The 106,229-nt window shown below is 34.0% G+C and overlaps 6 protein-coding genes and 2 long non-coding RNA genes across 29 annotated transcripts; 5 read left to right on the plus strand and 3 right to left on the minus strand.

Annotated features, from left to right (window-relative positions):
- The first annotated feature begins 1,200 nt into the window (after window positions 1-1,200).
- Window positions 1,201-4,806, plus strand: LOC143146564 (endoplasmic reticulum-Golgi intermediate compartment protein 3). 2 transcript variants are annotated; one of them, XM_076310959.1, is made up of 8 exons: window positions 1,201-1,415; window positions 1,835-1,993; window positions 2,066-2,182; window positions 2,266-2,306; window positions 2,375-2,439; window positions 2,513-2,739; window positions 2,833-2,961; window positions 4,018-4,805. In XM_076310959.1, exons 1-8 carry the CDS (start codon window positions 1,331-1,333, stop codon window positions 4,353-4,355), a joined length of 1,161 nt encoding a protein of 386 aa, XP_076167074.1. In that variant the 5' UTR covers window positions 1,201-1,330; the 3' UTR covers window positions 4,356-4,805. The 2 variants fall into 2 exon arrangements, with proteins under 2 accessions (XP_076167074.1, XP_076167075.1); XM_076310960.1 differs by having other exon boundaries at window positions 1,251-1,366; window positions 4,018-4,806.
- Window positions 2,973-3,991, minus strand: LOC143146569 (reactive oxygen species modulator 1). The gene is made up of 3 exons (XM_076310977.1): window positions 3,637-3,991; window positions 3,247-3,383; window positions 2,973-3,173 (listed from the first exon to the last, which is right to left on the minus strand). The coding sequence occupies exons 2-3, from the start codon at window positions 3,375-3,377 to the stop codon at window positions 3,065-3,067; spliced, it is 240 nt and encodes a 79-aa protein (XP_076167092.1). The 5' UTR covers window positions 3,378-3,383; window positions 3,637-3,991; the 3' UTR covers window positions 2,973-3,064.
- A 1,193-nt stretch (window positions 4,807-5,999) lies between the features above and the next one.
- On the minus strand, window positions 6,000-34,572 carry Tmem18 (transmembrane protein 18). Of its 5 annotated transcripts, none has more exons than XM_076310974.1 (5): window positions 34,451-34,572; window positions 7,989-8,106; window positions 7,859-7,913; window positions 7,661-7,754; window positions 6,000-7,538 (listed from the first exon to the last, which is right to left on the minus strand). In XM_076310974.1, the coding sequence occupies exons 2-5, from the start codon at window positions 8,047-8,049 to the stop codon at window positions 7,401-7,403; spliced, it is 348 nt and encodes a 115-aa protein (XP_076167089.1). In that variant the 5' UTR covers window positions 8,050-8,106; window positions 34,451-34,572; the 3' UTR covers window positions 6,000-7,400. The 5 variants fall into 5 exon arrangements, with proteins under 5 accessions (XP_076167089.1, XP_076167087.1, XP_076167088.1 ...); XM_076310972.1 differs by lacking the exon at window positions 34,451-34,572 and adding an exon at window positions 19,744-19,906; XM_076310973.1 differs by lacking the exon at window positions 34,451-34,572 and adding an exon at window positions 9,396-9,474.
- Window positions 20,056-31,047, plus strand: LOC143146567 (retinaldehyde-binding protein 1). Its single transcript, XM_076310970.1, has 5 exons — window positions 20,056-20,289; window positions 28,174-28,514; window positions 29,427-29,555; window positions 30,123-30,357; window positions 30,801-31,047. Exons 1-5 carry the CDS (start codon window positions 20,166-20,168, stop codon window positions 30,830-30,832), a joined length of 861 nt encoding a protein of 286 aa, XP_076167085.1. The 5' UTR covers window positions 20,056-20,165; the 3' UTR covers window positions 30,833-31,047.
- A 181-nt stretch (window positions 34,573-34,753) lies between the features above and the next one.
- Window positions 34,754-51,171, plus strand: LOC143146566 (alpha-tocopherol transfer protein). 2 transcript variants are annotated; one of them, XM_076310968.1, is made up of 8 exons: window positions 34,754-34,903; window positions 34,961-35,165; window positions 39,635-39,890; window positions 44,233-44,324; window positions 45,865-46,110; window positions 46,942-47,136; window positions 48,297-48,468; window positions 50,678-51,171. In XM_076310968.1, the coding sequence occupies exons 3-8, from the start codon at window positions 39,689-39,691 to the stop codon at window positions 50,716-50,718; spliced, it is 948 nt and encodes a 315-aa protein (XP_076167083.1). In that variant the 5' UTR covers window positions 34,754-34,903; window positions 34,961-35,165; window positions 39,635-39,688; the 3' UTR covers window positions 50,719-51,171. The 2 variants fall into 2 exon arrangements, with proteins under 2 accessions (XP_076167083.1, XP_076167084.1); XM_076310969.1 differs by having other exon boundaries at window positions 34,812-35,165; window positions 39,639-39,890.
- A 662-nt stretch (window positions 51,172-51,833) lies between these two features.
- Window positions 51,834-91,934, minus strand: LOC143146565 (alpha-tocopherol transfer protein). Of its 6 annotated transcripts, none has more exons than XM_076310967.1 (6): window positions 91,703-91,934; window positions 56,921-57,094; window positions 54,689-55,242; window positions 53,406-53,556; window positions 53,116-53,140; window positions 51,834-53,063 (listed from the first exon to the last, which is right to left on the minus strand). In XM_076310967.1, the coding sequence occupies exons 2-6, from the start codon at window positions 57,087-57,089 to the stop codon at window positions 52,937-52,939; spliced, it is 1,026 nt and encodes a 341-aa protein (XP_076167082.1). In that variant the 5' UTR covers window positions 57,090-57,094; window positions 91,703-91,934; the 3' UTR covers window positions 51,834-52,936. The 6 variants fall into 6 exon arrangements, with proteins under 6 accessions (XP_076167082.1, XP_076167078.1, XP_076167076.1 ...); XM_076310963.1 differs by having other exon boundaries at window positions 91,478-91,933; XM_076310961.1 differs by lacking the exon at window positions 91,703-91,934 and adding an exon at window positions 85,753-86,253.
- LOC143146571 (uncharacterized) lies at window positions 61,130-75,971 on the plus strand. Its single transcript, XR_012991998.1, has 3 exons — window positions 61,130-61,418; window positions 73,644-73,841; window positions 74,967-75,971. It is a non-coding gene; the product is annotated as an uncharacterized LOC143146571 (long non-coding RNA).
- Window positions 86,365-94,029, plus strand: LOC143146570 (uncharacterized). Of its 11 annotated transcripts, XR_012991997.1 has the most exons (6): window positions 86,752-87,073; window positions 87,424-87,474; window positions 87,887-88,005; window positions 88,946-89,002; window positions 89,094-92,509; window positions 93,171-94,029. It is a non-coding gene; the product is annotated as an uncharacterized LOC143146570 (long non-coding RNA). The 11 variants fall into 11 exon arrangements; XR_012991992.1 differs by lacking the exons at window positions 86,752-87,073; window positions 87,424-87,474; window positions 87,887-88,005 and adding an exon at window positions 86,365-86,744 and having other exon boundaries at window positions 93,171-93,242; window positions 93,370-94,029; XR_012991987.1 differs by lacking the exons at window positions 86,752-87,073; window positions 87,424-87,474; window positions 87,887-88,005 and adding an exon at window positions 86,365-86,744 and having other exon boundaries at window positions 93,171-93,186; window positions 93,370-94,029.
- The last annotated feature ends 12,200 nt before the right edge of the window (window positions 94,030-106,229 follow it).

Raw genomic sequence — 106,229 nt, forward strand, 5'->3', positions numbered from 1 at the left:
AACTTGCCAAACCGCCTAAGTTACAAGTAGATCTACAAATGTACGACACACTACACGGGAACAATTTTTCTACGTTTACCATCTTTCCGACATCGATGGTTAAGTTGCATTCGTTTCTAGATTCACCATTCGTGAACAAAGAGGGCGCTCCAAAACTGTTTATAATTTACTCTGGTCGGTATTTCAGATCGTACGATACCAATCCTCGTAAGATGAAACATCTATTCTATATTTTAACTGTGCCAATAACTCGTAAAATGTAATATCCATTCGACATCTGTGATGCAAATGATTCTGTACCTAACTTCATGTGGAAACAGTCATCAATGGTTTTAAAGCGTTCGTTTCGTTTGAGAACAATGTAGAAATAACGTAAACGTAGAAATTCGTCCTTGTAAATACATTGTTTTCGGTTCTTTCAAACCTATCAGTCTCGAAAAGTATAGTAAAAATATTTTTCTTTTGTTCTTGTCCTAAAGGTCTCCCTGTATTTTAAAACAGAACATTTTATCGAATGTTTGGTCTATCTTATACCTTACCTATGCTATAATACACGAAATTTATTCCAATTATGAATATAATATAATATTGGAATATCTAGATTCTGTTAAACCATGTACCAATAGAAATGTTTCTATAAAAACTAATGAAAATCGCTAAATTGTACTAGTTCAACGTATAGCCCACCAAAAATCGCACTTTGAGAAATATTGTAACTGTTGTACCTGGTAAAGAACATCGTACTGCTTTCTCCCGTTCTATTTTCATCGCTCATACACCTTTTTATTTTTCAGTCCTCGTAATACGTACATAACCTTACGTAGTCAGATCCAAATAATAGATGGGTGGTAAAAATATTTACTTAGAGATGATCGATCTCTACCTGATCAATCAGGTACAAGGAAAAATTTATCTGAATCATCTTGATCCTTGACAAATTCTGATAGAAGAACCACTGTAATCGTCTTTTCGCTGCCAGAAGTCATCCAAGTGTTCAAAGTCTGATAAATGTCTTTTGTAAATATCTTAAAAATAATGCACGGTGTTTCTAAAATAGATGGCTAAACTTTGGGTGATTGCCCGCAAGTGATCCCTGAAAGCCAGGTTAGAAGACAAGTTTAAACGAACTTATTATTAGTCAAGGAACTCAAAGAAGGCGATTGGACGTCGGATGCATCAGATGCACCAGGCTAGCCAATGGTGTTCTGCCGTCTGCCACGTTCTCGTGGTGTCGTGTTGTCACGTATGAGTTGCGGGAAAAGTCAGTACACCGAGAAGAGTTCAGACACGGTTTTTATCCGTGTTGACGGGTTCATTTAGTTAATTAAACATGCAAATATTGCGGCAACTGGATGTGCACCCAAAGGTGCGCGAAGAAGCGGACATTCTCGTGCGAACTTTTAGTGGTGCAGTCGGTAAAGTGTTTTAGTTGTCAAAATTTACACGAGTACCGCCTGTCAATTGTATCGTCACATACTTTTCAATAACTTTATCCATGAATGTATTAATTTTTCAAGATAGTTACGAAATTGAAGAAGTTTCGAATCTTTTTTCGTTGCATTTTCTATCTTTATTTCGGAATGAATGTGACATGATGACCAAACACGACTAACCTCAAATTTCTAAATTTTTGAATAAAATTTATATTTCATTGATTTATACTTTCATAAAATGATTACTGTTGCTTGTTACTATTTTCTAAAGAACTGTTTTACTTTTTACACATGTTCATTAGGACCTCTGATCTTTTAATACTTATTGTTTACACTTGATCGACTGTAAATAAAGTTTATAACCGTCGTACGTTTATTGTGAATACCATGTGTGATTTCAGTGACAATCATTAGCACCATTATCATGAGCATTTTATTTCTGTCAGAAGTAAATTATTATCTCACTCCTACCTTGAGTGAAGAACTGTTTGTAGACACCTCAAGGGGTTCTAAATTAAGAATAAATTTGGACATAATAGTTCCTAGGATATCTTGTGATTGTAAGTGAATATTGATTGTTTAAGTTCATTATCAATAATAGTGACAAATGTATTAAACCGAATTCATTTTAGTTTTAACAATAGATGCAATGGATGTAACTGGTGAACAACATTTGCAAATAGAACATAATATATATAAAAGACGCTTAGACTTAAATGGTAAACCTATAGAACATCCACAGAGGACAGGTGTGTGTTGTGTCATAAGGAACTAAAACTTAAAGTAAATAACCTAAACTTAAAATTTTTTTTTTTTTTTCATTTTATTGTAGATATTACCGATACAAAAGCACTTAACAAAACACTAGCAAAGGTATCTAAATTATCTTTACATTCTAACAATTAAAATTAAATTTATACTTATAAGTCCATATGTTACAGACAGCTGAAAGTACTACTGTTAAAACATGCGGGGATTGCTATGGGGCTTCTAGCGAAAAGATGAAGTACGATATTACAAAAATGTATAAATATATTTTATGGAGAATGTTCATACAATTAATTAAATTCACCCTCTAGATGTTGTAATACTTGTGAAGATGTAAGGGAAGCTTATAGGCTTAAAAATTGGGCACCACCTACTGACCTAGGAAAGATAAAGCAATGTCACAATGACAAGTCAATGGAAAAAATGAAAACTGCTTTTACCCAAGGATGTCAAATTTATGGTTACATGGAAGTCAATAGAGTAGGAGGAAGTTTCCATATTGCACCTGGTGATAGCTTCTCTGTTAATCATGTACATGGTAAGTTATGAATGTTATTTCCTCTAACATGAACTAATTTTTCCAAACGTATATTATTTAGTAATATTATGACTTGTTTAAAACTGTTCATAGTACATGACTTTCAACGATACGCATCAACTCAGTTCAACATGACTCACAAAGTTCGCCACTTAAGTTTTGGGTTGAATATTCCAGGAAAAACAAACCCTATGGATGACACCACTGTAGTTGCAATGGAAGGTACGTCTATACTTCTTAGAAATATTTTATTACATAATAAACAAAGTACTCTTGCATTACAATCCTTCACGTCCTAAATTTTTAATATAACAGTCTTTGAAAACTAGCATCGTATTCCAGTTCCTATAGCCATAAATGTACCAAAGGTACCACCACCTTGTAGCATCATTTTCCCAACGTAGTTTATCAGGTCCCTCCCTCTTACTCCATATCTAACAATAAATATTCCATTACCTTCTCAATGAAAGTATCCTGTGAATTTACTTATGGTAGATAAATGTATACCTAAGGGCAGAAAATCCTCCAAATAGAGCACCAGAGACCATCCCAACACAAAATCCCATCGTAAAACCCACTTTCATCCTATTCCAACATGAAGGGTTTTGGTGATACATTCCTCCTGGTACGACTGGCATTTTAATCTACGAATACACTTTCGAATAAAGATACATGCTACTTTAACCTAATTCGATAAACTGATCACATTTTTTCGCACGGATGTAAAAAATAAATTTAACTTTCCAGATATCATTTAACACGGTTAATAGAGCACATTTAAACTGAGATTCAAATTCGAGATTTTTTACTTTCTACTTAACATTTAATTCGAATAAATTATATTTAGTTCACGTACGAACGAGTTTATTAAGATGTTTTACAGTTAATATCACTCACAGTTTAAACGCCCGTTGTAAAATTTCGTATCGATTCTCCGTCTCGTTATATTTTTCTTTATGTTATTATTTATAAATTCTTTACATGAAGTTTTCAACAAATTGTACCAGCAGGATGGTGTAGGAAAGGCGCCATGTTAGGTTTCTGTCTATACGTAGAATACCGGTACTTCCGTTCCCTGTGACGTCACTCTTAGCAATGGGGAATTCAATTTGAGAATCGAGCAGCTACATGTCAAGACTGATCGAAAGTTTTTTTAATTTTTTTTTCAGCTTTTGATTCGTTAAATTATCAGATTCGTTCTTGCTACGTGTTTACACACGTTGTTTCAATTGAAGCTCTGCGTTAACGTTTCATTGTTTTTTTTTTCCAATTTTTCAGAGGCGATGATGTTTTACCATTACATAAAAATTGTGCCTACAACCTACGTTCGCGCCGATGGCTCAACATTATTAACCAATCAATTCTCTGTAACACGGCACTCCAGACAGTTATCACTGTTCAGTGGCGAATCAGGAATGCCAGGAATATTCTTCAGCTACGAATTGAGTCCGCTAATGGTAAAATATACGGAAAAAGCAAATTCGTTCGGCCATTTTGCGACGAATACATGCGCGATTATTGGTGGTGTGTTTACGGTGGCCGGGTTAATCGATTCATTGTTATATCACTCAATAAGGGCGATACAGAAAAAAATAGAACTAGGAAAATACAATTAAGATTTAGGTAGATCAATAGGTATGAAAAGTATTATAGGAGGTCGGAAAGTTTCGCGATGTACGTTGACCAAGAATGTATGCTGTAAAGTAACTTGGACTTTCTATTAATTGAGCATACTACCAAACCAAGGAGCTGATGAAATTATGTAAACCATGCAGTCTGAAGCCCTGCCGATTTTTTATATTGATCCAGATAATACAGTTTCAACGGATTAAACTCTTGTGTGTAAGATATATAAAAGTGTACATAAAAGTCTATAAATGTATCTAAAAAATTTGAGAGAAAAGTATATACACAATAAAGATTGTATGCTAAAAAAATATAAAGCTATCAATGTAAATATTTATTACAATGTAACTATTTTATTACGTTAATTGTTACTTTAACATTAACAAGTCTTTAAAAACGTGTTATACACAAAAATATTCAAACGCTTTCAAATAAAATGAATTCTTTTATTCTTCTAATAACATATAAGTACCATGATTATATATGTTAAATTGTAAGAGTATCTGATAATATAAATATTTACAAAACTTTTAACAACCAATGTGGCTATTTTTGGAGTAAAAATAATCCTTTTTCATTTTACAGTTGACTGTTTTTTTTTTCATTCTCCAATAATTGTAGATTTATTTCTTCCTAACAATTATGAAGTTTCATAATACAACATACCTTTATTATGCTACTGTATTATTTTCTACCAATAATATTTGGTTCTGATTTCTTTCAACATATTCTTAGTATAAATTGAATACAAATCTTGAACTCTTGTTAATATATAAGCTATGTATCACAGGAAGTGCCTAATACCAACTGATCAACTCAATATTTACAGTTTGTTATACTCCTGGATTTTCAGTAGTAGAGTTTGTGTTGTTTACAAATTTGTCAATGATATCAAGAAATGTTTTATAAATATTGTTTACATTACTATATACTCCTTAAACATAATATATATAATTGTGATACATTATTACAAAAATAAAAGAATTAGGAAATTCATACTGTGACTCACATTTTTTTAAGTATTAAACATTTTGTTTGAAAATATTTAAATACTTTCATGAAATTTTGTCTACATTTGATCAAAATTCAAGATAAAAAATTGACTCCTCTTTAATTTGACTACACTAATGCCTTTGTTGGAATCTGTTCTTTCCACAAAGTCAAATTTGTAATTCCTGAGATATAATTGTACGTAATAAGTTCATTTGATTATAAGCTAAATTGAAAATCTTCACTGCTTTGTTCCTAGCTGAAATAAAAATATTCAATATTGCAGTGTAAGTGAATTATGTAAACACTTAATCCAGATTTGTAATCTTTATATTAGTTAATTGTTCAATGTTTACCATAAATGCACACATTATTAGTTATATTGGTTAATTTTTTTAATGTTTACCATAAATCCACACATGGGGCTCTTTAAGTAGGATAAACTATATTACTTTTTAATTAAGATCCATTTTCTTTTTTACAATAAAAGTAATTTTTTATAAATTGCATATCATATGTTATAAGCTTCAGGCACTTTATAGTTAAATATCTCACTTGATAACTAAACAGTTTAAAAGTATTTTAAAATTTACCTAATTTTTTATCTATTTTGTGTGTTTTTGGAAAAATAACTATAAAGGAACAGTATTTATTATTGCTTATATTATTTCAAGAATAAACTGGCGAGCTCTTAAATATTTTGTCCTTGTGTGAGTTATTCATATCCTCTTTAAAAATTGTAGAATTGTTGATGATAATATAATCAAGATTATATGTTCATTTTCCAAAGTATCATAATACTTAAATGTGTTATTCGTTATCGTTATGTTATTATTTTTATTGACAGGAACATCATTTTTTAATCTGTTTATATAATTTAGGCTGCTATGTGTGACATCACAACCTTAAAAATTTCATTTGACAATTTATCTTTAATAATATTTGTGCTACTACAAGCGAAAGGCTTAGATTCTTTAGAAGCATTTCGGAAAATAAAATTTGTAGTTCCACCAGTTTAACATACCAAGCGTACAAATGTATATGATTGTGTTTCAATATCAAACATTGATACCGATTTAGGACGATATTCTGGAATTATAGAATATATAACTTTACTTCTGGTATAAGTAGTAATCATGACTTTTGCTTCCTTATGCAAATTGTCATATATACTACATGACGTTTAATCTTCTATCGAAACATTTCGATATATCGTTCGGGAGTTTAAACGCAATGAGTGTATCATAAATGCTGTTATTACATATTGATGTTGGAAATTTTTTTTCTTTCAATATAAAAATTCCAGTAAGATTTTCATGTTAATTCGGTAGATAGCACATGTGGAGTAAACAAATTATCCAATTTTGAGAAGAAATATATTACTACTTAAACTGATTAGTCACGCATTACATATGTCGGCAAGAAATGTGATGTCTTTAATTTACAAAAATATACAACTCAAGGATGCCTGACTGGTAGCAAATACACGCGCAATATTCCTTGATCAAGACAGCAACTCTTTCTGAAAAATGTATACTTATTCACGCATACATACATACATATAGTACATATAGTATATGTACCTAGAGCGATAATTATCTAATTATGCCGTGCTTTGTATCAAATATTGCCAGAAGCGATACTTATTACAGTAGTAAGTACACTGGTAATGTGTTAAGAACACTTTGAGTTGTAACGAATATTTTAACACTAAAAAAAAAAACAACGAATTGTCGGAATGTACCTTAATATAAGATAATATCCTTTTATAGATAACAATAATTTGTCATGCTTCTCACATTTAAGTACTTGATTAATTATGGAATAAGTTATACATTATACACATATGGTACGAAATTGGAAATACAGCCTACTGACGGTTTAACTAGTCAACTTCAATATGAATTACAGTAATGACTATATCAGTAGTAGGTTTTTAGAAAATGCTATTTTTCCACGCTATTTGTGGCAAAAACAAGCTAATGCTTGTATTCTGGTAACATATATTCTCATTTTTCATTTTACACTTCTTCCAATGAGAAATGTTACTCCTGTTTTTCCCGTACAACAGAACCATTTGCATTTGTGGATTCGTCTTCTATTTGCCGATTTCTTGCTTGTTGCCTTAACTGGGCTCTCTTCAAACTGGTCATTAATTGACTGGATTGGTAAAGCCAGCTAGCCTAAAAGTATAATATAAAGACAAAATAGAATACATTAACAAATACATTTAAGCTTTTTGTATTCTTATGATAAAAATATAAAATGGTAATCTTAAACTTTATCAAATATTTTATCTACTTACAATCATTATCATACAATTTATCAAGATAGGCACAGAAAATACTACTGATATAAAAAGTCCTTTAGAATCAAAATACTGTTGTCTTGAAAATAACCTATTAAAATTTTATAAATGTTAGTACATATATTATTAGTTTATTAATCTAATATTATTGTATCATAATTTTTTAAATTGACAATTTTATATCGTAATACTTACATCCAATTAGAGGCAGCAACTTCGTTAATACTCTCAGAAAAATATACCAGGAGTACTAAAACACAGATATAAAAGTACAACAATACCAAGTAATTACTATACTTCTATTTGTAATACAAAATACACTTACGTAGAGCAAAGAATAACATAATTTGAAAATTGGCATGATTTCGTGTCATTAATGCAGTCATTGTAACTGCAATGTGGAAAGTCAATAATAGGGCAAGCCATGGATCTCTCCATTCGATCTGCAATGATTTGTAATTTAATCCAGGCACTTGCAGCTTGATATTCTTTCCGCAGTGATATTATGTAATGAAATAAAAATACTGTGCACTGACAAAGATGCAAATAAAATACTAAGATTTTATGTAAATGAAAAAGAACACTGCTGTATAACATTTGCTGCATACTCATAAATAAGTTTTCGAAACGTTAATTATTTATACGTTATTATACACCGCATAATGCGTCGTGACTTCCTCAAGACTATGGTCTTTAGCACTAAAAATATTGCAAAATCATACTCTACGAAAATGAACATAAACCAAAAGAGAATCGATTTCTCAATCGATTTCCAAAAACGAACGGCTTTCGAATTTTCTAGAATGAAACAATGAAGAAGTGGTAGTGACATGGGACAATTTGATCGGTGTTTCACGCACCGAAAATAGATCGCAATTCGAAATATCTGTCAACCTTTACTCGTTAACATTTTTCGTGGATGCTTATTGTTGAAAGCGAGTCCATGTAAATTATGCCATAAAGTAAATATCTTCAATATGCCTGGACAATCAAACCCTAAGCCGACAAAGATAGGTATGTGCGCCAATGGTCCTACATTGACATTTTTCTGCCGGCTGTGTTGAAAACGAAAGTGGCTGAGAACGACGGGGCAAAAGGAATATCATTTCTTTGGCGATAGTTTCAAACTCGTTGGGAGAAAAAGCGAAAGGCAGCTAGTGGTCGAAGAACAGCGAAAAGTATATCGATAGCGCTGTAAAAGAAGGAAAAGAAAAGAAACGAAACACTCACGCTCTGCAAAAACGGCAGAATACCGTCGATCGTAAATTTCAATTGGTCTTCCTCTGACATCGTATCACTGACAAAACTTGTACTGGAAAAAAACTGCACATCCGCGAAAAAAATTCGAGCTGCAGTACCTTTCCGCTAGCTCCTTTTCATCGACGCGACAGTCAATGAAAGGAACGAAATCACCAAAGAAATACAGTAGCAAATGAAATGACACACGAAAAAAAAAACAAATCGCAGTAACAGACGTTCTCCCACTCTTTCCGCGTTGCTTCGTCTTTTCCGTCGTACGTACACACGATTTTATAGAACTTTACAGATTAACACGTTTAGCACAGACAATCCACCTTTCTCAAGTCACCACCAGAGGTCTACGAACAGTAGCCGATTCTCGCAAGTCCTAAACATCAATTATTCCTTGCCAATGACGAAGTCCTGCATTTAAATATTTCCGCGTTTACGCAGGATCGGCTAGTGGACTCGTTCGTTAGTAAGCTTTACCTACCGTACACAGGACGAAGTGCAACTTTTCTGTTTTTCATCCTGTTTCGATCGTTAATTCTATGGCTACACCACGCGAAGAAGGTATCGCCATCTACAATTGTTTTATCCACTTAGAATTATCGTCCTGGAGAGTCGATATGGTTACGATTATGAATTTATATAGAGTTTAACTACATAAAAACAGTGGATGTTGTTTGTTTAGTGTTTTAACGCCAAAATATTTAATCAGTTAAAAATATAAATGCAAATTCATCGTGATATAAATTACATGTTTTATTTGACTGATAAATGATTACATTTATATGTGGCAAATTTTACAAGAAAAAGACGTGCTATATATTTGGTCTCATACTACACAGTATATATATGTATGTATGCATGTGCGTACATCAAGGTGTTGTAAATCGAGTCAAATTGTCTATTACGATCTAATTTTAATTCTCTAATTGTTTATCGCGAAATACTATAGTATATTAGCAAAATGATTACAGTAGATTAGAGTTATTATTAATCTTGGATAAATAACGCGGGTCTTGAAGAATCCGAGAGAATTTGACTTTTTAATTAATTCTGCATTGCTAAGATTGGAATACCTAACATCCGGTGACTTTAAATAGTAAATATGTAAATAATGATTCATGTATTCATTCACGATACATATGTATATGATTCAATAAGTATTCGAATAATGCATATTTTATTGTGTATCGTATTTACAATCAAATGCTTAAAAGTATTCGCATATCGTATTCGATAAAGTTTTATCTAAATAATAAATATATAATGTTTTTACTGGCAAATTTTTATGTAGATAAAAGTTAATTTGAATAACATAGGTGGGCAAGTAAATATTTACTCGTTCTGCAAACGACAAGTATATATTTTAATTAAAAAAATAATTTTAAAGATTTAAAATATCAATTAATGTATATATTTTTTAAATTTACTTATAAAAAATGATTTGAAGTTAAATATATAGAATTAATGTTTTAGTTTCAAACAATAGACAACTAAATTTAATCTTCTTAATATTGTTTACGTAATTTCCTTATTACTTATAATATTAAGTAATTTAATTATTTTTAACTTTGATTATTGTCTTTTTATATTTATGTTTCAAAATAATAGCCCTATCTAAAACAATTACGTATTTCTTATTCGACATTGAAATTGAATATATGTATTCTTTTTTAATCAGGTGTCTAACATAAAAAGCTAGCATATAAGCTAGAATATAAGTTACGAAGATATTTAATACCTGACATGATTGAATACGAAATTTGAGGTTATTCGTTAATGTTTCTAAGCATTCAATACAAATGTTTAGTATTTTAAATGTATTTCAATTATAAAATCATTTGAACGTACTCATTCTTGCTTCATTTATACGATTATCCAATAATATATCTAATTTTTTCGCACGATTCAAATTTGGTATTACTTATTCAAAATTAATGCAATTTATTGCAGAGGGCGTTGGGTGCAAAATTTTGATTCGTCTGCATCTTTGTGGTCACGTGTTCAAACACGTTATTAATGTCTAATAAAGTGAGAGAAATTTCTCGTTTTGAACCTTTGCTAACTATTCGAGCACTACACACATTTGTCAATAATTATCAGTATTCACTTTTGACAAGAAAGTTATAAGAATCATCATATTCGTGCCGTATACATGTGATACTCCCAATAAGATACACAAATACGTATTAGGGATATTATTTGTACACCCAATTTCGATATTCACCCAAAGAGCAGTGTCCGATAAACCAAAAAAGTACACTCAAAAGTAACACTCAAATTTGTCCTGAAATGACATTGATAAATTCACTTTGAATAAGAGGTGCACGGTTACACATTCAATTGTACGTTACTATGTTTCTGTCTTGTACTTTAAACGTATTCTTGTTGCGTAAGGTGTAGAAAGCGGAGGTTGGAAAGAACAATAGAACGTAGTCGGTTAAATTATGTGTTTAATTAATATGTGACCAATATATTACAATACAAACGCCATTTGTTTCTGCGCGTAAATGCGTGCGTCCATAAGAACCGTGCGAAACGTAATGGTCATTAAGATCCGCAACCTAGGTTCTCTCGTTACGATGCACGCGCGCTCGACGCGACACGCCGTGTCGGAAAAACGAAACACATGTAAAGACACTCAGGGTACACGTATCCCGAAATCTTGGCTGTATACCTCGAATTTATTTTCGGTGACACCCATATTCGAGGGTAAACACCGTATTTCGGGGTATGTAAATCTTGGGTGTCACACCTAATATCTTCGGTGTACTTTTCAAGGTGGCAATCCGTTTGCAATTTACAGGTAAAAAAGTGTAAAGTTGTGGAAAAGACTAAAGACATAAAGCGTAAAAAAGAACGAAATTTACGATATCTATGATTCATCCAGTTAAGGACCGGAAGCAAGTCCACGGTCCGTGCGAATTTAAATAACTTTCGACGAATAGAAACGTTAATCAAAGTTACCTTTCATTTCTCGAGAAAAGAACGAACGATACACTCGATTTTGAATGAATCGAGAAACAAAAGAGATTAAGTAGAAACGATCAGAGAGTTTCCAAAAGCAAGAGATTGTAAACCATAGAAATTATGTGTTTATTTTTCACGTAACTCTGACGTTCGCAAAAAATGAATTAACGGTATCGGCCGCAATAATTCGTTGCGTTGCAAAGATGAGTATCGGGGAGGTTAGGAATTATTTGACGAAAAATCATTCGATAATTTTCAATCGCGATTCGTCACGTGGGTGGGCAATAATTTCGCACGTTTCGATTTCGATGCAATCGTTGGGAAGCGATTAGAAGTTCCGTGCTACTTTCAATCACACGATCGAAATTATTCCTCGAATGACTGCTTTGTTGACCTTGAATCGCAACTGCCATGCTGAATTTTTGCAACGTAAGCGCAACAGTGTAGTCGTCGATCGAGCGTGTTTATTGAACGATTCGTGAAGTAACGTCTTTGTGTTACCGAATTTATTCTACAGGGCTTTAATCAGGGTTTCGTAAACAATTTCGTGGGAGTGACTGTTGCAACGAATACGGAGTCGTTTCGCGCCTTACATTTTTCAAATGTAAATTTGAAACGTGTTTGAAACTATGTTTACATTTCAGTCGACGAATGTAACGATAGTATCATTCGACTGAGTTTCAGCAAAACAAATTTAAAGCGATATAATTAGAAAGATTACGATTTTTTTTTTTTATTTTACGTAATATTTTTACTGTCTTCGATTACATTTATCTCCGTTTGATAAGTAATTGTTTGTCTAAAAGAAAGTCTTTTTAACAGTTCTACTTGGTAATACACGCTAGTTCCTTTCTTCTTGGAGAATAATTAATTCTGTTTCGCGTCGAATGTGTAATTTTAAATTATTTTTCCACCGATTATTTACGTTCCGTGCCAAATTACGTTTCGTGGTTGATTGTTAGAAATAACGCGATAACAATGTTAGTAGCGATACGATCGAAGTAACGATACGTAATCAAATTGTTCTCCGATCTGATGAAAATCAAATTTAAATCTCTATGGATCATTCGTTGATGTTATTTGCGTCACGTGTCGGAGGATGAAATGTTTTTGAATAATTTTATTAATTATATTCCAACGAAGATAAAGAAATTTCGTTTCGGACAACGAGGAGAGAATTCACGCGTTTCGAACGCAATTGAAAATTTGTTTAAAGGTGAACACTGAAAGATGGAACACTCAAAAAGTTAAAATTATCTCTGTAATATTAAAAGTCGATGTTTGCTTCAAAGCTTCGCGTCATTTTACAATGCAATTTTTAGCAACGATGCTCTAAAACCTTGGAAAATTCTTTGAACGATAGTTTTCGGACTGTTTGGAATTGTTTGTTCTTTTTTTTCTTTTTGTTAACGCGTTCTGTACAATTTATAACAACCGTGAATAGGTCGATTACCTATTAATAAACGTATTCGATAAATAGTTTCGATAAACGTTTCTTTAAACAATTAGATCAAACGTCCCCAGTTATACCGTGTCATCTTTGTCGCATCGTCCTCCAACCAAAGCACCAATTCGCCGCCATAATTGTTACTAAATTGTTACTCTCTGCCGCGAATAACAGCGTAGGAAAAACAACGTTCGTGTGCAGAGTCTCGTTCCAAGATACGAGGAAGGAACAATTCGAATTGTCGATGCTCCCAGGCAATAAGCCATGCCTTGTTATATTTATATAATGCTCGATAAATGCGCGCGCCAAAATACACCTCTCTGTATCGACCAATCTACAGAGGAAACGAATAGTGGAAAAACAGTCGTGCATTAAAATGAAAAAGAAATAATTTCGAAAAGAGAACTCGAAATGGTCGTGGTCAGTTTCGGTTGTGTTTTATCTAGATAAAAATTTCGAACAAGGAATGAAAAGAATAAATCTTTCATCCGGTACACGTTAAATGAGAATTAGAATTTGAGTTATAGAGAAAACGAATAGTGGAAAAACAGTTATGCATTAAAATTGAAAAGAAAACTCGAAATGGTCGTGGCCAGTTGTGTTTTATCTAGATAAAAATTTCGAACAAGGAATGAAAAGAATAAATCTTTCATCCGGTACACGTTAAATGAGAATTAGAATTTGAATTACAGAGAAAAAGAATAGTGGAAAAACAGTCATGCATTAAAATGGAAAAGAAAACTCGAAATGGTCGTGGCCAGTTTCAGTTGTGTTTTATCTAGATAAAAATTTCAAAAGAAAAAATAAACAATCTTTCATTCGTTACACGTTAAATGAAAATTAGAATTTGAAATATAGAATGGAATATTTTAAAATAAAAATTAAACTGTCCCATCGAATAAATCACTACACAGTGGTCTTGAATCAAATTTTGTCCATCTTTGATTCCAACTGGCAATTGAATAATAAATGAAATGAATATGGAATAGAAGCTAAGTAAATTAGAACGAAACTTTCTTTAGCCTAGTTTAAATAGAAATACAGAGTTTAGATTCGAGTAAAAGTGACTTGTAAATGTCATCCTTGTATGGTAATTTGACACTCCACCGACTGTGTCGCAATGTCACTTTTGAAATGGTGGCTTATGTTATGATAAATAGTTTCGAAACTGTAACCTTAAAGCTCTATATTGTGAATATCATATTTATTTGTATCGTTTGCATTGGTTATTCGAAACGTCACGGTGACTACAGGTGTATCCATCGCCAATGGAATTATTGTAAAAATTGTACCACGACCACTTGTAAAAATTATAAATTTCAAGGTATTTTCGAAACACGAGTGACGTCGAGGATTCTTCGTTGGCTAGATTGTACATCGTTCTTGATAAAATTTGAAAGCTTCACGACGAAAGTTCAACTCTAAGATCATAACCTATACTTATCCGGTACATTGTTCTTCAAGATGGCGATCGTAATGATCATAACGTGGATTCGATAAATACTGTAATACGAAACCAATAAATTTCGTATATTAATGACGAGAAGAGAGCTTCTACAACCGGTACATTACCGTTGCAAATTTTACATGTATAAAAAAATAAAGAAGAATACAGGATGTCGGTTTTATCTGGACACAGTGCACAATCTCGTGTGTAACTTGGCAAAAAAAAATGTCTCCACAAAGGAGGATCGTGTAATATCTTCGATTCTTCCATTTACGAAAATTGTTAACAAAGATTCACGTGGCCTGATCTAACGCAAGTGACCGAAAGATGTTTTTCAATTGGAATATTTTATTCAAATCGCGGTCGCGGAAGCTATTAATAAATATAACGAAGGGCTTACAAAAACGATAACGAATTCATCGAAGACTTCTGGTGTGACAAGTGTGAAATCGGTGGAAATTGAACAAAAGCGAGATAAATAATGATCAGTGCCCAGACACGAAGAGGAGTATTAGTCACACGTGCTAGAGGATTAATACGAATTAACAAATACTAAGTATATTCTTTTCTAAATGAGGGAAAAAATTCGTTTCTATACCATTCAGCGAGAAAATGATCGTTCAAGTTGTTATTTGTACCAAAGAACAGATTTTACTTTTAAATAATTACAGGAAGCATAAGTAGGGAAAAAATTCAATATTTTTCCTTTGGTGTTAATTGCAAGAGCATAGATAAATACTGTTGACGAAATTCTTTGAATATAAGTGTTAATATATTTTAATCGACGTTATGGACATAATTGATAAAATACACGAACAAGTTACAATAATATCGATAAAGTACGTATAAAAAGTTGGTAGCACTTGAAACAGTATGTTTCGAGTTATCAAATCGTTAAGAAAGCAATAAAATTTATTTATAACGTATCTCGTTTGAAGCTTACTCTACTGAAACAAATGATCAATTTTTTCATTCACAATTGAAAATTTTCAAAAGATTTTCGTAATCAGCGATTCTACCGTGATGATCATCGGCGTTTTAAATTTGTAACGTTTTTTTTATTAAACGTTTACGAACTGTAATGCTCGTTAAATTTGAAATAATCTTACCGTTATTTGGAATATTTAAAATAAATAAGTACACCGTTGAATATTTAAATTCTTCGTGCTTTAATTTGAACAAATGTACGGAATATCTTTACACAAGGAAATGTTTATCACCGGCACGACAGTCCCGCTTTAAACAAAACATTACACAGAGATAAAGACTCGAAACTTTGAATCATTGACTTTGACGGAAACATCGAAGACAATATTACGTTGACACACCTAATCGTGGCACAAATACAGTGAAGTTCTGCTTACGAACAAAAATAAATTTTATTAAATATCGGTGGCCACTTTGGATCCTAGCGAGGACCATAAAGAGAACCCATCGAAGCCCAACAACCCCTTTGAAGCTTACCATAATGGGACATAATCAATTTCATATACATATTTTCATTCATATTGGAAATTTTCGAAAGGTTTTCGTAATAAGTACCTGCTGAGGATCTTTATTATTCGTATAATTGAATCATATTATTCATACGATAAAATTAAACTATCGAATGTTTAAATTCTTGGCGTTTCAATTTAGACAAACGACGAAGACATCTTGTATCTAGAAACGTTTATCAATGTCATAGTAGTCGTATTGGATAAACTATTGTAAAATAGTAGGGTCGTGAAATGTTACTTCAACCTTTAACTACATCTAGTTTTTTGACACTAACAAACACACACAGACTCTGGTGAAAACATCGACAATAAATATTTATAAAATCAATACATCAATTGTTACACTGAAACGAAATATCACGAGTATTGCAAATCTGTATTAGAAAATATTTCACGAAAGAAATAACAAAGGAAAGAAACTATACTCTTGTTTAAATATTGAGGAATATATCACGTGTGCTCTGTGAAACTCTGCTGAGAACATCGTTATTAAATATTCGTAAAATCAATGTGACATCAATTGTTACACAGAAACGAGACATCACGAGTATTGAAAATTTGTATTAGAAAATATATCAGAGAAAAGGGTAGAAAAAAAATATATTTTTGTTTAAATATTAAAGAGTACATCGCGTGTCGGTCTGTCAGACTCCACTTAAGTCTGGGGGGGCACACGAGCGTTAAAACAACGTTCGTTGCGATGGACTTTTGCGTCAGTTGACCAAGAAATGGCAAAAAATATGAACGCGTGTGATATTGTAACGAAAACGTTACAATAAAGAGAAAATTGTGGATGCATCCACATTTACGATGTAAATGGGGAACGATATCGATGTGAGCGCACTTACAGAGCATTATACGCTTTACAGAGAATTATGCGAGGACCGTGAAAAATGGTTTAATTACTTTCGTATGTCGGTGAGTTTATTCAATGAATTGTTCTTGCATATAAAAGATCATATAAAGTATCAGGATAGGAATACGAGAACGGCGATATCATCAGAGGTAATGTTGGTTATAACGTTACGGTAAATAGGTAACGATTGATGCTCGTGTGACCTAATATATTTAACTGTAAACAATGGAAAATATGCGTCAACGTATCCCAAGGTGCGTTATAGTGTAATAGGTCGATGAAAAATTAACGCACGTTGTAATATGCGTTGAAAACGATGCATGTTTGTAATGTGTGGACTCTAATGTGTGACAGTGCATTTTTAGAGCGAACGTTGTGATATTCCTCGCAAAGTACGTCGTTTGGACGTTTGTGTGCCTCCAGTTTAAGGGTTGACCGCCTAATTGCGATACAAACGCAACAAAAAACTTTTATTTCTTGGTTGAGAATCTCTGGGCATTGTTTGAGACACGAACACGGTAAAGAAAAGTGTATTTCTCGGTTGAAAGTTGAAGTGTATCTTTCGGGGTACAAACACGGTAGAAAAAGTGTATTTCTCGGTGGAGAAGTTTCAGTACATCTATCAAGGTACAAACACGGTAGAAAAAAGTGTATTTCTCGGTTGAGAAGTTTCAGTGTATCTTTCGGGGTACAAATACGGTAAAGAAAAGTGTATTTCTCGGTTGAGAAGTCTCAGTGTATCTTTCGGGGTACAAACACGGTAGAAAAAAGAGTATTTCTCGGTTAAAAGTTTCAGTACATCTATCAAGGTACAAACACGGTAGAAAAAAGTGTATTTCTCGGTTAAAAGTTTCAGTACATCTTTCGAGGTACAAACACAGTAAACAAAAATTTATTTCTCGGTTAAATGTTTTAGTGCGTCTTTCGAGGTACAAACATAATAAAACAAATATATTTCTCGGTGAAAAATCTCAATGCATCATTAGAAGTACAAACACGATAAAAAAATGTATTTCTCGGTTAAAAGTTTCAGTACATCTTTCGAGGTACGAACACGTTAAGAAAAAAAAATACATTTCTCCCTCGATTAAAAATCTCAGCGTATCGTTCAAAGTACAAACACGGTAAAAAAATATTTACTAGTCTTTCAAAGTACTTTTAAACGTCTCAGCGCATCTTTCGAGGTACAAGCACGGTAAAAAAAAAACATTTTTCCCTCGATTAAAAATCTCAGCGTATCGGTCAAAGTACAAACACGGTAAAAAAAGTGTATTTCTCGGTTAAAAGCTTTAGTGTATCTTTCGAGGTACAAACACGGTCAAAAAAGTGTACTTCTCGGTTAAAAGTTCTAATACATCTTTCGAGGTACAAGCACGGTAAAAAAAAATACATTTCTCCCTCGATTAAAAATCTCAGCGTATCGTTCGAGGTACAAACACGGTAAAAAAATATTTACTCGTCTTTCAAAGTACTTTTAAAAGTCTCAGCGCATCTTTCGAGGTACAAGCACGGTAAAAAAAAAAACATTTCTCCCTCGATTAAAAATCTCAGCGTATCGTTCAAAGTACAAACACGGTAAAAAAAGTGTATTTCTCGGTTAAAAGCCTCAGTGTATCTTTCGAGGTACAAACACGGTGAAAAAAGTGTACTTCTTGTTTAAAAGTTTCGGTACATCTTTCGAGGTACAAACACGTTAAGAAAAAAAAAATACATTTCTCCCTTGATTAAAGCCTCAGCGTATCGTTCAAAGTACAAACACGGCAAAAAAAGTGTACTTCTCGGTTAAAAGTTCTAATACATCTTTCGAGGTACAAGCACGGTAAAAAAAAAAACATTTCTCCCTCGATTAAAAATCTCAGCGTATCGTTCAAAGTACAAACACGGTAAAAAAAGTGTATTTCTCGGTTAAAAGCTTCAGTGTATCTTTCGAGGTACAAACACGGTGAAAAAAGTGTACTTCTTGTTTAAAAGTTTCGGTACATCTTTCGAGGTACAAACACGTTAAGAAAAAAAAAATACATTTCTCCCTCGATTAAAATCTCAGCGTATCGTTCAAAGTACAAACACGGCAAAAAAAGTGTACTTCTCGGTTAAAAGTTCTAATACATCTTTCGAGGTACAAGCACGGTAAAAAAAAAAACATTTCTCCCTCGATTAAAAATCTCAGCGTATCGTTCAAAGTACAAACACGGTAAAAAAAGTGTATTTCTCGGTTAAAAGCTTCAGTGTATCTTTCGAGGTACAAACACGGTGAAAAAAGTGTACTTCTTGTTTAAAAGTTTCGGTACATCTTTCGAGGTACAAACACGTTAAGAAAAAAAAAATACATTTCTCCCTCGATTAAAATCTCAGCGTATCGTTCAAAGTACAAACACGGCAAAAAAAGTGTACTTCTCGGTTAAAAGTTCTAATACATCTTTCGAGGTACAAGCACGGTAAAAAAAAAATATTTCTCCCTCGATTAAAGTTTCAGCGTATCGTTCGAGGTACAAACACGGTAAAAGAATATTTACTAGTCTTTCATCGTACTTTTAAAAGTCTCGACGCATCTTTCGAGGTACAAGCGACCCTAAACGTACTCCCCGTCTCTCGTCAACCCCGCCCGAAGCTTACCTTTCGTCCTCCAACAGGTGATCCTCGACGAAATCGTTTCCGTGATCGTGCACCGTGAACGTTCCCCGCGAACTCGCTGAAAGAAGCGGCCCGCCTCGATGCTTATCAACGGAATTCCGTGTGCCAAGCGGCGTGTTTCTGTTTCTTCGTTATCAAGTGACGTGCCACCGATGTGTCTCATCTTTCAGTGTTGACTAGTGGAACGAAATCGTTCGACGTAGCGGTCGCGGGATCGGACCGCCATGGCCGGTTGGACTTTGAGCGGTCAAAGATTGGATCGAGATGGTGGACAAGAGGAGGCCTCCTTCTCCGCGTGCGAGATATATCGAGTCACAGATATATCGCGGTCGTCCTGACGCGAGGATCGTTTCGTCGCGCGACACGCACCGAATTGATACTTCGATCGTCCGCGAGCGGAAACGATGTCGTTCGAGCTTCAGCTGCAACCACCGGGACCGGAAGCGAGGGACGTAGCCTTGAAGGAGCTACGGGAGACGGACGAGAACGTGGAGGAAGCTCTTATAGCGCTGAGGAAATACCTAGAAGGTGAGTTCTCAAGCTTTTTTACTTATTCGACAAATTCTTTTCAAGTTTCATCCACGCAATTACTGATAGAGAAGTCACTTCGGTTGTCATTCTCGGGATGTTAACGATACGCGTTGAAAGAATGTTGATAAATGTTTTTAATTTATTCGAAAAAGTACTTGTTTTGGAATTTGGTGTACACAGTTCTGGTAAAGAAATCAGTTCGGTTGTCATTCTTGAGTAGTTAACGATACGCGTTGAAAGAATGTTGATAAATGTTTTTAATTTATTCGAAAAAGTATTTGTTTTGGAATTTGGTGTGCACAGTTCTGGTAAAGAAATCAGTTCGGTTGTCATTCTTGGGATGTTAACGATACGCGTTGAAAGAATGTTGATAAATGTTTTTAATTTATTCGAAAAAGTACTTGTTTTGAAATTTGATGTACGCACTTCTGATAAAGAAATCACTTCCGTTGTCACTTTCGGGATGTCAACGATACGTATCAAACGATGGTACATACCTGATGACATTTGAAGTTTGTAAAAAATATTCTTTTGACGCTTAACTTTTTTACTTTTGTGCAGTGGTGTACGAATCTAAAATTTAGGTAGTAATTAAAATTTCTTTAATTAATCGAATTTCCGGCAGGTGTCATTTAAAACTCATGTCCGTTACCACCTTGTTTTTTGATCAATTTACTAATGTCAGATAACATTTGTCAATCGAGTATTTTACAATCCATGTGATTTTATCAGTGTTGATCGAAATACGTAGATATATTGTATTTTAAGATCGAAGTGAACTTCGAGGTTAAATAGTGATTAGTTTTAGTTTCGTTTGTGTTATGTTTACCAAAGAGGATCGAAATTGTAAATTGTATTGTTCCTTTTCTTAATTGTATTATTGAGATACTTAATCGACTCGATTGTCGAACAATAATTCCAAAAACGACATTCGAACCTCCTGTTTGCAATTATCGTCTACTGTGTTTCTCAAAAAAAAAAAAAAAGAAAAAATTAGTCGATTCGTTCAAGTTCAATTAACAATCAGCGTAAACAGAATTTAATTCAATTTTAATTCGTCAGATGTAGCTACAGTCCCTCTTGATCAGAATTAGATATAAAATCTGTCGGATTTTGGATGTAAATACTTACAAATGTTATTCGTATATTGAAACTAAGTGACAAAGTTTCTAAAATTATGTATAGATTGTTTATAAAGCGATGCGTAATAAAATTACGAACAAAGGGAAGAGATACGAAATGATACGATTCAGAAAGCGGAAATGTATGATACATACAAATAAGATACTTGAACAAAAGGTTTCAGTTAAATTTTTCATAAATTCCAGCTACTTTGACACTCTGATTGAAAAATTCTGACGAATATTATTGCACTTTGAGGGAGTTTTTTTTTTTTTGAAAAAGTTGGTTTCACGTTTCGAAGTTGGTCTGTTTATCTTGGAAGCTCCAAAATGATTTTAGACAAAAATGATAGCTTCGAATGATTGGAAATATCGTGATGTCAAAAGTGACCTTGACATTCGAATATTCGAAAATCCATCTGTCAAAGTTCGAGTAATTTTCTGTCCCTTACAGAAGTATTCCACTTTCGTATTTGTTTCTTAATTGAAAAATAACTGTAGATCAAAGATGGACGAAATTCATACCTAGATACAAATTTCGAGTAGATAAACAATTTTCGATCGGTTATTTGTCCGATAAAAATTCCAATTTGAATTATACAATCGAATTATATTTCACGAACAAAAGCTCATTCGACTTACTGTCGGTTCAATAAATATTGCAAAAAAATTATACAAAGTTCTCACTCGTTTATTATTTCGTTAAAATTCAGTTCGTTTATGCTATAAATATAAGAAATACTCGGAAATATTTTCATTTACAATTATATCTACTCGAAGAACCTTCGAATCTACATTTGATAAAATTGTGTTTCATTAATTTAAAGTCTATCGTGAGAAGTTAAATCCGTGATTCATTCGATTAACGATAAATCGGTAAATGTTGTTAATCCACGTGCTTTCTCACTGATAACACACGTGTACAATTGGATCTTCACGCGATTCTTCGCATCCGCGAAAAACGAACGTTTGACGAAGTTGAAGAGCGTTTGAACGTGTTATTGATCGCTCGGTAATTAACATTTATTTCCGGTTTGCGAAGAAAATGTGTTTCGTTACGTTCTTCGTTGTTTTTTTACTTTTAAACGAGTCTCGAGTTTCGATTATTTATTTTGTTTACGTCAATTATTTATTTCGTTTTATGTCAATCGATATCACTCGTAATCGTTTTTTAAAACAGTAACACTATTTTGGGTCTCGAGAACACTCTTCGAACTATTTTTTTTTTTAAATTTTCCAAGAGAGAAATAGAAAAAATTTCGTTCGAATTTTTAACTTCGAGCTTCCTTTGGAAATGTTCTCCTTAGTCGAACGTTGTTTACTTCCTCGTTTCGAACGTCAGAGTTACAGTAATTTAAATCAAACGGACATAATTTATTCGAGGCATTTGAAAAAATTGCTGTCGTTTATTTTTCACGTTTCACGGGTGAACACAAAGACGAATTCAACGGTTCGGTGTAATTTCAATTATAATTAATCGAAAAGTATACGAGGACGAGAGAACGCTCTTCCCAACGGACGAGTTTACTGGAATCGACGAACTCGATTGAAAGAGGCACGGTATTCAAGATAAACAAATTGACACGAGGCAAAGATCGATGATGTGTACTTTTTATTTTATTTTTATTTAACGCCTTTATTACGTAAGCGGAAGAGTACACACGAATGGGAGCTGAAAAGATTACTCCAGGGTTATGGAGATTCTAATAACATCTACGAGAGAAATATGAACGGTAATCGGTAATTTATCATTAATTTTTGCTTACTCGCGGCCAGAGATAGAGACAATTTTTCCTCGCGTACGATTCTCAAACTGTGTGCGAAATAACACGAGTTTTCATCTGTCGTTTAAATAATAACAATCCTATAGACTATGAACTCTAGATTGAAACTATATAATATATCACAACGAACAAACTAAAAACTTTCTTTTATTTGTCATCTTTCATTCGAATTGCATTACACTCGAAACGGTTCTTCGAGGACTGACTAAAATGTCTGACTCGATACGATCGACAACTTCGTCCAGAAATTCACATAATAGAAACAAATATGTTATATTTGTTTATATAGTTTCTCGACTGGCATCGATCAGTCAGTTAAAATCCTCCACGAAGACAATTTTCACAGAATATCAATTAAAAGTACAACGAGACAAAGATAAATATACGAAACGTATATTTTTAAAGAAACTATTTACACGACAAAACGTGAAAAGTTAATAGTCAAAGATGATAAAATTCTCTAAAATGTATCCCTTTTAATGAGTGTTAAAGAATTGAAAAATTACGTCTGGACGTAACTAAGTTACCTTTCCAATTGGTTTCAAATGTAAAACCTAACCTCAAAGTGTTCGAAGAGCTCGGTAGCGACTTGGAGATTTCCCGATGGAAATGGACGAAATTTTCGTTTATTGAAAAAAAAATTTGACGGATCTCGAAGATCGTAGAATGTACACGTTCGTATTTCGAAACGTTCGGAGCATTGACACGATCTCGAACGGTTGCGAGTGCATCAGAATCTAAACTTAGGGTCACGCTCGTTTGTTCGATAACGGTTATCGCGGCAGTGGACTTGGCTTTCTCTTTCTCGTGTTACGGTTTTTCTTTTTTTTCTTTTTCTTTTTTCTTTCGATTCTCTTGCTGCGTCAACCGAAATCATTTTCGTAGGCGTAAACAACCGCTCGAAATTGATTACGGATCGACGATAAGTCGATCGATCCCGAATCTGTGAACGATAACGCAGCGGACCTTGACACTCCGTAACGATAAAGAGGACCAGAGATCTGTACACTTGAGATAACATTCTTACTGCACCACTGCGAAATAACGCTCGACGAACTGATAACGCTCGGAAACAAAGCCGATAGCGTTCGCGATCGAACTTTTGAAAGACACATTTGTATCTTGTACATTTAGAATACAATTTTTCTCTCTCGATAAAATTCCATCCTGAGTGTTCGTTCTTAAAAAAAAATTTCATTTACCTCCTCTGGTGGGGTAACTCCATTTTGCATCGCACCAGAATCACGAAGCATATACGTGTGTATTAGGTTGTTTGGAAAGTCATTTAGTTTTCCAAAATGGAGAATGTATAATTTAGGAAAATGTTTGTACACTTTGAAAAAATCGTGTTTCATTTTCACCAAAACAAAAAAAAACGAAATGACTTTCCGAACGATCCAATAAATTCGTTAAATTATTAAATTCGATTTGATTCGGTTGGAGTTTGTTTTCGTTGGTTGGTCGTCATTACTATGATACACTGTTACGATTAAACGTTCGCGAAGATGTAATTTCGGTTGTTAAATAGGAGAAACATATTGGAGAACGTTATTTTGCAATCTAAACTCATGTGGCTGTTGTCTCGATGTTTGTAAAATGAATGTTGGTTCCATCGGTGTATGGTTTTTATTTATTGGATTTAGGACAATGCAGGAAGTGAGAAACGATTCGGTGTTCTTGTATAAAGAGCACTTTGAACAATGTTACGAAAACTCGATCGAGGGATTGATTTCTCGAAAAGAAACAAGAATAATCTTATCTTGAGAATGTTTATATTTGTACACTCGCATCTAATATGGTACGAGAAACAAAGGTGAACCGCGTATATATGCCTATGTTTATGTTTACATCGGTGGACAGATAAAATGTTAGTTGTAAACTCGTATTTTGCACTTGTCCGAGTATTTATCGATTTCTACAATTATCTGACAAATAATTTACACGATACACAATCTACGATTCTTGTGATTTTTTTTTTTACAATATTGCATCATACGTTTATGTAAGTAATCTTGTGGGATTGATTTTACACAGTCGATGATGATTTTTTTTTCGAATTGAACGTTATGTCACGGTTGTGGTTAGTAGTTCAGATTAGAATCTAGGATCACGATCGAAAATGCAACTGGAATGTTAAATTACACTCCTGCAAATTTGCCTATTCATTGTCGGAGAAGATCATGTTACCTGGTAAACTACACACGTACAAGATAGTATTTATTTTTATTTCGCATAACTTGGGAGCGATGTACACCGCTGAGAAACGATTAGACGATTATCTACTGGAATTTCTTTCCTTGTGTGTTGTGATTTGTTCGAGTACCTAATCTCGACGGATTAAAGACTATCGTTCGATAAGAATATACTTACAATTCGTAAAGTTCCTTCAATCTTAGAATTCGGTTCACACTTTCAAATTGTCGAGAAATGTATTCCTAATTTATTTTAGTAATTGTAACATGGGAATCTACTTATACGAAAAATCGATTTTCCAAACTGAGAGTTAAAAAATTGATTTACTAAACAATCGACTGCAGAAAAATAGATCTACACGTTAAAAAAAAAAATTGATGTTTTGAAAAATCGATCTACTCGTTAAAAAAAAAATTGATGTTTTGAAAAATCGATCTACTCGTTTAAAAAAAAAATTGATGTTTGAAAAATCGATCTACTCGAATAAAAAAAAAATTGTTTTGAAAAATCGATCTACTCGTTTAAAAAAAAAGGTTGTTTTGAAAAATCGATCTACTCGTTTAAAAAAATTGTTATTTTGAAAAATCGATCTACTCGTTTAAAAAAAAATTGATATTTTGAAAAATCGATTTAAGATCGGCATCTTTCCTCCGTTTTATTTATACATAGGATCAGATTCTTAAAAAAAAGAGAAACATGTGTTTTTCTTTAATGAACCCTACTTTATGTCGAAAAATCGATTCGCGATAAAATTGTTCGGTGTAAAAAAATCAATATATATACTTTGTATATTAATATTTTGCCGAATATGTAACATAATAAAGGCGTGGTACAAACGAAGTAAAATATCTAAATTGAAAAACAGGTGATGCACTTTGTACGTACAAAGATAACAATGCGTATACAATGTACGGTCAATGACTTCGCAGTGGATATTTCCAGTGACGAAATGACGCAGTTAAGGGGGTGTTAGTTGTTTTTAGCAGCGTATTTCGAAATCCTCAAAGGTAGAATCAGTGATTCACATGCTTTACATATTCTCTTGACGATGTCTCGTCAATGTTTTCTCTGATAAGTTCGTCCAATAATGGACGAACCTTGCGATGCAGCACGATTCTCGGTCCTTTTTCGGTTTTCCTTGTGTTTTCGTGTTTCAACTCAAGGTTCGCTCGTTCGAAAGTACCGTGGCTAACATCGTCTGAGCAAATAGAGATCGTTGCAATTTCCTTAACGAGGATCACGGAGGCAATTTCCTACGGAAGAGGCTTCCTTGGTCGACACGCGAGGACAGCTCGATCTTTCGTGGTTGTCGTGGACCATGAAACGAAAATCATTCACCACGGTGCACCGTTTCGGTGTCCATGATCATCGTTCTTAATTACGCCACCGATTCCCTCGCAATTGACACTAGATTCACACAAACAGTAAAAATCACTGGTTTCAATTCCCTTTACAGAGAAATTTACTTGAAACTTTGTAGCAATTTTCAAAAGTTGTAACTTTTTTTTATTTTATAGATATAATCAATTTCGTAAGTGCTTCTTTTTTCTCGGTCATCGATTTTCTTTAGATACATTCGAGGAACACTTTGATATACTGAAAACTATCGATAGTTCTAGTGTTAAGAAGGAAATGACTTTCTATGTGGAGGAATTGTTTATTGTATAGTTTCACTGATCGTAGTCAAATATTCCATTCATTCGATACTTTTCAATATTTATAAGTATATTTCAATATTGTGTAAAACACAATGTCGATTTTATTTCTTCTTAATTCTCAGTGGGAATATTTGGAAGAGATTGGAATATTGTTGAAATTCACAAAGGGCTTATTTGTTACATGCAAGTTCTGTTACGACAGTCACCCCGTTTTCAAGCACATGTCTTAAATTAAAGATAATTTGTAATATAATGATAAATAGCTAAGTAAATGTACCGAGAAGAAATTGTATCTTTGTTCTTAAAAATATTTATGGACCAAACAAAAATAATTAGTGTCAGTCATCGAGGGAAAAATTGTTTAAATTATTCAAGAATTAGTATACTTCGTAGTCATTGCACTTAGTCATTAAATTATTCAAAGTTTAGTATATTTCGTAGTCATTGCACTTAGTCATTAAATTATTCAAAGATCAGTATACTTCATACTCATTGCACTTAGTCATTAAATTATGCAAAGATTAGTATACTTCGTAGTCATTGCACTTAGTCATTAAATTATTCAAAGGTCAGTATACTTCGTAGTCATTGCACTTAGTCATTAAATTATGCAAAGATCAGTATACTTTATTGCACTTAGTCTTTAAATTATTCAAAGATCAGTATATTTCATTGCACTTAGTCTTTAAATTATTCAAAGTTTAGTATATTTCGTAGTCATTGCACTTAGTCATTAAATTATTCAAAGATCAGTATACTTTGTACTCATAGCACTTAATCATTAAATTATTCAAAGATCAGTATACTTCCTACTCATTGCACTTAGTTTTTAAATTATTCAAAAATCAGTATACTTCCTACTCATTGCACTTAGTCTTTAAATTATTCAAAGATCAGTATACTTTATTGCACTCAGTCTTTAAATTATTCAAAGATTAGTATACTTTATTGCACTTATTCTTTAAATTATTCAAAGATTGGTATACTTTGTAAGTTCCTAGTAATTGCACCAGTGATACCTCCATCGCGAATCTCGATACACGAATTGTCGATTTCGTTCCGGTGCAATTATCGAGGTTCTACCGCAGGTCACGGACTTTCACACTTCTCCGTTTTTATGTTCAGAGGATACGAGTATCTACTTCAAAACGGACAAAGACTTCCTCCTGATCTTCCTGCGGCCATGCAAATTCTACGCGAAGAGCGCTTACGATTTGATGAAGAGGGTCGCCGAGTTCAAAGAGAAAAATGCGTCCCTCTTCGACAATCTGATGCCAGCCGATGAAAAATCTGCCCTCCTCGATAACAATGTCGTTAATGTCATCAAGGGGAGGGATCACAAGGGACGTAGGGTGCTCCAAGTTAATTGTGGGAAAACTTGGGACCCGTCTAAAGTCAGCTCCGATCAGATACTTCGATTATTTTATTTGGTACACGAGGTTGCCATGCTGGAACCGGAAACACAGGTGAGAAGAAATTGATACACGGTTTTGATACCTAAACTCTTTTTCCTCTGTGTCTCGACTTCATATTTTCCCGATTAAAAAACACGTGTGTTTGTTGAAACTGATTGCGAGAGAAAAGATAACGATTTCCACAGAGTATTTAATTTATTATTTGACACAAAGCTTCGACCTTGGATGCAGGTCTCCCGAAGAAGAAAAACATAATTTTCAAAGAGCGAGGAAAATTTAGAACGAACTGAAATGTTGGAGAGAAATGGTTGAACAAAATGATAAAAGTGAGGTCACAGACAAATTTCTAATTAGAACAATATGAAAAAGATATGAGCCGATTTTCATCGCAAATTACCAAGTAACTTAATCATAATAGTTGCAATATATGAAGGTGTACTTGGTAAATGTTCACAGAGACAATTTCGAGAACGTAACATTCTTCGTAACGAAGTAATATAGCTTGTAATTGTTATAAATTGTAATTTGTTTCTTTTCTGTATCATATTTCATTTAATTCTATATATTAATAGCACTGACCCGACAATAATGAATGTTTAACGTGTTAATGTTCGCGACCCTGTTCAAGTAGTAATGAAGAATACAGAATGGAGATTTCAATGCCTCGAAGACACGTTGTATTATTCGACGAAGCAATAAGTATGTAATTCTTAATGAAAAAATTGTAAAACAATAGAATTTGCACGATTCACTAACATCGATATACGTATTGTTTACGATTCTGATTATTTGACTATTTAAAGTACATCAATCGGGGCATTGTTCTCTATTCGTAGTTTTTGGCTCATTTCGTTGCACAGTTTCAATTACAAATCGTTTTCGACTATTTTTTTTTTATTTAATTTTACGGCAGGTAGTCTAGCGAAGCGATTAACTATCGAACAAAATTTTTTGTTTTCGTAGATATTTGGAACCGTCGTGATAATGGACTTCGATTCCCTGGGTATGAGACAAGTGATGGGATTCACCCCATCTTTCAGCATGAAGCTTTTGACCTTCATTCAGGATGCTATGCCCCTGCGACTTAAAGAGGTACGTGAGGAATTTGAACATGGTCCTCTTCTTGAAATTTTCCAAGTACTTCTCGTCGTGCGAAAACCTTCGAGAAGATAAAATATTCTCTTCGAAATATTTTTCACAATTACACGACATTTCAAGAATTCAATTTCACGAATTTTAGGCGAGGATCTTCAAGAATTTAAATAATCTGTTAAGAGTTACAACTTTCAGGATAATTCCGTTACAATCATTTTTTCAAAACAATCGAACAAAAATATCGTTTACACATTTCTCCACGAAACTATCGCATTGATTGGTAAATTTAAATTTAAGGATTTCTCAGGAGTTATCGTTTTCATGATAATTGCGTTACAATTAATTTTTCAAATTAATGAACAAAAGTATCATTAATTAGCGGCTGTAACATTTTACGATACAAATTCACATATTCCTCCTCGACGTGAAACGATTACATTGATTGCGTACGTAACACTTTAGACATGTGGCATAATGCATATTTTATTGCTCAAATTATCAAATAATCTTTAATAATCACGAGGATTGAAAGTTGCATGTAGTATGTTAATGTTCACACTCCAGGTTCACATCGTGAAACAACCGATGCTGTTCAACATGGTCTGGAAGATGTTCAAACCCTTTGTTCGAGAGAAACTGAAGAAACGTATGTTCTTCCATGGGAGCAAAATGTCTTCTCTTCACAGTTATATTCCGCCGAGTCACTTGCCGAAAAACTATGGCGGCGATCTACCAGAAATTGATTATACCAGTGCGGATTGGTATCCCTCTCTAATCAAGTACGAAGACAAAATTCAAGGTGAGAGAAAATTTTCAGTCATTCACCAGACCTAACCCAGACCTAACCCTTAACCTTATCAATGTTGAAATCCGAAGGTTCGAACACATTCTGTGCGGAAGTTTTACAATTGCATTGGCAAAGTGTGTTCGTTGAACGCCTATAGGCGTTTTCCGCACATGTAAGATTGTTCGAAAAAATGCTATATATTATGAGAGGATTAAGTATTCAAAAAGTATTCAAGAAATTCTTTTCTTAAAAGTATATTGCTCAGAATAATTACAGAATCTCATTTTAGAAATTTACCAAATATAACAAATGTATAAATTGTTGTATACTTAACACTTTATAGTAGAGTAGAGAATTTATATTATTAGTGTGTAATAATAGTAAGAGCTAAACTAAATCAAGAGATTAGAGTCAAATTTGTTCTTGAAAATTAATTGTTCGTTTATTTTTTTCAGAATGGAACTCATATGGATATGTCAAGAAGTAATAGACTGAGAGAGAGAGAAAAGGGGGAGAAAGAAGACAAAAGGTACTCGAATCATCCTGAAGATCTTTCTTTTATAAATGCACTCCGTTGTACAAAATAATTTAAGTGCTTCACTGATTGCTGTATATTTCTTATGGATTTGTAATTAATTGTATATTTTTGTACAATAGGTAACTTTTTCTGTAAACTATAAAATGGATTTTCCAAAAGCTCGATAGGCAAACTTTCCATTCTGTGAATGCTTACCTTTGCTGCACCCTTTTGTAATATTTTCCACATTTAACTCACATCCGTTGCATGTGAATTCTATGCGTTTGTAACTGTCACTGTCAGGTAAAATTGACAGCATCTAGGTTCCTGTGATGTTCACATGAAAGGAGGAGTGGAGAAGCAGATTAAGAGAAGAAACTTTCCTCTTAAAATGGACAAGGAGTAAGGCTAACAGGGTTGAAATTAATTTAAAGAAGGTTGAACAGAGAGCTGGAGTACAAGGAAACAGTGAAAAGGAGGAAAAGTGAAATATAAGGAACTAATCAGTCAAAGAAGCTTGAATTAAATATGGAAGTAGATTGTAGATAGTCTATGTAAGAGAAGCAGCTGAAAACAGAAAGTGAACCAGAATAGAATATGAAATAGAAGGTACTTTAAAAAAAAAATGTAGAATTAATTAGTGTGAATAAGTCATTCAACACCTTTTATCTGTTAAATCAATTTTAGACCGTTAAAATTTTAATTTCCTTACAGTGTCCCCCCTTTGCATAATGTGACCGATTCTTATGCGGATATTTACACTACATTCTATTCAAAGAATTTTATGTAAATAAATTCAGGTGACTATGTTGAAACACTGGAATGCTATCTTTTGAATACATACAGATCATACAAGTATTTGTGTGGAATAGTAGATTTTCTTTTCAATGCTTATTCGTAATTTTCTAATGCAATCTCTGTTATGAATATTTTGTCGAATCCATTTGTTACAGAGTAACAATAGAAAAGAAGGTTCTCAGAGACAATGTTCAATCCAGATAAGATTTCAACCTCGGTTGTAAATATTTTCGTGATTCGTATTCAACTCGACCGATCCAACTCAATATTCACTTGCGTTTATTAATTTCACAACGTGAAGTGAAGCGATACCTGAAACTATCTTTCACCGAGTTTACAAAATAGCAACTATTATTTTCGCACCACACGTCACGACACCATTCATGTTTCGACACACTATGTATCTACGTACACGTTGTTCTACACTTCGCTGGAAACGCAGCGGATCGATGAGATTCTCTCACAGTTACGTGGCTCTGTTTACACCGACTCCTCTGATTACGAGTGATAATATAGCAGCTCTAGATCCCAGCCACTTACTATCCAGAGTTTTAATTAATTCATAGACGTTGCAAGTGACCACGAAATAATTTCTTTTTACAATATTTGGAAAAAAAGAAACAAAATAAAATCTACGCGAAAGAGTACAATCTTCCAGTCTGAATTAAAAGCTGCGAATAAAAAGGAAAAGTAGCGTAATTCAGAGGTTGAGAAATATAGCCGAGGTGACAAACAATGGAGCAAGATGGCGCGAACGAAGCCAGTTTTCGAGTCGTTTAACTTTCACGCTTTGAAATTTACTTCGCAGGCTTTCTCCTTGTCCCATCGTGTTTCTATTGTAAACGTAATTTCGTTGTAACCATTTATTCGGCTGAGGAAAATGTGATCGCTAACGTAATTTCCACGAATTACAAGACACGTGACACCGATTCACGTGATGTTGGTGGCGAGAAATTGCGACTGATTTGAAAGCAAAATAAGGACGGTAATATTCATCCGATAAACAATTGTCAATACACCGAGAACCTTCTACGTTTAATTGTATGCTTATGTGAACGCGTAACCAGTTCAAGGTTTTATTTTCTTTTATTTCTTCGAGCAGGTATTTTCAAAATTTTTCAAACACGAAAACGTGTTGCGACTATTTTCGAGTAATTTCAAACAATTCGATTTACTTCTTGAAATCATTTTCAGAAATTCAAAATTGTTCAAGTTACGAAAGATAAAGAAGCGGATATGTTCCGAAACGATGTTCAGGATTCTTCGTTTAGTCCAGTCGAGACGAAACTCGAAGAAGAAGAAAAATTAAACATCGGTAGCGTGTCAAAATGGCGTTCGGTGAGTTCTTTGAACACTTATCGAACGAAATGAGGCTCATTAGCGCGGGACAAAGATATTTCAGTTGTAAGAACGGGAAGGTAGAAAGCGGTGGACGAGGAAGTAGAAATTATGAAATTCCTGAAAGTAGGTAGATAGAAACATTGGTTGCACAAACTCGTGATACCAGGGCAGAAATGTAGTCCAGATCGAGCGAGAGGCAATACAAATTTTTGAAACCGTTTGAATCGAATTTCAACACCGATTCCTCGATACGATTCAATTGACGAGGTTATGGAACAATGTGACCCACCTTGCGATTGAAAATCGAGGCGCGATGAAATTTACAATATCGTTAGAAACGGATGATACGGTTGAACGGAAACTCGAAACATTTACATAATACTCGAATACTTTCGAACTTGACCCAACTCGTCGTGACTCGATGTGGAGTGCAATAACACGTGCAGTGTTATTACAACAGAAGAATTTGCAACATTGCATTACGACGATGACGTTCGTGAACTCAACGAAACTGTGGGAATTTCAACTTAATTGGAAATCACGGAAAATATGGACGAGATTGTGTTCGATTTAATGAGCGTGATATATTACAATCAAACGTTTAATTTCACGAACGTTATCGTTTGGTATTACTTATCATGTTTTACAAAAATTAACCTAATTAATAATTTACGAGTAAGACAAAGATCGATCCTCATCTGATATCGAGAGTAGAGAAGAAATATTGTTCGTTACTGGAAACGATCAAATTGAGTAAATAATTCGATTTATTTGGTGAAAAGAAATTTTTTCTTTTATTTACTTGAAAATAGGGACGGTGAAAATGTTTATCCGGAATAATTAATAGTAACAAATCGATAATATTCGGTAGATATCTTGAATGTGAATCAATTTTAAAATAAATGGTTTTCTCGAGGTTTATTTCTTTTTTGAATGTTTTCAATTACTTTTTTTGGTCTTTCTCAATAATCTAACCAAAATTGATTTTTATCTTTTAAATATTTTATCAGCATTTACCCAACAACTGTTTCAAAGTTTTTCATTCAAGCTCTAGATTTTCATGGACGAAGAGAGTACTTAAGAAACTATTTTATGGACGAAGTTACTTTACAAATGAAATAAAAAAGTATTTTTTTATAAAAAAAAAAACACTTTACTCCACACCGTTTCCAAAAAAACTGTTTCAAATGTTTTCTAATGTAGCTGGAAAATTATTCAAACTACAAGTAATCGATGACACTCAGAGAATACTTCTACAAAATTACTCTGAAAACAAAAAAGTATTCTCTCCTAATTACTTCGCCCAATTTCTCTGAAATCCATACCAAACGTTCCCAAATACGCACAAAAAGTATTCTTCAAACCCCAAACAATCGACACTCAGAGAATAAAATTTCCTTTACAAAATTACCCCAAAAACAACAAACTATTCCAAACTTAGTTACTCACTGTGCACGATTCCTTTGAAATCTATTCCAAACGATCCACAACACTCGAAAACCCCATGATTCTCATCGATGCACAAAGAACCGAAGAAATATCTACCGAATCATTTTATTCAAAAATAAGAACAAAGCACGATCGTATTCGCTACGCGTGCGGGGACTAGCGAAACGTGGCAATGTAAAGCAAAGAGAGCAACAGGTCAATTTCTGACTATAATATTCGACATTTGACACGACGAGGGTCCACTTTGAAATTTAATTGCGCCACGACGTAACAAAGGATAACCTTCTGCGTCTCCCACTGTCACGAACACGCCGAAGGTGGGAGAGCTGCTCTCGCTTTCCAACCGATTTCTGACGAGTTCCGCACAAGGCAGTCTTCACCGGTGTCCCGACCACGCTGGATCCTCCTGACGACGCGCAACACTCTCTTACTAGACCCTCGTCCCTCTCGGAGGTACCGTCGTGATCAATACCAGGTTCACCTCGTTGATCAAGAATTTTTCTCGCGCAGAGACCGTGAAATGACACACAGTCGCACCAGTGTAACGTCCAGGACACATTGAGACACTCATCCACGTCCACAAGAAGAAAATAAATCTCTCAGCTGATTCTGGCGAGAGATCCTCCAAGAGTGTCGCGATAATCCCCCGTAGGAGCCAACGGTACCGTTAAGTGGCCAGGAGAAGAAGCAAACTCGAGGATCCTGGTTGACTCAGGTACGTTGGATGGATTTTGTATCTTTGTAGATTTTTTCCTACGTAATCGTAGTCAGCGATGGGCTTGAAGGTAGATCGAGTCCCTGGGAGCGAGCGAAAGAGTTTCTCGAGAGTCTCGGGAAGTCTTGAAACTCCCGAGTGTCTCGAGACCCTTGAGGAATCTTCAAACTCTTGGACGTTTTAAAAGTCGTTTCTCGGGGGGTGTTGGAACTCGCTTGGAAACCTCCAAGTTATTAATTATTAAATACGGTATTGGTAGTCGTGTTAACGGTATGATCTTTGGTGTCGAGAACCACCTGTATGCTCATTTTTTACCCATTTCTTTCGAATTGGATAATACGTGTGTTGGAAGATGTTTGTAGGCATTTCTTTCGAATTAGATAATACGTGTGTTGGAAGATGTTTGTAGACGTTTCATTCCATTTAAATAATACGTGTTTTATAAGATGTTTGTAGACATTTCTTTCGAATTAGATAATACGTGTGTTGTAAGATGTTTGTAGGCATTTCTTTCGAATTAGATAATACGTGTGTTGTAAGATGTTTGTAGACATTTCATTCCATTTAAATTCTACGTGTTTTATAAGATGTTTGTAGGCATTTCTTTCGAATTAGATAATACGTGTGTTGTAAGATGTTTATAGACGTTTCATTCCATTTAAATAATACGTGTTTTATAAGATGTTTGTAGACATTTCTTTCGAATTAGATAATACGTGTTTTATAAGATGTTTGTAGACATTTCTTTCGATTCAAATAATACGTATGTTGTAAGATGTTTGTAGACATTTCTTTCGAATTAAATAATACGTGTGTTGTAAAATGTTTGTAGACATTTCTTTCGATTTAAATAATACGTGTGTTGTAAGATGTTTGCAGACATTTATTTCAAATTAAATAATAGGTGTGTTGTAAAATGTTTAGGTATTTCTTTCGAATTAAATAGTACATAATTCTTTCGAATGATCGTGTGCAAATAATCACTATGGTCAAGATTTGTTCGATTATGTTCTTTTTTATTTGTCGAATCTTTTTATTTTATTCGAGAGATCATCTTTCGTCGATATTGGTAAATTGTTAAGTGTACGATTTGGGGAGTTGATAGCGTTGTTAATCGATGATATCGTTGGTGTTGAGAATTGTTTACTTGTGTGGCAAAGTTTTTGGACATTAGTTTCGATTTAAATAGTACACTCGTTCGATCACTATTTTTTGTTATGTACTGAAGCTTTTTATTTTATTCGAAAAATTATCGTCCGTCGATGTTTAATAAATTACAGTATACAGGTTCAGTGAAATTGAAACGTAAGTCATGGTTGCATCTGCAAATAGAATAATATCGTTTCGAGAACAATATCATTGTCGAGAGATTAGATTAAATATAGTAACGTTTGAATGTATAAATATGTGTAACCGGTATAACGGGTGAAGATTTTTAAACCTACGAGAGTTTGAAGACTTTTTTCAGGATTTTCCCTGATTTTTCAAAACTTTACCTTCCGCACCATTCATTTTTTAACAATTCCAAGAAACTCGTCACGTATATCTGTATTCAAAAATATTTTTAATTTACTCACATCCTTCCGAGTATCGTCTTTGTTGTTACATTATATACACAATACATCGACAACATTTCTTATCATATACACGATACATTTCTCCTCTATAACATTACAACGAACAACTGTTCCTTAAAAAATACAATATTATTAATTTCACCCACACTTGACGTTCAATTTGGTTCCGAAGAGGATCGTAATCGATCATCGATCGAAACATCGAGCTTAGATACTAAAAATATCGTTTCATTTATCGCTCTTGCAACGACTACTTAAAAATTCCTCTAACGTTACAAATTTCTATTCTGTTTACGTTTCCATCTCGAGTCGATTCAATGGATTAGAATGTTGCTTCGGCGAGAGGTTCCGTATAGAACGTTCCGTAACAAAATATTTATGCGAAATTCGTATTTCGTCAGCTCGTACTTCAATCAGTATTTTGTATAAGTGGTAGTAGTTACACGAAAGTTAATTTCAAGCGGTAACGGTCGCCTCGAACATTATTTAAGGAACAAACTCTTTCACTGTCGCGTTATGAAAGATGCGGTTGCGTTGTCAAATGCGAATCTAACGTTAATTTACCACAAGTCAGGGTACGATGACGCAGCACTCGCGACTGGAAATGGAAACAGAGTGAACGAACTTTCTCTGCGATCAACATTTTCGACAGACCGGACCTTTTTGGTAGCGTTAGCAGCCATTGAGTCACAATAGTGTGACGTGTATATCGTGAATAAAAAATATTTGAATGAGAGATTATTCAAAATATTTGAATGAGAGATTATTATTCAAAATATTTGAATGAGGGATTATTATTCAAAATGTTTGAACGATTATTTTACATTGCTATTCATTTGAAATGTGTTTACGTCACGGACGATTATTCTATGATATTTATCATCAAAAATCATGGATATAAATATCATAGAATAATTATGTGTGATACGAATATATTTTTAATAAATAGAAATGTAAAATAATCATTCGAATATTTTGAGTAATAATCTCTCATTCAAGTATTTCGAGTAATAGTAATCTGTCATTCGAATATTTTGAGTAATAATCTCTCATTCAAGTATTTTGAGTAATAGTAATCTATCATTCGAATATTTTGAGCAATAATTTCTCATTCGAATATTTTGAGTAATAATCTCTCATTAAAATATTTTGAGTAATAATCTCTCATTCAAATATATTTGAAATAAATTGTACATTTTTTCGATGTTCGAGAAATAGAGAAGAAAGAGTCTGGATAGAAATATAATAGAATGATCGTGTGTGACACAAATACATTTTAAATAAATAAAACGTACATTTTTTAGTGTTTAGAAATTTTTATATTGTTTGAGGATAAAGAAATATTACGTTTTATTTACTTAAAATATATTTATGTCACAGTTGATTACTCTATGATATATCTTTCTCTCTGTGATTTGTTTGTCCATTATTTCTCCTCGATTAACAAAAAAATTTATGTTTGAAGGAGATTTTGAAAAGATTTCTGTATTGTTAAAATACCAAACAAATCAAAGTTTCATTTATTTATCTCGTATCTCGAACAAGTCGAATAAAACGTCGATTTGATTTCTATATATATACTTTGTTAATTTATGAGCGATTCGATTGACTTCGAGTGATTTTTTAAACACGATAGAACGTTGATCGCAGACGATAAATTTCAACAAAGACGGGAACTTCGATACACGTAACAAATTATTTATAAGTAGAGACATCGCGGCTGGGTTTGTACAGAATCATTCTTTGTAAACGATCGTTAGTTGAATGTTCAGTGTTTAATTATCTTATCGAACGAAGAACTACTAAATTAGGATGAGCACACACGAAATATAAATAGATATCGCGGAGAATGTACTTTGCACAGTGCTGCACTTTGTTCAATTCAATTTGTCAACATTGATAAAACAAATCGGAAACGCGTTCGATAATCGTGCACGATTTTACTATCATTTGAAGTGTACGGTAATTTTCTTTAAATATTATTTTCACTGAGAAACTTAAAATTTTACGTTAAAAAATTTCAGTCGAAAGATTTCACAAAAATCGAATCAACGAAATTCAAAATTTCGCGCGCAAAACATTTCAGTTAAAAATTGTCCCAAAAGTCGAATCAAGAAAATTCAAAATTTCGCGCGCGAAAAAATCCGATCGAAATATTTCACGAAAATCGAATCAAGAAAATTCAAAATTTCGCGCGCGAAACATTTCAGTTAAAAATTGTCCCAAAAGTCGAATCAAGAAAATTCAAAACTTCGCGCGCAAAACATTTCAGTTAAAAATTGTCCCAAAAGTCGAATCAAGAAAATTCAAAATTTCGCGCGCGAAAAAATCCGATCGAAATATTTCACGAAAATCGAATCAAGAAAATTCAAAATTTCGCGCGCAAAACATTTCAGTTAAAAATTGTCCCAAAAGTCGAATGAAGAAAATTCAAAATTTCGCGCGCAAAAGAATCCGATCGAAATATTTCACGAAAATCGAATCAAGAATATAAAATTCCGAGCGGGTAAATTCTGTTGGATTTCAGTTGCATAGAGCGAACCGGCATCACCGCAAAACAATATCGAATCTGGACGAACACGCGACACTAAAACCGCGTCGGAAGCGATCATGCTGTCCCGTCAATCGTACCTTCGATCCCGATCGGAATCTTTGAGAACGTGTGTACATTGTAGTCAAGTTGGCTAATCGAGCAGAACAACACGACACACGACAAGAACCACCACCACACAAGCTCAACACCGTACACTCGACCATTCAGGAGCATACTAAACAAATAGGGCTGCGAGGGAGGAGGAGGTGGAGGACATTAGAACAAATGAAGGAGCAGACCAGCCGTGTATATCTATCCGTTAACTAAGGCAGGAAAAGTTCACGATGTATGTCCGACAGATAGAGGTCCATCCCGGTAAACAGAGGGGTAACTCTGCTAACGGTTCCTCCGCCATGGAGGGGCACGAGGGCCGAGACATCGATGGCCCGATCACGAAACTGAACGAGTTGCCGCGATTCAAGATAGAAAACTTCCTGTTGACGGTCGAGTTCGATGACGGGGAGGAGTTCTACAAAGAGAAGGCCAGAATGGAGCTGAGGGAGACGCCTGAGGTTGTTCAGCAGGCCTTGAAGGACATCAGGATGCTGGTTAAAGGTAACTGTCCTGTAGGGAACTCGCTTGGGGAAAGGTGGTGGGGTACGATCTACCGAGAAGACGCTGCCAGTGACCGCGTGTACCGATACCCGCTTGAAAATTCCGCTCGGTCGATCTTCTTAATCCTGTTACCTTCTTCGGGGTCGTTTTTGACCCGGAGCTTGCTCTCATCGTTCTTGTACGATCGGTTAACGGTTGATGTGCCTTGATTTCGATGTCTCTTGGTATTTATTTTGTCATGTTACGTTATTACAAAGTTAACAACACGAGTTGTGTATATTTGGAATATTTATATTTGTATATTTGCCTAATGGTAGTTGTTTGTTCTTGGAATGTACAGTCGAATAGGAGAATGCATTAAGGTTGACACTACTGAATGGATTAATAGTAGAATAAAGTTTTAATTATCATAGTAGATTCGTGTAATAGTAATTAAAATAATATTTGGATTGCAACCTTGGACTGTATATTCTCTGCTATGTAGGGTAGGGCAGTGACTTTGATTATTTTGAATATTTTTGTTATTTGAAGGTATGGAGAAGCTTTGGTGAGAAAAGTTGTATGGTATATAAAAAACTATAATAGGACAGTATTACTTTTTGTTATTAGAAGGCTTTTGGAGATTTCAAGGTCACTTTTATTTTGTTTCTTAGGTATCTCGATTTCTAAAATTGTTTAATTTAGGAATCGTTCACCCATTCAACAAACGTATAAATCACTCTGAAGATCTTTCTTACTACTTACTGATCTCAGGAAAAAAAATGTTGCACAAAGTTCCAATTGTTGAGTACTCCATTCGTTAAAATTGTACTCCATGTATTATTCGTACGAGCACTCGACAAGAAAAGGTAATTATTCGATAAAAGTGACAGTGGAGTCCTTTTCATTTTATTCCTTACGTATCTCGATTTCTGAAATTGTTTAATTTAGAAATCGTTCACCCATTCAACAAACGTATAAATCACTGAAGATCTTTCTACTATTTACTGATCTCAGGAAAAAAAATGTTGCACGAAGTTCCAATTGTTGAGTACTCCATTCGTTAAAATTGCACTCCATTCGTACGAGCACTCGACAGGAATGAGTAATTATTCGATAAGAGTGACAGTGGGGTCCTTAGAGGTAGACCGAGTAACTTTTTTTAGCACAGATAAAAATCAGGTGGATCGTTACCGAAGGACTAGACTCGATCAATGAAGCCAAACTCTGATATCACATTGGTCGAATACCAAGGTATTCGTGACGTGAAAATGGTAATAATGCCCTTGAGAGTAGACCTAAATATTTTATTTCACGTTGATGGAATTAGATCGAACCCGATGACAAACTTCGTAACTGGATTCGATTAATGTGCGAATTTTTCGATTCGTGGATCGGAATGTTATTCTTCGAGCCACGTTTACGTTCGTTTGATAAACGGTCCAGAACATTTAAATGGCAGTGAATGGTCGATCGAAATGCAATTTACACGAACGCGGAAACTTCGAGGAAAGAAAGAAATTTATAATTCCACTGATTGGATGATTATTCGCCGGGGAAAGTTAAAATGTAATTCGTCGATACGTAAGTGTAAATTAAATTGACGCGGCAGTTGCGACGAGGCAAGGCTGGAACGGTTCGCTCGCTTTAATGGAAATCGATTTATTTATTGTTTCGCGTGAAACCGGCAGCGTTCGTCGCCGCTTTTGTAATTCTCGCCGGTGGAATTTTCATTGGCGCCGAGACGACGTCAATTATAAATATTTTCCCAGGGAAATATGTTCGGGCGGTGTTGTTAACCCTACAATCGCAAATAATCAAAATTTTTTATCTGGAAAAAAAGTTTCGAGTATCTAATAAAAGAAGGGCTTTTTATGCGGTTTGAATAAACGATAGAATTATCCGATGAAATATTTCACAATTAACGAATCAAATTTAATTCGTACGTTAATCTTTATAACGCGTGATTTTTTATATCGATAAATTTCTTTAATTAAAGAAAAGTGTCGTCAGAAGTATACGAAAAGTAGACAAAACGAAATTGTGTTCAATTTTTTAATTATTTTCATTTTGAACAAATGTTGGTTCATATTATGTAAGTCGTTGAGCATTTTCATAATACGTGACTATCGAATATATTTATTTTTAATACTTAGAAATATTAAAGTTTAAAAGTCTAAGGTGGTTGAAATTTCATATTTTTGAATTGCACGAATTCTATTTGTTTGTTGTATGAATTTTATTCCAGTCTTTAAAATTGATACGAAGAAACTTTTTCTCGGTCATGTTTACGTTCATTGTTTAATTAACGCATTAAATGCGGTCGAGGTCATGGAAGTGTAAAGAAATCTTTCTGCAAATACCGAACGAATATTTCACGATTTGGAATCTTTGTTTGCTTAGTACTTCAGTCGATGTTATTTTCGTTCAAATTTAATCAGGGACTGGCAGTGGCAAAATAGAGAATTTATCGAGTGTAATGCACTTGTCAATAAGATAATACTATGATTCGTAGTCAAGTATCCAAATTTCGAGAAGTTAATTTACCAGGAAGAAATTTCTAGCAAAAATAATCGATGTTTCTTACGGTTACTTTAATAACAATTGATGAAAAAATAACTGACAAAGAGATAAAAAATAGTGTTTTACGTTCTTCTTAAGAAAAAGTTTGTATTTTATTGGATTGTTCGGAAAGTCATTTCGGTTTTTTTGGTGATTTTTTTAGAGTGTACAAACATTTTATTGAATTATATATTCTCCATTTTGGAAAACGAAATAAAATAATAATAATAATAATAATATAATAATTATATTTTGAAAATATAATTTTGTGCCAATTAACATTGTCAGAACAAACCAAGTAATAATAACAATTATTATCGATCCAAGTTCGTAATCGAGTGATCGCGTTTCTCACTTCGTATTATTTCACCAAGAATCATTAACGTTCAATGAGATAGAAAAATTTCGATAAAGTACTTATCAGACAGACTAAAGAAAGTAGATAATCGTATGTTTATCGAACAGATTAAATAAAAAGATTAAAGTAATTAAATCTGTAATCTTTTATGGACAATTTGTGAATACGGACTATAAATGATAAAAAAAAAAGAAAAACAAAATTAGTTAAATAGAACAGATGAAACAAAAGTGCAAAGAGGCGAGGTGCACCGAAAGAGTTGTTATACAGCCGAACCAAATAAATGTATTAGTGTTACCTCGATAAATGACACAAGTTTGACAAGTTCTGAGATCACTCTGCGACAGTTAGGGAGGGAGAATAGGTATTTAAAAAATTATCCAAGCCAAGAATGAGTCAACGAGAGCGATTGGAACGCAATTACGCGGTGGGAGTAGCCACGCGCAAATAACGAGGTAGAAACTGTGACAATTATCGAGGAAATACCGTATTATCGTTCTCACGAACGAATATTGATATTCATCGATCTTCCATTTCCTTAATGATCGAGATATTCGCTCAGTGATCTGTATATCACGTTACTGTGTAGATCGATTAGGGTTACTGCATTCAAAATGGAGAAAGGGATTCGATTAATGATTCTGTGCTGTTTCGATGCGACTACAGGGTATGTGAATTCTCTTTTATGCTCAGAACCGGTTGAGAATGAAAGTTTCACTTGTTGAAGTCCCTTCTGTTGCTCAAACAAGTATCAGCTATCGAAATTGCAGACTTTAATATTATTTTGCAAGAATATTACCTTTTTTGGTAATATAAAGCATTCGATTTCTCTCGAATCGAGAAATTCAAATTCTATAATCTAATCTAATCTATTCTAAATTAATAGATAGTTATTTTTTCATCAAAAATAAAACGAAAGTCTTGACTCTTTCAAGATTTAAGACTTAACATTGTTTCTCACAAAAGTTCTCCAATGTTAAGATTTAACATTGTCCTTAACAAAAATCGAACACTCGACAATTCAAGAAACATTTATTTTCTACCAACTAGTTTACCATTTTTATTTCTAGACGAAAGTTTCGAACACCGAATAAAAAGTAAACAAATGTTTATTCGTTGAATTCAAAATTATAAATTCAACTGTGCAGTGGAATATTTCATAGCGAACGAAATAAATGTTTAAACGTACAATCGAGTAAAGGTCACGTGTAAGTTGCTACACGTTGGTTTCGTACACCTTTTATTCGAACAAAAACGGAAACTGTCTTTTCGTTTCTGTTCGCAACCGGCAGCGCACAATAATTTACATGCCGTATATAATAATTTGCCATTACGATCAAACCGCTTGTCTTGTTGCTCGAAATTACATACAGTCTCTTGTCGGTTGCCTCTCATGCAAATAAACGACGTACATGCTCTGACCTTCCAATTTTTCATTCTCAGGCGAGCCTGACCTGATCCTTCCGGACTGCGATGAATTTTTCCAAAAATTCATGCGACCCTGCAAGTGGTATCCAAAAAGTACCTTCGAACTGGTAAATAAATTTTTTCTATGCAATTTGTCACTTGGAAATTATCGTTAAAATTCACCGAGAAAATGATTTTTTCGTTGTGTATTTTAATAATTGCACAAAATTTTTAAACAATTGAAACAATTTAGGCACTTTGGCTTCGATTATTGTTGTGATAATAAAGAGTATTTTTCAAGATGCGAATAGAAATTTTTAGTGCAGAAGACGTCGAATAATTTAAATTAAACATCTCTGTATTTAGCTATTTAAGTACAGTAGCTATTTAACAATTGTAGGAGTTGTTTAACTGTAGAAGGATCTTTTATGTTAAATATACAAGTTTCTGTAGGAAATTTTTGTTTCAGAATATTATATAAATATGTTACTTGAATTTTCAAGACGTTTTGTTTTATGTCACATTATTTACAGTATGTAGTATAATAAATATTCATTTATTAATGCAAGAGTTTTCCAAGTATTTAATTTGGTCAGAGGCTTTCTTTACAAAATTTTGTACTTTTTAATAAGATTGGAAACTATCGATGCAACGACAAAATCATCTTGAAATGTTTCTTTTCATACTTGAGCTTTAACGGTAACAAAGTTTTTAAGAATCTCTCGTTAAAAATTTATGTTCTTTGATTATGTGTCACGATTACGGATTTGATGCATTTACAGCTTGTACAAGCATTAAAAAGTATGTTAAACCTATGCAAAAATGTACATTAATGTTTTTACATCACTTTATGAACAATATTTCTTATACATTTTGCGTATGTTTCTCATATTAGCATACATAATAAATGAATAAAATCCTCAGATTAGTGATGATTGTCACGAACGAGTCACACGCAAGAATATAAAGTGGTTGAATACATAGTTGCGAAAACCTTAACGACATACATATGTAAATTTTGAAACCATCGTTAATCATAATATTAATTCTAACGATGATTTCAAAATAGGTATCGTTAAGGCCTTTAAATATAACAATAACGAGATATTATTGTTGTGACGTAACCATCGACATAAATTTTTTATTATTTATTTTTCTTGATAGTTTTAGAATAGAAACTAAAAGTGTTAAATTTTACATTTGTTGAGACATCAATAATATATATAATAAAATTATTTAATAAAATTAATACAATTAATAAAATTAATGAAATTAATGAAATTAATAAAATTAATAAAATTAATAGAATTAATAAAATTAATAGAATTAATAAAATTAATAGAATTAATAAAATTAATAGAATTAATAGAATTAATAGAATTAATAAAATTAATAGAATTAATAGAATTAATAGAATTAATAGAATTAATAGAATTAATAGAATTAATAGAATTAATAGAATTAATAGAATTAATAGAATTAATAAAATTAATAGAATTAATAAAATTAATAGAATTAATAAAATTAATAGAATTAATAAAATTAATAGAATTAATAAAATTAATAAAATTAATAGAATTAATAAAATTAATAGAATTAATAGAATTAACAAAATTATATTTTATAATAAAATTTCGTTTCTTATACTTGCTCGTTTGTGTTTGGCAGATGAAGAGGTTCTACAAATTCAGGTTGAGTCATCCACGTTACTGCGAGAATTTGTTGCCCACTCTGGAGAAGAAGACACTTAGCTCGGAAATTTTGATACCATTGCCCGAACGCACTGCACAAGGTTGCAGAGTGTTACTGATCAACACTGGGAAGAAATGGAACACGAAGCTCATCTCCCTCGACGAAATATTCCGATCGGTTATGTTATCGATGGATGCAGCCATATCCGAACCGAAAACACAGGTTCATCATTATTTCTTCGATAATAATAATTATTATCAAGAAAATAATTGCACAGTGATGGTACAGTGATAAATGATACTAAAGGATACGAACAATGGTATTAAAGGAACTGTGATTTACTTCGATTAAAGTTTTTGGATTTTCATAAGCATAATTGAATATATTTAAAAAATGGACAATGTTCGAAGATTCATACTAATATTCGGTTGTACCGAAAAAACAAGGATCAAAAAATTGTGGGAAACTTGCTCGCTGTGCCATTATTTATTGCATTTATATCCAGTAAGCATATATAGGGTGTTCTTAAATGACTGGTGCAATGGAAAAGGGATTCTATGTGTAAAAATAAACATAAAACGTGGTATAAAATTTTTTCGTGCAAGGCTTCCTTTTCGAGAAAATTAATTTTGAAAACACGCGGGGCATGCTGACTGATAAATTTCTATTTTTCCTTATTTGTTCACATGGAAAATTAATTGCAGAGAATTAATATTTCTGCTTCTAAATTATAATTTTCGAAAATTGTCTACAAACGTAAGTCAGATTCGTTAAATCGAATTTTAGTAAGACGTGCGCGTGCACCAAACAAGTTTCAAGATTAATTTCCTCGAAAACAAAGCCTCGTGGATAAAAATGTTGTTCCACCTTTTTGGTTTATTTTTGAACACAGAATCTCTTTCAGTCGCTTGTACCATTTATTATAGGACGTTTTGTATATTTAGTCTAAGAGTAAGAAATTGTAGGAAAAATAACTTTGGACCAAAATGAATAAAAACGAATTTCATTGGACGTAAGTGTGGTTCAACATGTTTATTGCATTCTCTGTTTCAGATTGCCGGTGTGCATGTAGTTTTGAACATGGACGGTTTCACGTTGACCCACGTTACTCACTTCACCCCGAGTTTCGCCGCGATGTTGACAGAATGGGTACAGAGATGTTTACCCTGTCGTCTCAAGGGCATTCATATAGTGAATCAACCCTTCATATTCAACATGGTCTACGCTCTATTCAAACCTTTCCTTCTGGTAAGCATTTCAAATTTTTGAAATTTGAAAATTTTTACTTCAAAACTTCCACAGTTCTAACGTTTTCAATTGTCAAATTTTGAAATTCGAAAATTTATACTTCGAAACTTCCACAGTTCTAACGTTTTCAATGTCAAATTTTGAAATTCGAAAATTTATACTTCGAAACTTCCACAGTTCTAACGTTTTCAATTGTCAAATTTTTAAAATTTGAAAATTTCCACTTCAAAACTTCCACAGTTCTAACATTTTCAATTGTCAAATTTTTAAAATTCGAAAATTTTCACTTCGGAACTTCCACAATTCTAACGTTTTCAATTGTCAAATTTTTGAAATTCGAAAATTTTCACTTCGAAACTTCCACAGTTCTAACGTTTTCAATTGTCAAATTTTGAAATTCGAATATTTTTACTTCGAAACTTCCGCAGTTCTAACATTTTCAATTGTCAAATTTTTAAAATTCGAAAATTTTCACTTCGGAACTTCCACAATTCTAACGTTTTCAATTGTCAAATTTTTGAAATTCGAAAATTTTCACTTCGAAACTTCCACAATCCTAACGTTTTCAATTGTCAAATTTTGAAATTCGAAAATTTTTACTTCGAAACTTCCACAGTTCTAACGTTTTCAATGTCAAATTTTGAAATTCAAAAATTTTTACCTCGACACTTCCACAATCCCAACGTTTTCAATTGTGAAAGTTTGAAATTCGAAAAATATTTCATTATTCATTTCTGAAGAATTGAAACCAAATTTATAGCTTTTTAGTGTTCAATTTAAGGGAGTCTTTCAGAAGCTTAGCGATTCCTGTAGAATCTAAAGGGAGTTCACACACACACACACACACACACACATTATTGAATCATAGAAGCAATCTGAATTATTTCACAATCGTTAGAATTCTCTTAAATTCTTCTAAAATTTTTTAAAGAGAATTCTAACGGTTGTGAAATAATTCAGGTTGTTTCTATGATTCAATACTTAGCGCGGTACGTCTTTGACCACGAAGTGAGGTGAAAGTAGCGATCCAAAGCCGCTAATTAGTTCTCTTAATCACTATTCCATGTGTTGGTTACATGAACCAGAAAAATTCTTGTGAATGGAAATATTCCTTTCTACCGGTGAGTCGGTGTTAACATTGAAATTTGTTAAACTTACAGGAGAAGACACGTAAGAGGATTCACTTCCATGGTACGGACAGAAAGGCATTGATCGCCCATCTGGGCACGAAACCCTTGCCCATTGAGCTCGGTGGAGAATTGGAAATGCCAAATGCACCGATCGGCGAAGGTATTTGGGAGTACTTCTGTTGGTTCGAGAAAAACTTCGATGGTAATTTATTTTTTTCTTCCACTTTCTTTCTTTGCAAATTTTGTGTTCCACAGAAAACGATATTTTTAGAATTATTTATACACGTTTCGAATTTTGAATAAATACATTCCTTAAGATTGCAAGGATGAAAGCAATAGATCAGAGTGTCACGAGACAAGTGTCGTTTAAAGTATCTCTCAAATTACTGATTTTGTGAAAAAGGTAACAGAAATGGAGATTGAAGGTCACTTCAAGGTTACAACGTTTCGATCATTAAATTTGCCTTTGCATAAGCTGCAAAACTGTCTTCTGAAAAATACTACGTTTTATTCATGTTAAATGTTAGTACTTTCGTACAGTTACAATATTTGTCGTTACTCGCCATTTTGTATCTTTGTATTTTGTACAGACGGTGGAGAATAATTTTTATGGGTTTAATAAATAAGTAAATGGAACCTTAGGAAGTACATAAAAAATTACTTTCAAGTATTCGATATACCGCAGTAAACAAATAGTATTTGTTAGAGCAGGTTTGGGTAATTTTTAATACGCAATAATTTTCAAGGTCGTAGGAGCTACAAACTAAAACACATAATGGATAGCTTTGTATCGAAGATGGAGGTTAGCCTATCGTTCACCCCCATTTGTCTCAAACGTCGTTTACATTTGAGCAACTTGTATAGATATCCATAATACACTTCTAAGGAGTGTATTAGCGAAAGGACCATTTCATATATTACAATTCTAATATTGACGAGGATTCTTTGTCCTGACACGCGATTGTTCAATTTTCCTGAAAGGGTTCGCTCAACCCTGTACAATAAACGATTCTCTACGAAGACGATCGTCGTGTCAGAAATTCATAATTTGCGTAATTACACGACATTGTTACGTTGAAACGTGCCATTACCATTTCGTTGCGCAACCATTTTGCGTATAAATTTTCTTCCATGACAAGTGCTGACCTCTGGGTTCGTAAAACTTCGTCGAATTACGTCAGAGGGGTTAATTATCGTCGAGAGGAAATTCGTACGTTAGGAACAAGCTCGAAGTTTCTTTCAAGAACCGATAAATTATTGTTAACCTTTTTCAGAAAAATGTTGTGTCTTGTCGATTTGAAAATAATCGAGTTTCTTGTCACGATTATTTTTATTGGAAATTATATGTATGAATGTGTACACGGTGTTTATGAGAATCGAGGAGACTTTTTAAAAAACTATTCTTTTCATCAAAACGAATCAAAAAGTCCTTTGTCATTTTGCAATCCGAGGTTTTGTTCTTGAGATATTAGCGGTTGAAGTTTGTAAACGCAATTTTTGGCGCGCGCTTTTTGAATCTCAGTCGGCTGCGCGCGCAGCTGCGAACACACGCCCGCGAAATACGCATCGATGCACGTTCCCACTCTCGCGATATTTAATGTATTTTTTCTTACCGATTTTATTATACACGTGTAGAATTCTTCAACCACGCACTTTTTGTAGTTTATGGTTTGTAGTTATGCATTGTGCAATAAAATAATTTAACTTTCGCTCATAGTAGAAAGAATATTTTGTTATCGTGTAATTTTACAGTAACTACACTCTTTTTCACATGTCGGAGAAATATTTCCGCGTTATATATGTGTACAATACAACGTGGCAGTATAATAAATTGAACGAATTATTATCGTGCCGCTTTCTACTTTGCACATAATTCTTCAAGGATACGTGTGAAAAAGTGTATGTATTTCTTAATTTAAGATTTCATGGTATCAAAGAGTGTTTTACCACTACGGGTGAAAGTTAGAACGTTTTATGCAATTGCGTAATGAAAATATTCAAAATCATAGGTGTACGTGACTTTAGCACGAGGAGAATTATTAAAATTACAACAACAATATATTAAAATCCACGAAGGTGTCTTCGAGTGTGTTAATCCACAACTGCAGCCGATTGGAATTTAAAAAGCGCGCGCTAGGAGTGACACCTGACAATTTTAACGGCTTATATCTTGATAAACAGAATCTCGAATTACACTAAATTTTATGTAAACCGTTACAAAATTTTTGAATTGCGAAGTCACTGACCTTGCAAGGAATTCATTTTGGGGAATTGCTCTTATTGTTTTGCGTTCATCGAAACGAAAATATTTTGTATTGTTTTCAACATTCAATTTTTATTCAATGGTATGTGGAATATAATTTTGATAAAATTGTGTTAAGAAGAGGTCACAGTTTTACTTTTCTTTGCAGCTTCCAACAAGTGTGGGTACTCAAACGACGCGAAACGATAAAAAACTGGCAGGTACTTGACAACCTGATGATCATCAACATCGAACCTCGTTAAGGTAACGAGATCACGTGGTATACGTTTCCAACGCAAAGAAAAGCGGAAAACGGAAAGGGAAAAATCCACAATTCGATCATCGGGAGCAAGAAAAGAATTCGAAATTAATGTCTACAATTCAGTGTCGAACTAGAAAAGAGATGAAATATGATATATTTATGTTGATCCTTGATATTTTACGTTCGTGTTGTAACGCTTTATTTTGTCAAGATAACAAACAGAGGATTTTTAGTTAACGATTTGAAGCTTACAGTGAAAGTGTAAAACGAAAAGTTCGAGCGTTTATAATCGAAATAGTTACGAGGTAGATTAGAAGTAATTAGATGTAATTATTTTTGTTATCGATGAAGGAGATTTGGAAGTCACATTATGTGTAATAAAGGGGCGGTTTTCCAATGAATTTGATAAGTATTGTTATTCATTCAATGAAGGCGTTTAACATTGTAGTTGAATACTACAAACACGGTGAACGATTACGTTATCGGTAACATAATGCGACAGTTTAAACGATAAAAGACCAATAAAATAGAAAAAAAATGGCAACGTAGAAATTGTTGGAATTGTTGGAAATTCTAGTAAAAAATTCATGAGCAAGAGTAGAAGTTAGTCCCTATTTTGGTATCATTGATTATTGCAATTAATTATTTGTTACTCGTTGTCAATTTATACTCGTTGCTAGGTAACTGTCCCCCCACTTGTCAACACAGTGCAACGAACGAAATTTTAGTGCAACCATCGAGGTTGCATTTATCGAAGTTCTGCCATACTTATTTTTTAAATACTTTACAACAAAAAAGAGGAAAGAAACGCTACCAAACCCTCGCTGTTTGAGTAACAAACTTTCCGATCGACAAATAATTTTATTCATCGAACTTTCTAAATTTTCCAGGACTTTAAACTAATTTATCGAATTCAGAAGGTAAGTCCACGACGCCATTGTTTCGTATGCGCAATAACACACCGAAAGAAAAATATTTCTTGCCACGTTACGCATTAAATTAATTTCTTGAGCAAGTTTCAATTATTTAGCACTAGTATTACTAGTGATTCAAGCACACACGATGTTGTTTAAAATAGATATTTTATTCGACAGCGAAATAAATGTTACAAAGTGTAAGCGAACAACTGGCACGTGCGAATTGAATTGTTTTGTGTGTAATAATTACACATAAATTACATATAATTACACACTCTTTTATGTGGTATGTATAACCTTTGATTTTGGACGAGCTTGCACGTGAACAAAGCCATGTACTGTTCGTTCACGACAAGAAGGCAAATGAGTGTTTACATTCCCACTCTAGCTTAGTCTATTAGTTCTATCGTTACACGCAATGGCGCTATTGGTCGAGGATTGTGAAGAAGATCAACTGAGGCTAACAGAGACAATGCATGCGTTGGTAGGGGAACTGATATAGGTTCCCCTTTAGGGAACCTATAGGTTATAGGTTATAGACTGTAGAATAGGGATGTAAACACTCATTTGCCTTCTTGTCACACGTGAACAGTACAAGTTCATCCTAGTGTAGGTGAGGACGTGTTGTAGCCACGAGGTACACAAATTATCACTATCGAAAAGGATGTTGACCGTAGTCATTGTTCTTCGTTAATTATTGCAGTACATAGTTTCAGGCACATTGACAACCCATAACTGTAACACTGATCCCGTCGAGTGTTGCTCGTGGAAATTCTGTACTTAGATCTACTCGTGCAGATCGTAAACCCATAAAGCTGATTTCACGAGAAGCAAGTATACATTTCTATTGCAATCAACAAACCGGTATACGTCGTGAACGAATTCCCACGGTTCTTGAAATTTAAATTGCTGCTGGCCTTACGAGTATTACGTTGCATCGTAAATGTCGTTGAACGAACATTACAGTACTCGTTGCTTAAACATACTTTATTTTCAATAGACTTACTTGTACGGTAATCCATTTAACACGAATGTATTCCTATCGACAATTTCGTTACGTATCGCGTAAAAAATTGTTCTAACTCTAGATAAATATCTCTTCTCCTTACGTAACAATACAAAAATGTATAATATAAGTGTAGCACCGGCAAACCTGTTGCTTCTCGTTCATCTTTTCGCGCGAAAATGCGATCGCTACAGAGAGACAACTAGAGAGGGAGTGGAGAGTGGCCCACGAGGGGTAAATATATTATTTATAAATAAAGTAGACGAGTCGATCGTCGAATTTGTGCCGACACACCGATCGAGGAACCCACAGCCGTCGTCGTTGCACGAAAATCGTCTCAGGTCTCGATTTTTCACTGTTCTGCAAACAATTGTTCCTCTTCGTTCTTTTCTGGAGACACGTCACAAGGAACAATCTAATGTTTGTTATAGCCGTAGGAGTTGATCGCTGAAAAAGAGAGGAAAGAGTCAATGAAACGGATTCGATAATATAAACAAATTTCAATTACGAATCAATTCGAGGAATTAATTATTAATCGCGTAATTTTTATCCAAGTCTCTTAATGTTCCGAAATATATAATCTGATAATGAAAACAGGAACAATTGATCTTAAATTTGTGAATTTTTATGATTTTTGTTTTATTCGTGTCAATACATTCCTCTTCAACATTGGAAGAGGTCAGTGGATTGTTTATAAATTCTCTTTGCGTACCATCGTATTCCTTATCGCACTTTAACAACAATTCCAACCACTGTGGTCCAGTTACTCGTGGCATTTTTAATGTGCCACCGTAACAATCTGGCAAACACTTCGGCGACATGTATTCGTGCAGCGATTTTTGATCTTTGCCATGGAAGATGATCTGAAAATGACAAATCAACGTCATACATTGCAAGAATAATATTCGTATACATTTAAGGTATTAATTTAATCGAAAGTGAACAATTGTGTTTCGTCAGGTCCAAATTACGTATTGTTCTTTAATTTTATAATTTATAGGTAATTATCAATACGATGCACTGAACATGAGATGCACTTGACGAGAATCTAATATCCTAAGATATGAGAGAAGTCTTCAAAGACAATAAATAGACCTACTTTTTACTACTTGTCCCTCACTATTATTTAAATAATTTTTTCATCCATGAACAAATATTAATACTGAACACCAGGTGATTAGACATCTTAAACGAGACTGTATGCAGTAGTTCCCCGCTTTCAAGACAAGGTCAGGATCGATTCACTTGAAAGCGGGGTAGATACTGATTTGTACCTCTAGCTGAGGTCAATAATGATGCCAAGTACTGTGTCATGTTGTAAAAGGAATATTAACACACTGTTTGTGTTCTTCAATGATTGTTGCAACTTACTGCATGATCTGTAAGTGTCTTACTGTGTTTTCTTGTTAAAAATTGAGTTTTCTGATTATCGAATGTTACATAGTGGTGGTATGTATAATACATGCGCGAAGAGATTGCATCTGGAGTCACATCAGATGTAATTTGTTTAGGGGTCACTTAGAACACGTACAGGACAAATATACATCCTTTTTGCATTTGACGAGGTTGCCCCTGAATGAATAGGTGAGTCATAACTCCAAATGCAATCATCTTGCGTACGTACAGTAACTGTATACGTTTTGTAATGTTTCTATCTTTTCAACAACTTTCAGGTATTGTAGAAATTCTGAAAATCAGCTCATAAAATAAGTATCAAACTGTCTTGTAACAAACAAGCTGTCATTATTTACAAATTCTAATTACAATACAGTAGTACCCGCTTTCAAGTAACAAAATCGTGACTACTGGTTTACTTCGTCTCAAGCTGAAGCCACTAAGGGTGTTTGTATTAATTAAACATAAACAGTGAACGAGGATGATAGCAGCTCAAGAATCTGGGATAGAAGATAGTGTCTTGAAAGCGAGGATTAGTGCATCTTGACTCTCAACAATCCCTAAAAGGGTAGAAGAACTCCAAGATAATATTCAACTCACTCTGCTCTTGAGTTTCTCTCTAAGGAACGGTTTGAACAACGCGAACACCATGTTGAAGAGGTAGGGCTGATTGACGATATGAATGTTCTTGATTCTAAGCGGAACAGCGTCCTGTAGCCAATCGACTATCCTCTTGGCAAATGGCGGATTGAACTGCCAAGTCTGTTGAAGGCTGAGTCCGTCCATGTCGAAGATCACCACAGCTCCAGCAATTTGGGTGGTTGGCTCCAACATGGCGGCCTCCAGATAGAGAACACATCCCTTGAACACCTCGTCGAGGGTGCACTTGTTGTGCTTCCATTTCTTGCCCAGCTCGATGATCAGTACCCGTCGTCCATCTTGATCTCGGTTTGGTAGTACGGTCAGGATGTTCTGCTCGAAAATGTTCCTCTCTCTGCTGGGCTTCAGACCTTCATAGACGTTATTGTGTTTCACCTTGAAGCTGTAGTAGTTCTTCACGAGCTTGAGCGCCGAATCTGGGTAGTACTTGCATGGCCTGAGGAAGCGGATCAGCCAGGCCTCGTTGTCCAATGGTACTTTTATGTCAGTCTCGGCTGTGAACAATGGACAATGATAGTTAAAAATTTACAATTCTTTGATTTTTCGACGTTAGATGATAAGTGGATTTTTTGGACGTTGGATGTTAGATAGAGATTGTTCAGATGGTGATTCTTTGATGTTCTGATATTGGGTAGGGATTATTTAGAGAAAGGATTCTTTGAATGTTGAATGTTACATAGAGATTGTTCAGATGGTGATTCTTTGATGTTCTGATATTGGGTAGGGATTATTTAGAGAAAGGATTCTTTGAATGTTGAATGTTAGATAGAGATTGTTCAGATGGTGATTCTTTGATGTTCTGATATTGGGTAGGGATTATTTAGAGAAAGGATTCTTTGAATGTTGAATGTTAGATAGAGATTGTTCAGATGATGATTCTTTGATGTTCTGATATTGGGTAGGGATTATTTAGAGAAAGGATTCTTTGAATGTTGAATGTTAGATAGAGAGTGTTCAGATGGTGGTTCTTTGATGTTCTGATATTGGGTAGGGATTATTTAGAGAAAGTAATTAGGTGGATTCTTAGAATGTTGGATGTTAGATAGAGATTGTTCAGATGATGATTCTTTGATGTTGGGATATTGGGTAGGAATAATCTATCTATTATTTAGATAGATTTTTGAAATTATTGTAGCGAGGAACTCTCAAGTGTTAGGTAGTATTTGTTCCGGAAATTAATTCGTTGACTTTGGAGCATTAATTCTAGGAATGTTAACTTAGGCAGTTGACTCTTCGTCGTGAATTCTCTGGTGTTAGATATGAATAACTTCAGCCTTCTAATTGTTTGACTTTAGCATGTTAAATAGTGTTGGTAGAAGTGTTAATTTACACAGTTGACTCTGACAGAAATTTCTTGGACGAGTCATTAACGAAAGGATTTTAGACGTAAATGGTCCAAACTGATGATTATTTGACTACTTGATTTCAGCATAATGAACAATAATTGTTAAGACGAGAGATCTTCTACTGTTAGTATGTTAATCAAGGATTGCTTGAATTATTCATTCTGTGATTTTATAACATAACAGGAATTGTTAAGGTGTTTTGATCTCTATCTTTAGGACGTTAGAACTTCTTCGAACAATTGACTCTTTGATTCCAGGACGATGGTAATAAATTAGACATTATCTCCTCTGATGTCACAAGGAAATTGTTCGAACGTTTAGTTCTTCGACTTTGGGTATGTAGTTTATTTTTATAACTGCATTTCGTGGATACAGGTTTGCTCGTTTACAAGATGAAAGTCTAAAGCGAAAGATTACGTCGTGGACATGTGGTCGGATGAACTTTGCTGATATCCTCTTTTGTACTCTTGATAAATATATTTCCTGGGAGAAATTCTGGTCATTAATATTTCATCTATTTTTTTTTCTTTCAGTTATCTTTTCACTCGAGGACAGAAAGTATATTTAGCTTATGAATAGACTCTACGATGACAGACTTTCGAATTCAATATCAAATATAAAGTGTCAAATGTTTAACATTTCGATTATCAGAACTCGAGGAGCATCTCTTCAACGATACTTGAGCATCTCGAAAAACAAACTACACTTTTTGCAAGAGTTTCTCAATTTTAATTAAACTTGAACACAAGTAATACAGAAGCAGTGTTTGCAACACAAAGGTAATCCACGTTTTCGTTTCGTAGAATCGATGACTTTGATTGTTTACCTTTCAGTAACTCCACCAATTGTGCAACGGCTTGTTTCTGGAGCTCTGGAGTCTCACGAAGCTGCTTTTTCGCAACTTCTTGCAATTCCGTGCTGGGTGTACCAAGCTCTATCTCGAGCGTGAAATCACCAAGCTTGATGGATGGAAGCTCGTCCCATTCGGTCAACATTGTTCCTGCAATCATCGAATATATTCATCAATATTCTTCCAAGTAATACTAAGATTCTACATTTGATAAGAAACAATAGACAGTGGATCATAGTAGTCCAGAAATTCGGAACCTAACATTCCTATTTAAGTCTTTTCAATGTTGCATCATTTTGTATGCAACATCTGCAGCTGCACACGAAGTATTACATTTTTCGAATTGTACAACTGTAAAATTGTTATTGGAGTCTTTTCAATGTTGTATAATTTTGTATGCAACATCTGCAGTTGTACAAAAGGAAGTATTACATTTTTCGAATTGTACAACTGTAAAATTCCTATTGGAGTCTTTTCAATGTTGCATAATTTTGTATGCAACATCTACAGTTGTACAAAAGGAAGTATTACATTTTTCGAATTGTACAACTGTAAAATTCCTATTGGAGTCTTTTCAATGTTGCATAATTTTGTATGCAGCATCTGCAGCTGTACAAAAGGAGGTATTAAATTTTTTAAATTGTACAACTGTAAAATTCCTATTGGAGTCTTTTCAATGTTGCATCATTTTGTATGCAACATCTGCAGCTGCACACGAAGTATTACATTTTTCGAATTGTACAACTGTAAAATTGTTATTGGAGTCTTTTCAATGTTGCATAATTTTGTGTGCAACATCTGCAGTTGTACAAAAGGAAGTATTAAATTTTTTAAATTGTACAACTGTAAAATTATACGACGATAAAAACAAAAACCGACTGTACCATCGACAACGTTTGTAAATATTAATGCAGTAGAAATTTATGAATCCAGATAAGGACACATCGAGCAATTAACGAAGCGAAGTTGATCGATTCGAGTTCAATTTAGAAACTTGATTTTATTCGAGAGTGAACCAGAACGTGGATTATTATTTTTGTTTTAGAAAGTACTCGTCTTTTCCCTTGCATCTCGTGCACTTCTCAATCGTGTCCAATGTTGTGTAAGATAATTTCAATCACGTCCAATACTATGTAATATAACTTTAATAGTGTCTAATATTTTATAAGAGAATTTTAATTACGCCTGTTGTTGCATTAGATAGTTTCAATTACGTCTAATATTTTATAAGACAATTTTAATTATCCTTGCTATTGCATTAGATAGCTTCAATTACGTTTAATATTTTATAAGATAATTCTAATTATCTCTACTATTGTATCAGATCATTTCAATCGTGTTTAAAATTGTACTAGATAATTTCAATGATCTCTGACACTGTATAAGATAATTTCATTCGTTATTAGGAACTTCAATAGTGTTTTAACCACAGTTAGAAAACTACGAAATAAGTCGATCGTTTTCGACACTGACTTTCCACTTCCATAGTCACAATTCTTTTTTATTTTCCTGTCTCTTGCTACCAGGAGAAATATCGGGAAAATTCACCGATTTTCTTTCGTCGATACTTTCATTCGATACCGACGACAGTAACTGAACACTCGATTCGCAAACTTTTTAATTACTACGTCGTCTGTATGAGCCAAGTAACGTTTCGATGGTGAGGCAGAAAACGCTGCGATTTCGTCATGATCGTGACTCATTTGCCAGTTGAAAGTGGTCTTCGTAATGCACGTTCGTTTAATTATTCGAGTATACAACTGTTGGAAACGAAGAACTCGTTCCATTTAATATATTCATAGTTATCTCGTCTTGAGAAAATCACGTCACGATTGGGTTTATTTCGATCCTAATGTTCACGATGGATTCGCAACCGTCGAATGGAAATTATTCACAGCTTCGATTGCGAATAATTCAAGTCATTTTTCTTGGACAAATTGTCGATAAAACTATCGTACAAGTTTTTAGAGTTTCCTCGTGCGTGTATCGTCGAGTCACTGTTTACGTTATTCCAGCAAAGGAATGTAAATTCGTTACGAAAATTTACTTACGAGAGAGACTTTTACGTAAAAATTGAGTCATTGTCAGTGCAGAGTCATCAATATTTCGATCACGAATTACAAAATGAAAATCGTTCAGTTTTGAAGATAAATAATTTTAGCAATTGTTCGTAAAAATGTTTAAAAAATATTCTTGTGTAATAATTTTTCCAAAGACGTGTAGCCTCTTCACTATTTATATGTATTTTTCAAAATTCTGATTGCAAGTTACAAAACGAAAATTATTCACCGATTTAAAAATCAACGTGCAGAGTAATTATTCGAGGAAAAATGTTCATGGGCAGTGTTTTGTGCTAATCGTTTCAAAATTTACGTACACTTTCTATTTTTTATTTTTAGAACATTCTCGATGAACTTTACTCACTTACTTCGCACTGTTACGTTGATCAGCGATTCAAATGGCTCGTCGTAAGATGAATTTGACAGTGACGTTAATTTTCGTTTCGCAAAGTACGGAGAATGACACGATGACGGCGCTACAAGTCGGGAAGTTGGATGCAAACTGTGTTATCAGCCGCGAGTGTCTTATCAGTTTCTAGCACATGGTAGAACACACCGTTGGTAGTTCGATGAATATTAATGTCAGGTTTTTATTAACGTTCAATAACGATTCATAAACCAAACGGTAAACATTGACCGGGAAACTTTCTATGTATAATTAATCACAATTTACCGCAATATCGAATATCATCTTTTCTTTATCTAATTTCTGTCTCACTTGGACAAATTGATTCGACGCAAAAAAAAAAAAAAAAAAAACGAAGAAAACGAAGAAAAATGTAAAAGTGTAAAGGTCGTCGAATTAACAAGACAAGAAACATTAAATTCTATCGATGTCGATTAACTATCGATACACGTGGCGTTGTAACAACTTCCTTAGAATTTCTAATTCATTAAACGAGTCCTGTTATTAATGTGTATTAAACTCGGCTTACGTAACCAGTTTCCAGAACAAACGAATTAACTTCTAACGATGTTTTTCTAAATCGTGGAATGTAGGAAGAGTGTCGTAAAAATTTCCAAAAATGGCGACTCGAGGTTCACGCCATCGTGGGGCTGAAAAGTAGTCCTTGTTATATTGTACTAGTATGTACACTTATGTGCACATGTATACATTCGATACCTGAGTTTTCTCAGCTCGACAATTCACATTATCATCGTCTGTTATGTACGAACGATATCAAGTTTCTTGAAAACAAAAAGAAAGAAGTTTGATATTAAATTCGATTTAATTACTAAACAATTTCGAAAGGAATGAAATTTAAAATAGAAGAATATATATTGTTTCTTGAAAGAAATAGAAAGAATTTTAATATTAAATTTGATTTAATTTCTAAACAATTTCGAAGGGAATGAAATTGAAAATAGAAGAACATGTATTGTTTCTTGAAAGAAATAGAAAGAACTTTAATATTAAATTCGATTTAATTTCTAAACAATTTCGAAAGGAATGAAATTGGAAATGGAAGAATATATATTGTTTCTTGAAAGAAATAGAAAGAACTTTAATATTAAATTCGATTTAATTTCTAAACAATTTCGAAAGGAATGAAATTGAAAATAGAAGAACATGTATTGTTTCAAAAGCAGCTACTTGCATTTTTTTAAAAATAATATATAGTAGTTGGAGATTCGTTGAAAAAATTGAAAGAAAGAATTAATAAAAAAAATATATTAGCAACTTAATAATGAGAACTTAAAATGCATTTCTTCGATATTCATCGATTAAAACCGATTTGAATAGAATTTTATTGTTAGTAACAATGAAATCTCGAGAAAATTACTACATAATTTAACCGTAAATTTGATAATGATTTAAAATTGAAACATTCCACAATTGTCATTACTAATATTGTTAATCATAAAAATTTGAAATAGAATTATTCCACAATTTTTTTTTTTTTTTGCGAATTAAATGCGATTGAAATACGATGTTTAATTCCAGACGGAATTATTTAAACAATTTCACAATCAATCTTGATATAATCTCATCGTTAGTGTCGGTAATAGCAAACATGTTTTCAATTTTTCTATAATTTATACACGAATTAAAAACGATATTATTTATCGATATAGTAACAAAAAACACATGAATACACTATTTCGTCATTAATGAACCAATTATGTCTGATCTGAGCGCGAATGATAAATTTTCCAGCGTTTATTGATGTATTAAAACCGGTCTTATCTAATTAATCGCCGCGAGCATTAACAACTCTCCAACAAATTTTTCCATCGATGATATTGAAAATTCTCGAGTTTCCTCTCGAGATCCATCGTACCACGAATAAACTTTCCTCATTCTAGCTATCACACTACGGATCTTCAGCATCGGAGAGGATCGAGCCTGCCATGTCTCGATCCTCGTGATTAAGAAGAACAATTTCTCGGGATATTGTTCTACTCTTCCAAAGGTTTGTTAAAAATTTCATTTTTTAAAAATACGTGCCCTCCAGAACTATATTTTCTGAAAAATATTTCTGTCGACGAATTATATCGGTCGTGGAAAGTTAACGAAGTTTGAAATGTTTGAAGAGAAATCCGTGCGAAAAATACGAAAATTGGACTTTTTTAATGTTATTTTATGAAAGTATGTGTTCTGGAAAATATTTCTGTCGACGGATTGGAAAAATAACGAAGTTACAAGTCAACATTTGAAGAGAACTTTGTCCGTGGAACGCAGACAAAGTTCGCGATAAATGTGAAGTCGTGGTCTACGATAAATGTGAAAAGTGTACCTTTAATGTGAGAACACGATTTTCTCGAAACCATATTTCTCAGATTCTAGTTGACCGATTGATACTAAATTCGAAGAGAATCTTCAGCACGTATGTCTTCATTGCTTGTGTCAAAATTGTTTAAATTCGACATTCTTTACTATTTTTTATTTCTTTTTTTGAGCACGTTAAAGATGAAATAAAGTACAAAGAATTAATAATTCAATTTTGAAGTACTTTAAAATTCTTAATTCTCAATATTTTCTCATAATTTTCATATCAGCTAGAGCTACGTTCATACCGAATAAAATGGTTTTTGAGACTTTCAACTTTAGATGAACAAAATGATCGATATTATAACTACGATCGTGAAGGCACATTTAACGGAAGGGACTCTATTAAAGTAACTGTAACTCCTATAATTTTGCTTACTTTTACACGAAAAAAATTGTGTATACTCTTAAAATATGGACAAAAAACATCCATATAAATTTAGCGCAAAAATGTGATGCAGTTTTATTTAAAAAAATCTCAAAGTACATCTAAGAAATTGTAGTCCAGAGTAAAATATTCCCTTTAATCGTCGTTCGAACCGCGATTAAATGCTTCATTTCCGTTCGTAGATCTCCTTTGTGGTCGAGTTTAATTGCCACACTCACATGGAAATAAAATCGGTCCGACAATTGCTGAATTGGCACGCGAGAGTCCATCGTTCGCCATAATGGCGTCACGCATCGTGCGTGACGCGGTGCGAGAAGATGCCCCGTGAAATAATCCTCCGACAAACACATCTTTCTTCCTTTTTCTTCCCTTTGGCGGTTAGACCGGGACAATTAAGTTTTTCAAAGACGTCGGAGCGCGGAACGCTCACATTGCACGTCCTCTGATGCAGAACGGTGCACAAGGTGCATAAAGTGCATAAGATGCATCGAGCAGATTCCTCCTGGTACTTTTAGGACGAAAATTTTATTTCGTGGAAAATTTTGTCGAGCGTATATGTTATTATTAGAAGAAAGTAAGTTTGAAAATTTTTAGAAAATTTGTTTGAAAATTTCCATTGTGTAAAATTGCATCGATTGAAATGAAAATTTGTTTGAGAATTTCCATTGTGTAGAATTGCATCGATTAGAATGAAAATTTGTTTGAGAATTTCCATTGTGTAGAATGGCATCGATTGAAATTAAAATTTGTTTGAAAATTTCCATTGTGTGAAATGGCATCGATTGAAATGAAAATTTGTTTGAGAATTTCCATTGTGTAGAATGGCATCGATTGAAATGAAAATTTGTTTGAAAATTTCCATTGTGTGAAATGGCATCGATTAGAATGAAAATATGTTTGAAAATTTCCATTGTTTAGAATTGCAGCGATTAATTATACCTTGGAGAATATATTCGAAAATTTCAGTGGCACAAGAAAGAAACATTTATTTTTAAAGAATAGTGAAAGAAGATATAAATAATAGAAATATAAAATAAGAGAAGATATAATAATAGAATGTATAAAATAATAGAAAATAAACTACGATAAATTTAAAAATAATTAATAATCAAATCCATCCGATAGAAGATTGCATTGCATTATTATTATACATTCGAACCGAGAAATATTTCGTTTCAAATTATTATTAAATCGTAGATTCGATGAATTTGCTCGTAGGAAAGAATTACACACGAACCGGATGTTTGTAATTTTTTCCACTTTCGTGAGGCATAGAAGACTTACGCAACGTTGCAGAGATTATGCAAATGAAGAGATCGTACGTTCGACCATAGGAAAACATGCTCAGACTTTTAATATATTGTACTAAATATCGTTTTTCTACGGTCGGAACATTTGTCCCATAAAACGAGTAGAAGAATGTCGATGCAGCAATTTGTAAACATTGCACATCGGCAATCGAGGGAAGAAATATCGTTTGACGTATGTTTCATTCAACTCGTGGCGGACTCAATAATGCGATTCGCGAGACAATCTTCAAATCGTAAGTACGAGTTATGCGTTGTTGCTAACAGAACTTCTCGTGGCTATCTCCCCAGATTTTTAAACACTTTTCAACGTAACTTTGCTCGCGATTCTTTGCTCGATTTCACGAAAGAAACTTTCCACAAATGAAAACGATAAATTCTCCAAATCCCACCAGATCTCTGACAACATTTTCACATCCAAGTTCTTTTTAAATGGTTCTCGAACTTTGCTCAGATACAATATAAAACCATAATTCCATAGATAAGTTTACGGTCGGTTTAATAGTCTTAATGGATTGTAATTCTATTAAGGAAGGATTAATAAAATGTATCCGAAATGTTTCGTTATCCACTGACTCGATAAAAAAACATTTCCTACGAAATACGTTATATACAAGAGGCTCATTGAACGAATGCCTTTTTAATTTTTTTTATCTCTTACACGTTCAGAGACATCAAGGTGACCTGAGTTTTTTCAACGATACTGTTTTCTTTCAGAGTCGATGAAAAGATGAATTCGATGATTGATAACAAGGTGACCTTGAGATGACCTTAAAAATATGTGCAATGTCGTTTAAAGAACCTAAGGTCACCTTGATGTCTCTAAAAATGTAAGACCTAAAAAAAATGGTAAAATTATCCATTCGATAAACGATCATTGAACTATTCGTTCAATGTACTTCGTATGAGAAGTTTATCGATCAAATTGTTACTTAACGAGATATTTCAGATAACAATTTTTATCGACTCACATTGCACAATAATATTACTAAATTTCGTAGATTTCAAAATTTTTCGCACCTCGTTACTCTTCGAAATAATGTTATTTACCTTCTACGACGGTTCTCTATGAATTGTCTATACTTTTCTTTTGTTTACCAAAGGATTTAACTCCTCGTGTAAATAAATCCAAGATGGTGCACGTTCCGTGAATTTCACGTTTGCAATTCGATGCACGCGTTTTACGATTCCCTCGCGCTTGGAAAAGCACGTTTATCGACATTTAACAACGCGCGTGAATTTTCACGATCTCCATATCGAGATTATTATCAATCGAGGCAAGCGTGGATCATTTCTCGGGGAACGAGAAACACCTGCGAATCGTTCGTTCAATCGTCTCGTCTCGAGGTTAAATATATTATATTCGAAAAGTCGTTTCATTTTTTTTTTTTTTTGTGAAAATGAAACACAATTTTTTTAAAGCGTATAAACATTTTATCAAATTATATATTCTCCATTTTGGAAAACGAAATGACCCAATATAATAGTGCCTAAGTGGTGAATCATTTTCTTAAATCGTGTGTACTCCATTTTGGAGAACGAAATTACTTTCCAAACGACCCAATACGTAGCTACCCTATATTATTCGTAACAAGCTTTACGCAATTGTAAATATTTCCACTGGTGATTCGAGCTGAACACCGAGTGTGTATTGCTCACTCTCGACACACATTATTCCGTCTCTCGTATGGCCGGCCTTCGTCGAGGTGCAAAAAGTAGAAGACACAAAAAACTCAGCATCCTCTAACGGCTCCGTGAGCCAAGAGGAGACAAGTGGACGGAGCAAACATTTTGATATTCGTCCCCTCTTTGTTCGACCCGCGTTACGTACGACGCGAAGTAGAATACGAATGGGAAAAAAAGATTGTGTCGCCGGCTGGAGAAGATTTACGTAATCGTCGTGGCACAGAGTTGCTTCCTGTGTCAGGCGCAGGTACCAAGTGAGGTAAATCCAACGTGACGCGCAACTTTCCTACGTATTTTAACGCGATGGACAGAGACCGGAGAACGACCTAGAAATCACAGGACGACATTAGTGGCCCTGAAAATTGTTTTGCAACTATTGCAGGGATTAGATTCTCGTAGGCTCGGAGAAATTTTTTTGCACGTGGAAAAATTCTTTTTTTGTGTTAGTTTTTGTTTCTAATGTGCAAGATTGTAGGAGAGTATTTTTTGTTGTTGGTAATTCGAAAGTTTTTTATTAAGGAAGCTTATGGTATTTAAATTAAGTAAATTTTTTTGCACGTGGAAAAATTCTTTTTTTCGAGTTTTTTTTTCCAATGTGGAGGACTGTAGGAGAGTATTTTTTGTTGTTGGTAATTAGAAAGTTTTTTATTAAGGAAGCTTATGGTATTTAAATTAAGTAAATTTGTTTGTACTTTGAAAAATTCTTTTTTCGTGTTAGTTTTTGTTTCTAATGTACAGGATTGTAGGAGAGTATTTTTTGTTGTTGGTAATTAGAAAGTTTTTTATTAAGGAAGCTTATGGTATTTAAATTAAGTAAGTTTGTTTGTACTTTGAAAAATTCTTTTTTCGTGTTAATTTTTGTTTCTAATGTGCAGGACTGTAGGAGAGTATTTTTTGTTGTTGGTAATTCGAAAGTTTTTTATTAAGGAAGCTTATGGTATTTAAATTAAGTAAATTTGTTTGTACTTTGAAAAATTCTTTTTTCGTGTTAGTTTTTGTTTCTAATGTGCAAGATTGTAGGAGAGTATTTTTTGTTGTTGGTAATTAGAAAGTTTTTTATTAAGGAAGTTTATGGTATTTAAATTAAGTAAATTTGTTTGTCGTGTTTACAGTAGGCTCTAAGAAATTTGTTTGTACGTTGAAAAATTCTTTTTTCGTGTTAGTTTTTGTTTCTAATGTGCAAGATTGTAGGAGAGTATTTTTTGTTGTTGGTAATTAGAAAGTTTTTTTATTAAGGAAGTTAATGGTATTTAAATTAAGTAAATTTACTTGTCGTGTTTATCGAGAAATTATTGCTACGGTGTTGGAAATTTTTAAAGTGTGATAAATAGTGTATCAGGAAAAACGTAGCGTGGGGATAATGATTATGATGATCGATTGTGGATCATTGATCGTACATTGGATCGAGAATTGTGGATTGTGTATCGTGGATGGTATTACGGATCAAGGATCGTGGAATGTTTTATAGATCAAGGTTCGTGATAAATGGACCGTGGATCTTTGATCGAGAATTGTGATACATGGCTTATCGAATATGGATAAGCTCCAATAGAGTAGTTCATGGATCATTGCTTAAGGATTACCGGTTATAAATCATCGCTCATGGACGATCATCGATTACAGATCATCTTATAGATTGTAGCATAATGATCACCTCTCATGGATCATGGATTTTGAGTTATTGCTCATGGATCACGAATCTTGGATCATTGATCATAGACTGTTGATCTTAGATCATAGATCATAAACAGTTGATCTTAGATCATAGATCATAAACAGTTGATCTTAGATCATAGATCATAAAAAGTTGATCTCAAATCATAGATCATAAACAGTTGATCTTAGATCATAGATCATAAACAGTTGATCTTAGATTATGGATTATAGATCGTTGATATTAGATCATAGATCATAAACAGTTGATCTTAGATTATGGATTATAGATCGTTGATCTTGGATCATTGCTCATGTATCTTGGACCTTGGATGACTGCTGATGGATCGTGGATCATAAATCATGGGTAATGGATCGTGGATCTTGAATCATCGATCATGGATCTTGGATCACTCCTCATTAATCATGGATCTCGGATTATGAATCATGGATCATGGATCTTGGATTATGAATCATGGATCATGGATCATAGATCATGGATCATGGACCGTTGATCTTGCATCATAAGTCATGGATTGTAGAACATGAATCATTGATCTTGGATAACTCCTCATGGATCATGGATCATGAATCTTGGATTATGAATCATGGATCATGAATCGTGGATCTTGGATCATTGTTTATATATCTTGGATCTTGGATCACTGCTGATGGATCGTAGATCATGAATCATGGATAATGGATTGTGGATCTTGAATCATCGATCATGGATCTTCGATCACTCCTCATGGATCATGGATCATGAATCGTTGATCTTGGATCATAGATCATGGATTGTAGAACATGAGTCATTGATCTTGGATCACTCCTCATGAATCATGGATCTTGGATAATGAATCATGGATCATGGATCATGGATCTTGTATTATGAATCATGGATCATGAATCATGGATCACGGATCATTGATCTTGGATCATGGATCGTTGATCTTGGATCATAGATCATGGATTGTAGAACATGAATCATTGAACTTGGATCACTCCTCATGGATCGTGGATCATAGATCATGGATTGTAGAATATGAATCATTGATCATGGATCTTGGATAATGAATCATGGATCATGAATCATGGATCACGGATCATTGATCTTGGATCATGGATCGTTGATCTTGGATCATAGATCATGGATTGTAGAACATGAATCATTGAACTTGGATCACTCCTCATGGATCGTGGATCATAGATCATGGATTGTAGAATATGAATCATTGATCATGGATCTTGGATAATGAATCATGGATCATGAATCATGGATCACGGATCATTGATCTTGGATCATGGATCGTTGATCTTGGATCATAGATCTTGGATCGTAGAACATAAATCATTGATCTTGGATCACTCCTCATGGATCATGGATCTTGTATAATGAATCGTGAATCATCGAACTTGGATTATGAATCATAGATCATTGATCTTGTATCGTCGCTCATGGATCATGGATCTTGGATCGTGGATCTTGGATCATAGATCATGGATTGTAGAACATGAATCATTGAACTTGGATCACTCCTCATGGATCGTGGATCATAGATCATGGATTGTAGAATATGAATCATTGATCATGGATCTTGGATAATGAATCATGGATCATGAATCATGGATCACGGATCATTGATCTTGGATCATGGATCGTTGATCTTGGATCATAGATCATGGATTGTAGAACATGAATCATTGAACTTGGATCACTCCTCATGGATCGTGGATCATAGATCATGGATTGTAGAATATGAATCATTGATCATGGATCTTGGATAATGAATCATGGATCATGAATCATGGATCACGGATCATTGATCTTGGATCATGGATCGTTGATCTTGGATCATAGATCATAGATTGTAGAACATAAATCATTGATTTTGGATCACTCCTCATGGATCATGGATCTTGTATAATGAATCGTGAATCATCGAACTTGGATTATGAATCATAGATCATTGATCTTGTATCGTCGCTCATGGATCATGGATCTTGGATCGTGAATCATGGATCACGCTTCCAATTCGTCCGAGTTACTCGAAACACGTAAAATTCGAGTCGCGAGTCACGGCAGGCAATTAGTCGTACCGCGTTGTATTTCGTATTGCAAAGGTTCGCAGAAATGGCGATCGATCGTGGAAGACACGCGGGCGAAAAAAGATCAAGGACGTGATCGAAAACAGTAATTAGCAGTTGACAGACGCGAAAGAAAAGCGCCGTGTAAACTATGTACTTTAATTGCGCAAGCGTTCGGACCGTGTTTGCCCGGCACTTAACGGGTGCTTGTGCTATTTAATAACCGCACACAGCCGATTCTCATTTCAGCTGACATACCATTGTACGATATTATAAACGAGTACCCGCTAATTTGTGCACGCTTGCGCAAACAAATGTCTCTGGAAAGCAACCGCCGGTGAAAAGTTGTTTAGGTACCTTTACAAACAGGTTCGCCGCCGACTTTTATCTTTCAACGCGAACGAAACCGCGTCTGAACTTTTTAATATTTTAAAAAATGATCCATGAGGAGAATTTTAGAAAATGTCAGGGATAACCGTTGCCCAGTGACTCCGATCGAATTGTATAAATTTATAATTTCGCAATTACCCAGACCGTTTTACATGCTCGATCGTACGATAATATCGATGGTAACCACCTTCTTAAATATTAATAACCTTTTTATATTTACGTGTATATTTACGCGTTGTTATAAAAATATTAACACTGCATGGGTGGAAAAGTGAAAACTGCTTTAGAGATTGTTACGAGGTTACTGATCTTTGCATTTCTGCTCAATTTTTTTAACACACTTTCGTTTCTTTTAGTTACATATACACTCTGATGTTAACGAAGACTTTATGAAAACTAATATTTGTCTCAGTGAGCGTCATTTGAATACAGATTAGTCGATTCGTCGAGTTAGGAACGAAGAATCGATACTTATTATCGTAAGATAAATTTAGTATACTTAGTTAGGTATTTAAAAATATTTCTTTTTTTATTTCTTCAGTTCGTAACCTTTCAATTCAAGATTAAAGAATCGTATAATCGTATTAAATAAAATTTGTAAATTTAAAGTGTGAAAGAACAAGCTTTGCAATTGTCTGTAGAGAGAACAATGTTTGACTTCCAAGAGGAAAGATCTTGCAACCTGTTGGTTGCGATTTGTTTGCGTTCGAAATTCGTTAACGTATTCGTTACTTGCGAAATTTTTCGTTCGTGTCCTCGTTCGTGATCTCTCGTTAAACTTCGCCGTAGAATCGTACGGGACCCCGATTAAATTTTTCATTCGACGAATTTAAATAAACGAGTCCGAGCGTTACGAAACCGAAGGTTGTTAAAGGTCGAATTCTTTCGTCATCAGCGACCTCGAGATGCAGGAGACACCGATAAAGGAGATGTCCAGGCTCGAGGTGAACTTGTCCAATGATCGACGACGTCCTTGTTTTGTTTTTTTTTTTTGGATATGAATGGCTCTTTCGTTTCGAAAGTGTGCGTGATCGACATGAGAACGAGCCTCGAGACGAGAAATGCGTGAACGAACCTCGAAAAGTGGATACTGACCTGTGTCAATATTGATGTTATTGGCGTTGCTCAATAACGAATGTAACAGCATGATGAAATTAAAAAAGCAGTCTTGCATTTCGGGATTTGATACCTTGGGGCTCGCTCGAAGAGTGGGATACATAGATCTCTGTTTCGAGGACGTGGAATTGAATATAAATGGAAACTTGTGCGATATTGAAATAACAATTCAAATAGTTGGTACACGAATAAACGTTTCGAGCCTGATTTTGATTCTTTCTGTATATATATTAGGTTGTTTGTAAAGTCATTTCGTTTTCCAAAATGGAGAATATATAATTAAAAAAAAAATCTTTATACACTCTAAAAAAATCGTGTTTCATTTTCATGAAAAAAAAACGAAATGAATTTCCGAATAACCCAATAGTTCTATTAAACAAAGAAATCCGTGCTAAAATTATGGAATATAATAATTCCTAAATTAATATATAATAATTCAAAGTTAATTGTATATAAAAATTTAGACTAGTTTCGAAATCACTTATAAATCTCCTGTGCGGTAGAACCTCGATTATTGCACGTGGTTCTCGTTCGTTGCGTCGCGTCGATAAGTGGAGGGGATGGTTACTTAGCAACGAGTGCAGTTAGTGGGGGAAATAAGGTAGCAGTGGATATCATGTAAGCGGGTTCTTCGATCGATCGGTTACCTCGATCATCGCGGAAATTTTCAACTCCGTTTTCCTGTAATGATCAAGACACTGCTACAAAGAAGACCAAGGAATAAATTAAAAAAATATTCACAGTGTGATACAACTATAAATAATAGAATCTTAAGATTCGAATGTGAAATTAAAATTTAAATTTCTAAATTTAAATTAATCTAAAGTTAAGATTCGAAAATTATTTCAATATCCACAGAAATATATTTCTCTTTTATTAACCCTCTGTCAAATTTACTATTTGTTACAATGAACAACCGGTAAATTACTTCGTGTAACGTACAGATTGAATTGTAGTTTATTCGTACAGAAAATATTATTTAGAATCACACGAGTAATCTCGTTTAAATATTCCAAATATTTAATCAATTCAATTATTAATATTTTGCTACTGGAATTTTTGGAACAACATTATGTTGTGAGGGGTCGATTCTCTTCCATTGCAAATATTTATTCTATTCAAATATTCAATTATTAATATTTTGCTACTGGAATGTTTAGAACCTTTTTTATCTGGAACAACATTATATTGTAAGGGGTCGAATCTCTCCCATTACAAATATTTAATCGATTCAATTATTAATATATTGCTACTGAAATTTTTCGAACCTTTTTTATCTGGAACAGCATTATGTCGTAAGGGTTCGATTCTCCCCCTTTGTTTACTACTGTAATTTCGATTTACAACAAAGGGGGGTGGAACCAAGGACTTGGAATTGTTTCGTGGCTCCAGTCGGGCTAGCAAAATTTAATGGAGCAATTCTACTCGGGTACATCGACCCACCGTTACGATTGGCAGCCCACCAAGAACTTCTGGCTAAAAAAAAAAAAAAAAGGGGTGCAATGGGCTGAGCCAGGTACTTGCACGACCGGCAGGGGGTCCGCGTGCTATTTAAACATTGAAATGGAAGCTGAACGCGTGCCAGTACGAAGCCTGCATTTTACGATCTTCCGATCACCGCTACGATGACATTTGCGTAATCTGACGTCGCAACAGGCGGCCTTTGTTGAATTATTCGTGGATAAATGGCCGTTGAAATGTCACTCGCGAATTGCATTGACGTCCAGGTGTCGGATATTCGATCGAGTTACATTTCGCAACTGTCACCGATGCGATTGAAAAATACACGGGAATCGATATCGGACATTCTGGAACGGGAACGATGTATAATAATTCGAAACAATGTTCACGGTAAAATGTAAACAAAATTAGAAAATGGTTCGGTCGACGAGCCGAAAAATTCGATCGGTATTGAAACTGCTGTAACTTTGTGAAAAAAAATCCTACAATTGTGTAATTAGGCTCGTTTTAAAGGGGAAGGTCTCTATTTTTATAAATACTAATCAAATTTTTTCTAAGAGGTTTTTTTTATCCAGATACGAAGGCGGAAAGTGAAAATTAAATTTTTTTTAAATTTTCCAGATTTGAACTATTCCACGGGATTAGATAAATTTTGTTCGTTATTTGTTTTACGGTGGATTTAAAGGTGGAAGCTTTGACTTTGCAACGAGCTATCGAAAGTTGGTGTACGATTTTTTTTCACCGATTTATCGCGCTTCGAGTGGAAAGTGTGCACGGTCGGTATCAGAACAATCCAAGGGAAGGTGGACATTTTTCGATTTACAATATGTATTACGGAATGCTTTTAGAAACTTTGGCACTGACGCGTAATCATCGCCGACAGTGTGTGATTTATGGAAGGAATTATATACAATGGCACGAAATAGAGCGGTGTCGCGTATTATTCACACACGAATTGCGATTTTGTCTCTGGAATAACGATCGTGAGTTATTTTACGCCAGCGGCACACTTTTCGTTCAAAGAGCGATATATCGGTGAGAAAAAATCGTACAGCAACTTTTCACCGCTCGTTGTAAAGGGAAGACTTTCATCTTTAAATTTATTGTACGACGAATTGCGAGAAAAATTTATACGATCTCGTAGAGTCGATCGAACTGGGAACAAATCTGTGAAAATCATCTTCATTTTTCCGCCCCGCATTCAAGTGTAAAAGTATCTTAAAAAAAAATTTAATTCAGCAGAACAAAACTAGAGGCTTCTGCCTTTGTAACGAGCCCAGACACGCTGCTTTACGATTTTTCCTCGCAAAGTTACAGCACCGCAAACATCAACAATTCTTGTATCCAAAATCAACGAATTCTCAGTTTCTTCGTCTATAACGATATTCAAAGTTTGTTTACCAAAGAGTTTAACCGATAAATAAATAAATTCCTTTGGAAATTGATCTTTCTTTCTCTCCACGGTATCGTTGAATAATTCATCGCGAAATTTCACGAGAAAATTTGAAAGCATCGTTTGTAAAGTTCACTCACTGTTTTCCAAAACATCCATTTCGTCGAATCGAATGATTTGTTTCTCGTATAAAAACCGAGATTACATTCGCGTCGACGGAATCGGTTAGTCAGTTTCTCACGGGGCACGATAAAAGAAAGAAATTCTGTTATGCAATTGCCCGTGGACGATTTTCCATATCAGAGAATTCCGTTTCGTAACGGGAGCCTTCGAGCAATCGGAGAAAATGTCTCCGCGTGCCGATAATAATTCCATTCACCCTATTTACAGGAACCGACTAACGATCGCTGGAATACGTCTTCTCCAGTCTTCATCGGCGGATCGTCTCGAGCTATCATCGATCGCCTGGCTGTGCAAACAAATGGAAATCGAACGAGCGATAACGGAGTTACCCTCTTGTCATCGTTTTCTTTTTCAAAGAAAAATAAAGAACAGCCTTCGAAAGAGTATACGATAATTATTATAGCTGTACGTATTATGAATTGTTTGTAATTGGAAAACGTTAGAAATTAGAATTGGACAAAATTATTTATTATGTATAATTTTAAAAGAATTAGAAATTATTTGCTATTGGACGAAGATTAAAAATTATTTGTAATTTTAAAAGAATTAGAAAGTATTTGTAAGTGCACCAAAATTAGAAATTATTTGTAATTTAAAAAAGATTAGAAATTATTTGCTATCGGACGAAAATTAAAAATTATAAATGATTTATAATTAAAAAAAAAATAGAAATTATTTGTAGCTTAAAAAAAATTAGAAATTATTTGTAAGTGCATCAAAATTGGAAATTATTTGTAATTTTTTAAGAATTAGAAATTATTTACTATTGGACGAAAATTAAAAATTCCAAATGATTTATAATTAAAAAAGAATAGAAATTATTTGTAGTTTAAAAAAAATTAGAAATGTTTTGTAAGTGCACCAAAATTAGAAATTATTTGTAATTTAAAAGAAATTAGAAATTATTTGCTGTTGGACGAAAATTAAAAATGACAAATGATTTATAATTAAAAAAGAATAGAAATTATTTGTAGTTTAAAGAAAATTAGAAATTATTTGTAACTGGAAGGAAATTAGAAATGATTTGTAATTGGACAAAAATTATAAATGACTCATAATTAAAAAAAAGATAGAAATTATTTATAATTTAGAAACAGTTAGAAATTATATGTAACTAGAAGAAAATTAGAAATTATTTAATGTATAAATTATCAGGTTGTCCAAATTCGTACGGTTTCTATCGAATATTGAATTACGTATTTTTCCAAAAACATTGAAGAACATTTAATCTATTATATACAGAGTGAGTCAGCGAAACATGTTCATATTTAAGAACGTGAGTCTACATACTAATATGAGTAAAATATGTTTTATGAATGTATGTTCTGTGTACGTACACAGTTTAATCTGATTACTAAAGTTAGATCTTACTAAAGTTAAGGTATGCTGGAGCGAGAATAATTACGAAATTGTGAAGAATTTTTTTTGAAGGAAACGAGTGAAGATATAAATATAAAACTTTCAGGGATAATTGTATACAATTCGAGTAGCTGTATGAATTTTCTTGCGTTCATGTGTATCATTTTCTAGCAGGTAGACGAAGCTGCCCAACACGTTCCAGGAAATACTATCTCGTCGTGTTGACACGATTCCAGTGAATGTAGTTGTTAGAGATACAAAGGGAAACGAAATTACGAAATTATACTAGCTACTATGTTACTGAAATCTCGAACGTACGAAGAATTATTAAAATTATTCAAACGGTGACATAAGTGTCTCGATATAAAATTTTCAATTTTTATCTTAAATTTTTCCTATTTTTTTTCCCAATCCAATATACAGTAATCGTAATCAATATTTTCGAGGTTCAAATAAGGAAGGAATTTTTGCTGAACGTGCTTGCCAAATTTTAAATTAATCGGAACAATAGTTCTCGAAATGTTCTATTCACAAGATGAAATAATACAGTTTCGAGAAAAACGCGTTTCAAGGTCACGCCTCAGCGAAGCTCGGTTTCCATTGCATAAAGTTAACTACAGTTTACTTTCCCTATTTTCTGAAACTTGTGTGTTCCTTTGTTTACCTAGAACACACTGACAGATATAGTTTTGTTTAAGGAATTAACAATACCATTGTCTGCGCGACGTTATTTCCGGAACCACGACGCGCCTAACGTCTACCACGTTCTATAAAATGGCTGCGTCTCCATTATTTCGCGATATTTACGGAAATGTGGAAAGAAAAATATTGATTTTTTTTTTAATGTAGAAATTGAAGCTGTTTAGAGTCGTTTGAAGCAGTTTCGTCTATCTGCTACAAAATTATACATATGGATACAAAAAAATTCACATAGTTCCTTGAATCGTGTACGAATACACCAGCAAAGATTTATAATTTTACCATGTTTTATTTCCTTTAAAAAAATTCTCGAAAGTTTCTTAATTTTCAAAGCTCCGAATCACAAAATTTACTCCTAAATGGTAATTCGTAAATGGAAAACACGGTTGATATTGTAACAATAAAGTTACTTTTTTCAAATTTGTATGCGACAGAGATAACATTAATTTTTATTCCATGAAAGAGTGTCGAAGCATTTGGATAATTTTCCAAAATTTGTCATAAAAGAAATAAAACTTTCTCAAAATTTGTACATCCAATCAAAAGTTTCTAAACGTGTCTTTAATAGTAATTTGTAGTGATCCATGTAAGTCTGAACAATCATAAGAAATAAGAAAAATTTTTCATTTTCATCTGCACGAATACCACCGGTAAAAATTACAATAAACAAACGCAAAGCATTTCGATAACCATTCAAAATTCATCATAAAAGAAATAAAACTCCAAAAACTGTACATCCAATCAAAAGCTTCTAAACGTGTCCTTAATAGTAATTTGTACCGATCCAAGCGACTCTGAACAATCGTAAGAATAATTGTAACAAATCGTAAGAAAAATTTTTAATTTTCCTCCGCACGAATACCGGCGTTAAAAATAATTACAATAAACGAACACGTATCTATCAGAGTCTCGAGGACGACTCGCGTTGCACATTTTAGGTCCTCGAAGAAAGAAGTCTATTTAATCGTTATTTAGTATAAATATCCAATTCGCGGTTATTATTCACCGCGTTGATTTTCACGTGAAAAAGGCACACCGTGCCTCGAAATTTCGTCCTCTTTCTCGCGTTAATTACAGCCAGTGTTCCTCGAGAAAGGCGAGTCTAATTTCAGAAATGAGCCGGGTTCCTCGCTCTGCGGACCCCGAAACAGAAACGGGGGAACGGCCTAAAGAGGGAAAAAATAGGGATGAAAGGAGGAAAAACTTACAATGGGTGGAAAGGAAGAACAGTGGGGAGACAAAAAGCAAGATGGACGGAGAGGGATAGAGGCGAACAATGATCCGTGAGAGTGAGAGAGGAGAAATTGGGAAAACAAAAGTCGTGGAAAAAAAGCTTCGCTCCGAAGTTTTAACTACGAACACGGAACAGGTTCGTTACGTTGACTTTGATTGGGCTTTAAGGTGGAACGAGAACGTAATTTTCAAGGTGATGAAGAGGAGACAGCCGTAAAACGTTCACTGGGATACGTCAGAGTGAATCCTTGCGACGAAACTTTCCGAGGATTGAAAAGAAAGAGGACTCGTTAGGATGATTTCGATCCAGTTTCGTTTCAAAGGATGAGGGAAATTGTGCTTCGAGAAGATAACAGTGAATACGGTCACACGTGACTCATAATCGAAAAGTAGGATCTTGAGATTGTTCGAGAGATTTTTATTTATTTTTTTTTTTTATACAATCTTGTGTTTGTTATTTGGTATCGAGAACAGCACGTTTCAAAGACTGAGGAAAATTGTGCTTCGAGAAGATAACAGTGAATACGGTCACACGTGACTCATAATTGAAAAGTAGGATGTTGAGATTGTTGGAGAGATTTTTATTTATTTTTTTTTTTTATACAATCTTGTGTTTTTTGTTATTTGGTATCGAGAACAGCACGTTTCAAAAACTGAGGAAAATTGTGCTTCGTGAAAAACACGAATGAATGTTTGTGAATGTGAAAATGTAGAATGTTGAGATTGTTTGAGAGATTTCTATTAATTTTTTGTTGACACACTTTTTTGGTTCTCTTTGGAAAATATTAAAATATTTTTAGAACGAATAGAACGATATGCTAATCGGATATAATCGGGACAGTGGTGGGAAAGAATTGTAAGGTTAAAGGTGGAATAAATTATGAGCAAAATATTATAATGATTTGAATTTCTGCGTATTTTCCGTACACACCTAATCACTCTCGACATAGTTCACGGATACACACGTGCTCTGAAAATGGTGCAATATTTCCCGAAGGCGGTTTGCAATAAGTTCAAAACTTTGAAATTTTAATAAACTACGTTGACTTACATAAACTTTTATGACAGAGAACAACAATATAAAATATATATTGTATAACAGAAACACTATAAAAACAAACACAATAATGGTTATCGACTGTATTTTTACAACAATTTTTTACTAACAAGCAGAAGTTCCTAATCGTAACGTGCTGTTAGTATTGAGTAATAATTAATACGAGTTATGTGTAAAACAAAAAGAAAAAACGAAATTATCATTTAGAATGATCGATGAAGAGGCAGAGTAAAAATTTATTATTGCGGTGGTGACCGATACAATTTTTATAAAGAATTTTTATAGAGTTGAAAGGAAAATTAGCGTTACGAGGTGATAACGAGAGGAAGATTGTAAAAAAAAGTCTTTTTCACGCATCACGTTTAATTATTGTCGAGCACGTGCAAAGAAAAATATATCGCCAGCGTCTACGACCATTAAAATCATTCGTACATTAACTAAACTTTATCGTTTTCCGATAAATCATTAACCGGTGACCTTGAGCGGGCAGTAACTGCCGTCCATTAAAAATCATTTCGCGAATATCGTCACACGTGACTCATAATCGATTTTCCTTTACGAGAGCGAGATTAATATTAGAGAATTTACGTGGACAATTGAACAGTTTTACGATAATCGTCCATTTAAACTCTTCGGTATTTTGCATCGTAATATGCATGGACAGTAAAATTTATTTTTTAAGAATTTGTTCCTCAAAACGATAAACGTCACGCTTAGGCGTTTACCTCGACAATTTGTGACGTCTGTCAGAAAAATGATTAATGGTTTAACTATTCACGCAGCAGGTAAGAACATTTAAAGTAAATTCTTTTATCGCGTAACACGTCGAGAAATTTATTCTTCGTGTAAAACATTAATTCATAATCTAAAGTCTATGAGTTTACACGATACATATTAGACAACTATAATCAGACTCTGCTTTTATTTATGTTTCTAAGCAGAATATATTAGACCTTCTTTTTTGTAGTAAAAAAAAAGGAAAATGAAATTTTTAAATTACCGAGGTATAATAATAAAAAGAAGTAAAATACAGGACAACGAAATTTAAGAAAGTCGAAGATTTGAGAAATTTCATTTTTTCGAAAATAATTCCAGTCTTTTGTTCGTAGTTTACATTTTGATGAATTTTTACATCAGAAACGAGTCGATAAATGTGATTGTGCATACTGTCGATAAATATCGTTGCAATGATTAAAATTCACCTATGTAACAACGCATATTTTTATAATCGTTCGACGCATTCACATTTATCGAAACTGCGAATAACTCAAGGCACGTGAAGAATACTTTTTTCGTTCGAAGAGAGAGAAAAAAAAAATTGGAAGGTCTGAGAAGGTTGAAGCTACCTCGAAGGACGAGAAGAATGGAGAAAGACAAGATGATGGATCATCGATCAAGTTAAAAGTTTCTTCCAGTTCTGGATTCGATATTTTTACGTTAACCTCCGTGGATTTATCCAATAGTGGAAAATTACTTTCTCCTGGAGGGTAACAGTCGAAGGAACTCGACGGCCATGATAATTTATCCTCCTTTTCACCGACCATCCTTTCTATATTGCAACAAGGAATTAAAGAAGCGAGATCGACTCCTTCGTTGCACAACAATAGCGATGAGAAACTCGGAACAGAATGAAAAATTAGATCCACGATTTCACTAAAGGATGGTTTGAGCAATCTAATGTAAACATAACCTACATTTAATTGAAACTAACTCGAACCTAACCTCATCGAAACGTAGAATAATAACAGAGAACAACAATGTAAAATATATAATATACAACAAAAACACTATAAAAACAAACACAATAATAGTCATCGACTGTATTTTTACAACAATTTTTTACTAACAAGCAGAGATTCCTAATCGTAACGTTGATATTTAAAAAAAATTTTGAACAATTATAAAGCTGAAAATACCGAAATTAACGATATATGATTTTAGGCGTAGATGGTTAATAGTTTAGATACTTAACGTATTTGTAAATTTATAAATTTAAAAGACGGTTAATAATTTATAAAAAATATTTAGTATGAAAGATTTTAAGAAATGTATCTTCTGTTCCATAAGTAATATTTATTGTCAATTTTGTAGTGTAATTATAGTAATAATTGCTGTGGTATTAAATCTATAAATCTAGTTAATAGTGTATCGCTTGTTTGTTGTGAATTTTTATATCGTTACACTGTACACTTCGATGATAGAAAATGTAAAATAAAATGATTCGAAATAATGTTGTAACAACGTATAATTCTTCATCGTTTGTTGTTGCTGTTGTGCAGAACTTACAGTCTGCATTTCAACTCGAAGCGATGCATTTTTCAAAACTGTGAATTACAATTAATTATTAAGCATGAGTTGTATTTACGAGAAGAAACGCGAACTTTTCGACGCCGATTCTGATGAAACTTTTCAGGTTTGCGGAGCAGGAAGGAACAGTGAACGTGTACTTTTTCTAGCCGCGGTAACTCAAGCTTAATGGGTGAAACTACCTCCAAAGTTTCGTTCTCTGATGTTATCTTGAGAGCTATTGGTGACACACGGAAGTTTTTTACGGTCTTCGTTAACGAGAAACAGCACGGTGTGCGCATCTGTGAAATAAAAAACTAATAAAAGAGTCAAAAAGTCACTTTCAGCCAGAGAGGGGAATTGTTGCAATTGTTCGTTAAGAGAAAACGAATCGAAGAAATGAAATGTATGTAGTGCTCGTAAAAAAATGGCTGGAAGATAACCAGTCAACAGTCTCGAAATTCACCTTGACCTAGATCGATTATTGATGAATTTATAAATTATTCAAATCGAAGCCATCTTATAAATTTCTCAACGAAATATAAATGCTGGACATTTACGACTTGTTTATACATAATAGTACATAACACTTTCGTATATTTACAATTCTCGAGCTGACCCAAAAATCGAGGTCAGAAACGTTTTAATAAATCACGTAAACGAGCAGCGAATAAAAAGTTCCCTTTCCTTTGCCTTTCGATTACTTCATTCGTTAAAAATTCTTTGAATAATTCTAGTTTTTGTCGCAAGAAGGCTAAACGATGTATCGAGAAACAATTATATTACATCCATACGTTAGCAAGTAACAATATTTTGCATCGAAGGCTTGAAACCCAAGGTCAGGAGGTTGATGAATAAAAAATGAGCTACAGCTTGTAATATTTTCAATTACATCTTTCTAGTTTCTAAAAAAATTATTACAGTTTCGATACAAACTTTCCCCATACAAACTGAACTATACCTTAAATAAACATCAATCTCTTAATTTTCGTTTCATATCAACAATATTTTCAATTATACTTTTCTACTTTCTAAAAAAATTATTATAGTTTCGATATATACTTTATCCATAGAAGTATACCTTAAATAAACATCAATCTTTTAATTTTCATTTCATATCAACAATATTTTCAATTATACTTTTCTACTTTCCAAAAAAATTATTACAGTTTCGATACATACATATATTTAAATAAACATCAATCTTTTAATTTTCATTTCATATCAACAATATTTTCAATTATACTTTTCTACTTTCCAAAAAAATTATTATAGTTTCGATACATACATACATTTAAATAAACATCAATCTTTTAATTTTCATTTCATATCAACAATATTTTCAATCATACTTTTCTACTTTCTAAAAAAATTATTATACTTTCGATACATACTTTATCCATAGAAATATACCTTAAATAAACATCGATCTTTTAATTTTCATTTCACATCAACAATATTTTCAATTATACTTTTCTATTTTCAAAAAAAATTATTACAGTTTCGATACAAGCTATTGTCAACGTTGTTTCAGTTCGTAACCCTGTGCACCTAACCCTCTCGTAGACTTGTTACGGGTTCCGTGACTGGGGCTAGCAAATCACAGATTCTACGAAGAAACACGGAACGACTTCGTAACGCGCGAGTCAAATCGAAGATACGGAACAAGTTGCAACGTGTAGCCCCCGAAACGGGACCCTAAACGCGATCGTCGGCCCCGAAACTTCGTTGAAACTTGGATGTACGGTCGCGCGAGGCGAGCTATTGTGTCATTTGTACGTAATCGTGAACACGTTGCTGGCGTACCAATCGTGCCACGGTCGCGGTGGAATTGTTGGCATACTCGCGGAGCACTGCTCACGAAACGTACACACGTGCGATGCGGACAAAGAGGGACGACTGGTTTCGTTGTCGATCGAGCCGGACGCTGATCGACGCTGCAACGTGTGAAAGAAAAGTATCGATTTTTATATCAACGCTCTTGAACTCGATAATAATGAAACGTCCATTTCGTCGGGTCACGATGAATCGAAAAGTTTTTTTTGGAAAGTTTTTCGACGACAGGTGTGCAACGTTACGAAACGCGTACCCGGGAACTGGGAAAATAAATTGAATTGCAAATCTTCGAAATCTTATGATAAAATATTCCTTCGTACGAAAGTTATGGTTAATCGATGTGCAGAGACTCTTGAAGAAAGTTTAGGTGATCGATGGTCTATCGATGCGAATAAACAGGGAAGTTGTGTTATCTATGATTGGGTTGTTTAGATTAATTTTGTGGATTTTTTTTTTTTGTTTTTATTCTTTAGGTTTTCGTATCGGTTCGATGTTGAATGTAGGATGTTAGAATTAATAATAATGGTTGAATGAAGATGTATCGGTAGCAAGGGCATTGATGTTTGTAATCATTTTATTTAGACACTTGGAAATTATATTTGTTTTTAAGTCGATCTGCTTTAATAACATATTTATAAAAATGTATGTTACTTTACAATAGAATTCCACCATGAAAAAATTGGGTGCTACGTTTAGAAAAATTGAGTTCAAATTTTTACATATTTATCCACGAAGAGATTATGTTCATTATATTGTAAGATTCTTATCGATTCTAAGATACAATCGCAAATACATTTTACCGATGTCAGAAATTAATTAATTAAATTTTACTTAACATTGTAGGAACACTTTGGTCTCTTGACTTTCGTCCATTTTCTTAACCTCTTTCTTTCTTTCCAAATTGTTTTAAATATAACAACATGGAGATAACGACTACAATTACGAATAAATATTCGTAATTAAATATTCCCATTTACATATCGATTCGAAATCTTTTACTCTCGAATCAAACAACGACACTTGACGAACTAAAAATTCTTTGGGACTAAGAACACCATAGCACATTTATTTCACTTGAACGTTCGAATCGAATTTAAAAAAATCAATGTGGCCAAGGAAAAAGTATTTTCGAATTATTTTGAACTTTTTTGGAAGCTTTTTCAAAAAGTTTTCACGTGAAATCGCAGTGAACCGAATACATAATCACTTGCAAAGAAAGTGTTACTTTTGTCGAAATAAACGACGAAGTGAACGTAATGGAGCATTACGAAATGTGTGCAATACTTGGCTCGTTAAGAGAAATAATTCAGTCGTCCAGTATTATGCAAATTACCAGACGTTGCAATTTTCGTTGCTCGAGTGTATGTAAAGTGCAGTGACGATTCTAGACTTATCGAGGCCTGACGCTAATTAGGGTATTTTCCCTTCTGAAATTGTCTAGAAAAATTTACACACACAAATTTGGAAAGTCGAACATGGAAATATTTAAAAATTAAAAATACGACCATCTTACGATTCTCAATTTTTTTTCTACGGTTAAATAAAATTTAAAAAAAATTGAGAGCTTATTTACACGAATTACATAATTTTTCAAAACAAATAAATTTGTCTTTTATACTCCTGTACGATAGTTAAATTAAAGAATCAACAAATAAAGAACTCTTAGACACCGTTTCTATTTGTGTTCTTAAATTTTCAACGGAAACAGTCTATAAAAATATCAATCTATCAAGCTATTTGATAACAAATTCTACCTTTTCTTCAATTTGGAAATTTTTTTTACATATATTGTTAGCTATAAAATTGGAGGTTCGAAGTTCTAAATAAAATTATGAATTTTATAAATTTTGAAAATTTTTTAAATTTATTTTCTATGATCTTAAATGATAGCTAAATTATAAAATTAAAATATTAGGTTTTTCGGAAAGTCATTTCGTTTTCTTTGATAAAAATGAAACACGACTTTTTTAAACTGTATAAACATTGTATTAAATCATATATTCTCTATTTTGGAAAACGAAATGACTCTCTGAACAATCCAATATTTAAATATAAAAATATATAAAAACCTCTCCGGGGCCCCTTGTACCCGAAGCTTTATTAATTTTACGATAAATCCGCCCCTGGGGAAGAGACACACGATTTCTAATCCTATTGATTGCTCGTAAAAAAAAGCTAACATCTGACTTTTTGCAAAGAAGTTGAACGTCGATGATTCGTGTCTCTGGAACGAAGATTTACATCCTCCAATGTTACGCCATGGGCGTTGATTGTTAGAGTGGTTCTACGAACACGTCGTGACACGGAATTACAATTTCAAATTGTAAATTTTAATTTCCGATTAACGTCGACAAAAAAGAGGAAAACTCGTCCACGGTTATCCAGATTTGATTTACATATCGTGCAGTTACTTCCTCGTCGTGTTAATTTTTTTTATCAAGATAAAAATGTGTGTCGATATTTGAAACCGATGACTCGTCCATTTGGTAAACATTGAACGTAACTCGAGATCGGTGCCATTAAGTTGAAAAAGAAAAAAGTTGTTTGCAAGAATAATTTGTATCGATGGCTACGACCTTCGTGACAGATCTGTCCTAATGAGAATGTAAGCTACAGTGCAGGTGAAAAAATAGACACGAGGAAACTCGGGAAAACCAGTTTTTCTTATCGATTCTCGCGCGATTTCAACGAATAAAATTGCTCGGAATATTGATACTTTCGCAGACAAGTTGTTTCGCCTACGAAACTTGCTCACAAGAATTTTTCAACTTCGCGAAAGAAATGGAATCGAAGGAATGACACTTTTGCAGGGAGACGCGTACAATGACATTTGGAAGGGTCGTGTTGAGCCACAGTGTCGAACAGAATTCGTAATTTCCAGTCAAACTTGGTCGAGAGCGAGAGAAGTTAGTTGAGAATTTCAAACCTAACCTTTCGGTCACTGGCACGTGTTGATCAACATAGTGTTTACTTCGAAACTTCAAAATTTGGAGAATCACGATATAAGATATTTTGTATGCTAGACTTTCGATCTTGATAACTTAGTATTACCTCATCGATATTTATAGTCTGCATATTAAACAGAATGTAAATTTCAAATCACAGAGGTGTTTCAAGATTCGGTAGTGTAGAATATTTATAGAGCTAATCAATCGAGGTTGCCCAACATCAACAGAACCTCGATGATAAATGTAACGAACGAAAGGAAAATTAATTGTCAAACTTCGAAATTATCTTTTGAATATTCAAGTTTTCGCTTTTGGATAAATTAGCTTTAGAATGTATTTTCTAAATTTTGTAATGTATCACTTTATAATTTTTAGCCCTTTTGTATATTAATGGTAACATGCATGATATTTGAGGTTAGGTTATGCTAGCAATTTAACTGAATCTTTCTTTTACAGAATTGTCAGTATATTTTATTTGTTTATTTTATACGTTGACGTATTTAGTGAAGGTTAAATTTTTTATCTATGTGTTTCTGAAAAATTTCCGAAGAAAAGACGAATTTCAAACCCTTATTAAAACCTTTTAGCTCAAATGCCTCTTGGTAAGATCCTATGACTGTAAAATTTGAAATTACAGTCCAGGCACATCGGTCCGCAACTCGAAGTCGCTGCTACCGAAATACCAAGAATATACAACTTTAACTAGCACGAACAAGATCCCTACACATTATTTAAAAAGTAACAACAAAAATAATGAGAAAGAAATGGATAAAAAAAGAAATTATTACCAAAAAAGAATCCCCTCTGAAAAATGATAACTCCCAGAACCCAAATAAATACATTCAAAAATTTCCTCCTAAAAAAACCCCATTCAACATTTGACAATTGCGCTACTCACGTTCTGTAAGCGCCATGGTAGCGTTCGAGTCTCTCCCTCGATCCTCCGGTGTCTCTCCCTAAGATCCACCCTCGAAGGACTCGTTAAAAAAAAATAAACGACCGTGCGATCGTCTCGAGACGTGGGACGACACGGTAGACAGAAACGCGACACGGAAGGCAAGTGCCCGAAACCGGTCGCCAAACGACGAAAATATGGCGGGAAACCGGGACTTCTGGGACCGCTGACCCGGTACCTTGGTCGCGGGAGAGGGGGGTTTGACGCGACTGTTCGTAAGGAGGGGAAAGATGCCGACCGTGAGCCCCGACGCGCGCTCGATCGAAAAACGAACGAAAATGCGACGGCCACGAGCCCCCTTGGCTCTTATACGCGCGCGCAGGTTCACCTTCAGGGACGAAAAGACAAAACACGAGGACGGTTTTCCATGAGGCTCACGGTGTGACGCGGCCCCAAACGGTTTCGCTCGTCGTAGTCGGGATCTCCTTTCAACGCGCGACGAGTAACACGGCCAGTTCGCGAGCGTTTCTTTTCCTCGGGAAGAGGTTGGTCCGCTCGCCGACGTATCTCACGCACAGAGTGGGGTCGACACGCACGGAGTGGGGTCGACACGCACGGAGTGGGGTCGACACGCACGGAGCGCCAAACTCACGGTGGTGGGGGGCGAGCCGTGCGAGCCGTGCAAGTCGTGCGACAAGTGAAGGGGTTAGACAGCGATTCGGCGATCGAGTGGGGGATCTAGACGCATTTCAGGAGGTGGTGGTGGGAGGAGCGGCGCGATTCACGGAGCAGAGGAGAGATCCGGTGTACGACGCTTTGACAAATTGGCGGGATGAATAGAATCAGAGGGGAGGGGAAATTGGAATTCGGCGCTTTGAAAAATTTGCGCGGTAGACGGGATTCCCGTACGGTGGATCGCAGTGATCGTCGATACGTCGCTCGCAGCAATGAATGTACTCGCTCTTGTTAAGGGGTTATGCCAGCCGAGATGAAAAGTAAGCCGGAGTTTTCAAAATTTCTTTCGCGAACGCAATTTTCGACGAACCTTTGTCCGTTGGTTGGTTGTACGTATAGGATTGAAAATTTGAGAAACGATTCCGTGGAAGAGTTACAGTGAATAGAGTATGTGTTAGTGTTGTTATTGGCGAGAGTATGGATTCTCTTTTGTAAAATTTCGTTGGAATTATGGTCGAGGAGGTACCAACAATGTGGTGTTAAATTGGAGCGTTCGACTTGGAATCGTTGTAGTAAATCGAAAAATTGAAAATGAAAGAAAATTAACGTACTCGAAGTTTCATCTATGATTAATCATATGTCGTGAGACGTAAGTACCAAGTTTTCGTGTACGTTCTTTTACGAATAACATTTTTCTTGTTGGTTCTTATCCTTAGACACTTTTCCTTTACAATTTGTTCTTCAGAATTCTCGATTTACACTTGGAAAAAGTATTTCGTATCAGAGAGGGCTGAAATTTTTTTATGGAATTTTTGTAACGGATAAATTATGTCTATTTGTGTTACGTTTTTTATGTATTTTTTAAAATGATTATGTCGTAGAAGTTACTATATACCTTTTGGTAGCAACGTTTTGCTCTCGTGTTCCTAAAAGTCAATATTTATTTTTGATTTGTATAGTACTATGTGCAAAGGCCTTTTTCTATTCTATCTATTGTAGGACGAAAGAAAGATCAGTCCCAGGTTGTCCAAGGGGAATGTGGTATCGCCAGTAAGTAGAATATGGACCGTACAAGGGCTGATTAAAATGTCTGACCCAATACGCCTCGCAATTTATCCCAGGAATAATTTTTCTCCCTCCAATACCTCTATGAGTGTACAAAATATTGGAAAATAATAATAGAAAAATTTGTGGTCTCCATTTTGACAATTGCACGTTAGGAGTTGCAAGCGATATATTTGTTAAATTTTTACAAGAGAGTATTAACTTTTTCATGGAACAAGTTTTTATAAATATATATATAACATGAAAGTATAGTTTTTTCATCAAAAAAGTGTTCCAGTGTTTGGTCATTTTGTCATATGATTGTTGTTCATTATTTAAATACTTATGCTTATATAAAATTTCAACGAGTAATTCACTGAAAATTATGAGATTAATAAACTAGTTTCTATACGAGTAGGAAGGTTGGCCAAGTATTTGGAAGGTGATAAAGATGGAGTACGATAGTTAATGATTGGAGCAAGATATGTGAGCTTCGAGGAATGGGACAAATATTGGTTCAGGGTGGTTGTAAAGATGGTACATTGAAACATTTAATAAAAGAGTGTCATACGAAATAGAATACTAACATAAGGTTAGGGGAAACAAAGTAGGGGTTCTCAACTTTTCTCATCACGATTTAAAATTATAGAATCAATTTTCGTTGCGATTCAATTTATTTTAAATAAGAAAATAATAAATAAAAAAAGTCTAATTTATCGATATATAAATATAAAAATTAGTATTAATAGAAATGTAAAAATTCAATTTAAGAAAAATATTGTCTAGAAATGTAACTTTGAACTACTGTCAAGAAATTTCTCGATATTGCCTCATTTCACGTGAATCAGTTCATTAAATCAAATGACTATTCATCGGTAACCAAAGTAGAACGCATATATAACACATACAGAACGCAAACGTAAACACAATTATAATGACTAGTAATAATAGGTTGCTTTAATCTTTCGTAAATATAATATATAGAATTTTTTAAAATTGTAATTTCATAATTACAATTGTTTATATTTCTGCGAACCAAGAGTTGAGAACCCATGTAGCTGATGATAGGAAAAATGATAAAATAATAGAATGGTTAAAATAAAAAAAGTAATTGTAAAATCAAATAATCTCAAAGCTATTAATGAGGTTCACGATATGGAGTAAATTTTTATCCGTTTAAAATACTTTATTAAACAAATTTTCTTTCGAAAGTAAGAATGAATTTTCAATATTTTTTCATTCAATTTTACAAGATAAAAAAAACCACTATAGTACACTTGATGGACAGCAGCATACTACACACTGGTTCTACCATTTATTAATAACCAAACATTCTACTATATCTAACATCCAAGCGTAGGTCTAGGTTATGTTCAAATTAGATCCAATTTAGGTCTAGGTTAGGTCTGGGTTAGAAAAAAGGTTTAGGCAAGTACTATTTATATTCGCATATAATCGCAATAATTTTTTTTTTCAGGAGAGGCAAGAATAAGTACAAAATGAAATCGAAGAAAACTGGAGCTCTGCATGGAAAGTGAGATATATACACAGGATAATAGGATGTGGTAACATAACCTAAAATGTACACACTTATATACCTGAAATGTACCTTGTTCATTTTACAGGCAAAAGACAAAGATCACCATCAAACTGTAACTAGCAATCCCTATACATTTCAAGGTAGGTGAGTTCTGGCGTATTGAGCTATTCGTGCAGCAGATTCGGAGTGGAATTGAATTATCGTTGCTGTAAGAAATTGATGCGGTAGAGCTGGAAATTGGAATATGGTGCATCGAGGCACTTCCGAAGTAAATGGAGCGGGGAAGTGGGACACGCTGTTTTGAGTTATTCATGTGCCAAACAGAGTGAGGAATTGAAATAAGATGCTCTGAGTTATTCATACGCTGGATGAAGCTAGAAACTGGAATATGTAGCGTAGATTCGTTCTTAGAGCGGAGTCGGCCTGTTTGGTGCACGCCTGCCAACGTGGGGAGTTTTATTGTTATAAAATAGTTCGGGAAATTTTACGCTGTAATTTTACAATAGGGCCTTGTGTTAAATACTCGCGTTGCATTTGCAATGGTAATTCCAATGGTTGATGTTATTGCACGTGCAAGAGGTATTAGTTTTGTCTCGTAATTTATTTCGTTTCGAAAAATGGCGGGCTTTCTGCGGGCTTGTGTTTCTGCATTGTTGAAAAAGAGAACTGTGAGTTCCTTGTGAAAATTGCATAATTGTGTATTTGCATAATTTCATAATTGTCTGCTTCAAGTTACCGTCAACTTTTTTCAACGGATTTTTCGAACATTTTAAATGTCTTGTGAAATTTAAATGGAACCTCAAAAATTCTTTTTTTATATAATCGTGTTTATCTTTCAATTTTGCGCTTCAATTTTCAGGAATATTTAGTATTTCCTTGTAACATTTTTTTTTGTATTTCTTTGATAATTAAATAGGACGTCTGAACAATTTTGTTTGTAGAATTTTTTTTTATCCGTCAATTCTATGCTTTTCGTTACATTTACTTTCAATGGATTTCTTAAGAATGATACTAAATTTCATGTGAAAATTAAATAGAACACCTGAACAATTTGTTTTGTTTTGCATAATTTTGATTATTTTTCTTCAATTTTCTGTGACACTTTCTTCATTGGACTTTTTGAAAACAATTCCGATTTTCTCGTGAAAATTAAATAGAACATTTGAGTAGTTTTTTCTTTTTTTTCGAATTTCAAATTCATTTACCATTTCCCTGTTTCGTTTTTCTTTTTGATTCCATCGTCGAATCTCACGGTACACGCGGTATCGGTGCGTCACGGAATAAATTGAAAACGAATATGAGGAAGTGTAATTTAAATAAAGGTATTTACGAGCAGCAGTAAAGAGTCGGAGAGACTGTTTATTAATTTTAAATCGACGGGACTTTTCTAGAAACGTTACGTTTATTCGAACACGTGTCGAAGCATTGCGACAGTCATTAACTCGGTAATAATTCATTAGTTAACGGTATTAAAAGGTTTTTGAACTTTTAATTAACGTGCACTATCTTAACGAAGACAGTGGAATCGACACTAAAGTAGAACGACACGAAGTGACTTGCAATTATCATTCCAGCACCTGGAATAACCATTAAATATCTCAGTGAATTTTCAAAATTTCCAAAATTCGTTCAAAGTGCTTAGAAATTCTCCTTGTCAAAAATATAATATATAACGATTTATAAAAAAATTAAAACAAAGAAATTATGGTGAACAGTGCAACGTGCAATCGTTTTTTTTTTTAAGTATTCGCGAAAGATCAAAGTTCATGGGTGCCATAAGAGTGTCATAAATATGACGTAACGACACGGAGAATAAAAGAGAAAACTGGTGTTTCGATCTTGAATGGAATTTAATTTATTGTACGCCTTCTCGTAAGTATATTTGCACAATGACCGGTAAATATAACGCGTAGGACGATTATCGTGAGTTATGGAATAAATAATTATTACGTAAGAAACACCGTTGTTTTTAAAGACACCGAAGAATCTTTATTTGGACACGATCGTGAAATCAATTGTAGAGATCAAAATAATTTTTGGATCGAGTAACTTTATCGTTCAATATTGACCTACTGGAGTGTCCGGTGCTCCATCATAATAAATCGACCATGAAACGAGAAAAATACAGTGGGTTTGCAAATGCTTCGCGAGTGCTTGGAAAATATCTCCGCCTAGAAAATCAATTTTTAATTCTTCGTCTAAAAAATTCCATTGTATCGATTTTCCAAATTTTCAACCGGTACACCAAAAATTCTCGCTAAATCGACCCGTGAATTTCCTTTCAAAATCATCCACGAACATTATTTAAAGAAACATTTAAAATTTACCAAAAAAAAAGAAAAAATCACCCATCAGACACGTACACAAAATACTCTCCAGTACCGTTGCAAACGGTGGGCCGTGAAAATTGGCAATTGTTTAAACGAAAAACCACTTTCGAAGACTAGACGAACGTTCGAAAAAACTTACCCAAGCTCAAGGTCGTTCTCGTTCCCGGAATCCTTGACACAGTAGGGTTGCACGGTTAGGGGGCGGTCACTCGCGCGTGGAAACGAACGAAAGATTCCCTAGGAGGGCACGGTAACGCGCGTGGGGGGAGGGGACACAGTGTCCTCTCTCGTGAGTTCCCGCCTTTTTCGTCGCGTACCCTCGTCGGTTTCTTCGCTCCGCCGGAAACGGAACGACGACACTCACCGGGTTTCTTAGCTTGGCTGTCGTGTGGACGGTAACCTGGCGGTCTTCGAGCAGCGATCGAGCGTGTTCTGATCGCGCGAGGCGTACAGAAGAGGACGCGGCGTCAGGCGAAAACGGAATGTCGCGCGCCAATGGACGATGCGTAAACCGGGGGCCTGGTTTCTATATAAACGCGACGGGGACCCTGTTCGCTTGAGCTCTGACCTTCTCTCGTCGATGTCCCTTGGCGTGGCGTGTCACCCTCTGCCCGTTGCCCCGCCTCCTCCTCCTCCCCCTCCGCCAGCTCCCCGCCCCGCCCCACCCCACCCCGCCCCGACGTCGACGTTCGTCGAGCACGTCGTCCGCCGAGCGTCGATACGCGGAACGAAACCGATCGATCGGATCGGACGGACGATTTTTATCGGTCAGGGGATTAATGGAACGATTCAGAGGGGGAGGGGCAAGGGGAGGGCTGTTTACGATCGTACCCCTCCCCCTGTACCCACCTACCGACAGGACGGAGGGAGGGGGATGTTTGTTTATCGGAAGGCGAGGCGACGATCGGGTTACGGGTGTTTATAAATATATCGACGGTGAACTTGGAGACGGTGGGCGACCGTGTGTGCCGGTGGCGACGTTGATGGAACGCGTTGGGGTGGGTCATGGTGCCCGGATCGATCTCCACCCCCTCCCCCTTCTCCCTTCCACCGAGGGGAGGGATTTTGAGAGCGCCGCGGGGCGGGACTGCCCGATGCGTGGCCGGTCTCGCGGGTTACTTGACGCGATTAAAAAGTTGGCGATGTTACGCGCGGAGTGAAATTAATAGGGGTGAGTATGTGGGGCACGGTGTATAGTTTACATCGTACGTAGATGGTATTTTAACGGGCATGGTCAGCGGAAATTAGATAATGCCGGGTTTCGAAATGTCGCGTGTGTCGATTTCTGTCGGTTTGGTTTCTACTGGGGACTGCTGTTATAGGGAAGGCCTGGGTTAGGTCTGGGTTAGATACTAATTATATTAGGTATTTAATATCATTATTTTGATGGTATTTTAGGTGACAGGTGTAGTTCGTTGAATACAGTAGTAACAACTTTGTAAATATTATATAAGACACTTATGATTTGATTTTTAGTAGAAATTGTTGTTTAGAGAAAGGTAGCTCTTGCTTATATAAATGGATAAGGAATTGTTTTGTGGATAACCTTGTAGCGATGTATTGAGCATTTTATTACAGTTGTTAAGAGAATGTTGAAAGTGAAGAATAATTTTTAGGAAAACCTTGTAATGGATTATCAGGTATGTTAATACAGTTGCTAATGAAGGAACTTGAATGCAACGCTAGAAGGTTTTTCGTAAATTAATATTCTTCTCTCGCGTATTAACAAGGAAGGAAAGTTAGATTTCTAATACGATAATAATTAAAATATTTATAAATATATATTTTATATTTAAATATTTATTTACAATATGTGCTTTTCTTTCTTATAGGTCAAAGTATAAAAAAGTGAGTACCTAAATTTAGTACATCGGTAATAACAAGTGGTGATGATCACAAGCACGGTAAATACGACCTTACTTGTTTAAAATAAAAAATTTGTTTTTTTTCTGTATCCCTAACGCGGTGCGAAATTGTTAATACCGATTTATAAAATACCTAGGAAGATATGCAGACGTTTATTCTTCATAGGTGTAATTACAAACTTCAAAGAAAATGAAAAAAAAAAAAAACCATTTATAAAGAGATTTATGTCAGAAAAGTGGCTCGATTGCATCGATCATTTGCATATCGTCGCTATAGATCCGGAGAACTGACATCGATGTAAATTTCCATATTGTAAACGCAAAAACCAAGGATTGTGTATCGCAATTGTATTCATTATTTATAGAGGTGTGATACTCCCGATTATAGCGAAAGTGCAATATCATTAGGTAAATATTTATGAAGATTAGTACGCACAAAGGGTGTACTTTGAATTAAATATTATTAAATACATTTAACAACGTTACGAACCATTTTTATTCGAATATTGAAAAAGGTTTCACTCATGTTCGCAATATTTTATATCGACCTTGTGAAATTAAAATAAATATAAAATGTTAATAAACGACACCCATAAGGGCACGATACTTCCCGAAAAAGAATATTTATTCACCGCAGAATACAAATATTTATCTTTTAGAGAGGTCATTGTTATTGCTGTTATCGCTACTATTATAACTGTAATTCTAACTATTAACTACTAATATTATTATTATATGCTTCAGTAATCATATTTACTTTTCTCAGATTCAGAATTTCATTTGTACAATAATATAGCTTAACAGAAATAAAGTTACATAATATTGAACAAAATCGTTTAATTTTTTTTCTAAAATTGTCCCCTTTTCAATATTGTTCCAAAGGAATTATGATATCTTCGAGAAATTTCACGAATTAAATAAGTGGTATTTTTAAAAATATTTTGATGGATAATCACACTTTGCATCAGGAGAACACGATGATCGAGAAGGTATTCGTATCTTTATGTTTCCTGGAATTGTTTTCGCATTTTGGTATTAGGTAAACATGATAGTTAAGGAGATGGCATTCTTTCGCAGATTCCTCGAATTGTGATGTAACTTCTAAGATATATCGCGAGTAAAGTACAATATAGGTACATATTTAAATTTCAATTGTTCTTGCAACTAATCTTGGTATAATACATCTTTGTAAAAATACATTCCTACAACTAATCTTTTTTTTTGTATTCTAAATGGTTTACCCCCGTTAATAAATAAAATAATAATAATAAAATAATCAATCGATATTAATATATTACCAACGTTATTAATTGCCAAAAATTTATACATAATTACCTCGTTGGATCTCCTTTAAAGTGAGCAACAATTCTAAGTAAAATATAATATTAATATCTTACATAAAAATTAGAAGCATATATTTTTATTTGTAACAATATTCCCCTCCACAAAAGCATAGCTAAATGATCAATTGTTTCAACATTCGACAAATCACAAATATACAATGTAATTAATATATATATAAGCACAAAAGAGGACTGAACCGTGTTAATATTTCTACTGTAATATTACAATGAGTTTACCAGAACCAAAGACGAGCATCGATATTCCAATGATTTTAAATTGTTCGTCCCTTTCGGTTAAAGGAACTTCAAACGAGCGTGTGCAACGAGGCACGTACCTCGTTTTCAACATTTGTATGCATCGCTAGTAGCATCGGGGGAGAGGAAGGATGGTCGTGTTCGTGGTTTATTGTTAGTAGTTTTCCAGATGCAGCCAAGGCTGATGGATTTGCGTGCATTGAGAAAAACTATCGCGATACAAGCGTTTTTGTAAAAAAATCCGCGAATATCAATCGCGAGCCTACGTGCATACTCGTGATCGTGAAAACGATTATGGATGAAAAACCAATGGCGATGAATAATAATAATCGCGCGACTTGAATCCGAGCCAGTGGTTCTCACGGTGTACTTTAAAATTCCTTAACACTTTGCAAATAATTTTTACATATTTACAAACTCGAGCAATCGTAAAAATAATTTATTACGATGTTTTAAAAATACCAATAAAAAATTCACATACTGCTTATGTTTGTGATTCATAAAGAGAAAGATGAAAGTAACGAGACAAATTATTTTAGGTTAGCTTCGGCCTAACCTTAAAATATAACGCGGCCTGCATAACCTAAAATAAGTATACTTTAAGGTTATAATACTTTTTATTTGTAAACTACAAAGGTAAATTGTACATTACTTTTTCAAGTCACGATAAAATGTTTCCACCATTGTTTTGAATATTCGAAAATATTTTTTTAAATATATTATCTACGATATGGGGGAATAATTGATATTTTTTCAATGTTGAATAGAAGAATATATTCTACATAGAAAGAAGGAGAGGAGTTATTTTCTCCATAAACAGTTATAATCTTACCCGATCAGAAATTTGTTTAAGTAATTCTTATTCTTCGGTTCACTTGCTACATTTGGAGCCATAACTTCCCAATCGGAGCAACCTTTATCTCAACAATTGTAACTTTGTAATCTATACACGAAAGGGATTTTTCAAACTCCTCTGTTTCGTCTTCCTACGTTTCCCAATTGTCATTCCGGGCCGAATCTTTATTCGAGGTTCCTCGTTCACAAAGGAACGGCCGGTGCTTGTAAAGTTTTACGAGTATTCTTGTAACACGAGCTGCTCCCAGTTGCTCTGTCGCCGAGAGCGGCGTAGCCAGCATTTTATTCGAGCTCTTCAAGGCGTACAGGTTTTAGAGAAATGGAAACGACGACCACGGGACAGCGAACTGCTCATTCGTCACGAATAACGAGTGACCGCTCTTTTCCAAAATTTTCTCTTCACTTTGCAGTGGTTCTCAAACGACACTTGCCTGAATAAATGGCGGAAACATCGAGGAAGAAAATTACCCAGTACGAAGAAGAGTCTGGAAAATTCTTAAAAATCTTTCTCTTTTTTTTTTAGTTTCATTGCAAAATTTAAATTTTTTCAAAGTTGTCAATTTTGTGAAGAACTTCTCAAAGGACAGTTGCTTGAATAAATGGCGAAAAAATGGAGGAAGAAAATTACCCAGTACGAAGAAGAACTTGGAAAATTCTTAAAAATCTTTATTTCTTTTTTTTTTTTAGTTTCATTGCAAAATTTAAATTTCTTCAAAGTTGTCAATTTTGTGAAGAACTTCTCAAAGGACAGTTGCCTGAATAAATGGTGAAAAAATGGAGGAAGAAAATTACCCAGTACGAAGAAGAACCTGAAAAATTCTTAAAAATCTTTATCTCTTTTTTTTTTAGTTTCATTGCAAAATTTAAATTTCTTCAAAAAGTTGTCAATTTTGTGAAGAACTTAAAGTATTGAGTATAATAACATCCTTTTAAAAATTTTTTATTACATTTCATTACACTTTGCAGTGGTTCTCAAAGGACAGTTGCCTAAGTAAATGATGAAAAAATGAAGGAAGAAAATTACCCATTACGAAGAACGAAGAACCTGGAAAATTCTTAAAAAATGTCTATTTTTTTTTATCAGTCTCGTTGCAAAATTTGAACTTTTCAATGTTTTCAATATTGTGGAAGAACTTACAGAATTGAGTATAATAAAATCCCCTCCAAAATTTTTCATTACACTTTGCAGAGGTTCTCGAAGAACAGTTGGCTGAGTAAATGACGAAAAAATGGAAGAAGAAAATTACCCAATAGGACGAACAAAGAACTTGGAAAATTCTTAAAATCTTGATCTCTTTCTTTAATTAAATTTCCTCGAAGGTTTGAATTCTGTGCAGCTGTTATTGGTCGAGGAACTTGAAGAATTAAAAGTTGGATGTAACTGCCTTTTTTCCAAAATCATTTATCCCTTTTGCAGTGGTTCTGCAAGGCCAAGAAAAGGAAGGAAGAAAATTACCTAACACGAAGAACAAAGAGCTAGAAATATACTTAGAGAAATGGAATTCTCAAATTCCTTATCTTCTTTCTTGATTAAATTTTCCGAATCGGACAGTTTTCGACGAAGAGAAATAAAAATTGGAAATGTGATAATATCACATTTGATTTTTATTTTCTTGGAGAATCAATGAATATTTCCAACCAATGGAAATAATGAACGTAAAGCAAAGAACATCGACAAAGATGGGAAAGTTTCATAAATCATAAAAATTATTTTATTTTTCTTTGTATCTCAATTTCTGCCTTCTCAATATTACTAATTTGAACATTTATTTTCTTTCCTTACAGGAGGAGGAAGGTAAAATAATTTTCTCCACTTAAAGACCTAAATGAAACAAATATAATAAGGAAATAATCGAATATATTATAAAAAGCAGGTTCGAAGCTATAATATATTAATTATTATGTATTGAATGCATTTTTCTTTCGGCTAATTTCAATTTTAAGGTCAGATATATCGATAAAATATGGATAAAATATGTATTAATTATTACATAGAAAAATGTAAGTGTGTTGTAACGTCAGATAAAATATGGATAAAATATGTATTAATTATTACATAGAAAAATGTAAGTGTGTTGTAACGTCAGATATATCGATAAAATATGGATAAAATATGTATTAATTATTACATAGAAAAATGTAAGTGTGTTGTAACGTCAGATATATCGATAAAATATGGATAAAATATGTATTAATTATTACATAGAAAAATGTAAGTGTGTTGTAACGGTTCCCAAACAACGTTCTTTAGAACTTTGTAATTTTATACGATTTTGATCGTGGATCGTGATACAACATTCACGTGTATCGTGGTCGATAATGGGACTTTTGTACACAATAACAGTTACCTACAGTTTACACGTAGAAAGTTTGATACACAAAGTTGTAACTACGGTTTCATTTTCTGCTTAATAACCGGATACATGATTTCACCGTACCGATACTTTCCCCCTTCTATCGCCTTTCGTGTTTCATGTAACTTCGATAGTTTCCTGATCGAATTGCTTCCGATTCCTTTTACTCCTTAATTCGATTACAATTTTACGAGGTCGCCGTGACGAAGGTGCACGCTCTCGATAAATAGGTAGCGTGCTCTGTGAGATTCTTTAAACGGTGTAAATTATAAATAATAATTTCTAACGACGATTGTACCACTATGTAAAATTTTACGTTCTCTTAACAAGGAATTATTTTCGATAGGGTGAAATTTGGGGCAATTTGTGAAAATAATGACTAACTTTTTAGAATTTTGTAACTTTGATAAATAAAGAAATCGCGTCTGTATTACGAAAGAAATTTGTGTCGTTGTTGTTCGAAGCGTTAATTGGATGTACATTAATATTCCAGGATGAATATACATTGTGATCGAAAGAGTCGATCTCATGCTTGTATATATGCATGATTCTAAGAAAATCGTTTAGTTCCGGGGAAAAATACTACTCAAGTGGTAACATAATCGATAAAAGTACGAAATAAGTTCTTACGGAACAAGAAAACTATAGTTTAGTATTCTAGAGGAATATTAACTTGGAAAAGCAGTCACGAATAGAAATAATCTTCTAAATGCAATCATACTTCGGTTAAATGCAGTTGTACTTCGTAACCAAATTTTTCTTAAAGAACGATCGTAATGTAACAGCTAGAAATATTGAATAAATTTTCATAATATGTAGAACGAATATAAAGTGAGTGTCTTCTGAAAAATACTCTTCGAAGATTTTAGTACAAAGACAAAGAAACCTATATCTCTCTTAATATATAACATACTTGAAGATCACATTTATGTCCGCGAATAATTATAATAAAACTATCTATTTCAAGATACTACTTGAAGATATTTACATAGTATAAGAAAGATAAAGTTTATTTCTCCGGAATTCCATCTTAGATCTTTTACAAAGATTATCGTAAAATAACTGTCAGTAATACGAAATAAATTCTCAAAATTTAACGAAGGTAACGTTTCTATTATTATTAATAATTCTGCCCGGAAGAATTTCGTTCGAAAAAATTCTCCCGATGCAACAAAGATAAATTACATTTCACCAGAAGAATTCTACTACATTCGATGATTTTGATACTCGTGAAAAAACTTCGTGGAAGAATTTTTGTTAAAAAAGATTCCTCCGATGCAACAAACATGAGTTTCATTTCACCAGAAGAATTCCACCACATTCGACTATGTTAATTTTCGTAGAAAGAAAAATCGTCAACGAAACACGAATTAATTTCTCAAAATTCAATACTAACGTTTCCACTTGCACCGATAATTCCATTAGAAAGGATTCCCAGTGGAAAAAAATCCCCCGGATGCAACGAAAGTAATTTTCATTTCTGCACGAAGTATACCATCACGCCACTCGGTGAGAAAGCTTCCAGAAACTTTGAATAAATCTTCATAATCGAAGAAAAACGAGTTTCTCTGGTATAATGCCGGTGGTTCGATAAAAATCTCCATTATAAAAATGAAATTGTACGTTCACGGTTGAACGAATGAAGAATTCGGCCCGATCGAGCCGACGTGGCCAAGGATAGATCTCTGCGCGTTGTTCTTGCTGGTCGTCGATTATTCGAATGGAGTTACGTTCGTATCTGGTCGAATCCATTCCCAGAATCCCGTACTGGGTGAAGTAGCTCCAAGTGGTTGCGTCACGGAGGCCAATTATCGTGATCGTTATCAAACAAAACCGCAATGACGATTCATCGATCACGGTTTTCAGCGGGGTCAAAGAAAGGTGGAAACTCTTACTTCCTGTACGCTCGCGATCCTGACGTATGAACGCGCGCGTGCACGTGTGGCGATTCTCGTTTGGCTTCCGGTTGCGGATAAATTTCGTGATTTCGCTTTCTAAGGCGCGTACAGAGAACCGGTGCCGTTCGACGATTCCTGCGTGCTGGAATACCGAGCACCGAGTGAAATACGTAGGATTAATCGTTTATGCTAGACGAATCGCTCGCGCGGGTCGTTTTGCCTTTCGATCGTTCCACGTTACACGTGGGTCTGTCCCATAAGAGCGTGTCGGCGATATCTTTGAAAGTTTGCACCTGAATGGAGAGCTGGGAGAGGGGGAAAGGGAGATTGTGATAATCTGAATGTATAATACTGGAGAAGATCGAAATGTACGAGAGAGTGGATTCAAGTTTTCTTGAGTGTTATTTTAGCCAAGGGGAGATTGTGATAATTTGAACGTACAATAGTTCAATTGTGATTATCCGAACGTACAATATTTCAATTGTGATGATCTGAATGTACAACACTTAATTGTGGTACTTTGAACGTACAGTACTTAACTGTGATAATCTGAGTGTATATTACTCAATTGTGATGATCTGAATGTACAATGCTTAATTGTGATTATCTGAACGTACAATACTTCAATTGTGACAATCTGAACGTACAATAGTTCAATTGTGATTATCCGAACGTACAATACTTCAATTGTAATGATCTGAATGTGCAACACTTAATTGTGGTACTTTGAATGTACAATACTTATTGTGATAAGCTGAGTTTATATTACTCAATTGTGATTATCTGAATGTACAATGCTTAATTGTGATTATCTGAACGTACAATACTTCAATTGTGATGATCTGAATGTACAATGCTTAATTGTGATTATCTGAACGTACAATACTTCAATTGTGATGATCTGAATGTACAACACTTAATTATGGTACTTTGAACGTACAATACTTAATTGTGATGATCTGAACGTACAACACTTAATTGTGGTACTTTGAACGTACAATACTTAATTGTGATAATCTGAGTGTATATTACTCAATTGTGATGATCTGACTGTACAATACTTAATTGTGATGATCTGAACGTACAACACTTAATTATGGTACTTTGAACGTACAATACTTAATTGTGATGATCTGAACGTACAACACTTAATTGTGGTACTTTGAACGTACAGTACTTAATTGTGATAATCTGAGTGTATATTACTCAATTGTGATGATCTGAATGTACAATACTTAATTGTGATTATCCGAACGTACAATAATTCAATTGTGATGATCTGAATGTACAACACTTAATTGTGGTACTTTGAACGTACAATACTTAATTGTGATAATCTGAGTGTATACTACTCAATTGTGACGATCTGCATGTACAATACTTAATTGTGATTGTCTGAACGTACAATACTTCAATTGTGATGATCTGAATGAACAACACTTAATTGTGGTACTTTGAACGTACAATACTTAATTGTGATAAGCTGAGTTTATATTACTCAATTGTGATTATCTGAATTTACAATGCTTAATTGTGATTATCTGAATGTACAATACTTCAATTGTGATGATCTGAACGTACAACACTTAATTGTGGTACTTTGAACGTACAATACTTAATTGTGATAATCTGAGTGTATATTACTAAATTGTGATGATCTGAATGTACAATACTTAATTGTGATTATCTGTACGTACAATACTTCAATTGTGATCATCTGAATATAAAATACTTCAATTGTGATGATCTGAGTGTATATTACTCAATTGTGGTACTTTGAACGTACAATACTTAATTGTGATAATCTGAGTGTATAATACTCAATTGTGATCATCTGAATATAAAATACTTAATTCTAATAATCTAAACGTACAATACTCAATTGTGATAATCTTGAGAGTCATTATTTAGCGCTGAAGCTATCAAAGTGGTAAATTTGACAGGTTTCGAATTTCTCTTTAAAATAACTCGATTGGTAACGATACTTTTCCTGAAATATTCGGTATACTTATAGATTAATTTTCTTTTTATTTTGAGCCAGAGAATTTCCCTCATCTCAATTCTACCACAAATTTTTCCCCATAGTGTGTTCATATACAATTAAATGTACATGTATTACATTGACACTCAAATTAATTTTTCTCGAAAATAGAATCTTCGATTCAATTCTTTCATTCCACGTTTTCTTTTTATTTTGAGCCATAGAATCTTCCTAACCTCATTTCCACCATGAATTTTTCCCCATAGTGTGTTCATATACAATTAAATGTACATTGACACTCAAATTAATTTTTCTCGAAAATAGAATCTTCAATTCAATTCTTTCATTCCACGTTTTCTTTTTATTTTGAGCCATAGAATCTTCCTAACCTCATTTCCACCATGAATTTTTCCCCATAGTGTGTTCATATACAATTAAATGTACATGTATTACATTGACACTCAAATCAATTTTTCTCAAAAACAGAATCTCCGATTCGAGTCTTTTATTCCACGTTTTCTTTTTATTTTGAGCCATAGGATCTCCTCGACCTCATTTTCACCACGAATTTCGCCTCACGGTCAATCAATACTGATTTCGCCGACATTTTCCCGCGAGATCTCCATCCCGAAATCTCGTCTCCTGCAACGTATTTATCCAACGTCGAAATAAAATACTGTTCCACGACAGTCTCGATCGTTGAACATCGATCAAGATCGCCCGATCAACGTCATCGTTAACCCATTTCACGAACCAGAAACGGTGCCGGTAACGTGTAACTGTTAAGTTAACACCACCGTTCGCGATAAATGTGAATATGACGTAATTGATTTCTAATATGAATAACGTGATGCAACGAGAGATACAAATCTACGTGTAAATAAATAAAGCAGCGAAAATTCCGGACCGACCGGTATCAACAAGTCGACGGATTACGAAACCTACGTCCCACCGTTTGTTAATATTTTTTTCCAATATTATTATAACGTAATAGAAAACAAGCGATCTCACTGCGGGCCACTTTCGCAATTATCGTCGCAACCGGTTAACTTTTCCATTTAGCGGTTCGATGTTGGACCGTGGTTTCGTTTTGCAAATAAATTATCTCTCTCTATATATATATATATATTTTTTTTCTTCTTTCTTCACTACACACGTGAAAGTCACTCTTTTTCGAACGATTCCCGCGAATCTCCGAGAAGACTATTTTCTATCTCGATTCTGTGCAATTTTGCGTTTATTAGCATCTCAAAGAGAATTTCAAATATAATACATTAAATCTTCTCCGCTTTGACGGGGGACTGGTGCAGTAATTAAACGCCAATCAAATTTCGGAGATCTAGAGGGGATTTGGGGGGAGGTGTTCCGGCAAGAGATCGGTTAAAATATGCAAATCGTCGTTGCATTCTAATAAGAACTACGGTCGATCGTAGTGTCGGTTACGGCCCCGAAAACTTTTACAATCGTTTGAAAAACTATTGTCGACGTCATTTCCAGTGACTGCACGTATAATCGATCGTTTGCGTGTTCCTCTTACGTCAATCGGTGTAAGAACAATAAATAACGCAAATGGAAATATTTACGAGTTCCTGAGGTGGAAACCGAGTGGAGAGAATTCTTGAGAGTGTGGTAAGAGACACCTACTTCGTTGTTCGTTAACGAGTATTGTTCTCGGTAGTGAATTCGAGTAATTTAAACAATTGAGTAGAAAAATTATTTTGTTCGCACGGTCTCGTCGAAACGAACATCTTTTATATTTGTCGAGGGAGAACATTTTTGTGTAAATAATCTCGAAAGTGTGCTAAGAGAAAGAAGTAAATTCGAGTAATTCAAATAATTAAGTAAAATAATTATTTTATTCCCACGGTCACGTCGAAACAAACATCTTTTATATTTGTCGAGGGAGAACATTTTTGTGTAAATAATCTCGAAAGTGTGCTAAAAAGAAAAAGTAAATTCGAGTAATTCAAATAATTAACTAAATAAAATTATTTTGTTTACACTGTCTTGTCGAGACCAAAATTTTTCTAATTGATCGGGGGAGAATATTTTTTTAACGATTACAGTGTGTACAAATTTATGGAGGGAGACAATTTTTTTGGAATAATGTATTAAGATTTGATCAGGACACTAATGAAATTATATAAACATTTCACTTTAAATTTCGTTTATATTCGAGCACATGCTACTCGAAAAAGAATATTGAAAATATTGCTACTAATATCAGAAAATATTCTGATTAAAATTTCCTCGAATTTAATAACTATTATACTTATTATTAAATCTTATCTCGAAGTACTTTCGAGCGTAACACGAGCTTATAAAACTCAGCGAGTGCATCCATATTTATAACACCGAAAATCTTGTCGCTGGCAGCTTCTTCGAAAACCGACTAAATTACGAAACTCGTTACGATTCGGTAATTAAAACATGCGCTATGGGATAAGAACTGCTTGAACCGAATATCGTTGGTTTGGATGGAAATATTACTATCAAAGAGAATAATATTTCAATTTACGAAATTGTCTTTCAGGTCGTACAATTGTATCGTAACGTTTGTGTAATGTAGTATTCACATATCGACACTCTGCCTCTTTCGAAACTTTCGAAAAAATTACGAGGCTCTTTGTCAATCTGTAATTGAAAAATCGTGTAAAGTGAAAAATATAAAAGCAGTGGACAATGAACAATACGAGTAACAATTCGATTTTGTTGGAATAAGAACGCAAGTACTATGGCAGTGTCATATGTATGATAAACAGAGAAAAAATCTTATTAAATACCTTTAAGAACTCAATCTTCCACTATTGAGTGATATAGTCCTATTAAAGCTCACAGTGTGTTAAGTTATACACTAGTATCTCAAAAGTTACAAACTATGGATATGGTAATAAGATAAAACTATAACAGTAAGCTTTGATCTGTAAGAATTATCTTGTGTATAAAATAGTTTTTTTTATGAGGAAATTTTGTAGATAGTTTTCTTTACTAGAAAATTTTGTAGATAGTTTTCTTTATAAGAAAATTTTGTAGATAGTTTTCTTTATGAGAAAATTTTGTAGATAATTTTCTTTATGAGAAAATTTTGTAGATTGTTTTTTTAAGAGAAAATTTTGTAAATAGTTTTCTTTATGAGAAAAGTTTGTAGATAGTTTTCGTTATGATAAAAGTTTGTAGATAGTTTTCTTTATGAGGAAAGTTTGTAGATAGTTTTCTTTATGAGAAAATTTTGTAGATAGTTTTCTTTATGAGAAAATTTTGTAGATAATTTTCTTTATGAGAAAATTTTGTAGATTGTTTTTTTAAGAGAAAATTTTGTAAATAGTTTTCTTTATGAGAAAAGTTTGTAGATAGTTTTCGTTATGAGAAAAGTTTGTAGATAGTTTTCTTTATGAGGAAAGTTTGTAGATAGTTTTCTTTATGAGAAAAGTTTGTAGATAGTTTTCTTAATTAGAAAATAATGTCGATAATTTTCTTTCTGAAAAAATCTATATTCTTTATCTACTATTACACATACTTAAGTAATGCAAAATAATCTAAATAGAAACTAAAATGTCTTAAATAAAAAAAGAATTAATTCAGAACTGTTCATTTCCTTTTGTATTGTTCTAAAGTATAGACATTAATATATCTTCAAATATATTCTGTACATTGTTGAAAACGTGTCTCTGACTCGATAGACTTCAAATCTCTGTTTCAAACCATGTTTGTTAAATTTTTCTCCCAATAGACTCAATTGACTGCGTACCTAGAACACTAAAAATGAACTATTCAATAATTAAACAATTTTAACTGGTAAAAATCATCTTCGACTATTGTTAATACAAGTAGTAATTAAACTGATTAATTTCGATCTCAGAACGATTATCTACGAGTGTGACGCGAGCACACATGTAAAACTCCACGAGTATATCCATATTTATAACATTAAAATTCTATTGCTGGTAGACTTCTCCTCCAGCTAATTTACGAAGCTCGTTATACGTCTGTATCCAAACATCGTGTGTCATCGAGAAGATTAAATCAGGTTAAATCTTATTCCAAATGGAGGATCTGGAACTGTGATACATATTCATCGAGTTTAACATTCTACCGAATTGTGAAACATCATGTGCCACGTATGACCGAGACCGACTTAATTCGAGTCCCTAAATCCACCTTCGAGTATTATCGTCGACACGATCGAGGATTCGTTTCATTAAAGTGTTGCTCGAAATGAGTGTCTTCGAATGTAACATGAGCAAATTTACGAAACTGGTCGAATATATAAATATTCATAAAGTTTGACGTATTATCATAGGTAGTTTACTCACGTCGAATCATTCGACTCGATTATATAA

Source organism: Ptiloglossa arizonensis, chromosome 5 (assembly GCF_051014685.1).
Source record: "Ptiloglossa arizonensis isolate GNS036 chromosome 5, iyPtiAriz1_principal, whole genome shotgun sequence".
Taxonomy (NCBI): Eukaryota; Metazoa; Arthropoda; class Insecta; order Hymenoptera; family Colletidae; genus Ptiloglossa; species Ptiloglossa arizonensis.

What these genes read in the sequence shown, in the direction of transcription:
- LOC143146564 (XM_076310959.1), top strand. Translation starts at nt 1,331, where the DNA reads ATGCAAATATTGCGGCAACTGGATGTGCACCCAAAGGTGCGCGAAGAA. An exon ending in TCCTAGGATATCTTGTGATT is followed by an intron (nt 1,994 to 2,065) that starts GTAAGTGAATAT and finishes AATTCATTTTAG; the next exon opens with TTTTAACAATAGATGCAATG. An exon ending in CTCTGTTAATCATGTACATG is followed by an intron (nt 2,740 to 2,832) that starts GTAAGTTATGAA and finishes AACTGTTCATAG; the next exon opens with TACATGACTTTCAACGATAC.
- LOC143146569 (XM_076310977.1), bottom strand. Translation starts at nt 3,377, where the DNA reads ATGCCAGTCGTACCAGGAGGAATGTATCACCAAAACCCTTCATGTTGG. An exon ending in GGAGGATTTTCTGCCCTTAG is followed by an intron (nt 3,174 to 3,246) that starts GTATACATTTAT and finishes ATTTATTGTTAG; the next exon opens with ATATGGAGTAAGAGGGAGGG.
- Tmem18 (XM_076310971.1), bottom strand. Translation starts at nt 8,953, where the DNA reads ATGTCAGAGGAAGACCAATTGAAATTTACGATCGACGGTATTCTGCCG. An exon ending in TTCTGCCGTTTTTGCAGAGC is followed by an intron (nt 8,107 to 8,893) that starts GTGAGTGTTTCG and finishes AAATCATTGCAG; the next exon opens with ATCGAATGGAGAGATCCATG. An exon ending in GTTGCTGCCTCTAATTGGAT is followed by an intron (nt 7,755 to 7,858) that starts GTAAGTATTACG and finishes AAATTTTAATAG; the next exon opens with GTTATTTTCAAGACAACAGT.
- LOC143146567 (XM_076310970.1), top strand. Translation starts at nt 20,166, where the DNA reads ATGTCGTTCGAGCTTCAGCTGCAACCACCGGGACCGGAAGCGAGGGAC. An exon ending in TGCTGGAACCGGAAACACAG is followed by an intron (nt 28,515 to 29,426) that starts GTGAGAAGAAAT and finishes TTGTTTTCGTAG; the next exon opens with ATATTTGGAACCGTCGTGAT. An exon ending in TGCCCCTGCGACTTAAAGAG is followed by an intron (nt 29,556 to 30,122) that starts GTACGTGAGGAA and finishes TTCACACTCCAG; the next exon opens with GTTCACATCGTGAAACAACC.
- LOC143146566 (XM_076310968.1), top strand. Translation starts at nt 39,689, where the DNA reads ATGGAGGGGCACGAGGGCCGAGACATCGATGGCCCGATCACGAAACTG. An exon ending in TATCCGAACCGAAAACACAG is followed by an intron (nt 46,111 to 46,941) that starts GTTCATCATTAT and finishes TCTCTGTTTCAG; the next exon opens with ATTGCCGGTGTGCATGTAGT. An exon ending in GTTCGAGAAAAACTTCGATG is followed by an intron (nt 48,469 to 50,677) that starts GTAATTTATTTT and finishes TTTTCTTTGCAG; the next exon opens with CTTCCAACAAGTGTGGGTAC.
- LOC143146565 (XM_076310961.1), bottom strand. An exon ending in GTGCGATAAGGAATACGATG is followed by an intron (nt 53,141 to 53,405) that starts GTACGCAAAGAG and finishes TCTCTTTTTCAG; the next exon opens with CGATCAACTCCTACGGCTAT. An exon ending in AACTCCTACGGCTATAACAA is followed by an intron (nt 53,064 to 53,115) that starts ACATTAGATTGT and finishes GAAGAGGAACAA; the next exon opens with TTGTTTGCAGAACAGTGAAA.